The sequence below is a fragment of the Tamandua tetradactyla genome, chromosome 19 (genome assembly GCF_023851605.1).
Source record: "Tamandua tetradactyla isolate mTamTet1 chromosome 19, mTamTet1.pri, whole genome shotgun sequence".
Taxonomy (NCBI): domain Eukaryota; kingdom Metazoa; phylum Chordata; class Mammalia; order Pilosa; family Myrmecophagidae; genus Tamandua; species Tamandua tetradactyla.
In genome coordinates this window covers 68,507,037-68,651,215 of record NC_135345.1, presented here as the reverse complement: position 1 = coordinate 68,651,215, position 144,179 = coordinate 68,507,037, and the positions used below count along the sequence as shown (strand labels likewise).

Below are 144,179 nucleotides of genomic sequence, written 5' to 3'. Positions count from 1 at the left end.
GAACTTGTGGAACAAATATTCAAAAGGAGTTTCTGATGGGTAATTTAATCATTTTTGAATTGTGTCCATCCTGCTAGAGAATTGGAAATGGGTTTGAAGCAGGATTTTTAAATGGGTAAAATGTCTTCCTAGAGTGTCAATGCTGTTCTCATGAGAAAGACCTTTGATAGGTGATACATTTGCTTTTTAAAACAATCTTGACACCTATTCTGATTTTACTCAGAATTTATCTAAAAATTGTTATAACATAAAGAGACTTTAACATAATTGAAAATTAATTTCTATGAATAGGGTGTGAATCAAATTTTTACTTTCTTTCTCAGGAAGCCTGCGTTGCTTCTTTGGGGAGGTACTTACAAAATGTTTGGGAGAGACATAATATTCATGGCAGAGACACAGTTATGAAGCACATAGTTATCAGTTATGTCACAATGGCACCCAAATGTCTAGATCAACAGTGAAGTGTCAATCTCTCATCTGGTTATTAGTTAACTTTGTGTCATAGTTATAGAAACATATAACTCAAACCAATGCACATTTCAAGTTTTTTCTATTTTATCCAAGTGGAATAAATATCTGGATGACCAAAATTTCCCCTGGAATCGAAGGGATACAGTTTTATTTTATCTACCTTCTGCCTTCTTCAACCCTAGCAGTCCCTGATGTTTTTGGTGTCTAGGCTTAACAATGCCAATTCCTGAGTCAGCATGTTAGATGGCCTTGGCCAGGTAGATGCTGTCATCAGTCATCCTTCCCTGCACTTGATGTCCTAAATCTGGTGAATTGCTAAAACAGTCCAATGGAGGAAAATATTCTGTTCAACAAATGGTGCTGGGACAACCAGCTATCCACATGCAAAAGAATGAATTTGGACCTGTACCTCATACCATGTATAAAAATAAACTTTAAGTGAATCAAAGACCTAAGTATGAGAGCTAAAGCTATAAAAATCTAAGGAGAAAACAAGGGTAAATCTTTTTGACTTTGAATTTGGCAATGCTTTTTTAGTTATGACACTAAAAGCACAGCAACAAAAGAAAAATTGATAAATTGGACTTTAAAGAAATTAAAAACTTTCCTATTTCAAAGGACAATGTCAAGAAAGTGAAATGATAACCCACAGAATAGGAGAAAATATATGGAAATCATATGTTTGATAAGGACTTTTATACAGATTATTTAAAGAACACTTGCTCTCATTAATAAAAAGATGAAAATCCTAATTAAAAAATGAGCAAAGGAACTAAATAAACAGTCCCCCAGAGAACTTCTGGGGAAGATAAGCATATGGAAAGATGCTTAATATCATTAATCACCAGCAAAATGTAAATCTAAATGAAAAGATAGCATTTCGTTCCCAAAATGATGGCTATGATAAAAAAGAGAGACAAGAGCAAGTGCTAGAAAGGATGTGGAGAAACAGGAAACCTTAAACACTGCCAATAGGAATGAACGGGGCAACTGTTTTGGGAAAATCAAGTTACCATTTGACCTAGCAATTCCACTCCTATGAAATGAAATTCATACTCCTAAGAGAAATGAAAATATATTCACACAAAAACTTGGAACTGAATGTTCACAGCAGCATTATTTATGGTAGCCAAATAGCCTTAATACCCTAAAAGTTCATCCAACTAATAAATGGATGAACAAAGTATGTTGTAACTAAATAATAGAATGCTATTCAGTCATAAAAAGAAATGAAGGACGGTGCAACGGTGGCTCGGGTGGTGTTATGGTGGCTCAGTGGCAAGAATGCTCGCCTGCCAAGCCAGAGTCCTGGTTCGATTCCTGGAGCCTGCCTATGCCAAAAATAAAAGAAAAAAAAAAGAAGAAGAAATGAAGTCCTACACATTCTACAATATGGTTGAACATTGAAGACATTATGCTAAGTGAAAGAGGCCAGTCACAAAAGGCCACTTACCATATGATTCTATTTATATAAAATGTCCTGGATAGGGAAATCCACAGAAACAAAAGGTCAATTAGTGATAGACAATTGCTGGGAAGGATTGCGCATTGGGGGACAATAGCTAAAGAATATGGGGTTTGTGGTAGTTAGATTCAGTTGTCAACTTGGCCAGGTGAAGGTATCTAGTTCTATTGTTGTGGACATGAGCCAATGATACGTGAACTTCATCTGTTGCTCGTTACATCTGCAGTCAGCTAGGAGGTGTGCCTGCTGTAATGAATGATATTTGATTTAATTGGCTGGTGCTTAAATGAGAGAGTTCAACATAGCACAGCCCAAGGAGCTCAGCATACCCCATCTTAGCACTCACAGGTCAGCCCAGGCCTTTGGAGATGCAGAAATAAATCATCCTGGGGAAAGTTGTTGGAACTCAGAGGCCTGTAGAGAAGGCCAGCAGAGACCATCCTGTGCCTTCCCATGTAAGAAAGAACCTCAGTTGAAAGTTAGCTGCCTTTCCTCTGAAGAACTAACAAAATAAATCCCCTTTTATTAAAAGCCAATCCATCTCTGGTGTGTTGCATTCCGGAAGCTAACAAACTAGAACACTGTCGATAACAAATAGTCCTAGACCATCTTGCTTTGATTCTGTCTTGCTTCTCACCTAGGACTGTCATATAAAATTTCAAGGGGTTCAATTCTCATTTCTTTTTTCTTTTTTTTTCAATTCTCATTTTGCTCTACATAAATGGTAATGCTGTACACTGTGCATGGCAAAAGTCTGGGCTGTCCCACGTGACATTCTTTTAACTATTTATTGTTATCAAATCAGTGTCTCCAACTTTTGAATAGCATATTTAATCCATTAACATTTACTGTATTCATATATCTAAAAACTTATTACCCATTAAGTATTTTAAAAAAATTTATTACAAAATTTTCAAACATACTCAAAGGTAGAAAGAATAGTTTAATTAACCTCTGAATACTCATCATGTAAATACAATAATTACCAATAATTTGTTATATTTGTTTCATCTCTTCTTTTTACATAGCTTTCAAAATAGCTCTCTTTTTACTTAAGTATTTTAAAGCAAATACAAATAATAGATATCTCTATTTCAGATTCATCTAAAAATTTTGAATATTTTCTTTTATAACCACCACGTATATATATCACATCTAATTAAATGAACAATAGTTCCTTAGTATTATCTACTAGTCTATAATTAAAATTTCCTGATTTTCTCAAATATATATATTTCACAGTTGTTCTCTTCAAATCAGGCTCCAAACAATGTCTAAATAATTACATTGAGTTGCCATGTTTCTTACATCTTTTTAAAATCTAATGCAGCTCCCATCCATCCCTCCCCACTTTGTTGTATCATCAACCTGTTGCAAAAAGGAGATGAATGGTTCTATGGAATATCCCACATAATAAATTTGTCTGTCTGCTTTCTGGTAGTTCATATTTTATCAAGAATATTTGTCTTCATAGTAGTGCTAAGCACATCATATATATATATGCAGAAAGCACTCAATGTGTGCTAAGATTTATCAGTTGGTTCAGAAGGTAACAACAGATTTTCCAATGTGAAGTTCACCATCAAAATTTCATCTAATTGTTTAATCCATTGATGACAATTTCTGAATCAATTGCATTTTCAGAAGTTGTAAATTTATGATTTTTCGAATTCCAATATTCCTCCAATATTTATCAATTGTTTTGCAGAAAGAATCTTTTGTCATGTGCTAGGGCAAACTACAGCGGGCAATCCACACCTAGCCTGCTGCCTTTTTTTTTTTTTAAGAAAGTCTTGTTTCCATATCATATATGGCTGCATTTGTGCTTCTTGAGTAATTGTGGCAGAAACCATATGGCCCACAAAGTCAACGATATTTACTGTTTAGCTCTTTACACACAAATTTGCCAGCCTGATTTGTGTCACTTACAGAATGGTAGGGGAGTGCTTATTACCAGTTTTCAGAGTTTTTTAGTTACTTTAGATGGACTCCCAGGGTTTTTTTCCTTTGCCTCTCTCTCAATTTCTCTCTTTCATGAATATTTAAACAGTATTCCATGTCGTTTAGTAAATAGTATTTAATACTCTTTCTGATGTAAAAATTACTCCATACTTGGCCAATAGTTGTCCCTTACTATTGGCTTCTGTGTCTTCTTGACGTGATTTATTGGTCTTTGACAGCTTTCTTGATTTCTGCACAATGAATTTCAGGTTACCTGGTTCATTCATGCCCCAAATCTGGAATTGGCCACTCCTTTAAAGCGTCCAGATTCTTTTTACTTTTGTTGTCTTCTGTCATGTATTCTGTTTACCTCACTTTCACTCTGCACTATTTCTCTTTTCCTAATTTTCATTAGGTTGATATAATTGTTTGCTGCTGGTTTTGGTAATATGGATTTTATTTTTACTTTTCTATTAGTTAATCCTTAGCCTAGTAAACAAATATTGATGCTCCTTTTCCTCATTAGTTTTTTATAAACTTGCACATTTCTATTTTTCTTCTGAAATAAGATAAATACATTAGCATTTTTATTTAATATCTCCACTGCACTTCCATGCAGCTCTTGCCTAGTTGTGAGTATTTTTTTGTTATTATTACTTCCTTATACCACAATAAATTTTATGTACTGACCCTGACTTCTTACATAACTTATAGCAACTTCCTGGATTTATTTCTCTTCTTACTTGGGTAATTTTTTCCAAGAGTGTTTTCAAAGAGAATACTTGCATGGTAAAGCTTCTGTGTCCTGATATGCAGGAAAACACATTTAATGTGCCTCAGATAGTTTAGCTGTGGTATAGCTAAATATAGCATTTACATTTAAATTCATTTTACTTCAAGACTTTAAAATATTTCTAATTGTCTTATCTCAAGTGTTACTGCTGAAGAGTTTAATGACAATAATTATCTTTTATTGTGGTCTCTTTTTCTCTAAAAGCTTTTCAAGTTTTTTACTTTTATACTTTAAAATTTTATACAGTGTATGAATATGTCTGTGTTTGTCTGTGTTTGAATTTTTTCTCTCCTTTTTGTTACTTTGCTATTCTTTGAAATTGGAAGTTTCTTTTCTTTCTTTAATTTGGGTCACTATCTCTTCAAGCACTTTCTTCCTTCCAGTCATTTCTTTTTCTTTTTCCCTGAGACTCATATAAAGGCATACAGTACTTTCATCTTCTATACTTCTTAACATTTCTTCTGTATTTTATTTCTATTTCTTCCCAGTGCCTTTTAAGAGATTCCTCAATCTGACCTTCTAGCAAATAATTTGTTCATTGATTTTATTAGCTAGGTTTGTATCCTAATTACTGAATTCATAGATCATCTTTATCTTTTCTATTTTTAAAAATTCATTATTTTTGGGAATATTTCAAACGTGAATATAGAATGAATCAATATGGATTCCCATGTACCTAACACCAGTTTAAATACTTATTAACTCATGTCCACTCATTTCATTTTTACCCTTATCTAATTTCTCTCTTCCCTTGAATTATTTTGAAGCAAATTGATAACCTCATAATATTTCATAAAATATTCACAAAATATTCATAGATATTTTAGCATGTGTCGCTAAAGATTTGAATTCTTTTCTCTAAGCACAGTCATAATACAATTATCATTTTTTTAAAAATAACATTAATTCCTCATTAATAAAAATACTTAATATTGTTAAGTATCCAAGCAGTATTCACCATTAGTATTTATATCCAATTATCTTTAAAATTATTTTTCAAAGTTTATTTGGTCTAACCGGTATCAAAATAAGGAACATATATTGGTTGATAGATCTCTTTAAATCTATAGATCCATTTCTTAATTTATTTATTGAAGAAATGAGTCATCTTTTTCTGTAGAGTTTCCCACAGTCTGGATTTTCTTGGCTGCATCTCTGTGGGGTTCTTTAAAATTGTCCTTATGATACCTGTATTTGCTGCAAATTTGTGGAATGAGTTAGAAGCTTGAACACTGAATCCTTGAATGTTTATGTTAGAATTTTTGACTAAACTTTGCAATGGACAGTGTTGAATACTTCCATCAAAAGGCTCACAGTGGCCTCTAATTTTGTGATATTAGAAGTTGGTGATCTTCCCGGTGCCTGCCCATGTGGAAAAAAAAAAAGAAGTTGGTGATCATTGTCTGGATTCATAATATCATTAGAAGTTGCAAAATGATGACATTTTAATTCTATCATTTTGTTCTCATTTATTAGCTAAAATAATTCTATAAAGATAAAATTTTCCTTATCAACTCTTTGGTTACCATGAAGTTAGTTCCTATAGGAAAATAAAGGTGATTGTTTGAGTTTTTCCATTTGCTTGCCAGTTTTCTGAGCAATAATTTCAATACCTGGCATCCTTTAAAAGTGACTAATTATGTTTTGTTTTAAGTATACTTATATACTAATGGACTAAATATATTAGATATTTTAAAATCCATTGCAATTCTTATTTCTATTGATGTTCAAATTCCTCATCTTTGGCCACTGAAAGCCTCTTAAATTGGCTCCTGAAAGTTTTTGACTTACCCTCAGAGATTTTTAATAACTTCCTTGTTTGTTGGTTGATATGACAAGGTATTTCAGATCCATTTTATACAATTTCTACTCCAGGTCTCACATCAGACATTCTTTTAAGAGGTGTTTTCTTTGAGTGGAAAATATTACTTTTCATGGGCACTATTGGGTTGTTCTCTCTTTCTAGTCTTAGTAGACAAAACTAAGAAATACATATATTTTTAATAGAAAATACTTTATGTATTCAAAGTGACACTTCTTTTTTTTTTTTTTTTTTTTTTTTTTTTTTTTTTTTAAAGACAGAGAGAAGGAAGGAAGGATAGAAGGAAGGAAGGAAGGAAGAAAGGGAAACATTTTTAAACATTTTCTTGTTTTTTTATTGTATTCTGTTTCTCCGTTTTTTGTTACATGGGCTGGGGCCGGGAATCGAACCGAGGTCCTCCGGCATAGCAGGCAAGCACTTTGCCCGCTGAGCCACCGCGGCCCGCCCCAAAGTGACACTTCTAATATAAGTTCAGGGTTACAGCATTTTTACTTATGTTCATCCATTTGTATTTATTGTATTTCCCTGCCCAACATCCCAGTATCCCTGTATTAACACAATTACTTATTTGCTTTATTCCAAAATATTCCTACAATAGTCATAGAAAAAGAGTATTAGTGCAACTGATGGCAGAATCATTACTATAAACATTTATTAATTACTTTGCATTTCTTTTTTATCCTTATGATATACTACCCTGAGGATGCATAGCCATCCTTCTCTTGTGGAATCATTAGAATGTGTTCCTCTCAGACTGATTATTTCACCAGCTGTATATAAATTAGAATCTTTGGTTTAATTTTGCTTTTGATTATTTTGATTTTTTAAATTATCTAGTTTTAAGTGCCATGCCCAAATCCAATTTATATGACAAAATATATTCAGCGAGTTCCACATCTTATACATGATCATTCGGTCCCTTGTATTCTTTCCCCATAGGTAACTATTTTTGCAAAGTAGGATTACAATCCTACTTTGTTTTCTAAATTTAAAACTGTTTTTTACTGCTTCAGGATACAGAATGTTATTCTCCCTTAAATTTTTAAAGATATTTTTACATTTATTTTATATTTTTGATATTTACTTTCCACTTACATTTATTTGGTCCCAGTTTCAATTGCTCAGTTTGTTGTTCTCCTGTCATTGCACTTAGCCCTCTCCTGGGATATCTAGATCAATCTATCCCAGACTGACCTTTCCTCTCTACACCACTTCATAATAATCCCCTCTCTCCTAGGGATTTCTTAGGGTCTTTAGTTTTTCAGATCATGATACTTTTCTTTTACCTATGTGGCCTATCCAAGTTTGGCTAGTGGAGGGAAGTGGTAGCTCAGCAAATCCAACAGCAACCTCAAGCAGCAGCAAACCAGTTATTTTAAATACAAAGACAACTCGCAAAGACTATCCTAGAGTATTATCCTAGACTATTAGCAACTCTTTGGGGTGGGGAGAAATGGATTTTATTTACTTAGAAATAAATTTTAGAAGTGATTTCCAACCATCCAACTGTAGCTGGGGAAAAAAACCCAATAATTATATTCCCATTAAATAGTTGGTATATTATCCTGTTACTATTTTATAAAAAGAATACATTTGTCCCTGTAAATCAGCGAATTTAAAATGATGGTTTCTTGTATTCTAAAGAATGTTGCATGGTTTATTGCCAAAAGCATGGATTTTTGGAGTAAGACAGATTGAATTAAACTCTAATTCTGTATTTAGAAGCTCTGTGGCTTTATACAGACAAATTGAATAATAATAATAATAATGTCTCATTTATAGCGTTGTGTGAGATAATGGGTAGAGTGCTAAGCGTACTGCCTGGTGTTCAGAAAATACCAGATAAATATTGACTTTTTGTGATGATAATGATGATGATTAATGATGCTGATGATGACTAGGTTGACAGTGATGGTTGAGGTCACACATTTCTCTTCACAGACCTTCAGTTTTATAATGAAAGATAATATATAAAGAAGACTGACTACTGAACATATATAAAATATCAGAAATACATCTATCCAGGAAAATTAGGGAGACAAATGTTACAGCTTATATTCTTGTATCTGAAAGGAGAACCTGAAGTGAATACTTTGGCTTTAAGAATATCATAATTTATGCTACCTAAGATTTTTAAGAAGATACCAGATTTCTGACAATTTTGTTCTTGTTTGAATTGAATAAAAATGCTGACATGAGAAAGATAAATCTCATTTTACTTTCATTTGACTTAACATATAACAACTCCTTGTTATCTGTTTAAAACCTGAGCTGTGATTAAATCTTAGCTTTGAATTCTTTGTGCATTTTCTATTCACATATTTTGCTCTTCCGGTGTCCACAGTTGCACTTTGCAGAGATTGGGTTGTAGTTAGGTACCCCAAATGTACTGTATTGAAGTCCTTCCCTTTTGGTCATCCCAAAACTCATGCTTTCTGGAATTTGGAATTTTCTTAATCCCTATTCTTGTAACTTTTCATAGTTCTCCAAAGTATGACCAAGGATTAGTGTCCACTTAGTTTACCTCCATTCATTTAAACAAGGTCGTAGGATTGCCGTGGGGAAGAATGAAAGTGGTTCAGAGCTGGAGGAAACGTGACAGTGGTGTGATGGAGGTCCTGAATGCTGCTTGCTGGGTCCACACATGTCTGGGGATACTGCCTTTCCTGCTTCCTAGCCTGCCTTTTGGAGAGATGAACCTCAGGAGAGAAGCAATAAGAATGTGACTTTGATTCAGATTCAAAATTCCCAATAGTAAAAGTTGATTACCTTGCTTTATAAGGGAATAAATCAAGTTCTGCAGAGAACCATTGTACCTCTGCTTAAGAGTAAGTGCCCTAACATAGTTCCAAATATCTAGATTCAGTACTACATGCTTCAATTGTGCTATATCTGTATGACATATGATAGACATGCTTAACCAAAACTTGCTTCCTCTATTTTTTCCGTGATTTCAAACTGAGCTGATAAATTCTTCCACTCACTTACTGAACACACATTTATGAAGTGCTTACTGTGTGCAAGTATTTGTACTTGGAAATCAGAATCCACTTGGAAAACTTAAAATCAATCTTGCAGAGATCTCAAATGGATCCAGGCATTTCTGTTTACTGTAGTAAAAGTGTTTTACCCTTTACAACACACAAAGCTGCTCCCTATAGCAGAATAGTTAACTATATATATATATATATATATATATATAAAGTTCTCCCAGAGTTAGCTAGCATTGGAAGGATTTCATCCAAATTTCCCATGACCAGTAATAGGAATTTCACTCTCTAGGAAAAGAGATGAAATCCATGGCTATGGAATAGAACAAACACAGTTGATCTATAAAATATGGTATTGATACTGTATTCTAACCAACTGAGATAACTGCTCTCATTCTTTGAAAAGAAGAGAAAACAATGGATTTCACAAATTTCAAAAGATTCCAGAGATTTCAACAACCAAACATTTCAGGGCCAACCAGGAAATGACTGTATTCATTTTGTAGCTGTTAATCTGAAACTGCATTTAGGAGGTTATTTTATGTTTTAAAGTTTAGTGTTCTGACCTATCTTGCTTCTTAATGCAAACATGCTAAAAGTTTGAAACAAACCTATTATCATCGCTGGTAAATAAGCACTCAGACCTGACCTGGATGTGCCAATAAACTCCATTCTCCACAGTGATCCGACACAGCAACGTCTGACCGTGGAAGGTGTCTAGCCGCATTTACAGACTGTACAATCTAATTTCTCCTTCTGCAAATGTTGATTAAACTAAAAGAGGGTCCCTTCAAATCTAATTCAATAGCACTGTCTCCTCTCCTGAAAGGCTGGAGGATGATCTCACTATCATCTGAGGCCATTTCCTTTCCCTGCTGCAACCGCCCCAGCTGGCCATCTGGCCTGGACTCTGGATTGGTCTGGCAGCTTTTCTGTCACCCTCACTCTTTTGACAGTGAGTGTGAGAGGTAAAGCTGGGAGGGGCATCTGGACAGCACATGACTGCCTTATTTCTTGGAGGATCCAGGTAAACTCTAACTGCTGCCCATGAGCAGGGGAACCTGTCTGCCCTGATTGTCCATTGTCCAGCATTACTAACAGGTGACTGAGTCATTTATGAGCAACATGACCTGGTGAACAGATGAAAAAAACAAGATTCTTCTTTTTAGCCCTGCAATCTTTGACTTTTAATACTGTCATTACATAGCTGATCTGGGGAAATCATGGAGACATGGCTTTTATTTGCAGTGGATGAAATATTTTCAGAATACCAACCAACCTAAGCCTTGAATCAAATCTGAGTGTGTACCACTAATGCTATCTTTTCTCAGTTCTGAGGGTAGTCCCTGCTTTAGCCTCTCTTGGCATTTTAGGGTTAGAATTCTGACTGAATTGTGGGAAATAGAAGACAAAATTGAGCATTGTGCTGCCTTTGTTGAATTCCACTTAGGGTTAATTATTGCTAATTATGCAGCAGCAATTCTATCCAATTCTGTATCTGAACACAGGGGAAGAAAGACATAGGGAGGCTCCAGAATAAGAAAAATTCCAACAGAATAGCAGATCACAGCCCACATGTAAGACTGGGAGTCTTCAATTTTTATTTCATTTTCATTTTATTTATTTATTTTATATTTTGTTCTCATAAGGAATAAAAATCAGTTAGCAGATGCAACAAAATGCAACATTCTGTTGTGAACATGTGAGAGAGATTTAATTGACTATGCTGGGTAGAAGTTTAAGTCTTATTTCTGAGAGAAAAAAGTAAATCCAATCACCGATGATGTGAAAAGAAAGGAAAGGAGAGTGAAGATGGAAAAGAGCTCCACAGCCTGGTCCTGATTGGTGTTAAAAAAGAATTCATTGACAAATCAGTGACTCAATATCAGGTATTCGGCAATTTGGGTTTTAAATGTCGTGTGGTAATGTAGCTTACTTGGACAGAAGCAGTAAGTCTCGTTTATCAGAACTGTAAGTGTTCCTATTCTTTTGTATTGCATATTTATTTATATGACTTCCCAAATCAAGTGTATGAGAAATAAAGCTTAGGCACAATTAATTAGTGAATCTACTTTACCTGAATTAGTGTTAAGGGTGCGATGTATTTACTTTTTAAAATTTTAATGCACAAGAGGAGAAAAGTATGCGTGGATAGAGACAAGAACATGCTTATTCATAGACTGTGGGGAGGGGGGTGAGTACATAGGTTTTGAATTCAGTGCTTCTTTCTCATCACTCTTCTCTTTCTACCTTTACTCCAACATGGCCCTGGGCCCTAGATTCAACTAGTTCACAGGAGAGAGGACTGCAATGTGAAGGGAACACTCTTGTCTTGTTTTGTTTCCCTGAACCAAACTGAGTAATCGATTTATGTGAAAGTTTGACAGTGTTCACTCACGTCTTCCTGTTTACAATGAAGACAAGAAAAGGCAAGTCAGCTTCGCTTGGGGTGTAGATGGAACATATGTGAGTGACAGAACTGAAGGACATTCACAAACAAACATAGCAACAACGTTTGCCAATTACAGTGGCTCCAGCTGAGTACCTAAATGGGGAAAGAAAGTGATGTAGAAGAGAGTTGTGAATGCTGCAGAGCCAGGCAAAGATAGTTTTGAGGAAGGTGTAGATTTTAAATGAGGTTTCACACCCTAAGGAAGGAGTTTTCCTCTACATGAATAAGTAAACACCCATTTAGTGACAACTATCTGCTAATGTGTTATGAGCTTTTCTATTCACTACCCCTTTTAATCTTTACAATAGTGCCACCATATAAGGTTTATTAGGCACACAATACAGAGTAGGAAGTGTGGACTTGCTATGTAGGTTTAATAGCTTGAAATTGGTGCCCAGGTGTTGGCCCTTGGAGCCCACTCTTCCTTTCCGCTTGCATTTCACTGCAGTGGCCTGTCTTTATAAATCCACTTAGAGGCAGTGCCAGCTTTGGAAAATGTAAGGACGAGGACCTTTTTTTCTGACTCCAGGGCACCTAGTACTTTCTATAGCTCTTGATGTCATTATTATGGTTGCGTGCCAACTTCACTTCTGCTGGCCACAGTAGCCATGGAAAGATGTTTGTATACCCTCGTTCCCCTGTGCAGGAATGAATGGAACTTGGTAAACTGATTCATGTTCTCCTTTTCTCTTCTGAGCAAGCGGCTCATCTTCCTCTAAGCTTTCACCTCCAAGGATCTGTACAGCATGTGGCTGCGGCAGCTCTACGAATCTTCTGTCACACAACGAGGGAGAAAAAACAGAGGCTGACACGATATTCATATTAGGTAAATCTTTCCCCGGCTAGTACTTTCTATCCAAGGATTACTTTGTGAATACAGATTTCTTTAGAAAGTGATTGATCTGAACATCTGGGAGCTCCTGCATTGACATTAGCTACTTCTAATTACTATAATGTGGTTCCATTCTGATTTCATGCGAGCACTGCAATCTTCACGCACAAACTATTGATTAATTACACATTAATTTAGGGCATTTGAGAGTATTGGGTGAGTGCATTTGTGGTTCCCTAGGATTTTCTGCGTTATTTTCCCTGTTTGAATTTTCCTTGTTCCTTCACCTCCTCCCACCCACTGGCATTCCAATTAGTCTCTCCAGCATTCACTTTATAAATAGAAAATTAGAATTGTGCTTTACCATTTATCTGTTGACTTACATGAGGACTTGGGAGAGTGGCTGGTGTGAATGATGACTCATAAGAACGTTATTCTTTTTTTTTTTTCAGAACTAAATAGTCTCATTGAAATGCATTCAGATGTAAGGACGGTGTTTATAAATACCCAGGGCCTGTTGGGGTAGCAGATTGTTTACACGTGGGCACACACATGTGGCTTGTTACTGCAGGGCAGCACATTCCTCCCGGAGAGGCTCTGTTGTTAGGTATGTTTGAAATTGTAAATAAGTACAGAACAACAGCTGTAATGCGCCCAATCCAGTGGTGGCAAAAGGTGAATAAAATTACTCCCTTTGGGAAGTAAAATGCTCATTTAGTGGAGGGAAATTATCATTTCCAAGAAGAACATTTGGCTTCCTGAGAGTAAAAGTGGCAGCACAGCTTGATAATAACAACTTGGGCTAAAATAATACCCTTTTGCCTCTGAAATCTGAGCTTTTTTCCCCTAAATTTATCTTTACAACATCTTTGCAAAGTAGGTAGGCTCAGGTCTTATTGGCCATCATTTACAGATGGAGAGACTGATTCGTCCTTATAATCCCAGAAATCAATCTCTATACCCGAGTTTTTCAAACTTGGCACCATTGATAGATACTGGGGGCTAGGTAATTCTTTGTTGTGGGGATTGTCTGATGCACTGTAGGATGTTTAGCAACATCCCAGGCCAGTAACATGTGCACCCTCATTGTTAAAACCAAAAATGTCTCTAGATATTGTCAAATGTCCCCAGGCAGCAAAATTGTTTCAAGTTGAAAACCACCAATCTTTTTTTTTTGTCGACTTGGGTAATCTACATAGCCTATAGGAAACCTTATAAAAATTTTTGAAATCACACATTTCCTTTGAACATTCATAATTTCTCTATCTGTAATAATGGCATTTATGTAGTATTCACTGTTGTAAAGCCTTTATATATAATGATTCCTTTAATAGTTCTAATAGCAATCCTATTTTAATCTTGTTTTACATATAAGAAAATATGTAAAAGTGACAGAGAGATAGTTCACTTGTCCAAGTTTGCACAGTTATGAAGCAGGGTTGGCATTATGGGCATGTGATTGCTGCAATTGTACAATGTCCTGTGATTCAAAGGGCTTGGTTAAATACTCCGTTGAGGACTGTACTGGAATTCTTAATAATTTTTAAAAAGGAGTCCCACATTCTCATATGCACTGCACCCCACAAATTATATAGCCAGTCTTGCTAGAAGTGAGAAAGCTAGACTTTGAGTCCACAAACTCTGAAGACTATATGTTTAATCTCTTCATTATACAGCTTCTCATTCTTTCACTTGTTCATCCACTCATTTATTCACTCAGTACAATGTATTGCAAGTTTATCATGAGCCAGGCACTACGCTTGGCAGTGAGGGAGCAATAGGGACACAGCAGATGCTGTGCCTTCTTTCATGAGACAAGTCGTCTCAGGAGGGTCACAGGCCAGAAAACAAGCATTTGAAATTCAGCCTGGGATACATTATGATAGGAAAAGCCCTGATTGCCATGAGAATATATAGAAGACCACTTACCATAGTCTATGGGGACCAGGGAGTGTTTATAAACTGAGACATAAGGGCTGAATGTGAGAAACACAATAAAAAATGGAGGACAAATATGGACTGCCCAAAGGAAATGGCAGTGCAAACATCAAGAAGTAAGGGAAAGTATGACACAATTAGGGAATTAAAAACAGCTTGGCATGGATAGAATATTGAATTAGTCAGCTATGACTGTTAGGCCAAAATCAAAACTGTATGATTTTAGTGGATTATTACAACAAAGGCTTATTTCTCACTCATGTTGCAAATCAGTTGCTATTGAGCTGTGGTTCTACTCCATCAGTTTTCATTTTAGAACCAAGGCTGGAGGAGCCATTCCTAATTGGGGCATGACAGTAAGGAATTGGGACAGTGGGAAAAGAGAAAAAGACTGAATCGCCAGGCTCATTCCCATTGGCTCATATCCCATTGGCCAAAGCAAGCCATTTGTGGCCAAGCCTGTCAATGAGTGGAGTAGGAAAGTGTTTTCCTCCCCTGTGGAGGCAATACTAGTCACATGGCAATGGGTCGAGTTGTTATGTTACTCTTAAAGGGAGGTCAGTGACTAATCGAGAATAAACGTAGATTACCATGTGAGAATGAGAAGGGAGGAATGACAAGAGAAGTTTTGGAAACAAGCAGTAGCTAGGATAGGTAAAGTCTTATTGATCATGCTAATCCTTTACACATTAATTCATTAGTCCTTTCTCTACTTTCTATTAGGTCCTAAGTGTCCAATTGAAAATCTGCTTTCAGACAATAACAATGATAACAACTGCAACAACCAAAACAAAACAAACCTGATAAACTTAGTATATATTACACTACAAACGACTCAAATAGATGACTTATATTTTTATAAAAGAAGGGTAGGAATCAATACTCACAGAATGTCAGGTAACAATGTACTGGTGAAGGGTGATTTTTAATTTTTTTTCTGTGGAGAAAGAGATTTCTTGAGGCCTTGGAAACTTTGTTGACTTTTAAGTCTGGTTCTACTGATTAAGAGCAATCCAAATATGCTCATTGAGTGCAATATTTACTGCTGACTTTATTGGTAATTGTCACATTCACATCTTTGCAATACAATGGGAACTGATGAGGGGTCTTTGGAAGAGTGCAAATCATGACATCTGTTAGACCTGCATTTTACTTCCAATTATTTCAGCTAATATCTTTGTGAATTTGGGCAAATTATATAACATCTTTTACAATGGTATTTTAATATTTTCTGAGAACCACAAATCCAATAACAAGAACAACTAGCTTTTACTGAGTACTTCTTGTATGCCAGGCACAGGGCTAAGAAATATATATTCATTATGGTGTTTAAACTTTGTTACAGCTCTATGAGATAGACACTATAATTTTAGAAAGAGGAAAATTGAGAATTATAGAGTTTAATTTGCTCAAGGAGAAACATTTATTAAGGCACAGAACCCAAAAATGAACCCAAATATGTGATAACAAAAGCTCAACTCTTCATTACCACATACAGGAATAGCAATTATAAAATAATTATAGTAAGCTAGGCATCATTCTAAATTCTTTAAAAGAATGAATTCATTTTATTCTCACAAATTCTCATTGGGGAATATCTCTTATGCTATATTTTTTCATAAGTACATTTGAAAAGGAATCTCAGGTTTAATATTGTATGCATCTGAGTATGTGTGTATATATCTACTTACCTGTGTATCTCTCTTTTTTGGTCTTCATTCTATTCTTGGTCTATGATTGTAAGTAAGTGAGGTACATTAGGCTGTCCAATGTATTAGATGGTACAGTTTGCAATGGAAAATGCTTACTTGCAAGTTTAGGAAACTTTTCCTAAGAACTTTTTCATAAGAAACCTATTAGCATTGTCCTAAATTAAGAATAAACAAGCTTTGAGTGAGGATATAAGATCTTTGCTCTCAAATCTAAAATATAAACATTATAAAATAGATTTTACCATGTATTTTGACTTTTCAATGGCCTCTTTTTACTCTTCCTGGTGTCTTGACTATATTCTGGATACTTGAAACATTAGGTAAAATGACCTATGGATAAGTGAATTACTAATGTAGATTATTTTCACAACATGGTCCTACCTTTATTTCTGCAATTTTCCCCACAGGTTCAAGTTCAGCCCAAATATATTTCTCTTTTGCCCTTTTTTTGGGGTTACTACATGCAAAAGATAGTCATTGACTTTATTTGTCCTATGCCCAGTTTCATCTTGCAAATTGAGGAATTTCCTATAATTTCCAGGCATTGTTTGAAATGTTCTGCATATGTTTTCCCTTTTATGTGTGGCCTTTTCCCCCTGAGATCAAATCAAAAGAAATTGCAAGTTGAGAATAATTAGTCTAGAAATGCTGTTTCATCTTTAGTGTGAATTTTGAATGTCATTTTCTTAGTAAAACAAAGCTTCTAGATTAGTTCTTCTGTGCTAACTTTTGCTCATTGTTTTTTGTAAGCTTCTTTTATAATATCTTAGTAAAACCTGAGATTGAAAAACTAATAATCTTAAGATTTAGACATGAGACCAAATGAAGAATCCATTCTACCCCCACACAGGCTTACTGTCTGTAAATAAGAGCTTTATATTTACTTATTCACAACAGTAAAATACACAATACTGACTTCCTTTACCTACGCTAACAAAAGGATTCACCACACTGAAATGGGTATTTGTTTAGGACAGACAATGTTTCAAATATAAGCCTTACTGAAATGGGTATTTGTTTAGGACAGACAATGTTTCAAATATAAGCCTTGAAAGAAAAAGTCAGTGGTATGACATGGCCTGTTTTGAACCCAAATGTAAATGCCTTTCACACGATTTGAAAAGTGTTTCCTCATCATGTGACAGTGTTTCTCACAGAGTGATCTGCTCACCACCTGTACAAGAAGCATAGAAGTTTTGCTAAAAGTCCAAGTTCTGGGATTCCATTCTTTCTTGTGGAATTGAGGATTGATGCTTTCTAATTTGAGCCTTTAACAAAGTCAGATGTTGGGCACACTGATATTTGAGAAACATTATCATAGGTAACTAAGAAAAAAAACAGCAACAAAGATAACTGTGCCAGTTTGAAATTGTTGTATACCCCAAAAAAGTCAAGTTCTTTAATCCTCATTTACTGTAGCTGGGTGGGAGATATTTGTTTCCATGCAGATGTGGCCCACCCAATTGTGGGTGGTAACTTTTGATTAGATGGTTTCCATAGAGATGCATGTCACCCATTCAAAGTGGGGTTTCTTACTGGGCCCTTTAAGAGGGAACCATTTTGGAAAAAGCTTTAGAGCCACCAGAACTGACAGAGCCAAGAGAACAAGCAAAGCCCCTGGGAAGCCATTAAAGATTCCTGGAGAGAAAGCTAGCTGACATAGCCATGTGCCTTTCCAGCTGAGAGAGAAAAACCCTGGACATCATTGGCCTTTTTGAACCAAGGTATCTTTCCCTGAATCCCTTAATTTGGACATTTTCACAGCCTTAGAACTTGTAAACTTGCAACTTAATAAATCCCCCTTTTTAAAAGCTATTCCATTTCAGATATAGTGCATTCCAGCAGCTTTCAAACTAAAATGGATCTGGATACTAGAGAAGTGAGGTGCTACTGTGGTTTGCAAATAGCAAATATGTTGAAATTGGCTTTTTAAATGGCTAAGGGGAGGATTCTGGTAGAGTTTTGAGGAGCTTGAAAAAGAAGGCCTTGAATGCTTTGAAGAGACTGTTGGTAGAAATGTGGACTCCAAAGATATCTCTGATAAGGCCTTAGGCAGAAATGATGCATGTGTTATTGCAAAGGGGAAGGAAGGTGACCCTTGTTTTAAAGTGGCAAAGAATCTGGCAAAATTGACTGCTGGTTTTATATGGAAGGCAGATTTTAAAAGCCACAAACTTGAATATTTAGCAGAAGAGATTTTGTAGAAATATAGAAAGTGTAACCTAATTTCTCCTTGCAGTTTATAGTGAAATATGATAGAAAAGAGGCAAGCTGAGAACTGAACTCTTGGGTGTAAAGAAACCAGAAATTGATGATCTGGAAAATGTTGGGCTTCCAGAAAGTGAGATCCCAGAGAATAGTGCCCCATGTGAGGATTTAACCAAACATGGAAGCAGTCAGCCATTTCAGAAAAAGCCAGGAAGGATTTGTGGAAAGTCCTTTTGTGTGATGGGCATGATCCAGCCTATTGCATAGGAAACCAAGAAGAGTGTTATGGGATCTGTATAAATGGAACTGCTACTGTCTGGACTAACAGGGCAGAAAAGGGACACATTGGAGGAAAACTAACTTCAGAGGCAGAACTATGGAAGCTAAGGTCTGAAGTCAAGAAGCCATGGGCCAGAAAAGTGGACCCACCCAAGCACTTAGAGAGGGTGAGTTTGCCCTGAAGGCAGAGGGTGGGTCTTCTACCTCCTTGCAGTGGAAGATCTGTGCCACCTCCGGCCTTGGAGAGGGTGGAGCACATTCCTTGGAGATCAGGAAGAGTCTGGCTGCCACCATATTGTTCTGGTGGGGTTGAGCGTGTGCCTTGGAGATGGCAGAGAGCCTAGGTGTGGCCCTGATTCTTGGAGAGGGTGGAGCTGAGAAAAAAGTGGTCACCCCAATTTCCCCCAGGGTTGCATTCAGAGAAAGATGGGCTGCTGCATAGGCCCTTGGAAAGGGTGGGATTGTGGCTTTCTAAAGCTTGAAAGTAAATGACTTTCAGACTTTGAAATCTAATGAAGTTTGTCCTGCAGGTTTTAGAAACTGCTTGGGTCTGGTGACACATGTGTTCCTTCCAATTTCACCCTGTGGAAATGGGAATATGTATTCTATGACTGTCCCTCCTTTGTATGGTGGCAGAAAATAAATTGTTCTGAGTTTTACATGTCTGGAGCCAGAGGAGAATTTTGTCTTAGGGCAGACCATGACTGTATCTGACTTTAATGAAATTTTGTACTGTTTCTGACTTTGTATTATATTTGTATTGTTACTGAAATGGTTTAGGGCTTTCTGATATTGTATGGGATGAATGAATTTTGTATCTGGTAAGAAAACGTCTTTTTGGGGCTCAAAGTGTGGAATGTGCCAGTTTGAATCTGTTGTGTGCCCCAGAAAAACCAAGTTCTTTAATCCTCATTCACTACAGCTGGAAGGGAGATTTTTTGTTTCATGAAGTTGTGACCCACCCAATTGTGGGTGGTAACTTTTGATTAGATGGTTTCCATGGAGATGTGTCTCCACCCATTCAAGTTGGGGTTGCTTACTGGAACCCTTTAAGAGGAAACCATTTTGGAAAAAGCTTTAGAGCTTTAGAACTGACAGCACCAACAAAATGGACAGAACCCTGGGGGAACCCATTGAAGATTCCTGGAGATAAAGCTAGCAGACATTGCCTTGTGTCTTTCCAGTTGAGAGAGAAGCCCCCCTGAACATGATTGGCCTTCTTGAATCAAGGTATCTTTCCCCGGATCACTTAATTTGGACATTTTCACAGTGTTCTAATTTGCTAGCTGCCAGAATGCAACATACCAGAAATAGAATGGCTTTTAAAAAGGGGAATTCAATAAGTAGCTAGTTGACAGTTCTAAGGCCGAGAAAATGTCCCAGTTGCAACACGTCTATAGAAATGTCCAATCAAAGGCATTCATGGCAAGATACCTTGGTTCAAGAAGGCCAATGAAGTTCAGGGTTTCTCTCTCAAGTGAGAAGGCACATGGGGAACACAGTCACAGTTTCTCTCTCTCTGGAAAGGCACATGGTAAACATGGTCAGGGTTCCTCTCTCATCTGGAAGGGCACATGGCGAACACAGCATCATCTGCTAGCTTCTTCTCCTGGCTTCCTGTTTCATGAAGCTCTCTAAGAGGCATTTTCCTTCTTCATCTCCAAAGCGCTGGCTGATGGACTCTCTGCTTTGTGGTGTTGCAGCATTCTCTGCTCTCTTGAATCTCCGGTTCTTCAAAATGTTTGCTCTTTTATAGGACTCCAGTAAACCAATCAAGACCCACCCAAATGGGTGGAAACACATCTCCCCTAATCCAGTTTAACAACCACTCTTGATTGGGTTACATCTCCAGGGAGATGATCTAATTACAGTTTCAAACAAACAGTATTGAATAGGGCTTATTCTGCCTTTACAAAATGGGATTTTTATTAAAACATGGCTTTTCTAGAGTTCATACATCCTTTCAGCCAGCACATAGAGCCTTAGAATTTTAAGCTTTCAACTTAATAAATTCCCCTTTTAAAAAGCCATTTCATTTCAGATATAGCACATTCCAGCAGCTTTCAAACTAAAACAATAACATTTCTTATTTTGTCAACAAACAGAGATTCAAACAACTACTATGCTTCTTCCATAGTTTCTCATAGTTTTTTGATTAAAAAATATACCTTAGATACTTCATTTAAAGTACTTTTGCAATTTGTTGTTTATCAAGCTGAAAAGAAAATCTGAGTGTTCACAGTTTAGATTACACTTATATAGAAAATTCAGCAAACTGTACACATGGGCCAAGGAAGGCAGGTCCTAATATGTTGCTCCTTAAAGTGTGGTTCTTTGGGACTACTGGGGAAGATGGCAGGATAGGAGGCACTGGAAATCAATTTTCCTAACAAAACAACTATCAAACGGGAAGGTACTGTCTGAAACAACTATTCTGAAAATCTAGAGGCCAGAAGAGCACTGTAGAGCCTCTAGGGAAGAAGATAAATTTTGTTAAGGATCTATAAATTGTTCTGTTCATGTGGCAGCTACCTGGACCCAACCCCGCCCCCCCCAAAGGCTGCCATGGTGTCCAGTCTCTGGCTAACTGCTGGTAACAGAAAGGGACATAAGAATCCTCTTCTCCAAGTACAAGCATGAGCACAGGCAATCACTGATCATGGCCTTTGATATTTGACAAGGTGGCAAAAAACAGTAAATCATTCCTTCAAAAAATGGTGCAGGGAAAACTAGATTTCCATTTGGAAAACAAAAGGAATTCCCTTACGACAAGCCATATAGAAAAATCAACTCAAAATAGATTAAAGACCTTAATATAGAAATTAGAACTATCAAATGTCTAGAAGAAAACATAATTTAGTGTCTTCAGGGCCTTGTGTTAGGCAATATTTTCTTAGACTTTATACCCAAACCACAAGCAACAAAAGAAAAAAATAGATAAATGGGACCTCATCAAAATTTAAAATGTTTGTCCTCGAAGGTTTTTATCCTGAAAGTAAAATGACAACCTACACAATGAAAGAAAATATTTGGAAAACACATATCTGATAAAGGAATAATATCCAGAATATAAAAGAATCCTTCAACTTCACATCTAAATGACAAACACCCAATTGAAAAATGAGCAAAGGACTTCAACAGAAGTCTCTCCAAAAATGATATACAAATGGCTGGAAAGCTCCTGAAAAGATGCTCAATATCATTAGCCATAAAGAAAATGCAAATCAAAACCACAATGGGATAACATTTCACACTCATTACAATGGCTGCTATTAAAAAACCAAAATAACAGCTGTTGGAGAGGATGTTTCTTAGTGGAAGCACTCCTTCATTGCTCATGGCAAAGTAAAATTGTGCAGCTGCTGTGGAAGACAGCGTGGTAGTTCCTCAGAGACAACCAGCCTTTCTTGAGAGATGGTATTCTCTTCTTGGTGCCTTAATTTTAACCTTCTCATGGCTTTAGAACTGTAGATTTGTAACCTAATAAATCCCCTTTGTAAAAGCCAATCCATTTCTGATATATTGCATTCTTGCAGCCTTAGCAAATTGAAACAGATTTTGGTACCAGAGAAGTGGGGTACTGCAATTTGAAGATACCGATAAATGCTGGAACTGCTTTATAAGTGGATAAGGGGAAGGTTCTCAAAGAATTGTGATATGCTTCATAGAAGAGGCTTGAATTACTTTCAACAGACTCTGTTGGTAGAAATGTGGACTCTAAAGATATCTCCAATGAGGTTTTAGGCAGAAATGTTGAAAGTGAAGAAGGTACTCGGGTAATATTGCATCAATGTCACCTGGAAACTCTAAAAATGCAGAATCTCAGGTCCTACCCTCAATTTACTGAATCAGAATCTTCATTTTAACAAGGTGCCTTGGTGATTTAGATGCAGACTAATTTCAAGAAGCACCGCTCTAAGATACTACTAATTCCTAGAAAATGTAACTTAACTATAGACTCAGTATTGTTTGTTTATATAAGGCTTAGGGATTTCTCTTGTGGTTAAAATTTTTTTTTGAAAAGCACATATACCAGAAATGGATGGTCCTTCAAATAACTAAGCGGTAAATGAGCCCACGAATAGTAAGATGGTTGATAACTTAAGGATTGCAGCAATCACTGAATTAGAAATATACTGAGCAGAATCATCAGTGGTTTCCTAGAATCTGAGGACTGTCACTAGAATAATTATTTGTAATATTTTTAAAGAACTTTCTTTTTTGCTGTGGGCTAACAGAAGATAATGTGTACACAGATGGAAGAATCACAGATGGATAGGATTGTCCATGGTTGTAAACTTGTCAAGGGAAATGTAGTAAATGCATAATGGAGTCACTGCATTTGTATTGATAAAGGAGGGGAAAATATGCTTTAAAATTTTTTTTGTGTCTGGTGTAATAAAGAGAGAACTTTTGGAGACATGGAAAATCAAAATAGTTTTAAAAATATAATATGCAATGAGAATGGCTAATAATATCTAGTATATTTGTATCTCCAAAGATAAATATCCCTGTGGGCATTTGGTTCTAATAACAAAACATGTTTAGAATCTCCCGGAAAAGTAAGAATACCCCTTGGGATTATTCAGCTATCAACTGAGAAATCAGTTGTTTTGCATGCCTGGGGGTGAACTAAATGTGCCCTGATATGTCATTTATTCCAATTCTAAGCACCTCCTATTGCTCAGACTGGGGATTGCTGTTATTGGTGACCAGACAGACTCATTTCCTGGTTTAGGCTCTGGCTGAAACACTGACGCATTTGCTTTCCCTTGTGTCAGAAGTGCCTACATGGGAGTGAAATATGAGCTTTATAAATTAGACCTGTAATCACTAAGCTAAGCAACTTCATGGTCATCTGTCCTTAACTTAATTTCAAGATTTAACAAGTAGAGTTGGAGTATCGGCTACTCTGCAAAAGTCGGCAATGAATATTTAAGGATATTTGCAAATTGGTTTCATTTACAGGTAATTTAGCCTCTTTTTATTGAGGGCTATTAAAATGGCAAATGTTTTAAAACATTAACAAGTAAGTCCCTAGACTATTAATTAATAGGCAAAACAAAATGTAGATTAAAAACAAAAACAAAACTCTCAGAACACATTTGATTAGCCATAATTGCTTTTTTTGAGAATGACTGACCTTGTGGGAACTGATATAATGACCTTGCAATATTCATCATATAGTGGCAGACTCTAGTCCTATAAGTGCTAGTTCAATATCTACTTACTCATGTGGGCACTTAGAACTACAACACAAATATTTTGACATTATCGATGCGTGTTCATATTCTGTGATTTGATCACAGCAGGAGGGCAATATAGAGTTATTCTCCCTTCTCTCTCTCTGCTCATTTCATGCCAACTTGAGTGACCAAAATTCATCTTTTCAGATTATATATTTCACCACAGAGTAAGTAAATGCACTCCCAAAGTGCCAAAATAGATGGAGTAGGGAGAATATCAGTCATTCCTGAGAGACACTGCAGACCAGGAAAATGATTTCCTCCATTCCCACATATTATGAGACACCACCTTTCTCCATCTCATGAAATACCCTTCCTCCTTTTTTCTTTCTCCTCTCTTTCACTTCCCCTTCAATACAACAATAATAATACAAACAACCAAACAAACAAAACCTTCTGAACTGTCTTTAGGAAATAAATCATCTTTCCTGGGACATAAAATGAGTAAGAGTTAGCATTTTTTGTTGTCTCTTTGGGCACAGAGGCCAAAGGTCGTTAACTAACAGGCATCAGCATGGAATCAATCTCTCCCTCTCATAGATCCTGTCAGATGCACCTGAGCCTCATGGGGTTTGTACAGAGTGGTTCATGGTCAAAAGCAGGAATGGATATTGGCACTCCAGGGGAGGTTATATTATTCTGTCGATAGACAGAAGATTGTGGTGTGCTAGATGGGTAATCAGTTATCAAGTACTGCAATCAGCTCACACTGAAACATTAAACAGGTAAGGCAGGAGACAAGTAAAATTTGTCATGTTTACTAGGTATGCCAGCAACAACTGAAAAGCTGCTTTATCCATTTTAATCAGTTCTAATCTGGACTTCTTGCTACCAGTTCGTAAAATTTGAGTGGTTTTTTTTGTTTGTCTTTTTTTTTACTTTTTTCTTCCCTGGTAAATGTTTGATAGATTCTCAAGGGATCAAAAGCCTGCAATTTTGTAAGTTATAAATATATATACATTTTAAAATTCCCGTTATCCTTTACCCTCTACCTTTGGTTAAGCATGACCTGCATGAGCCCCGATGACCCCCAGTTTGTGTGCCAGTTGGGTGAACGGTAGGAGAAAGAAAATGAATACACTAAAGAAAACTTTCCTCTAAGATCAAACACTATGAGGCTTGTTAAGAGTTTTTTCTACTCTGCCATTAAAAATTGAGAAGAATGGCTCTTCTTTCTTCTCCCTGATTAGAAGGCTTCACTGGATTTGTGGCAAATAAATTGACAAGTGAGGGTACTGATGACAAGAGACTGATAATTGATGGTGGCAGGTGGGAACTGGTGTACTGGTGTGTCCTGTAGAGGGTGAGCCAAGGACATCTATCAATCAAATTGGTGACGGCAGCAAGGGAGAATTAATTGGAGATTCATTGAACCTTTAATGATGTGACAGAGAAAAATAAGGATGCTGAAAAGCTCCTGGGATCTTGCTTTTCCTTCATTCCAACAATTCGCATAGAAAGAGTGGAAAATGGTCATCGCTCCAGAGTTGAACATTCATTGTTTCCATCACATTGTTTTGAGAGGCAGAGTAGTAGCGCAAATATTTACCATTAATGTAACGTGGAATGATATCTATGCCTAGAGACAAACATTTGACCGTCTCGTGGCTTTGGCATAATCAGAAATGCTTACCAAGTGCCAGAATACTATATACTAAATACTGAATTGCAACCTGGATGCAGATACGCTCTGCCAGAGCATGTTTCCAAATACCACGAGGAAAGAAGTCCTGGTCTCTAATGTAATGATATTACTATTTTTCATTCTTGTACTGTATTCTCTGCACCATACAAATATAAATATTTTGGGATATATATATTTTGATTTTGCCCAGAAGGTTCATTACAATTTCATGTCTTATTTGGGAAAGGAAAGAGCCCCACAAAGGCTTTACCCTTTAAGCACAGAGTGTTTTCTTAGTATTAGTAGTGCAGGAAAAAAAATCCCACAGCTTCAAGGCACTAAGTGCGGACAAAATGCGTGGAAAAAGAAATCAAATGATCTCTGTCATTAAGATCATTCATATTTATAAGTTTATACATTAATTTATTCATTCTAAATTATGGTTTTGAACAACTTCCTGCACAATACTTAGTTCTGCTAAGTACAAGATCAATGGGATCTGGTCATTTCTTTCATGGGAAGATGGACATATATATTAATGTTCTCCAGGGAAACAGAACTGACGGGATATACATATATATCTGTATATATAGGGTATACATATATATGTGTATATATATGTATATGTGTGTGTGTATGTGTATCTATATACTGAAATTTTTTATAGGAATTGATTCATGCAACCATGGGGATAGGCAAGTCTGAAATCTGTAGGGCAGGCTACAACTTGGGAACTCCGATGAAGATTTTGATAAATTCCTTAGGAGCAGTTGGTTGGCTGAAGGAGAGATAGAAAATCTTCTTTCTGACTGCTGAAATCATCACTTCTCCCTTTAAGGTCTACAACTGATTAGATAGAGACTTCTATCATTGCTGAAGGCAATCTCCTTTGTAAATTGTGATTGCTATCAACCACGGATAAATCAACTGATTAATGATTTAAATGAATGGAATATCCTCACAGTAGCAGTCAGGCCAGTGCTCATTTGACCAAGCAATTGTACACCATAAACAGTTGACACATGTACTTAACAATCTCAAATATTACAGTGTTATGGCAGCATGAGTGAGAATTAACTCAGGTAGTATGGACACTTCCCAGGAGGGGAGAAGCTGTAAAAATAAAGTCCTTAAGTGGTCTTCTTATTTCTTGAAAATTCACTATATTCACTAGAATCTTTGCTGTAAACAGTGGAGGAAGATAAAGGAAAGATATTGGACTTGCTATGGCAGAGATTTTACACTTAATGGTATCCAAGATTAGCCAAAACTAAGTCCTTTTATTATCAGTAGAGAGAGATTATCCATCTCTTCTCCTTCCTCAGAGCCTTAAGTTCAGCACCTTGTCATGATTGTTTCCCCCCCAAGTCAATGACTACAATTAATCACACAAAGGAGAAAAAAGATTATTTGTTGCAAGTTCCTGGAATGTCAATATCTTGTTCTACTCAGGGACAGCTGGCTTTTGCCTGGGCAGAGATCACAGTTCAACATTTATTCTCTAAACACTTCAATAACTGTGACTACTTGAAAGTCCTCTTGGCGGCTGACCTGTAAGTGGGTTGCACACTACTTGATTGGTCTCCCTTTAGCTGAGTCCTCTCAGGAAGAATTGGATTTGCTTCCCTATCTATTAGATACCAACAAAACTGAGTCCTTGAAAAGGCGACTTGTAGAGTCAGAAAACACGTAGATGAGGACACTGTATCACAGCAAAGAGTATATTACTTCTCTCATCATTATTGAGAACAGCTGCCACTAACCAAGTGGATAGCATACTTTCCAAGAAAAAAAAGTAGTTAAAAATAATGTGGGGCAGATTGTGTAGTAGAATGATAAACATATTAATTATAGGATTGGAAGGATACATTTTGAAAAGAAGGGATCTAGATGAAAATTTTGCACAATATCTAATTGTGCTATTTTCACTGGAAATTTTGATGTAAGAATTCTCTCAACTATATCCTTTTTAAAAAAGTCTGCTCAAATCTCATAATTCATTTTCCTAAATCCTAGAAATATCCTCTTCTCAGGTTGTGAAATTATCTGAGAAAGTTATGTTATTCATAAATTGTCAGCATAGTACTGAGCCACCTTAAGGACTTTTTAGACATGGTAATATAGAATGCCAAAATTGGAATGGTTCTTTATAAGTATATTGGTCAAATCATCAAAATGGCATTTGAATTTCCTTTCTAAGTGGTTATATATTCCAAGTTTGTATATATTCAGCAAATCAAATGCCAACTACTCTCCAAGGCAGTCCATTTGATCTTCTGTTAAATGCTTTTCCTTTTGCTGGGCAGAAGTCAGTCTCCTTGTTGCATCAAGTTTTCTTACATGGCCTCTCTCTCTTTAAATATATATATATATATCACAAAATTTACATATGTATAAATTATATACAATTAATCATGAAAGTTTCATATGAGAGTTCTTCAACTGTTTGAAGATTGTTATCTTATTCCATCTAAGTTTCTCTCTCTCTCTTTTTAAATTAAACCTTTGTATTTCCTTAACCATCCTTCCTATGTTATGGTTTTAAGTTCCTGTATCATCAAAACTGCCTTGTATTGTACTGTCCTGATTATAGTCTAGTGTTCCTAGATCCTTCTTAGAGCATTTTTTGAGAGCTGGACAGAACTTCAGGAAAGTTCTGACCAGGATTGACCAGAGCAGGGCAATTTTTTTCCCCCTACAATTTGCATCCCTTTTAAGTTTCTTGTTATATTCAATCCCAAATGATAGCCTTTATATTTTGTTGTCTTGATTGTGCCATTTAATATATTCTCTGTTACCACAAGTTTTGTGTCTGTTGTGGTTTGAATCATTGTCCCATACAAAGACATGTTCAAGTCTTAACCCTCGGTTCTGTGAATTGTGAGTAAGATCTTCAAAGGTTTTATTAAAACATGGCCAAACTGAATCAGGGTGGGCCTTAATCCAATATAGCTATAGCCTTTATAAGAGAGGAAATTTGGACATAATAGTAGGAGTAGTAGGAGACATAAGGACATGTGACTGACTCAGAATTGAGTGTGAATAGTTGACAAGCTCTCACAAGAATGGTACAGACTTTGAAGAAAGTATGGCCCACTGACACCTTGATTGTGGACTTCTAGCCTCCAAAACTGCAGGACAATAAATCCCCGTTGTTTAAGCCAACTAGACTGTGGTATTTGTTATAGCAGCTCAAGCAAACTATGACAGTGTCATCTATAAATTTGATAGGAATAGTGGAATTGGGTATATTCCTTTAAGCTCAAGAAAAATGGATCATCTTCATTTTAATGCTTATAAAGTTGATTTTGTTGGAAATGGTTGTTTATAGAGAAACGTCTACCCATCATCAATTATACTTAGCAAGTAAAAGATTGAGAACATTAACACTGCATCCCAACTCCCTCTGGCATATACACCATCAGAGACATCCTTCAATAATATGAATTGCTGAGTATGATTATGTGTATTATTGATAGAGTGTCAGGAAGCATAATTTACTGTACTTTCCTTTAAAATATGGTACTTGATAGCTTCAATCATGGGTTTCAACACTTTTTTTGAGATTTAGCTCTCTGTGAAGCTATCTTTCAATATTACACTCAGAAAAGTTGTACTAGGAATATGGAATACCCAGTTTAAAAATTATGCTAATAGATTATTTAATCTGGAAATATAAAAACCTCTGGCTAACATAATCTATAAAGACCAATAATGAAATATCAGATTTTATTTTTATAATCCCATTTGAATTATAAGCTAAGCATATATTTGGTACCTACTACTACATTTTTAAAAAAGCTATCACAAAAGAGCATGGTTTAAATAAAAGTAAGAAAAAAATTATAATAAAATTACTAGTGATAGCTGCTTATTGAGGGTCTATTATTTTCCAGGCACTACTTAAGACAATTTTCAAAAGTTAATATTCATATTCATTGCAAAAAACTGTATAAGCTAAGTCTTTTGGTCCTCTTCTCTATCTCAGGGATCAAACCGTGGCCCAAAGCTGGCCCTTGTACAGTCTGATCTTGCAGCCAGTGATTTTATAATGTTTTTTTACAGTTTAACCAGTAGGAAAAACATCAAAAGAAGAATAATAATACTTCATGATATGTGAAAATTATATAAAATTTAAATTTCCATAAATAACATTTTGTTGGAACACAGCCATGCTCATTTGCTCATGTATTTGCACATGGTGGCTTCCTGCTACAAAGGCAGAATTGACTAGTTACAAACAAAAAAGTTTGCTGACCACTCTTATAGCTGATGAAAATGAAACTTTTTTGTTTCCTAGATTGCTTAAAGAAGATACCATGAAGTGGGTTGGCTTAAAACGATGGGGATTTATTAGATTACCGTTTGAAGCTGTGAGAATGTACAAATCAAGGCATCATCAAGGTGATGCTTTCTTTCTGAAAACCAGCAGTTAGCAATCCTTGTTCCTCTGTCACACATGACATGCTGGTCACTCTCTTTTCTTCTGTGTTTCATTGATTTCAGCTTCTTGCTTCAGTGGCTTTCTCTCTCTCTCTCTTTAAATTCATCCCATTTTTAAAGGACTCAGATATAAGTTGATTAAGACCCACTCTGCGCCATTCCTTAACTGATGTAACCTCATCAACAGGTCCTATTTATAACAGATTTTCACCCACAGGAATAGGTTAATTTTAAGAAAAAGATTTTCTGGGGTGCATAACATTTCAAACCACCCAGAAGTTTTGTATTTTAAATGATTTCCTCAAGAAGCCTTAGGCTAATTACAAAAAAATTCTGCTACTGGTTTCTTTTACATCTCAAGTAATAATATAACAAACATTTATACTACATACTAATATGAGAATACAGAGAGGTGAGTTGGAAATAAGAGAACAAAGTTTTAAAATATATTTTCAATTTTAGAATATGCAAGTTTTTTTCATATGCATAGTGAAGAAGAAAAAAGAAGTATATATTAATGTAAAGAGAAGCAACTGGAGAGTGTAAGAAATCAAATGGAGATAGAATACACAGATATGAAATCGCAAATCCATCATCACTTACTAAGATTTGTCAGTCAAATATTCTGCAACAAAGAAAGACATTTTGTCCCAAGATGAATTTGTATTCTTCCATTTCTGAGCCTCCGAGATTGATCCTCCATAGTATGACACTGAAAATGACATTGTGGGAGGGAACAAATAGGGCTGCTCAGAAATGAATGGCTCCCATACTAATGCAATGGTGCTGTGGAATTAAATAAGATCACACATGTGAAGTGTCTGGCAGAAACCCTAGTGGAAGGCCAATAAATGCATGCCATAGTCCTTTTTGGAGAATCATGACTGGAATACCTATAATTCATTAGAGATATCTCAGAAACCTAGACATTTTGGGCAGTTTTTCAGATCAACAATTTCTTATTGAGTGCTTTCTTGTGCTAGATGATGAAGATTTAAGATAACTGTGGCAAAGGAGAAATTATTTTATTTTGCTGGAAAATACTGAGTAAATGAAGCCTTTGAAAATACTGATTAAATAGCACTTTCCCTTTAAAGAGGTGACTAAACAACTAGAAGGTGGAGAAAAACACATTTCCCCCTTCCACACCTGCTTACTGAAGTCAGAAAGGTTAAAACAGGGAAAGGCCTTTTCCCTTAGTTTGGGATTCAAATAGAAACCAAGAATCAGAAGGAGCCTTCATTATCACTGGGCATAGTCCCATTTATTTAGGAATAAGAAAACAGATCCAGATAGGCAAAATGACCTGTATAAAGGAAGTCAGAGCAGACATCAGGGCTTTGGATTCTTCCATTTTTGTCGTGATATCATTCTCATCCATATTCAAAGAGTGGAAAATTTACTTTTTAAGAAGGGTGAGCCTGAATTATCTTTGTTTTAGTTTCTCTCCTAAAACTAGGGGATTTCTCTCTTAAGGTATGTCTTCCTTTCCACAGCTAAATAATTTTAAACTTCAAAGCCTCAGCTAGTTTGCATTGCAAAATATTTCACACCATCATATCTATCTCAAAGCTTCTCCTGAGATGTTAATTCCTTGAAAATAGAACCTGACTTTGAAGGGATAATAGAGAAAGATTTACCTGTGTTGGGGATTAGAAACTCAAATGCTACCTGGGGAAGGACAAGTAATGATTGTTTATAAATTAGTTAAAGAATAGGAGATGTGAGACAATAAATGATAAGGAATTTGTCTAATCAGAAAAGAAATGCCTAATGAATAGGGCAGCTGTTACTTGGTGCTATCTGATTATTACAATGCAAGAATATTATTCCAAATTTGCTAAATCCTCAGATAATTTAATGAAGATAAAAATCCAGACTTTTTAATGTAGAAACATCCTGATTTCTTTATTACTGTGTGGGTCAAGCAAAACACATCTGTGAGCTAGTGTGGGCCTTTAGAAAGGATCTCTAGTAGTGAAAAAATGCTTCATAAAAATATGAAGGTTGTGTATTCAATTGGGATCATAGAAATTTAATATTTCATGAATTTTCTTTCTTCTTTTTCATCCTGGGAACAAGGGCATGCCACGATTAACCTGTAGAATCAGTGTGGCTTTGTGGCTGAAACATTAGATTGCACCAAAAGGCTCTGCTTTTGTTTTCTCCTTGAAAAAACTTATACTTGTTATGGTTACACACACTGTGCAAACCATCCCCTGTTGACTTCTGGACAATCACTATAAATCTCTATTATTCTGCCGTTATTGTCTTGTTATACTAGCACCGTTGAAGCATTTTCTCAGGGGAAGTGAGCCCAGGTGTGCACATAGGAAACAAGAAATGCTCTTCTTTAAACATATAAATAGCTATTTTATTTGGCATGACACACATAAATGTTAGCGTGGCCAAAGGAATCCTGAACAGCTATTTGCATTGCAAATCTTTGTATAAAAAAAAGAAACAGAGGTATCAGAGTTCAATCTCCTAGCCATTTGAATTTTCTTAGTTCAGAGAGCAATCCATATTTTATTTTTTTCCCGGTCATGAGTTGAAAGAGTTGAAATGCAGTCCCTTACAAATGTGCTCCAAGGTATAAGAATTGATCATAAAAAAAACAATGTATTCTTGTTCCCCCACGAAATTCAGTTATATAGACCTCCTTTTAAGTGTTCTCTTTCTTTATGGCCTTGCTCAGAGCAAATGCTCAGGGTTAAGATCTTCCTGTGCTGTGCATTTCATTTTGTATCCAAACTGATGGAAACAGAGACAGTGTTTTCTCAGATGTCTGGGTATGATGATTTTAAGATCCCAAATCAAATTATGCCAACTGTTTTGATTACTGTGTGATTTAAGGGTTACCCTTGCTTCTGGTACTTGCTGATTTATGAACCGTCAAAAAATTATTTAAGAATGAAGTGCAGAAAGAAAGTCCTATTTTGGAGTCATGAATGGAATTTGGGAAACGTTTACCAGAAAGTAGCAATGTGGCATCATGTTATAGATAGCTAAGTCTGTATTTCCAAGTAAAGTAAGGAAGAAAGCACAGCTCTTTGGTTAATTTCTTAATTTTATTTTTAGATAATGTATTGGGTTTTGGCTTATAGGCTCACTTCAAACTTATTGTTTTTAATTTAATAAAACACAAAAATGGAAGAAAAATTATTCATATGCTCACAAATTTGGAGAGACGTTATAATAAGGTGAAATCCTTTATCCTTACAGTACTGTTTCCCACACATAGGTATTGATAGCAATTTGGTATATTTTCCTCAAGACATTTTTCATGTGGCTATCAGTGAAATATGTAGCTGAAATGTAAATATTTTTGACAATTTTTATTTTATGAGACATAGAATCATACTATATAAATAATTCTTCAAGTTGCTGCTTTTGCTTAGAAATGTAAAACCGACATCTTTCTAATTAAAAATTTATAGATATACCTAATTGTTCCATTTTATTTTTTAATGCAATTGTGGCAAAGCAAGGAACCATGATGCAGGCTGCTGGGAGATATGTACCAATGTGCATTCTCCTCCAACTCTGGTTTTAAAAATGGATAAAAGCTAGCAATCCTTTGACATGAAAGAGTCTTGATTTTGTCTGACTTGCCAACACAAGGAAGCTTTGGACCCTCTTCCTTGAAGAACAAAGAGGCTCCACTCAGAACTTCCTGCACTCACAAGTTTGGGTAAGGAGAGTGGTAGTTGAAGAAATATATTAGTATGTAAATTGATAGGAAACTTTTAGAAGTTTGTGTTATTAAAGGACTGCAAATAGAGTGATGTTATGGAGAATGGTCTTCTTTTAGATTATTTGGCAAGAGAGGGACCCAGTGAAGGAAGATACATTTGCCTAGATAACTGATTGATGAGAAGAAGCCAGAAATGGGGATTGCAGAGCACTCTGGGCAGAGGTTCAGCAAGTGCAAATATAATATGAAGCAAAAGTCATAGATAAATCTTAATAAACAGTAGTTATGATGGTCGGTTTTACATATCAACTTGGATAGGCTTATTATATGCAGCCATTTAATCAATCACTAATCTAGATGTTGTTCTGATTGTATTTTGTAGCTGTGGTTAACATCTGCCATTGACTTAAAGGAAAGGGATTACCCTGATTGGATACTGTGTTAGTTTGTAAGCTGCTGGAATGTGATATACCAGAACTGGAATGGCTTTTATAAAGGGGAATTTAATAAATTGCAAGTTTATAGTTCTAAGGAAGTGAAAGTGTCCAAAGTAAGGCACCAATAAGAGGTTACCTTCAAGAAAGGCTGATATTGTCTAGAACAGCCCTGTCAACTGGGTAGTCTCGTGACTGGCATCTGCTGGTCCCTTACTCCTGAGCACCATTGCTTTTCAGCCTCTGTTCCTGTGAGAGATCTTCACTTTACTTCTCCAGGGCTGGCTTTCATCTCTTGGCTTCCCTTGGCTCTCTCTAGGTTCTGGCTTGCTTAACATCTGCTGGTCTCCAAGCATCTCCAAACATTTGTGTCTCTGTCCTCCATGTGTCAACATCTATGTCAGCTCTACTGTGAAGTTTCTATAGCTCTGGCTCTCTCCAAAATGTTTCCTCTTTTAAAAGGTTCCAGTAAACTAATCAAGATTCACTTGGAATGGGTGGAGTCACAGCTCCATCTAATCAAAAGATCACTACCCACAATTGGGCTTGACACATCTCCATGGAGATAACCTAATCAAAAGATTCCAACCTACCATATTGAATCAAGATTAAAAGAAATGGCTTCTCTCACAAGACTGGATCAGGATTAAAATATGGCTTTTCCAGGGTGCATGGTACTTTCAGACTGGCACAGATACCCTCATCCAATCAGTTGAAAGCTTTAAGAGTAAAAACTGAGGTCTCCTGGAAAAGAAGAAATTCTACCCCAGGACTACATCATCAATTTCTGCCTGAGTTTCCAGCCTGCCTTTCTGACCCATGGATTCTGGACTTACCAGCCTCCTCCACAGTCACATGAGTCACATGTGACATGAGTCACATATTTGTTTTTGAAATAAATATGTATGTGTGTTGTTTCTGTTTCTTTGGAGAACTCTGGTACAGTATCTAAGAACATGGCATATACTGTTTATTTCATTAGGAAAATTGTCCATGTATTTCATTACAGTAATAATTACTTAAAAGAAGCAAGGTGTAGAGTTAACCCCTGATCATCTACTAAAAATGACAACTAAAATGACAATTAACTTTTCAATAACAGCAATTGAATGATATAGCCAAAGGTCTGAAAGAAAATATTTGTTAACCTAGGATTCTTCACTTAATACCATTTTATTTTTCAGAACAAGTGTGAAATACTTTTTCAGATAAACATAAATTGAGAGATTTTATTGACAATAAACCTTAAGGGAAGGAACTCCTCAAAGATCTCCTCCAAGGAGACAGAGAAGGACCATAGTAGAATGGTCTGAAATTCGAGAAGATTTGGTAAGCAAGCACAATGACAGATCTGTGGGAAAAGCTAAACAATCACTGATTACAGGCAACCATAACAACATTGTCTGTCTGATTTGTGAAGTTAAAAAGATTCAAGGTAGAAGTAAAATCTTACCTGATAATTTCATATAAGGTAGAAAATATTGGAATTAATCATTCCAAGACCATTGTATTATTCAGAAGGAAAAATAATACTTAAAATTATTTTTAAATAATTTTCTTAAAAATTAATGAATACTCCATAGAGAGTATTCTAACAGTCTATATAATTTAATTTTTTATCATTTATTTTTTATTGTTTTCCTCTCCTAAAATATGAACTTCCTGAGGGGAATAGTCTATTTTGTTCAGAGATGCCTAGAACAGTGCTTTTCACATAGTAGGCACTCAGTAAATATTTACTGAAGGAACAAATGAATGCTATCTGTAACCCTAATTCAGAGTACAACATCGGACACTAGTGAAAATTCAGTAAACATAGGTGAATGAATAATGAATGAATGAATAGAAAGCAAATAGAAAAATTTTAGTTCCTGGATTTCCTTTTCACATTCTTTAATGTACTGAAGAGTTGAGGGAAGGAAGAAGTGGGATGGAGGCAGAGGTACATAAACCTCTCTCCCTTTCCACTGGGGTAGGTGGCTGAACTGAAGGTCTCAAGTCTTCCAGCTGTCACTGGGATATCTCATCTTTTCTCATAGGGATAATCCCTGAAGCAGGTTCTACACTATACAATTTATAGATCAACAGGTCAATTACAATAAACAATTTGGAGAGCTATGGCCTAATTCCTGATGCAAGAACCATGAGTGAGTTTGCAAACCTAACCGGAAATTTCATCATGAAAAAATTTGTCTTGTCATCTGATTTGCAGATACAGCAGTTGTCTTCCTAAAGTCTTAATGCCCTGGGTATATTAAAAAGAAAACTCTCTAAGACAATACCATCAAACATATTTCCAAGCAATTTAAACTAAATTATTTTAGTATGGAATGCTTCATGAGTGACTCTTAGTCTGCAGTTTTGACCTCATATTTGACAGTGTTGTTAGTAAATTTGTCCACGTTTTTCAAAAGGCCATTGAAAAGAAAGAAAAGAATGCCTCCATTTGTAATTGAGTAGTAACCTGTAAGTCAGCATTTTCAAGAATAGCTGGTAAAATGAGCAAACCCCAAACTCATCTGTGGTGATAGAAAGCTAAAAATGAAAAATAAGGGGGATAGGATATTTCACGGTTCTTAAGAAACTCAGCAATGATACTTCAGAGAATTTTGTAGCTGAAATTTTGTTAAGCATTTCACCATGAGCGTACAAAGGCATTTTCAAAAACGCCTTAAACATTTTTACCTCTCTATTCTAAGCTACTCAAAAAGGGGTCATTTACTTATAAAATAAAATTTATACTTTTCACATTTTTAAACAATTACCACCCTGGGGATAAAATCTTTATTTTAGGAGTGGAATATTACCATCTCATTCTAGTCATATTTAAATATTTCCAACCCAGTTATTTCATTTTCCTTGTTGAAACCAGACACATTTCAGGAATGTAGGAAAAGACAGTTTTAGAAGAGATAGCTTTACAAACATAATTGTATTTTACATAACGTATATATGCATATGCATATACCCACACACGCAGAACCGTTTCTATTCTTCATGATTTTTCAAGGGGTTTTCAACTAGATTTCTTAGGTAGTGCATCTGGTTATGCCAACCAAACTTTACCTTCAATTACATATGCTCAGAAAAACTGTCCTTTGTCAATTTTTAGGTTTATTTGTCTTTTTCAACTGTATTGTGATTAATGAATATTTCATAGAGAGTCATGGAAATTTGTTTGACAACCACACCCTGTATACATCAAGCCTACGTTAATTAAATGGTGAAATTGGTGAAAATTTCATTTTTTGGCTATCCTTGGTGTTTCCTGTCCCCCCTTTATTTGGGGGAGCATGTCATGTAGAAATAAAACCTACACAAAACAGGACTTATAAAAGGCATATGAAAAACTCACATTCCAAGATATGTTGTTTCTTGTCTGAAACTGAAAAAAATAATTAGCCCAAAAGAAATTTCCATAAAAAAAGAATCAAAGCAAAGAAAAATCCATATTTTGCAATCTGAAGGAACAAAACTAACATGTTTTTCCACAGGTCAAAAAGCTTCCAATACAAAGGTCATATGTACTATAAAACAGTCTATTTTCTTCACCTTTCAGCACCCTGTATAATTAAAAGCTAATCAGACACTTGCTGGGAACACAAAATATAAGAGAATATTATGAGGTTTTCATTTATTTAACCCTGAATAGATCTGAAGGAAATTATTTTATAGGGAGGTTTATGCATTCGTTCAGCACATCTGAGTAAACAGCGTGGGAGTTTGTTGCACCAATGGCCATATGTATGCGCATGAGTAATTCTTCCCACCCTACTCTGTAACTTGCTTTGATGGACATGACATAGCAGATGTGATAGAGGTGAGTTTGAAAAGTCTACGCTCACTTGGACTTTAACTCTTGCTGCTCTTGGGAGCCCTGTGACTGCTGCATGCGTACATGCCCCGGCAGACCAGGTGGATGGAAAGAGACTTGTGGCCAAATCATCTCTATGGTCTCCACCGACATCAAATTAACCCTGGGTACTGAGATATCATCCTATGTTGTCCAACTCCAACTACGCTGGCCCTAACCGGAAGGATGCCTGGCTGATCCAGAGAATTGTGAGAAATAACATTTAAGTCTCTAATTTTGAGGGTTGTTTTTGTGTGTGTGTGTGTGTGTGTGCAGCAAAAGCTAATGATTCAAGGAATAAATAAATCAGAAGAGAATAAAGAGCAAATGAAAACAAAGCAACACAAGTCAGTTCTCATCAATTTATACCTTTTGAATCTAAGAGTGGTTCTTGTAATTCAGTGTATCTTGGAAGATGGAGGAAAGAAAACTAAAAACCTTTGTTTAAAGTCTGAAACAGTCCTAATTGAAGGAAAATTGTCACATGCAGTTAGAGGTAATAATGCCTACCTCTTTTCTCAAATGTTTCTTGTGCTATAGACCCTCTGCTAGTGTCTTCACATATTTCATAAACTTTAAACACACTTACAAGTGTTTTGCCAAGGGACATGCTTGTAAAGTCATTTGGTAAGTGAGGAATCTGAGGCTCAGAGAAGTTTAGATAGTGGCCGTATGTCATCCAGCTGCTGTGTGAAAAAGCTGACAGTTCTGTTCTGACTGAAGTCCTTCCAATAGACTTGCTATCTGAAGACTCCCAGGTCTATGAAGGACAAGCTAAGGAATTCAGTCATTATTTTACATACAATATCTATTCTAGGGGTGGTTATGCTTTATATGATGTCTATGACAGCTTTTCCAGAGACTGAGAGAACCATCAATTATAAAATAGAAAGTCTTTATCGTGAGGCAAAATGGTTTTAATCGGTTTGGGGGAATTCAACAAAATTAAATATCAGAATTGTTTTTCTTATTGGCAACTATTGATCCCTGACTGTGCCACTCTGTCTCATTAACACTTTTATTACCTTGTCAATCAAAGCACCACCTGCACCAACCAGGGACTAAAAGGATTTACCATTATTAACAAAACTGTCTGGTGCCCAGGAGCAATGAAATCCTGCTGAATGTGTAAGGATAGATCAGCAGGGATTTAGATAGCTTTCTAGATGCACGAAGCAATTCAGAAGTTTAAAAAATAGAACTATTCTGCAATCATTTGAAGAAACATTTTCTCATTTCCTTTAAATGTGCAGGAATTTAATTTTAAGAAAACTTTATTTCAAGCAAGCAGAGCTAAAAGTTGGTGTTATTTTAAACTGTTTGGGGGGGGCAATTTCATTGCATAACTTGCTGAATTGCACTGGTCTCAGGGCAAAACTAATATGTAGGCATTAAATGTCTCTTATATGCATAGCTAATTTTATCATTTTATCCAATAGTGGCCTATTAGAGCAAACAGATTAGCAGTTAATTGGTATCCAACGAAGAATTATTTTGACCCTTATGTGCTATTTTTCCATTAGTGATCTTAGTCAGTACCAATACACAATCCTTGAGTCCAATGCATGTCATTACCTTATAAAGATGCTGCATTTAGAATGTCATTATTTGCTGGGTGTTCAACAAATTACACATAAACTCACCCCTCTGGAGCTTCCTTCACATGCCATCAATAATTTTATGGTGATTATTTCACAGTACACAGCCATTTTCAAGTGTGCATGCAGGTAATTTTGTTTTGTGTTTTACATTAGCTTAACTGGTATTTATTGAGCAGATGTCCTGGTATAAAATACCATGCTTGGCTCATCAGAAGGTACCCAGATGACCATGACTTTGTTAAGATATGCACAAGTTGCTATAGAGCAAAGCAGATATGGTAAATGCCATATAAACAGTATGCCCAGAACATCACAGGAATTGAAGCGAGTGGCGGGGACTGAAAGATCAGGCAATATGTTGTGGATCTTAATACATGAATAAGATTGGTTATAAGGAGATTGTGTCAAAATAGGAGTATGGATGAAGACAGGAAAAGTGAGCTTGCTGTGTGGGGGTAGGTATAGTTCAGTAAACAAACACTAGTCCTGGTATACTGAAGGAGACAATATATGCAAGAAATTCAGGTCATAAGTTTGTACTTAATTTTGTAGGCAATGAGAAACTCTTAAAGATTTTGCATCAGAGAATGGAACAGTTGGAACAGTGCTTTAGGAAAATTAAACTGACAGTGGTCTATTGCAGCACATCTCAAACTGAAATAATGCACAGGTCACTCTTAAAGAATTTCTCTTGGATTTCCGGTGTGGATGCAAATTATTTTTCATACTACATAAATATATGCAACTATAAATTAAGGTAAATTCCTTATGACTATAGATATTATGATAATTAAAAACCAAAATAAATAAGAAATTAAACATAACTCAAGAAGAAAACTAAAATAATTCAAATTAGCAGTGTTAATTTACATAAACTCTATGGCTTTTCTCTAGGGCAGGTTCTTCCGCACTCAAACTACTTCTACTCTCCTGTGCTGTGTGGTTGCTCCATCCTATCATCATTTTGCTTTTATTTGCATTTTTTCTTTGTTTATAGAATGCACATTGGCTTGGAAGGAACATCACTTAGAGACATTGCAGTAATATTAGCAGCACACGCCTCATCCATTAGGGCACTGAAGTATTGAGTAATACAGCAATACTCAATCTTAGAGGGCATTTCAGATAATCCTGAGATTATTCTTTGAATAAAGACCTAATTTAAAAATATGGTAGTGAATTTTTGGGCCCTTGGGAATACTTCCCTAATCCCCTGTTTTGTCTTACAAACAGTCTGTTTAAGAAAATATGGTCTATAGGCTAGTTTGGAGGTGGGGAGGGCCCTTACTGTGGAGATCTTAACAGGCTAACTCAGAATATTAAAAATATTCATTGAAAGGAGTTATTGACCATGTGAATTTTTAACTCACTGCATGTGGGCTTAGTGAAGATAATGGAACAAATTATTAATCCTCCATGTTGCTACTTTAAACTGAACTAAGAGAAAGAATGTAGTTGCCTGGCAAACCTATGTCTAAGGAATGAGATGAAAAGCTATACAAGTTAGGAATATTTTTTGTCTTCAATACAGCAAAATCTCATTTGTTTTTGTCACTTTTAATGAAATCATATGATTGATTCTAACCGAAGAATGATCATCCATCTGGTGTAGGAAAAAATTTATTTAATACCTTTTTAACCCCAAAGGCAAATTAGCATGTGGTTATGATTTGACTACTGTCTTAACTGGCATGAAGGATGTATTTTTCTAATTGTCTTTATTGACTAAGTGAGTATTTCTTATACAAGGATTTTTTTTGACAAGCAGAAAATTTTTTTTTGAGATATAGATATTCACCTTTTAAAGTGTACAATTCAGTGTTTTTTAGTATATTCTCAAAGTTGTGCAACTATCACCACCAATTCCAGAATATTTCCATCACCCAACAAAAAAGTGGTCACTTTCCATTCTCCCTCTCCACAGCTCCTGACAACCAGTATCTGTTTTCCTTCTCTATGAATTTGCTCATCTGGACGTTTTGTGTAAATGGAATCATACAATATGTTGACCTTCTCCCACTTAGTATAATGTTGTATAATGTTTTCAAAGTTCAATCATGTTGTAGCACAAGTCAGCACATCATTCCTTTTTGTGGCTGAATAATATTCTACTCTATGAATATACTGCATGTTGTTTATCCAGTCATCAGTTAATAGAAATTTGGACTGTTTCCACTTTTGGGCTATTATAAATAATGGTTTTATGAACATTCAAGTACACTTTTTAAATGAAATGGTGTTTTCAATTCCTTGGGGGGTGGTGGTGAGGGGCTCAAAGGTAGCACTTAGCCTAAATTTTTCGAGAAATGTCACACTTTTCCAAAGTGATTGCACCATTTTATGTTCCCACTAGAAATAAATGAAAGTTCATTTTTTTCACATTCCCACTAACACTTATTTTTCATATTTTTTATTATAGCCATCTTAGTTAGTGTGAAATGGTAACTCATTGTGCGTTTTTTTTTCCTTGAAACTTTTAAATTCTGAAATAATTCCAAACTTAAGGGACAGATGCCAAAATTATACAAAATCCATATAGAGAACTCCAAGATACCCACCCTAGTACACAGCTACACCAATTTTAACATTTTGCCACATTTGCTGTATCATTGTATTTATATCTGCATCTATATCTTTATCTGTATCTGTATGTATATCTATAATCTTTCTATTATATCACCTCTCTATCAATTTTCTAAACATTTGAGGGTAAGTTGTGTACATCATTCTCCTTGAACAATTAATACTTCCATGTAAACTTCCTAAGAACAAGGATTTAACTTAGGTAACCACCTTAAGTATAGTTATCAAGTTCAAGAATTTTAACATTGTTATAAAAGTGCTGTGTACTCCCAGAAAAAGTTGCCCAGAAAAGTTATGTATTTTAATCCTGATTCGATATTGTAAGGTAGAAACTTTGACTGGATTGCTTCCATGGAGCTGGGGCACACCCAATTGTGGACATGACCTTTTGATTAGCTGGAGATGTGACTATGCCCATTCAAGGTGGGTCTTGATTAGTTTACTGCAGTCTTTTAAAAGGGGAAACATTTTGGAGAAACCTCAGATGCAGACGCTTGGAGAACAGTTGATTCAGAGCTGAAAGAGCCAAAATGAGACCCAGACATTTGGAGATGCAGAAAGAAAACACCTCTGGGGAAGCTGTTTGAAACCAAAGTCAAAGGATCAGCAGATACCAGCCATGTGCCTTCCCAGTTGACAGGTGTTCTGGACCCTTCGGCTTTTCTTGAGTTAAAATATCTTTCCTTAGATACTTTAGTTTGGACATTTTTATGGCCTTAGAACTGCAAACTTGTAACATAAGAAATTCGCTCTTTTTTAAAGGCCATTCCATTTCTGGTATATTGCATTCCAGCAGCTTTAGCAAACCAAAACAAACTGCATTCCAGTCTTTTCCATATGTTCCAATAATGTCCTTTTGGGCTTTTTCTCTTCCATTATTAGATTAGGTCCAAGCTCATGTATTGCATTTAATTGTCATTATCTTTTTAGTGGCTCTCTCTTTTTTCTAATGGAAACATATATACACCTTAAACTTTCTATTCTCAACCACTTGTAAAAAAATTGTGGAATTCAATGAGATGAATCACAATCACTTCTCAAAATGTTGTGTTATTCTCACCTCACCCATTATCAGAATTTTCCTATCACCCCAAACCTATATCTATTTTGAATTAACTTTCCATTACCCTTCCTTCACCCACACCCCTGGCATCCTGCACAGTATTTTATGACTCTATGTGTTTGCATATTCTAACTGTTTCATATAAGTGGCATCATAAAATACGGGGTTCTGTGTCTGACTTGTTTCACTGAGCATGATGTCTTCAAGGCTCATCCATGTAATGGCACATTGCATAACTGCATTCCTTTCTTAGGCCTCGGTAATATTCCACTGTATGTATATACTGAATTTCATTTATCTACTGACAGACTTTTGGGTTGTTTCCACCTTTTGACTATTGTGAATAACACTGCAATGAACACTGATGTAAAAATATTGGTTCTGAGTCCCTGCTTTTAATTCTTTTGGGTGTATACCTAGAAGTGAGATTGCCAGATCATTCTCATTGCAGTTTGATTTGCATTTTCCTAATTACTGATGATGTTGACATGTTTTCATGTGCTTATTGGCCATTTGTATATCTTCATTGGAGAACTACCTATTCAAATTCTTTGACTAGTTTTTAATTGGATTATTTCTCTTTTTATTTTTAAGTCATAGTTTTTTATGTGCAGGTGATACAAGTTGCTTATGAGATGTATGATTTGTCAATATTTTCTCCCACTCTTTGGATTGTCTTTTCACTTTAACTGTCCTTTGAAAGCACAAAAGTTTTAATTTGGATGAAGTATAATTTATTTATTTTTTCTTTGATTGCGAATGTTTTAGGTGTCCTATCTAAGAAAACTGTTGCCTAATCCAAGGTCACCAAGGTTTAGAATTTATATCTATAGGATTTTTAAAATAGAGTTTTATAGTTTAGCTCTTACATTTAGATGTTTGATATATGTTGAATTATTTCTTGTACATTTTATGAATCAGGTGTCCAACTTCATTCTTTTGCAGTTGTGCAATTGTCTCCCCACCACTTGTTGAAGAGAGTATTCTTTATCTATTGAATGATTTTGGTGCTCTTGTTGAAAATCAATTGTCCAAAAATGTGTGGGTTTATTCTGTTTTTTTATGTCTTAATGACAATTTTATGTCATTAGTCTGTGTATCTATCCTTATGTCAGCACTATGAAGTCTCTTTTTTAAAAAATACATTTCTTTATATTTATTATGCATATATAATTTGTTTTTATTTTACAAAACTAGGATAAATCTATACAAGTGATTTGTAAATCAATTTCCTTATTTAACATTAGATGGTGAAAATAATTTCACATTAAATAACATATAATGAATTCATCATTTTTGTGACTGCACATCATTCTATATCCTGGCTTTGATATTAAGTATTTTAATAAATTCCCTTTGGTGGATATCTAGGTAATTTGAAGCATTTCACTGTTACCATGCTAACTGAGAAAAGAAAAATACAGAACACTGTACTACAATTTGGGTAAAAATACAATGAAGAATTTATGTAACCATTCACTTGCCTTATCTATCTTTTTTTATGTTGCAATCAATTTTTAAAGCAGTTTTTAATGAGATATATTCACAAACCATACAACCCATCCAAAATGTACAATCAATGTTTTTTAGTAGATCAGCGTTATACATTCATGACTGCAATCAATTTTAGAACATTTTCATTACTCCAGAAAGAAAAATCAGTACCCCTTAGCAGGCATCTCATAATCTCTCTATCCTTTATCAGCTCTTTATAACCAATAATGCATTTATTTAGATTTACATTTTATATTGATGGGATCATACAATACGTAGTACTTTGTGTCTGGTTTCTTTCACTTAGCATAATTTTTAAAAATTAGTATTATTTTAATCATGGAACTTGTAGGTTTACAGAAAAGTTAAGTAAAACGTACAACATTCTTATTTATTGCTGACACTTTACATTAGTGTGGTACCTTTGCTACACTTGATGGAAGTAACACACACGAGCCAAAACTTTCCCATTCAACCACATTCACATACGTGATTCAGTACTGTTAATTACATTTATAGTAATGTGCTACTGTGCTAGATTGAAAGGATTATGTACACTAGAAAAGCCATGTTTTAATCCTGAGTCCATCTTGTAGAGGGAGTTGTTTCTTTTAATCTCCATGTAGCACTGTAGGTTGGAAACTTGATTAGATTGTCTTCACGGAGATGTGACTCACCCACTTGTGGGTATTAACCTTTGATTAGATGGCATTGTGACTCCAGTCATTCTAGATGGGCCTTAATTAGCTTACTGGAATCCTTTAAAAGAGGGAACCATTTTGGAAAAACCTTCAGAATCCAGAGGACTATGAGTACCATGAGAGCCCATGTAGCCAGAGACCTTTGGAGATGAAAAAGGAAAATGTCCCCAGGGGAGCTTCATGAAACAAGAGGCCTGGAGAGAAAGCTAGCAGATGTCGCCATGTTCACCATGTGCCTTTCCAGTTGAGAGAGAAACCCTGAACTTCATCGGCCTTTCTTGAGTGAAGGTAACCTCTTGTTGGTGCCTTAATTTGAATATTTTTATAGACTTGTTTTTATTGGGATATTTTCTTAGCTCTAAAACTGTAAACTTGCAGCTTAATAAATTCCTGTTTTTAAAAGCCTTTTCACTTGTAGTATATAACATTCTGGAGCTAGCAAACTAGAGCAGCACCATCACTACCACCCAATACCAAACCTTTACAATTGTCCTAAATAGAAATTCTGTACAAATTAAGCATCAACTCTCCGTTCTCTACCCCAATCTATCCCCTGCTAACAGATATTTTAGATTCTAACTCTGTGAGTTTGCTTATTATAATTATTCATATCAGTGAGATCATACAATTGTTATCCTTTTGTGCCTGACTTATTTTACTCAACTTAATATTCTTAAGGTTTATCCATGTTCATCCATTGCTGTTAGAATGAAAGAAGAGAAAGGTGGAATTTGAAACTTGACAAGTGAAATTTGACAAACCCTAAATCTGCTAGGTTTTGATGCTCTTTAGCTTATGAATCAAATGCTTTTATTTTTATAAAAGTTGTTCTCTCATATCTTTTCCCCCTAAGAAATGTTTTGGGGTTAAGTAATTTATGCCGTGTCTAAACATTTATTTAAAAATAGAAAGTATACAGCAAAATCTCCAATTTTCCACCTACCAGGAGGCAATTTAGCAGTGATTGAGAGCAGGGTTGTGGGAGCAGGCTCAGTAGGGTGTGAACCTCAGCATCCCTTCTTCCTCGCCGTGGACTGACGCATACTTGCTTAAACTACTTAAGCCTAAGGGATCTCTCTTGAAAAAGGAAAAGAATGATGATTCCTTTGTATCAGAACTACTTTTAGAATAATTTAGTGAAATATATAAAAGATTTAATACAATGTTGGGCACCAGCTCAGAGCCATGTTATAGTCTGAGTCGAAAGGAAAAATGTTTAATGCTGCCTTTAATTTAGATAGTAAAGATCTTGCCTTTAATTAAAATGTTGATATTTTGTTCTTTATGGATTTTTTTTGCATTAAATGTAATTTTGAACCTTCACTTTAAAATATAATTTATCTTGATTACAGACTTTTTGGACAACCCCTTAACTTTTATGCAGAGAATAGTGTCTCACTCTACTCACCTTAGTCCCCACAGTTGTGGACACATAGTAGGCACTCAATAAGTATTAGCTAATGTTAACCCTAGGCCAAACTGACAAGTATTAATTATTTAATAATAAATAAATATTATTAGTAATGTAAATACACTTCACAGAGTGAAACCTACAGGAAGGACACACTTACTTAGCATAAAGTTTCACAAAAGGTATCCCAGAAGAAGGGAGAAAGTAGCAAAGTTCTGAGGGATATGGAGACTCTGACAGGGGAAGAAGAGGGAAGATGGGGAGAAAACAACACATGGAGGTGGGAGTAATTCTGAGACACAAGAAATTGACAAAACCCAGTGTGCTACGGCATAGAATGTCAAAGGAACTGGAGTATAGGATTAGGGAAAGTTTTTAGGACCAGATTATTTATTACTTATAAATAGTAAGGAGTCTTAGGGGTGGTTTCGTTGGCATGAGGCCTTTGCAGTTGTACAGAGCTCCGTGGTTAGAAGGGTCACACAGTTGTTTCAATGCTCGGCTATCACCATCTTGAGATTATTAAAAAATAAATTAAAAAGGGGCCCTACACTTTCATTTTGTGCTGGACCCCACAGATTATTTAGTTGATCCTTTTAAGGAGAATGACAGGAACAGATTGAAATTTGGAAAGATCACTACTGTTTCTGTTTGATTTGAAACAGATCCTGATGATTTGGCTAGGCCAATACCAAATGCCAGACAATCACGTGGAGACAGTTGCAATCTCCTGGACAAACATACCATCGTTTAATGTGGGCAAGTGGTGGGAGGGATGGCGAAATATGAAAGAATATCGGTGGTATTTAAATAAAAGATATTTTAGATAAAAAGAACAAGGTGCCAACCTTTTATGTAAGAATGTGGAATTATTTTCATATTTTTTTAAATATTTGCATAAGGAAACAGTGGAAAGTTGTACAAGGAATGAATGAAAATGGTTATCTGGTGTGGGGTGGCGATTGGAATTTGACTGACTGGGACCTTATCTTAAGGATAAGAAGGAACTTCTGGGAGAGTGATTTTTAATATAATTTTGAGATTTGAAACATGTGAATGCATCAAAGATTCAAAAGATAAAATATAAGAAGAAAAGAAAGGCATGCAAAGAGATATTTACAAGGCAGAACTTATGGAATTTGGTCATCGAACATGGGGGTGGTAAGGAAGAGAAAGACATAAAAGGTGAGTGTGGTGGCCCTTCTGGGTGAGTCCTCATACTGATTCCACCACAAATGACTAGAGCAAACCAATGGTCATTCATCCATTCTCCTTGCAAGTGATTTGTTTAGGAATGGACACGTGACTCAATTCTGGCCAGCAAGAAGCACACGGAAGTTCACTTGGGAGTCTTCTGCAAAGTTTTCTCATTCCTAAGTAGGTGATATGGAAAGATACTGCCCCTTATTCTCCTCTGGATACAGCTATGTATCATATCATTCCTGCACTTGCTGCCACCATCTTCCTCTACAGGGATGAAGCCAACGTGCGAAAGAGGCAATTGCAAGAAAATAGCAGAGATGAGGAGCTAGGGTTAAAGAGAGGTATAATGCAGGACATATTTTTTATTGTATAAACCAATTTTAGTTAGGATGTTTTTTGCAGCCAATAACATTTTAAATGATAATGGCAGTCAGATTCTTTACTCAATCAGATGAATGGTGATATTTTATAGGGGCTCTGAAGAAAAATAGCCCTGGGGAGAAAGATGTCATAAACATGATCAAGGTACCATGCCCTTTCTTTGTGGAATAAAGTGACTTTTCCCCATAGGGAATATCTGATAAAATGACTTTGATTTGTGACTTGTAAATTATTCTAATTAATCCAAGAGTTTCTTTATAGTACATTGTATTCACAACCAATGTATAAAATTAATTTGTGATTGTAAATGATATTTGTGGAGTTGGACAAATTTGGTGTTATACTATCATGAAAATTTCCACAAAAGATGCTGCAGCTGTGTGAGATCTCTGGTACAATAACTTAGTCATGCAGATGCAGCCACATAGTCCAAAGTACTGAAAAGCAAGGAGTTTTGGTAAGGAGGCTGCTGCTGTAGTGGCCTTTGAAAGAGGTAGTGAGAGCTGGACATGGAGCAGTGAAAGTGATATTAGAATGGAATATATTTTTTGATGAGGAACTTAAAGTTCTCAAAGTATGATTGGAAAATGGAAATAGACAAGGTAGGCAGAAGAGCCTAATCTGAGCCAGGTTTTTGCACTCCTCAACAAGCCTCTTCTGAACATGCTGTCAAAACTAATCAGGTCCACTAGGCCTGTGAAATTGGCTTGTGGACACTTTGTTTGATCTGATGTTAAAGCTCTTCTTTGATTTTATTTCCCAGGTAGTAAAAGAGGAAATTACTATTATTATTATTATTATTTTACATGGGCAGGCACCAAGGGGAATTATTTTTTATTTTAGCTTTTACATTAATTTGTGCAGTGTTTGGATCCAGATGAAGTACCAATAGGTCCCCTTTAATCTCCGTTAACTTGGCAAGTAGCTTTAAAAATGTGTTGATCATTTCTAACAGTCAGGATTTCTTAATGGTTTGAAAGACTTGGATATATTTTCATGGTAACCTGAATCCTTTGGTAGGCTTCCTTAAAAATCATGAGTAAAAACAGTTTTTTATACATGTGATACTGCACATTTTAAAAAGTTGCAGTGATATCGACTAATGACTACTATGATTCTTAAAAATGGTGCATCATAATGTCAATTTTTATGACAGTTTCTTTTCATGAAAATAACTTATTTTTTACATACCACAAGTTGTCTCAAACTCCATTTCTGAGCACTATAAAGAAAACTGAACATTCAAAGACAGAAAACATTGATTAGGTGCCATTCTGTGCACTTTCAATTCTTTATTTGTCCTTGAACTCATGCTTTCTTGCTGCTTTGGAAATTTGCTTTATCAATAATTTCCTTGTTTTCCTGCATTTTCAATATTTTATTTCTTCTGTCTCTTGTTCATCAGTATGTTCTTGTATTGCTCATCTTTATAAGATTCTCCCATGAACATTTGCTTTACTCTATCCTGTTTCTTTCTCTTGACATCCACTCCTTCATTTATTTAACAAATATTCCTTTGGTGCCTGTTATGTGATTGACACATCCTAGATGCTGCAGATACAATAGTGAATAAAGCAGGTAAAAATCCCTGCTCTGATGGTTATAATGCTATAGTGAGTAGAGGCATACAATAAACTAAAGAATAAATTAAAAAAGATAGAATGCTACATGATGATAAGAGGTTCAGAGGAAAAGAAAACTACAGAAGGGGTAGACAGAATAGTCAAAGGAGTCAGAGTTTGTAATTTTACATTAGTTGCTTGGGGAGGACGTCACTGAAAATGTGTTATTTGAGTGAGGACTTGAAGGAAATGAAGAAGTTATAGAAATATCTGACAGGAACAGTATTTCAGGAGCAGGAACAACAAGCCCTGGGACAAGATCTTTTTTTTTTTTTTTTTTTTTTTTGACATATTTGAAGAAGATAAGGAGGCAATTCTGGCTGGAACTGAGGGAGGAGGGTGGATAATTGTAGAATTTGAGGTCAATGTGTCCGTGGTAGTGGGTTGATGATGTAGGGACTTGTGAGCATTGCAAAGACTTTTATGATACACAGAGTAAAAGGGAAGCTCGTGGTAGATTTGTTTGAGAAGTGATATTTTAACTGAAACATTCTTTCTGCTGTATTGTGAATTGACTCTACAAAAGCAAGAGTATGAGTAGAAAGATCAATTAGTAGGCTATATTAATTATCCAGAAAAGACCTGGTGATGGCTTAAATTAGAGTGATAGCATTGGAGGGGATGAATAGCAGTGAGATACTGGATATATATATTTGTATTTTCTTCTTTTATTTTTTTCATGGGCAGGCACAGGGAATTGAAGCCAGGTATCCAGAATGGCAGGTGAGAATTCTGCCACTGAGCCACCATTGCACCGCACTGGACATATTTTTGAGATAGAGCTGACACATTATTTCCTGATCAAGTCAGGGGAAATAGGTGCCATTTGTTAAAAAAGGTTTTTTATATATGCTGAATTTTTTTCTCATATGCTAATTGTTCTTTAACGGCTGCCATCTGTTATTTTTCTTCTACACCTACAAAATCCCTGAAGCTGCTGGTTTTAAAAAAAATGAAAAATAGTAGATGATCCTCAGTCGATATTACACAAGCACTGTTTAACATTTGCCACTGCCCATCATCTTTCATTCAAAATCTCTCCTCCTTTTACTTTGTGGGGAATCTCGGTCTCTCTAGGTATGACTTTTATTAGTTTGATTTCTCTGTTTCATGTTACTAAGTGGGCTTTCCCTGATCTTTGCTCCAATAGCACTTTCAGTAAGGCTTCCCTGAGCAAATGACATAAAACTGCAAAATCCTCCTCCCCTGAAAATGCTCTATAACAATAGGATTAATAAAGTTACATATCTCACTTTTGTCATTAATCACTGCTCAGAATTTTAAAATCACAGAATCCTTCAATAGATTGTTAACAGAGCATTTTGTTCATTTTATATAGAAGCGATACTGGTTTTGTCCCTGAAATTGAGTGGATTTCTTAGATTACTACTGTAATTATAATTACTATTGAGATATTATAATTATAATAGAGTATATCACATATACTATATGAAAAGACTCTTCACAGTGAAGTCTGCAAATAGGATCTCTTAATTGAGCTATGTTTAATGTTAATAATGGCCCAAGAATAGATGGTAAGCAGTACCATACCATAGCATGTCTCAGAAATTAGAAAAATCATCTGTAAGATAAATATTGGTTTTCCAGGACACACAGGGAGATAACTCATTAACTGAGGGACTGTTAGTTGAGTAAGGTACTTGCCTTCTGTGAGCTATAGTTTCAAAACTGTTTACTGCACCGGATTATTATAAAGAATTAAATGAATTGTCATGTCAAATCCAGTTTGAAAAACAAGCTATTAAGTTCCTTCATTATTCAAGCATTGTTCTAAGTGCTAGACATATAGTGAATGATAGGACAGCCTCTGTTCTCAAGGAAATTGTAATCTGATTGAGGCAACAGACCTTAAAACCAATTATTACTGAACATTTTATAAGTTCTATATTAAAAGTTGAACAGAGCCAGAGGTGGATTAAGTTAGAGTTTTTCCTTGAGAAGTAAATGCGTTACTTGTGCTTTGAATTCAAGGAGAAGACTGGAGAAGGGAACCCCAGGGAAAAATAGCATGTTCAAAAGCACTGAAGTATGGGACAATATGACTCATTCTATATTTTAAGAAGCTCATTATTGAAATCAAGAAAGCATTTAAAGAAGTTGCAAGGTTCCAAATAAAGATTTTGGTAGTGGCTTGTGCAATGAAATAATATCTAAACTGAAAGTCAGGGTTACTATGAAGGGCTTGAAGCAGGGATTAGTGTGAATACATTAAAAATTTTAGAAGCTCACTTTGGGAACAGTGAGGAGGATGATTAAAAGAAAGTAGAGCTAGAGAATAGAGAGAATTCTAGAGATGATAATCATGAAGAACTGCTGCGGTCTCAACTACACAGCAGTGATAGGAACGGCAAACATTTGAGGGATATGTGGAACAATAGAATAGATCTATTGTGATGATTGACTAAATTGTGATGGAAGATGGAAGCCTCTATGGAAAAGATGGCTGCTTCTGTTCAAGACCCTGAGTACAGGATGCCATTCATTCAAAAAAAAGAAAGAGGAAGCACAGTCTAAGGAGAAGACAAGGGTTTTTATTTCAATGTGTTGCATTTGCGGTATCACAGTGTTTCTGGACAAAGGCAAAATTCTTTAATGTGGCCCTCAAGTCTGTGTGGTCTGGCCCCTCCATTCTACTGCAGCCTCATTTAGATGACTGTGTTCCCTGTTGCTCTTTTTTGGAGGAACACTGGCTGTTTTTCAGTCCCTTTCACAGAGCCCTTGTGCATGCTGTTCCCTCTGATTAGATCACCTTCCTTTCATTCTTTGCTCAATTTATTCCTAGCCATTCCTGGTATATTGCATTCCAGCAGCTACCATACTAGAACAAATACCCTAACATGGTAGACATCTGATAAATATTATTCATTCCTTTCCTATTTTCTCTTTCTCACCTTCCACTCTACTCCTATTTCCCTCTTTTTACCTGAAGTATACATGGGTGATGGTGAAATAAATATCTCACTGACAATTTAGAAAATAAATTGTCTTTTATTACTCTCTCCTCAGACCCCTGGAATTCTTTCCAACCCTTACACCAAACTAAATCAGTCAACCAAACAATCAATGTATATCTGAGAGTGTCCTCTACCCTCAAAGCTTTGTGAGTTCCAAGGATGCAAAAACATGATGTTCATTTCTTTTAATTAAACAATCATACGGCTAAGCAGAAATAATAAAAATAAAAAGCAAGAAAAATTACCCACACATACATACACAAATAAACTCCTATACACAAATTCTGTGCCTCCTTCAAGTCCAACTCTAAGTACATCATTACAGTCTGAGGGCATCCAGAGACCATTAAGTTCAAAGTCCTCATTTTGCAAATGATGCTCAGAGAAAGGGAATTCTTGCTGTTAGTCCTGCTGAGCTGAGCAGCAGAGGCAGAGTTGAATCCATGTCTTCTCAACCACTGGCCAAAACTTTGTGAATTTTTATTTCATTAAACTTCTCCTGCTCCTCTTCCTCCTCCCCCTCTGCCTTCTCTTTCTTCTCCTTCTACTCCTACTCCTCCTATTACTAGTAATAATAATAATAATTAACTAACAGTTATTGAATGATTACTATGTGCCAGATGTAATTCTACATATTTTTTTATGCACTGCTTCAAGTAATGCCATGATGTAGGGCCAATTATGATATGGTACTATAAATGATAAAACTAAGTCCCAAGTAACTTACACAAGGGGAAGCCATTGGAAAATGGAAGATTTGGATATGAATACAGGAATGTGACTCTAATAAAAAGATTTACTTTTCAAAAAAAAAAGTGGGTTGTTTGAATTTGAACTTTCGTTAAGGGTACAGTAATTAGTAATTACAAAGTCCTTGCCTTCAGTGAGTACTTGCTTTTAGATGCTGTGAAGTGGTAATCTGCTTTGCTATTATGTATAGTTAAGTCCTCTATGTATAGTTAAATCCTCATCTCGGAATACATATGATCGTTTCCCAGCTTCTACTTACCCTTAGTCAGATAAACATTCTCCAATATTACACATTTTGTTGTGGTCTAGTAACTGCAGCCCAGTTGCTGATATTGAATTTGTTATAAGTTCAGAATCCTTGGTACAAGGCAAGAAACTGAATTTAGAACAAAGAGAAATTATTAGAAGGATATCAGGGGTGCAGAAAATCCATGGGGAGATTTGTAAACTTTTCCAGGGGGAGAAGCTAAGGCATAATTACAGGGGTAAGAAACTGGAATTCTTGGAATACTCTGGTTGAGGCAGTTCTCCTGCAATGGATGATCTTCAGCCATTTTCAGTTTCTGTTTACTGTTGTTTAAGATAAAATTCCTGAGAGTGAATATTTGACTGTTTTACTTAAATATGGTGCGTGCTCTTTATTAGGGAGTGCAGAGGCATGGCTCGAGTCCTTCCAGACTCTGTTCCTTATGAAGGAGGTGAATACTGAAAGCAAGTCAAATGGATGCTGGGCAGCTGACATCCAACAAATTTCCTTACACCCTTCATCTTATTCACCTCAGTGTGTCTAGTTTCTGGTCCCAGGAATTCCTGGTTCCACCCATGCTATTGCTGACTGCAGTATAAATTCAAGAAGATTCTAGATCTGAGAAATATTTCAACGGAAGCAATGACAGGATTTGATGGCTGAAAGGATCTGGATATTTTGTCTATGTTTTTCTCTCTGGGGGACTGGAAGAAGGTACATTAACAGATACAGGGGAAACCGGAAAGTGAGTTGATCTTTCAGGACAGGCGATCAAAGACAAATGTAACCATGATGTGAACATTGAGAAATACTTGCATATTTAGTTATAAAGGACTCCAGGCTAGCTGCAAGAGATTGACAAATCCTAGCAACTAGATGTCTTCATTAAAATCTGATAAAAGCTTTATAGGTTGCCAGGTGGTTCCTTGCTTCACAGAGGTATACAACGAACCACCAAGGAAGGTCTGTCTGTGAAATCAGTGGCTGCCTCGTAACTTCCAACCTCTTCTTATCAGACCTACCATAGAAAATATTAGTTGAAAGAAGTCATTTCAGGTAATGATTTTGTTTTCTTTCGTTATTGGCAGTATTAATGAACCTATTATGCAGATTATTTTGACGCCAGTTATTAGGACACATTAGGAGTTTAATGCACTTTGATGTGCTCAGCAGACATGACCTCTTGCTCTACTTTCACAAACATCTGTTCTTCAGAGTTCACTCATAATGTCACTACCTAATTAGACTCTAGCAGCATGAAAGTTTTCTTGTTAAATATAAAGTGATTATGATAAACGGTGCCATAGGAAAACTACAGACTTGACTTCAAGGGAAAGAAAGGTCATCTCCAAGCTGAAGTCTTTCATCAGTGAGTAGATAATACTATTTTTTTTTACCAAGCCTTTAATAAATACTTTATTTAATAAGGTAAAGCCTTTAGTAATAACACTTTTTATTAACCTATTTTGTTAAAGGAGTAAAGATTATTCATGCAATTTTTTTAAGAAGAAAAAGTATATAGAAAGGTCATAGGCTTCTCTGTTCAGAATAATAATTATTGCTAATAATTTATATAGTTCCTTCCTAGATGTTTGTGCTTTCCTTGTGTGTTATATTTCCCTCATCATACCCCTCCCCCCCACCAAATATTTGCGTCCTAGACCTAAACACAGATTTTTAGTGCTAGTGGGAGTTAGAACAAGACTTAGAACTTTTATGTCTATCAGAATAAATTGTTATTTAAGATTTAGAAACAATTCAATAAGTAGGAAGTCACTGTTGTTTATTCATTTGGTTTTCACACATTTTCCATGTCCTTACACAGACTTTTATTTTTTTATTTTATTTATCTTATTTTTGTCTATTTTGTTTTGTTGCATAGGATTTTATATTGACGTATTTTCCTTCAACATTAACAAAATTATGTTGGATGTTCTCAGAAACTGTCATCATGCTATATTTTAAAGCATATCAAAGTCATTTGTGATGCCTTTAATTGTGGTACAGACTGTTGAATGGGTGTAAAAATATTGTTCTGTGAATACGTATAAAATAAGGGTTTCTCATAAAAATTAATTTCATTTCTTACCTTAAGATCTGGGAATTGTAGCAAAAATAGATCTCAGAAATGTTTGTCTAAACTATTTCCAACTTGCATTAGCAGTGGATTTATAAGAGAGGACAGCAAAAGAATAGCAAGGTTATTCAGGGGTCTCAATAGTTAAATGTCTTATAAAAAGGCTTCTTTCCTACACATGTTCTAACTCACTGCACATTACACACAGATGATTCTAATCACCATTGCTCAAATTACCCGATGCCTCAATTATCCTGGCTTCAATGAGCACATTCCAAATGCCAGAGCACCTATATACGTACTCTGATAATAGGCTGCCAATTAAGTTATCTTTCTCTGGAAACTTATTATGTCAGCTCAGTGAATATAATATCATTAGCGCCCTTATATCATCATAGCCTGGGCAGTTGCTGACACTGCATAAATACAACTGCTAAGCTATCAAAGTAGCTGCTCAACCACAATAGCCTTGGTATTGCACACACAAAAAATCTGTAGCTGTGTGTGCCACATTTGCATATATGTGAAGCATGTAAGTGTGGGTGCATGCATTTATACATGTGTGTGCAAATGTCTTTTGTATAAAAATAAGGGGACAGGGTTATTATTACTTTACGCAAGGGACACATAAACACCGAGAAAGCAACGATATAAATTATTAGTAAAAATTGCTTTATGAAACTTTGCCACCAATAAAAATGACATCAGTTATAACTATGGTCTCTATCTCTGTAACATGAAGCATTTCCAGGCTGAATTATGCCTTGTAAAAATATCCTATAAAGTATGCTATTTCTCTGGTTCTGTTCCCCACTGGATCTGGGAACAAAGTTAAGATTTTAATTTGAAACACCAAGAAAATTATAAATTAAATTTTGAGAATGACTATACCCTCATACTAGAATTGGAAGCATACATATTTTTCTAGAAATTAAGCATAAGGTTATAAAAAATACAAATGTTATTTATTGAGATACCAATATAAGTTGGAATCATTCTTATTCATTCTTTATTAATACATTCATTTACATTAAGGATATGGTGAAAGTCATCAGGAGAATAATGTCTTCTGGACACTATTTCTCTTTAGCAGTGGTGAAGAATATAACAGGAGTTGATCTGACTGGGTCTGCATCTTACTTTTATCACTTATCTTGAGGAAATTCTTTGATCACTGTAAGTATCAATTTCTTCATTTATAAACTGGAGATTCCCCATAGTGAAATTACGAAAATTAAAGAATACAATGAATATAAAGTGTTGAGCACAATGCCTAGAAAGTACTAAATATTCAATAAATGATAATTATTTCTATGGTTATTAATATTTTAAATCATTCTTGAATTGTCCAAGTTACACTGATCTATTTTAGTGGATACACTGAAACTGGCCTGTGTTAATTTGTTACCATTTAGATTAAGGTCATTATTTCAATTTGGTCTTGACATTTACATGTGCTCAACATTTCTCTAAAATAAGGTATTTATCAATTCCATTTAATAAGGAGAACTGTTTTCTACAAAATGTCTGCTGTTTTGCTATTTTCTTTTGTTCATCAGTTTTGTTTGTTTATCTTTTTAAGGTTTCAGCTCTTTTCTTGCAATTGAGCAGCATGGCTAGCTGCTTTTATGTTCAACTTCTTTGTTCACTATTGCATTACAACACAAGGAAGGGGGCTTAAATTACCTTTTTGGAGTGCATAAGCAACTTCCTAATTGAGGATTTTAAGCCCCAAATTAATTGTGACCCTCCTTCCCCAGTGAAGCATGTATTTCATGACACTTCCAGATCAAACCATTAACTTGACTTTCTTGGTTGCATCAATTCAGTGTGTCCTTGTGCCTTAACAGCATGTGAAGTGCCTAGTTAACTGTTTTCTATCCAATATTGTGTAGGCTGTACTTCAACTTTCCTCCTATCATTTATATAAATTCTATTTGATAATCAGGTATTTTAAACATTTGCAACTACAGAAAAGAAAGCACATAATAAAAGAAAACATTTAAGATAAAAACAATTCTAAAAATTAGCATGAATTCTTAAAAGATGATACTGGTTTTATATAATTGTTTCTTTGGTCTGCTAAACTATATTCAAAATATTTAAGTGTTGCAGTTTGGCAGACTCTACTGGCCGTACTTAAGATAAAGGGGTCTTCTACAATATTAGACTGAATGTATTTAGCCACAGTCTAATAATGTGGGGATACAGTGTTGCCAAATCATTCATGAAATAAATATCTATACTGGATGTAGCCGTAGTCTTCACTGAGGGAGAACTGGGGCTGCTAGATGCCACTCAGATGAAACTGTACCAAGATGAAATGGTGGAGAACTTCAGAAACCTGCTCTCTGTAGGCTATCAACCCTTCAAACCAGGTATAGTATTACATTTGGGGGAAGAAGAGGAACTTTTAATGATTGAGTCAGTAATTCAGGATGAATATTCAGGAAATAGGAATAAAAATGAAGTCAAGACTCTTCAAGAAGTTGCATTAAGATATATTTTACATGAAGATCTTACATGCTGGTATATGTAGAAACAATGTACAAGTAAATTAGTCAGAAATCGAGATGCGATAATAAATCCTAAATGCAAGAGGTCAGAGTTGCTAAAACAAGGTGATTCCCCCTCTCAGATGTTGGCGTGGGAATCTATACAAGTTTCTGAAGATGAGAACTGTGTAATGAAACTGCAAGGGAAGAGTACTAGTAGCATTCAAAATATAAAATTTCCAAAAAGGACTGCCTGGGATTTTGGGAGGAAAATGTATCTGAGAGAGTCACAGAATTATCAAGTGTATATAAGAAATAATCTCTATAACCATGATAAGTGTGTCATGGAAAGGCTCTCCCATCCCCATGATAATCATGCGGTACACATAATCTTGCCAAGGGAGAAATTCCTTTTTGTTATGGACTACAAAGGAGACACCGCTATGCTGGATTGTGAACCGCCCTTATCTCTAGGTGAGCATCTCCCTGCCAGAACTGAGATGCTCTGATTAAGTGGCCTTAATGCCGTTCAGTATGTTTGAAGCTTGAGTATGGTGAGAAAAATAATCTATTCTTATTTTTTTTTACAAAACTATCATATAAAAGCAGAGCATGTGATTCATTATTCCATAAAAAGAGCATTTGAAATAGCTCTATGAGGAAATCTGCTAGAGAAATCAGAGAAGAAGGTCCTGGGAATGAGAAGAAGCTGTTTCCTCATCAGGTTTGGCTTTCCTGCCCTGCAGTTGAGAGTTCTCATAATGCAATTGTGCAGAACGTGCAGAGACAAGAACAAAAGTATACATCCCAGTAGGCCATTCCTCTTTATAACCATGTCATCAGTAATAATTTAGAACTCTATTCCTTTCAGCATTCAGCTGTCTGAAAGTTGTAGGGCATGGCAATACTATTGATGAGCTAGTGGAAACATACTTTACCTAATCTTGATATAGGCCCCTAAATTTAAAAAGCACTGACCTTTATTCTGCAAAATTCCCCTCATGTTTCCTTTACTGCTGATGCATGGAAGTCTGAGCTCTCACTAATTTCCCCCTGTGGCCATACAGTATATGGAGTATCTGACTATTATTTTTAAAAAAATAATAGGGGTACCATATAGATAGGAGAACAAGTAGAATCCTTGTCTGAAAGAAATATTAAACATTGATAGTAAAGAAAAAGAATTATTTTCTGAATTCAACTAAATTTCAGAGGATATTTCTTCACATTTAACCTACATTTTTATATTACATGGACCAGCAATGTTGGGATCTGCTCTAACTTCATGAAGATGAGAGTGAGCTATTGGTAGGCATGAAAAGCACAAAAGGCAAGCAAAGGAGATAGGCCACATTGGAGCTTTGCAACAAATATACTGAATCATTAAAAAGTACAAAATTCGATCTATTCTTATGGAAGAGTTTCTGAGGGTCAGAATTCAGGCAAGGGACTGAAGAGTTTGGTAGGAATTTATTCTGCAGCTTGAGGAAGAAAAGGTAAATGCTTTTACTCAGTTTCTTCATATATAAAATAAGTGTATTTGATTCCTTAAATATGGAAAGAATCCTTGGGTGGACACTTTGATTTCAGGTATTATAGGAGTTCCAAAAGAAAAAAATAATGATAATTTCAGATTTTGGAGACTTGAAAAGATTATAATTATAAAAAGTGAAACAAAACACATAAAAAATTTAAAAAAAGCCATATGATTGTATGTATGTATACACACACCATGTAAATCCTATTTATTTGTTTACATAGCAGTGAGCTACTGAAGTCACTGCTGGAAACTTGGAGTGATTAATTTGCCATACCTAATCCGTCATGAAGGTCTGTTGTTTCTATCCTTTTAATAGTTCCTAAATCCATTTCTTCTTCTCCATAATTTCTTTTAGTTTGGGCTGCTGTGGCTGGAAGAGCTTTACTAAAAGTGCGCATTTGATCATGTTGCTTTGTGAATTAAAACCTTCCCTGACTTCCATTTCCCTCAGAATAAAATCTGACATTGTAGCATGCCAGGCCAGCCCCTCCATTATTTGACCTCTATTTACCTCTGAGATTCTATCATCCATGAACCACCATGTTCTTATCTCTGTGCCTTTTCATGACACACCTTTCCCCTCCTTTGCATCAGATCCTTCTTCAGTTATCAAATCAAGCTCCTCTGCCTACGAAGCTTCTCGGCCTATGAGAGCCCTCTCTCAGCCCTTCAAAAATGTCGGGATTCTTCCTGTGTGTTCTCATAGCACCCCATGGTTATATCTGCTGTGGCACAGAACTACTGAAATGACCTGCTAACTTGTCTGTTTCTCTCATTGGACTATAAAATTCTTGATGAGGTCTGTGTCCTGTCAATCATTTACATCCCTGAATATATTAGCGAATAGTTGCTGAATGAATGTGTCGAATGAATCTATGTACAGCATAGCCAGTCAGTCAACAAACTTTCTGGGTGACTACACCAAAAACTTTCTAGTGTGAAGACTGAAATGGTGTCTGCCTTTGTAGACTAGTGGGGAAGAAATCACAGAAAGAAAAAGTACAGAGTAAAGAAGAAAAAAGAAATGTGGAGTAGAGGAAGAGAGGATGAAGGAAGGGCCCTAAAGAAGTGTAGGGCACAATGGTGCATTTTCAGGAAAATTACCAAAAATGGGTCTGAAATGACAGGCACAGTTGTAGAAGTATTTTTCCCTCTCAGGACACTAGATGAGGCCAATGTATAATTATCACGGTTTTTAAATAAGATATGTGAACATTGCTGGAACTATGGGTTAGAACACTGAAGAAGAAAAAGCAATATCTGCACTATACTCTGCTCTTGGTTAAAATCAGTTTGTGTAAAAATCCTGTGTGCTTGTCTTTTCAATATGCACAATTTTAAAGTAACTTATTCCATTGTACCCCAAATAAGGGGAAAAACTGTTAAAATTGTATTTCTTCTTTGGCCCACAGTTTCTGCTCTAGGAAAAATAATAGTGTAGCCAGAATACACCAGCCCCTTTGCTGGAAGTGTTACCTGGTATTCCCCAGGACCTTAAGAGCCCTCTGTGACCCATGTCAGAGTCCCACTGAATCATGCCAATGCTGGGAACATGTGCTCTCAGGCAATTGAAAATTTCCACCTCAGATAGAAGGTGGAACTCATGCAAATCATATTTGGATTTGGTATTGCATTTAACAAGAGATAAAGGGCATGTGAAACCTCTGATAAATCTTGATCCCTTGTTCTCCTGTGAGTTCCATCCCAATGAAATAAAATGAAATGCTGGATTTTCTGTCTTGGAGAAGGGAGACATTGTGGTGTGCTGCTGATTAAGTGCACGGGACCCGGGGTCAGTCTGCCTGTGTTTGAAGCTCAGCTCCTCTCTTCCAAGCAGAGACCTTGGGTGAATTTCTCATGGGGTCCAGTTTCCTGGTCTGGAAAATGGGACAATAGTGGTATTTATTTCTCATGGATAACTGTAAAGATAAATTAATAAGTATGTGTGATATATTTAGAACTGAGTCTGGTTAAAAAAAAGATCAATAAATGTTAAGTACAATTATTGTGGTTGGTGCTGCAATTATTATTATTATTTTTATTTGTATTATTTTTCAATCTGACAGCCCTATAATAAAGATGCATGGAAGACTTTTCTGTGGAAATGATGCTTCACAGCAGAAAGAGGGAAAAGGTTTTCAGACACAGTGAAGAGCAAATGTGACAGCCAATAGAAAGATGATAGAAACCATGGCGCACACAACAAATGGAAAGAAACTCTGTCCAGCTGGAATTTTCTGAGCGACTAAGTATTTGGAGCATTTGGGACCAGAGAGGGAAGTGGGAAGCCAGATCCTTTATGGTCTTGAAGGTCACATTCAAGGAATTTGTACTAATTCCAACATTAATGAGCAGCTTTGAAAGGTTTAAAGAGACAATGTTCATAAGTAACAGAATTACTAGAGATTGCATGTGAGCTGTCAGGAAAACAAGCATGGAGTGATAGATAAATCTGAACCTAAAAGTTGGAGAAGAGTCATTCACTTTGTCCAAATGGAATGGGGGGGGTCTATATACAAAGTGAGAATTGACAATGATGTCAATTGTAGTAAGCCTCCAAACTTGAGCTTAAGAGTTCTGTTTGAATTGATGTAGAGCCACTAGATCTCCCTGAGAAGAAATATATAAGAAAGGAATACAAAGAAACTACCAGTAAACAGAAGAGTGGCTCCACGGAAGACTGGATCCATGAAAGCATACGATGTTGTAAAGCTGAGTCAGCTATGCTAAATCAGCATATCTTCTTGAAAACAAAGACAAGAATTGATTACATTGCTAAATTGAAACTTTTTCCATCATTCATTCATAAAATATAAGGAGAAAAATTACATGAGCTGTATAGCTTTTGGACGCTTTTTGAGAAAGTGGAGATACAAATGGTATAAATAGAAGTAAAAATGCAACTATTCTAAGAGAGATTCACTTGTTAAGGGCCAACCTGCTTTGGAGAACTGAGAGTTCGGGACTTAAACCTAAAATCTAGAGGACATATATGGTTTTGTTCCAGTTTATAAATTATTTTAAAAGGAAACATAACTGCAATTCAAGTAACTCTCACCTTACCCTGCCCTGAAATCACACACACATACACACACTCAAAAGCAAGCTGACTTCTCTCATCCTGAATAAGGAAGCTACGTGTGGTTGAGAGCCCTACAATCTAGAGTCAGACCCAAATTACCATTTTGGCTTTGCTCCTTCTTTCCTTGTGTTTGTGGCCCAGGGCAAACTCTTCTCCGGAAACTTAGTTTCCACCTTTTCAAAGTGGAGTGGGAATGACAATATTTGAGGAAATATATTATACATCTTAGAGAATAGGCCTAGATGTGAGAAAAGAGTGACCACGCTGGTTCCCGTGACAAAGTGGAGCATCCAACTCTCAGGCTGGTTCCTGCATCCTCCTCCTCACCTGCTGCCCCCTAGGTGTGCCTCCAAAATGTTCTGGGTTTCCCTCCTCTGAACTCTCCTTAGACTGCTAGCCCTGCTCATCATTTGCTTCATGCACCTACCCCAATCCCTCTCCATTATCTTCCCTCATGCCTGCCTTCTCCCCAGCACTGCTGAAGCTCAGCTCCTGTCTGGTGGCTGCTCCTACATGACTGTTGACTCCAAACCACCTCACCACAGACTACATCTGTCTCACTGCAGGTGGATACTAGTTAATAAATAGGAAAGTAGGGGACACGAGGTGGGAATCAGGAAGGGAGGAAAGAGGTGAATAGCTCATTATTTAAAGAGTTGAGACTTCTTTCTTGGATTACATTGAAGAGAGCTGGCCTCAACAAAGTAGTCAATAATTTAGCTAACCATATTAAGGGGGCATCCCCTAGAGGGCTCATGTGCCTTTGTCATTCCCCAGCTGAGTCTAAAGGTATTACTCCTACCTTGTTGTTGTTGCTTTGGTTTTTCAAATAAACTTTTATTTCTGAGATAATTGTGGATCCACATGTAGTTGCAAGAGACGATAGAGATGTCTCATATATCTTCTCCTTAAAGATTCCCCGCATAAGTAGAACTTTGCAAAAGTATAGTATTCTCTCACAAGTGGGATATTGTCATTGATGTAGTCAGAAAATTTCTATCACTGCAATGATCCCACATATTGTCCGTTTAGAGCCACAACTGCTTCTCTCATGTCCCCGACCCTAACCCATGGCAACTACTAATCTGCTTTCTAGTAACTTAATTCTGTCATTCCAGGAATGTTATATAAATGAAACACTATAGTTCGTAACATTTTTTGTTTCTTTTTTTTTCATTCAGTATACTTCTCTGGGAATGCATTCATGTTCTTGTATATATCAAGGTTTGTCCCTTTTTTATAGCTGAGTAGTATTCCAAGGCATAGATGTACCACATTTTGTTGAACCATTCACCCATTGAAGGACATATGAGCTATTGCAGTTGAGGGCTATTACAAATAAAGTTACTATAAACATTCATGTATAGGTATTTGTGTGCACATGAGTTTTCATTAATCTAGGATCAGCGCTTAGGAGTACAATCTGAGATGCATGTTTAGTTGTTTTAGGACATTGTCAAATGTTATCTGGTATATCTGTATCACTTTCCGTTCCCACCATCAACATATGAGTGATCCAGTATCTCCAAATCCTTGCCAAAATTTGCTGTTAATATTACTTTTTATTCTAACCATGTGCTATGTGTATAGTGATATCTTGTGATTTTAATTTGCATTTCCCTAATGGCAAACGATATTTAACATCTATACACATGCTTCTTTGCCATCTGTAAATCTTCTTTGGTAAAATATGTCTTCATGAATTTTGCCCATTTTCTAACTGGATAGCTTGTATTTTTTACTGTCAAGTTTTGAGAGTTCTTTGTATAGTCTTGATATACACTTTGTCAGATAGGTGGTTTGTAAATATTTTATCCCTTACTATAGCTTGACTTTTGATCTGCTTTAAAGGGTCTTTTGCAGAACAAGTTCATCAAGTCCTCAGAGCTCATCTCATTTCTGAAATATGTATGTTTGTGCCACTTTGTCAGTTTCCTACACTCTCATTCCTATAGTGGGCAGGAACAACACATTTGAAGAGTAAACATTATTATTTTTAAAGGGAGGCATTAGAAAGACAGTATTTCTTGTTTTGTTTTATTTTCCCATAAGAGTAACTAATTATAATTTTAACCTTTTGTAGTTTTAAACATAAGTTGGAGGCCACTAGCAGATTTCATGACACATTTTCCTTTTTTCAGTGGTATAATATTGAATCATGCTGAAATAATGGGAGGTTCCACTTCATTACCACTGTCATTTTTAACATCCTGTGGAAAATGTATGAGACATATGACATTTGAAAGAAGAATTCACTGCATTCCTGTCTGACTTACAAAAGCCTTTTGAAGCAATTAGGTTGGACTTAAGTATAAGCCCATTGATTGAATTTTACTTTTATTGGGAATCAATGCTCTTTTGACTTTTTATTAGCTATTTAACACTATTATAAGCAAAAATTATTTTCATTTGTCACTAATTATTTAATTTAAGGTATGACTGCTTTGGATTCATAATCATTAAAGTATCATGGACAGTAGCCAATTGTGCACAACAAATATCTTTACAGGTGCAATATTAATAAAAGTTAGATATGCACATAAACTACTGTAAGTTTATAATCCAAAATGGGCCATACACAATATAATTATAAAATGATATTAGTTAATGGTTTTATTAACCAGTTTATTTTAAATTAAATTAATTATGTCCATGGTGAAAATTTTAAGTAGAGCAAAAATTATACAATGAAAATGAATTCTTTCATTCTTTCTAGAATCTCCAGTACCAAATTCTCTAGTGTGGAGGGATGGTTGTAAGTCTAAGACAACTTCTATTTACATTACTTATGTGATAGAATACAGTTTAAAAACCCATTAACACAAACTGACAGGAAAAATCACTACAACATGATGCAAGATCTGAATTGTATATTTTAAAAATCAGCTTTAGTTCTTTGGGCTATAATGAGTAATAGAGACAATGGAGGATGGAAGACAGAATTTACTTTAAGGTATTTTCTGTTCCTTTCAAACAGATGTTACCCATTTTTTATTTTTTATTTGATGTTACCCATTTTTAATGACTATATAGTTAAGTATGCTAATTATTTGTCATGTTTACAGTGTACCTTGCTTTTCAAATTTCATTTTACAGAAAATACAAGAGTAAATTCTAGCTAACAATTTGAATTGAATCCATGTACATTCATACACCACAAATTTCAAAGTACAGAAATCATATAGACGCCTTTCTATGTTTCTAATGAGGATGGTATACGGCACCTGTGGAAACAGGTACGTAAGCATGCAAGTACCATGTGTAGTTCTCTTTAAAGATTATAAAGTGCTTTTGAGTACATTACTTATTTTATTCGTACAGCTGCCTCTGAAGTGCATATGACAAGTATTTAGAATGCTCATTTCTAAACTGAGGCAATAGTTATTCTTGGGGGATATTATTGGGCAATTAAGATTTGGGAAGGACTTTGATAAAGAAGAATGACTCAATGGAGATTATCAGCCCAGATTTTAAAAGGCAAGAATCAACCACATGCTTTCTACAAAAAAACGCACTTTAAATGTAAAAACATAAGTCAAAAGTAAGTGATAGAAAAGTTTATATCATGAAAACCTAATCACAGAAACTGTAAATTAATAATAGAGAAAATTGGCTTTAGAACAAAGAGTTTTTTAACAATAGTTCATATAATTTATCAGGAAGACATAACAATCCTAAACTTGTATGCAGTTTTTAACAGAATTTTAAAATACATGGAGCAAAAACTAATGACATGAAAAGAGAAACAGATGAATCCACAATTATAGTTGGAGATATCAATATTGTTCTCCTAGTAATTAATAAAACATGCAGACACAAAATCGATAAGAAGATAGAATATTTGAACAATATTACAAAACATGACCAAACTGACTACCGCGTAACACCACCCAGCAAGAGCAAAATACACATTCCTTTTAGGTGCGCATGGAACATTCACTAAAATAGACCACATATTGAGCAAATCAAGAGTCTTAATACATTTAAAATATTTGAAATTATATAGCATATATGCCCTTTGACCAAAAAGTATTAAACTAAAAATAATGAAAAGATCATTTCTCACATATTTATAAAACTCCCCAGGTATTTAGAAAAATAATGAAAAGTTAGAAAATCTTTTGAACTGAGTGGTAAAAAAAGAAAGTATAAATATTTTTAGATGCAGCCAAAGTAGTGCTTAGAGGGAAACTTAAACTTTAAATCTTTATATGAGGAAAGGGAAAATTAATTCCCTAAAGAAGAAAATAAAAAAGAAGAAATCAGTGAAACAGAAAACCATTACCCCACCATCACAACAATAACGTAGAGAAAACCACAGTTGCAACAATGTGTAAAATTGTAAGCAAGTTCTTTGAAAGTATTAATAAAATTGATACTCTAGCCAGACTTATCAGGAAAAAAACAGAGAACAAACAAATGACCTATATAAGAAATGAGAAAAGAAACATTCCAAAACCTGCAGATATTAAATAATAACTAGGGAACACTATTAACTTTTTTCTAATAAATCTGACAAATTAGATATAATGGACATATTCCTTGAAAACAAAAATTTCCAAAGCTAGTATAATAAGAAATAGGAAATAAAAAGTAACCTTATATCTATTTTAAAACTTTGTTAATGATTACAAATTTTCTCATAAAGAAAACTGCAGCCCAAATGGCCAAATATACAAGGAAGAATGCTATTTCTACACAAATTATTGCATAAAATGAAGCAGAAAGGAACATTTTCTAATCTCATCTTATGAGTTAAAGTTATCCTGATACCAAAACTTAATCAGGATATTACAAGAAAAGTAAACTATGAGAGAATATACCTCTTAAACATAAATGTACAAAACAAACCTTAATAAAATATTAGCAAATCAAATCTAGTAATATATTAAAAGTTTAATACATTATGACTAAGTGGGATTTATCCCAGGAATGCAAGTTTACATAAATACTTGAAAATTAATAAATGTAATTAACTATAACAACAGAAAAAGGAGAATTAACAATATGGAAATATCAAGAATTGCATAAAAACCATTTGACAAAATTAAATAATCATTGATTAATAAACCAAAGCTATAAATGAATTAGGAATAGAAGAAACTTTGTTAACCTGATGTAGAAGATCTATGAAAAATCTAGAGTTAAGGTCATTATCGGTGTTTAAAGACTGAATACATTTCCATCAAGATTTGGAAGAATGCAAGGATGTCTGCTTTCACCACTTCTATTCCATATTTTATTGGAGGCTCTAGACAGTGTAATAGGGTAAGAAAAATAAAAACAAGCAAATTTAATAAGAATAAATAAAAGTACTTTTATTTTACTAAAATGAGATCCCACTGCTAAAATTTAGCTATTTTAGAATAGTTAAAATTTAAAAGACTGAAGATAAAAAATTCTAATGCAGATTAATGGAACAACTGCACACCACATACATTACCTGGAGGGAGTATAAAAAATAACTCCTGTTAGGAAAATCACATATATCTGTGAAGTGGCCATAACTCAGACCTCACCTATCCTCACCTCCTTCTCTTGGGAGTCAATAACACACACAAAATGGCCATCCTCTGACTTTCCACTACCCCCACCTCTTTGTTGTGCGCCATGCCACAACTGGGGAAGATGTTAAGTCTGATGAAAAGGCCATGCCAGACCTAAAACTTAAAACCAGGAACAAACAGCCTATAGTCGTTAAGTTCAGGTGTCATCTTGACCAGGTGATGATGCCCTGTTTTGTTGCTGCAGACTTAAATCATCAGCATGTGAAATTCATCTCTGGCTGATTACATCTGCATTGGCTAAATGGAATGCCTTAGGCAATGACTGACATTAAATTTAATTAGCTGGGGGCTTAAAAGAAAGAAGTCAGAAGAGAGTTTAGCAGCCTAGCAGACCAATATACCTCAACTCAGTGTTCAGAGCAAATATAGACCCAGACATTTGGAGATGCAGAGGAAAACACCTCAGGAAAAGCTGTTTGAATGCAGAAGCCAGGAGAAGCAGACATCACTGTGTGCCTTCCCATGTGCAGAGAAACCCAGATGGAAGCAAGTTGCCTTTCTTCTGAGGAACTGTAAATTTTTTAACTAAATAAATACCCCTTATAAAAGCAGATCTATTTCTGGTGTACTGCATTCTGGCAGCTTCAGCAAATTAAAAGACAGTCCCAGATTCTTATCAGAACAGAAATTCTCAGTGGCAGGGTCCCCTCCCTTGAGGTGGATAAAAAAATACACTCAAGCAGTATAGATTTGTCTTTCTTCTCCTGCACAAAGTGAGGCCTGTGGAGTAGCCATCTATTGACGCTGACCTGGAGCAGTTTTCATCACTCCGGGAGACTGGCCGTGATGGGACTTCTTTCCCTGCTCTTTTGGACTCTTTATTTGTATAAGTGACAAAGAGATTATTGAACCTTTCTGGACTCTTTATAGTGTGCAAGTAATAAAGAGATCATTTGCTGAAAATTTCTGTTGTGTCCTAAACCTGTGTTCCCATGACACACTCGTGTAGCAGCTCACTCCACCACCACTTTGGGTGCCTATTTATCAGTTTGTTTAAAGTTAAACAGATATATTCTATATGACCTAGCAATTCCACTCCTAGATATTTACACAAGAAAAATGTGAAATATGTACAAAATGACTTGTACAAATAGGTTTATTTTTGTTTTATTTGTAACAGCCAGAAACTGGAAACAACTTCAATGACCTTCAACGAGTATGAATGAGTTATGATCTATCCATACAATGGGAACTAATTAACAATAAAAGAATGAGCTATCAATATAAGCAACAACATGGTTGAACCTAAAACATGTTGAGTGAAAGGAAGCTGAGAGAAAAGCATATGCACCGTGTGATTCCACTTATATGAAATTCTAGAACAGGCAAATTGAACTTGCTGTTACAGAAAGTAGGTTTGATTGTTTATAGTTGGGTTGGGAGCAAGATTGTGAAGGAGGCTTAACTGCAAGGGGAAATGAGAACACTTTGTGGTGATAAAAGGTGCTGAAAATATTGTCTCTCTTGATTATGTTATGATTACATTTTGTCAAAACTCATTGATTTATATATGTAAAATGGGTATATTTTATTAGTTTGTATGTATACCTCAATAATATTGATTTTAAAAACAGAAAAGAATCATAGAATTTCTCTAGTACAAAGTAAATAGTTTTACTTAACAAAGACTCATTATTACCTTTTTATAATAACACCATCTTATTTCTTCAAAATCTCCCTCATTTTTTTTTCTAAATCATTAATCAAGATATTCTCAGATTTTTTCAACAAGTATTTGTTGAACCATGCAATGTGCCACAGTACATATGCAGGCCTTGCAGATGTGAAACAATCAATGAAAATAAATATATACATGTCATTTCTAAAGACTGACCCAAGAAAGATTATGATACTATGGAAGAATTAAAATAAGGTTAGAAGAGCTTGCCAAGGAAGACCTCTTATACATGATGTCTAGCTTGAATGGGGAGGTGACTAGGAATCAGCAATATGAAACGAGAGCAGTGAGGAAGAGAAGCCTACCCAGACAGGAAGAAAAGCATTTACAAAGTCTCTGAGTCAGGAAATCATTTGTTATGGTCCAGAAATCAAAAGAAAGAAGTTTGACTGAAAAGTGCAAAGTGAAGGGCAGAGTTGGGATTGGAGAGAGACCATGTCTAGGGCATTCCCTTTAGGATGGCTCATTCAGGACTTAGAATCTTATGCTAAATGCTTGGGAAAACATTCTATGATTTTGAATAAAAGACTTCTGTGAAGACATCAAATTTGGCTTTTTAATCTATTAGCCTGATTTCTCTATGGCAAAATCTTGGGGACAGGGGAGAATGGGCAAGGATAGTAATTGGGAGAAATTAAGAGGGCATTTTATTAATTAATGTCACAAATATTGCTGGCTTTGCTTTGGGTGGAGAGAAAGTAGAAGAGGACTTATTTGAGAAAATTCTCAGAGGTAGATTTATCAGAATATAATGAAATAGATGTTGGGGTGAAGGAGAGGAGATGTCAAAAACAATCCTTAGGTTTCTGGTATTAATAATTAGGTGGCTAAAATGACATTTACTGTGATGCAAAGGCTAAGAGACAAACAGGTTGACTGAAGATCGAAGTTTCATTTTGGACATTTCTTGTGGGATATGCAAGGGGGTATATCTAAGAGGCATTTATAGATAAGCATGGAACTTAGATGAAATGCCTGAACCACAGATACACATTTAAAAGTTGTAAATACATAGGTAATAATTAAAATCATGGGGATGGATAAGATCAACTATGGAGAGAGTGTATAACAATAGGTCTCAGTTCGAACAATGAGCAACTCCAAAATTCAGAGGTCAGATAAGAAAAGGAGCTGAAAAGGAACAACTAAAAACTAAAATCTGGAAACCAAGTGAAGAGAGTATTACAAAAATGAAGCAGTATTCAACTGTGAAAAAACAGTTGAAATACCAAGTATAGTGGATGATTTTACTGTTCTCCAATATTTACTGCCTCTCCCTGTTAAAGTCAGGTGTGGCTGTGGACTTGTTTTGGTGGGAAGTGACATGAGTCACTTCCAGATGGCACATCCTTTATCCACTCTTTTTCCTTCATCCATGGCAACAGTCAATGCTCCAGGGAAAGGGTGCTCCACTAGCCTGGCTCGTGGAGTTAAAGCAAAATGGAACACAGCCATAGAGTGTGATATGTAGCATGAGTTAGAAAAAAGCCGTCATTATTGTTGTTTGGGTCTTTTGCTAAAGCAGCATAATGTAGAATATTTTGACTGATTAACCAAGTAATTTACAAACAGCAAAGAGTACCCTGGATTTAGCATCATAAAGTATTTGTTAGCACTTGAAAGAGCTATGAGTGGCCTGTAGGAGTAGATACCAGGTTGAATTTAGGTGAAGAATGAACAGTAGATTAGGAGTTGGAGATAGATTATTTGGACCTTGAAGAATCTTTGATTGTGGAGGGGAGCAGAGAAATAGTGTGGATACTGGGAAGCAGGGAGATATGAGCCAGGTTGTTTCTTTTTAAGATGAAGATAGAATTGAAGCACCTTAGAATATGGAAAAGAATGATTTACTAGAAAAGAAGAAAGCTGAAAGAGAGAAAAGGAATGACTGAAGGAGAGTAGTCTCTAAAAAGAGGTGGACTGAAATCTTGGAGGACTTGTGCTTCAGCAGGGGGGAAGATGGAGCAAAGAGTGCCCATTTCCAGGCTCAGCAGTATTTGCAATTCTAAACAAAGGTAAATGTCTCTTTAAAGTATTCATGTTTTCAGGAACCAATCTTCAACTCAATTTTAAAGCTCTATTTGAGAATGTTTCGTTTGATACAGTTTTTTTTTTAAAGTAAACTTTTAGCCTCCAAAAACTAAATTCAGTTTAAAAAAATCCCATTAGGTTTCCATCTTCTTCATTTAGATTTATAGGGCAATTTGACTTGACTTTCATAGTTCTTTTTCTTTAAGATGCTTGAGTCAAAATCTAGAAGCATGCTGGAAATTTCTCATCTTTGTAAGTCAGACAAAGTGATTGATCCTTTAAGCAAAGCTTTACTGATCGTATTCATTTATGCATGTTCTGCCCTGCTCTATGCCTCTAAGCATCACAGCCTCTTGATCTTCCTGTCCAAAAGCATTTCCAGAAGCTCCTTAACTAGCTTAACAGTAGTCTTTGCTTTGGAGACTGAAGTGAAGAAGTCACTGCAAATATTTTGGGTAGAGTGGCTATAATTTAGTAGTTGTATTGCATACATGTCATGATAAAAATGGATGAACATGAGATGAATTATTTCCTAAAAGAATATGGGGATGTTTTATAAGATGCAGTGTAATTGGTAGGATTTGTCCCTGGCCCAGCCTAATGTTGACAGGGGCCCAGCCAATATCTGTCAGAAGCACTTGCCCCAGGGCTTATATTGAATGGCAAATGCAATGCCTGGGGGGAAGCTTGATGGGCACAGTCTCTGAAGTACTGTGAAATCATGATAAAAGCTAATTCTGTGGCTCTGACAGCTTGATGGATATATTCAAGTTGCATTTATTGGTTTGTATTACTGTATTAACTGTATCTACAGAATGCTAATAGCAATTTCACAAATTCTTGTTAATTTCACTTGCATTTGTAATACTTTTTATTTTTATTTTTCCTTTTCAACCATTCCTCTGTTCCTGTATTGCTGTGTTGCAAGATTCTGGTTAGATCTCTACATTTACATTTAAGGGAGTTGAGATATAGAAGGTAGCAAACTTTCCAAGCTCTCATATTAATGTGTTGATGAGATTATACTCTTAACTTGTGGTTTTACCTGTGAATATTTATTCTCTGATTAAAATGCTCTTATGACAAATCCAGGAGACTTTAAAGCTATAAAAATGTAAAAATATCTATTTAAACTATTGCCCAAACAACAGAGAAGAAGCTCATCACTCTTATATTAGAGCCTAAAACAGAGAATTGCATACTTTATTAACCAAATGTCAAAAAATGGAAACTTTCAGAAACTCTAAAACTGGAACATTATGTTGAAATCTAGTACTCTGGGTTGCTCATAATCTTTTACATATCCATTAGGAAACTTGTTTCCAAATATATGAACAATTCTACATTTGGCTGAGAAACTTCTTTATGCGAGATACCTCTGTGTGGAAAGTATTGCCTAAGGACCCTTACTAGGATTTACGCCCTATCGCTATACCCTGGGCAACATCTATTTCCCGTTTTACCACTATCTCATTTTGACTTTTCTTAAATTACCACAAATCACAATAATTTTGAGCTCATCTCTCTTTCTTCTTCTCTTCCTCTTTTCATTTTCATCATCTTACTCCTTTTCCTGCTTTGCTTCTGGCTCCTCTACTCCTACTTATTCTTTTCCAATGTATACATGCACACACACACACAGACTATTAAAAGTACACTGTTACTCATCTATATTGATATCAACTGTTTTGTCCATTTCATTTGTCACATGCACTCAAGGATGTTATCACTGTTGCATGTATAATGATGGCTAAGCACAAAATCAGATGCTGAAATAGAGGACTAATTAATCATACAACTTTTTTTATTATTAGAAATATCTAACTATTTCATCTCCTTTCATATAAACTGATTTTGGTCTTATAGTGACATCTACCCATTTCTATTTGCACAGAATAAGGGCAAGCTTATCACACCCTGCTGATTTTAACCAGGCTGTTCCCTGTTAGTGAACCTAAATTCATTTTTATCTTAAAAGGTAAATGTTAAAAAAGCAGCAATTGGTTGACACTATTAAAGCATTTAGATAGCTTTAGGCCATTGCTTCTATCATTTTTAGCCCTTTTCAATAAATTTATATCCCCACATACATGCATAATTTGAGTTACTTTAGTTTTTCTGACTCTTGGACACAATAGAAGTTGTTTCTAAAATGATTTGACCAATAAAGATTATTATAAAGAAAAAACGTGAATGATTATTTAAAAATTATTTCCTATCAAACTGTTCAACTCAAACAAAACTTTCATTATATTTCATAAGTGTACCCTCAGATATCTAAAGGGTGGCTTATTCTAAAACATTTAAAAATATATTAATGAATTATTCTTTCACACCTGAGTATGGCTAAGGCACAATAATCTGTGGAAATTATAATTAAATCTCTCAACCCAAATGATACTTTCTAAGTCCATGGAGATATAAATTAATTAATTAATTAATTCACTCATTTATTCAGTATGTACTAAATTAACTACTGCAGTTGATGTTGAAAGGTTAATGAAAATTGTGTAGAACCAGATACTGGGTCAACAATAAAGCCAAAGATATAGAATTTCAGAATTGTAGAATAGGGAAGGACTTTGTCTTTGGAATTTTTAAACCACGGCTTGTTTTAAGGGGCTTCCCAAGTATCACAGAAACCGGTTTGAACCAGCCTGAGGGGCTGCCAAAATATTTCTTTTCCCAGTACTGTGTTATAAAAGTGGCTCAATGAGTGACAGTGACAGGGAAAACAATTCTCTTTCATGTGCCAAACTGTGTAGCTCAATCAATAAATGTTTAGGATAAAAAAGGAATTTAAATAGGTAGTCCTGAAATGTGAGGGTCCCATGAAGAAATTAGGTTATGAACTGATACCAAGAAAGATATCATACAACTTTCATACACATTAAGAGAAGAGAAGGACAATATTATTTAAAAAGCAGCAAGATTTTCTAGAGTTAGGAATGTGGTTAATGTACACGAGAGCCAGTAGTGTGACTGACTTAATTAGGGGTTAAAAGTTGCTTTCTAGAAATGAGTTGATAATAGTAAGTTACTTTAATATTTCTGTGGCTTTAAAGAGCTAATATGGTTGGAAAATACCTCTAAAATAAATAAAAAGAAGCTTAGGTGCCTGAGAAATAAAAGCTCAGCATTAAATAACAAATTTGTCTGCCTGGTGAGAAGTTTGAAAAGACCAATTAAATTAAAATTCTGTGGGGATTAGAGGACTTGCTCCAACTTATCTTACTCCTTACCCCACCTCTGCTTCACCAAAACAGACTCCTGTTAATTTTCAGGACCTGTTTATAATTGTTTGAACCAGGATTAATAATGATTACCATTTATTGAACATCTACTGTGTGCTTGTGCATTGTGGTATAAATTAAAATTCATTTTTCTTTTATGGGAGAAAGTGGTATCTTGTTAGTATAGATAAATGCTTTTCTCTTTTTTTCAGTTATGAAATGAAAGTCATCCATCACCCATGCCTAGAGGAAGGAATTGGGGTGCACATTTTGTGCCAGCATCTTGAGAATAACTCTCCTTGGAAATTGACTCATTTGTAGGCTTTTAGGCTATTATTTACCATATGAGAAGATAATTGTAATAGAGCCAGAACTGACAAGTGATGTTTTGATGTAAACAATGAGCAAACCGAAGGATCAATAAATGCTGAGCAAGGCATGCTTCATCTCAGATTATATTGACTTACTCCAAAAATAATGGAGTGACAAAATGAAAATGTGTTATGTTTTATCTGAGTTATGGTCACAGCAATATATAAGGTAATAGATTAACTCATAAGAGTTGCTGCAAGAGAAGCATCAAGAACAACAATGAGAAAATCAATTTGCAAATACCTTCATGAAAGCAAGTTTCTGAGGAACAATCTGCACAATTTTTAAAAGAAAAATACCTGTCATGTTTGCTGGTTTTCTGTCTACAATAGAGGACCAGTTTGACCAAGAATTACATTTTATTTTCGCTAAGGATATGACCTTCAAGAGAGGTGATCTTAGTAATATCATTACTTAGAGGCATGTGACCAATGTCTTAGTGGGTCCAAAATTTAAAATCCTAAGTACCAGCGAGTAAGGTCTTGGAAATTAAAATTTGGCACACAAAAAGGTGCACCTGCAGGTGCAGACAGCTTCCAGCTGTTAATTCTTTCAGTTCTGCATCAGCTTTTGAGCTAAGATCATGCTCTTCTAGGGGTGGCCTCAGGCAAAGACTAAGCAAGGCTGTGGAATAAGGCCATCTCTGCCCTACTTGAGACTGTTCTAACGGGTAATTTTTGCACCAGAGCTCCCTGTTGGCAGGCAGACTTGTCAGATTATTTCCTCCTGCCTGGTTCTGTTTTTCCATTTTTCTTTCATAGGTGTTACGTTTCAGTAAACCTTTTGCACACCTAACTTTGTCTCAAGTGCATTTCCTAGAAAACTCAGTTATCATGATAGAACTGGAAGTGGTCCCATAAAACAGTCAGGAAGATGGAATTTGGAACATGGATTACTCACTCCATAGCTGGCAATGAGAAACTTATATAGGGTATTATGTGGGAATAGATAGTTCTTGCACAAGGTGGTGACCCAATTGCTAAAGCTTTCTTTGGTAGTGACCTGGGAGAATTTTCCAATAAAGGAGACAAGGTGAGAAGCACATAATGCTGACGACCAAACCCAGGATTTAATAGCATCACCAACCTCCAAAAATGATTAATATTCAGACAAGACAGGACTGTTAGTCCAGATCAGTGCCCTGGTTGGGAAATCTAGGTGGATGCTCCTGAAGCCTCTGGCTCCACAAATTCCTCTGATCTCTCAGAGCACCTAGAGGTGGTTCATGCTTTCCTATTAAGAGTTAGCATATCCCAGTGTGGGAAGACACTGCTGAAGCCTCTTCCTTGCAAGGCAGTGCGACCCCTTGTGCCAGTTTGAATCTGTGGTAGACCCCAGAAAAAACATGTCCTTTAATTTCACTCAATATTGCTGGGTAGGAGCATTTTGATTATTCCCATGGAGATGTGACACACCTAATTGCGGGTGGTAACTTTTGATCAGATAGCTTCCGTGGAGTTGTGACTTCACCCATTAATCCTTTAAAAGAAGAAACATTTTGGAGTGAGTCCCTTTTTGTAGAGCCACGAGAAAGCCAGCAGATGCCACCATGTTCACCATGTGCCCTTCCAGCTGAGAGAGAAATGTTGAACATCATCAGCCTTCTTGAACCAAGGTATCTTTCCCTGGATGTCTTAGATTGGACATTTCTACAGACATGTTTTAATTGGAACATTTTCTCAGCCTTAGAACTGTAAACTAGCAACTTATTAAATTCCCCCTTTTAAAAGCCATTTCATTTCTGGTATATGTATGCTGACAGCTAGCAAACTAGAAAACCCCCCTTGACATTAGCTTGAACTTCTTCTCCTAGCTGTCACATCAATAACTAAGGATGAGTTGAAACACAACCAAGCTGGGGATATGTTGGGCCTGATAAAGGAAGAAAGGATTTTATGCCAAAGGATCTACAAGAATTAGCCAGGATGAATCATCAGGAGTAACAATCTTAGGACTGGATTTTGGAGGCATCAAAATATAACTAAAGTGGCCAGAACATAAATCTGAATGAAGGAGAATATATCTCCTTATCCTCAGGATACTGTATTTAACACCTTAGCAAGGTCAATGGGCCAAATTCCCTGCCTGGATGACACTTAGGAGCCCCAAGACCTCATAAAAAAAAGATAAAATGATTGAATTGCTACAAGAGATAGGGAAGGGATACAAAAGCTGGGAAATGGACATGCTTAAATGGATGAACCCAGAAGACCCCTCAGAAGAGAAAAGCCTGTAGACATTCAGACTATTCACCAAACCCATCAGAAATGCTCTGATAGAGGGTCACCAGCATCACCAAAATGTTTAATAGTGGCTCTCCTTGGTAAGTCAGGGCTTATGGGAGGGAGATTATAACAGAACTTGAATTTTTGATGCCAAAGAAGATAATGTAGCTCTGAAGTAATAAAGGCCAGATAGTAGCAATTAAATTCCAGAAAACAAGGGATAGAGATATAACAACTGTTAAGGTCAGTGTGACAGCCCAGGGACTTGACCCCCTGAGAGTGGTGAAGATCATTAATAAAACACAGCATCCCTACAGACAATTAGATGGGCAGCTAACAAAGATACTGCTTAATACATGTAATCAAAAGAAAGCAAGACTGGACAAACAGGAAACTGAGGGTGGTTCCCTCAAGAAAATGTCACAATACTTTGCCCAAGAACTAATTTTGAACCTGAAACCCATTGACTTATGAGGTGACAAGGCCCATGAGGAATGACCTGTAACACTACAATAGCCATATTCTGTAATGATTCCCCAGTCCTTCTCTGAAGGGATCTATAGGCATTTACTTAGATGACTGTACATTCGAAAACATTGTGTGCCACTCTAATACTATTCTTTAAGATATAAAACAAATCAGGACACACTCCAGACTAGTAATAAGAAAATTCTAGACTAAGGTATGTGGATACAAATTTACAAAGAAGTATTATACGAAGGTAAATAAGAGAGATTCGGAGTAATCTGTTTGGGAGGATGAAGACAAAAAATTAGCCTATAGTGCTGACTTGTTCACCAAAGTCTACCAAACTAGAATTAGGGAACTACTTTAAAAGCTAAAGAGATTACATTTAAGAATAATAAAAGGAAGCACATTGTTCGTTATTACGGGCAACTATAGATTGAAAGTGGTTATTACATTCAAAGAGGATTGAGACAGAAAATAAAGGAAGCCAAAGGTCTCTAAATTCTGGGATGAAAGTATATACTCAGTAATTAAGGAGATATTGGACAGCAGCATATTTTCATTTTTGAAGTTGAGTTTTGGAAATACACCCATTCTTTCTTATATTGAACCCATGGTTTGTGTCTGAGATAAAACACTGTGTGGAATGCCCAGTGAAGGTACTGAGATTTATATGTTCTTAGGCACGGATGTTCCATTTCTCTGGGCTAAATATCTTCAACTTCATCTTATGAAGAAATTTCACATGTTTATTATAGAGGAATACGTTGAGAAAAGCACTATACCTGTCTTCAAATACTTAAAAGGCTGATATCATGAGCAATGGGTAAATAGTAGAAGAAAGCAGTTATTAACCCAGCGTGAAAAGACTTTCATCCAGAGATATCTTCGCAAGGTATTAAGAAAGCTCCCTGACACCAGCAAAATGTTGCTGTCACCAGCAAAATTACACAAAGAAGGGATGAACACTTCAAGGATGTTGTGGAAGAGATTCAAATATTTAGAGGGAGTCTATCTAGGGGACATTAAGACTCCTTCCTAATCTAAGTTTAAGGAATTGGTATTAGGTTCTAACACTATATAAAAGCCCATTCTACAGAAACTGCGTTACATATTTATGGAAGTGAAAATGAAAGGGTTGAGCTATTGAATATATAAGATATATGAAAGACATAGAATGGACATGTAATAAACAAATAATAGAAAAGTGCTAAAATGCATTATGAGGTCATAAAATGTCATTATGAAGTGGTCTTAGGACATACATAAAATCCTCATCTATTATATGAGATAATTGAATTATGGCCTGTTTGAAGTAAGGTGAAATATATATGTTTTGTATGCTGTATAGCGGGGTCACATTTCATTGTTTTTCCATGAGTATCCCATTATTGCAGCACCATTTGTTGAATTTTTTCGTTAGTTTTTGTGGGTTTCTTTCATTTGTTTGGGAAGTGAATGGGCAGGGAATCGAACCCAGGTTTCCCGCATGGTGGCTGAGAATTCTACCACTGAACTACCCTTGCATCCCCATTAAGTGGATATTTGAGTGTCTCTTAATGTCCTATCTGTCCCAATATTTGATTTTTTTGAGTTTGTGCTGCCTTTAGAAGAATGCAAAATTTATTAAGGAAATATCTACTTTAAGTTTAGTGGTACCCGCTTGCAACTGTAGGAAGAAAGGTTACCTTTAGTATTTGCTTTTTACATTATGAAGAGAATGGTTTATTATACATCACATGTACATGTGAAGATATATTAAAAGATTCTAGTGAGGTTTTATTTTATGTGAAAACAAAAATGACATTAAATCCATATTATGATCATGAAGTCAATGCAAAATGAAATTATAGCTTTAAAAGTGTTTTAAATGCCTATTTGAAAGACTAGTGATCAAAATAATTTGGAAAACTTTGTCATTTGTTGGATTTTATTTTCATGTTTATAAGGAAATGTAAATTTGTATTTACCCTTCATTTAGATGTTTGTAAGTAGATTAAATACAACTTAGATTTGAATGAGTGACTTACAGAAATTGTACCACAGAGGGAATAGGCAGCATGATTTAGAATACACTCTGCTTCAGGGGGTTAGTTGTAAAGCTGGAGAAAAAATAAAAGGCATGAAGCTTTCAGTTGTGAAAACTGATAGACTGGAAAATGAATTAAATTCAATTCAACAAAATTTTTTTGAGCTTCTACAATTTGCCCTGCACTGTGAGCAACGTGCTGCCAGGAATCAGAAGTCTAGCAATTTTTAATTTAGTTTGGGAAACAGGGCTCACCCTCACAAAGTCACAATGGTGTCATGGAAATAATATGGACTTTAGAGTCCAATTTTGTTTAAAAAGTTCTTGAAATGCAGAATCAGTATGACTTGTTTCCACTTGGGCAAAACGTTTATTTTGCTTAAACAAGGAGAGCAAACATTTTTAATGGTTTTGAAGGATTATGAATGATTTTCTCATGTTTAAGCTGGATTAATTTGCCAAGTAAGGAAACATATACAGCTACAGTTTGGCAGAGTTACACAGGTGTACTAATTAACATACCTGACACATCTGAGATATATACACTGGAAATAGAAAAAAAAAGTGGATACCAATGTAAAGTCAAAATTTAAACATTAATTGATTCAGAAAAAAATAGCAAAGGGAGCTACAAGCAAATATTATGCCTTTCCCTTTTTTACTCCTACTTTTATTCTTGTTGATGGTTCGTTAAATCCCTTAATTGAATACTTCCTCTCCTTCCTTGAATCACTAATCTTCACTTCTAGAAAACAACAGTATGAACCTAGTACTGAGACCTAGAATTTGCCACTCCTGCTATGTCCATATGCCCTTTAGCTATCTTCCATCTCACTAATCTACACATCTCATACGCAGCTCACCATCTCCACACTCAATACCCCCTGTTCGCATGGTTTTGCTTAGTCAAAGATATAGAGATTTTTGTTATAGCTAACAGCCCCAATTTAAAAAAAAATTAGAAGCATATTTATTTTTATTAGAGAAGATGTGGATTTATGGAAAAATCCTGCAGAAAGTACAGAGTTCTCAAATATTCCCCTTCCTCACACAGACTTGTACCTATTAACCCTTTGATTTCATGCAATACTCTTGTTAAAACTGATGAAACAACATTATTATAATTATACTGTTAACTGTAGTCCATAGTTTACTTCAGGGTTCATTGTTTGTGATGTACAGTTCTACTTTTTTTTTTTTTCAATTTTATTCTGGTAACATACAACCTAAAATTCCCCATTTTAACCACTTTCAAATATACAAATATATAGCCTCTTTTAAATTGGGAAAATATTTCATTTGAGTGTATATTTTCTAAAAATGGCACATATTGGATCATATATTCAATGCTACATAATGAAAGTATTACCTTGTAAGAGTGAAGCTGTTTATTACATCCATGACAACCATAGTGGAGGTCCTTGGATTGCAAATAACATTTTCATAGCTGATTCATGAAACTAACTAAAGAGAACTCTTAGTATTAATATCATATGGGTTTTAGGGCCACTGTAATTGTCTTATTAGTACTTACCAATGCTGGGATCTTTGGGGCAAAGCTATGGTTGAGGTTGTCTTCAGATAAATCAGAAATGAATTTATAAAGCACGTCTAAAATTCTATAGATGGAGCCTTCTTTTGAATAAGCAACATTTGAGTGGAGATAATTAATTGTAGTTTAAGATCTGTTCTTGAGTATTTGGTCTTGAAACAGAAATGATTTGCTAGAAGGAAATCTTAGATTTGAGATAGAAAATAAATTTCATGGTTTTATTGGATAAGACTAGATACTGTTTAATAAACAAACATTTATTGATGATACACAAAGTAGAAGATACATCTCTATGTGCATATCTAATTCTGTGCTGTATTTTCTCCACTCCTTTCTGTCTGCTTGTGTCTCAGTAGACTGACACCTAAAGTCTCCATCCTTTTGTTTTCCTGGCTTTCTGATTGGCTACAGTTAATAGGAAGTAGGAGATCTGAGGACAGAAGAAGGGAGAAGCCAGAGTGCTTACTTTCACTAACCATTCCTGTTTGTCTTGCTCTGGTTCTGGCTGTGGCTGATCCTACAGGTATAGTTTCTAACTGGTGGCCCCTCTTTTATAGCTCTCCACTCTCTGGGCTTTACTAACACCTTTCCTTCCCTTTGCACCTTTACTTCACAGGTTGTAATGGTTTCTCCCTTTGTTAGTCCCTTAGTGCTTCATCAATGCTTGTTTAAGGATCCCTTAAATCTACCTATAGCTTTGTAAATAGTCCCTTTGTTCAAGAAACACTCTGAGGATTGCCATATGTCTCTTAATAGAATCCTGAAAATTATAATCTTAATATCTTAGCTTTCATTTATGTCACAGAGGGTTCAAGAAGGCTGAGAAGGATAAAATTTAGAAGAAAGAATCAGCCTCACATCACCTTAAATTATACCAACTTCATGGAAATTAAATAAGACTTTAACATTATAAAAGCATATATTATCACACGATAGAGAATAATGGAGTCTGCTTGAGGATGTTATGAGCCAAAGGGATAATTCTGACTACTTGATTAATCATAATGCTATATGATGTGGAATACAATTCAGTTAAATAATAATTACCACTGATTTTATTTGACTTGGGAAGAGTGAAACTAGTTTCAATGATGTATAAGTGTAGATTGAATCTGCCACAGTTGCACAATGTCATGAATATATTGTTGATTTACTCAATCAGTCTCCATAAACTCACCCACAGGGGTGAGATCTAGCTGATGGTCATGTCAGATGAGTGCATAGAGACCCAATTTAGTTTCTACGCTGATTTATTCCTGTATTGAGATGACTTGTAGATGCTTTCACAGTCTAAAAATCACCATGTGTTTTGGTTCTAAAAATATCAAGAGATCATGTAAATCTGCAGCAAACAACTCATTATTTAAATTTATTTGAATTACTGATGTGCAGTGCTACAAGTTTGGAAAATCATAAGTCGCATCAAGGTCATAAGTTGACTTAATTTAAATAGTGGCCTTTTGATATGGTCTGCTGAGGGTGGCAAAATGGAAGTGCTCTCTGCTTAATTACCATCTATGTGGTGTTATTGCTAATAACGTTACATGCACCCTAGCACCTCTTGAGATTTAATCTGCTTCTCAGCTGGCATTTTTATGTTTGAATTGCTCTGACTACTTCAACCAGATTGTAAAAGCCTGGGGCAGGGACCAAGTCATGTTCTATGTCAATACGGAACAGAGCATACTGTCAGTGTGTTGTGAACAATTCAGGAGTGAACTTCACAGAGAATCTTGACTTACTGATATCAGCTAAAGAATGAAAGCAATAGGAATGGTACCAAAATAGTTTCTTCCTATAATTTTCTTAGTTTCTCTTGACTGAGACCATTAAATTAGTTTCTCCTTTGCAGTATGTGTCTGTATTGGGTGGGTTATACTGGAAGGAACTTCCTCAGTTGTCTCTGCTTCTTGCCTGCTCTTTCTCCCTTATTTATAGTAGTAGGCTTATGATTCACAAACACTCACTCTTCCCATTCAACACTGTCCTCTTTTTATGCCACCCATTAGAGAACAGAAATTAAAAGAAAATATTTTTGTTTTTTTTTGGGGGGGGTGCATGGTCCGGGAATCGAACCCGGGTCTCCCACATGAAAGGCGGGCATTCTAACCACTGAACTACCCATGCACCCTAAAAGAAAATATTTTAATCTTAATAATGGGATGCCCTGACCAGGACATGAAGATATTCCCCATACTTATACTACATTTTAGAAATGAATGAGATCTAATTTGCAATTGTCCTTGAAAATTAATGGTTTGCAATTAATAATATGCTAATTCATTTTATTTTCTGTTCCATATGGTATTAGCTTGAATTTCATGGAAGTTTTGCCCTTTGAAAATGATTTAAAATAAGTTCTTGCTATTGAGAAATTTAAAATATGAGGCAAGGTGATTTATTGGGTAGAAATCTGAACTAAATATACAAAGATGGGTTTTATTTATACACGATTTGCACAATCTTGGACATGCTACTGACCTTTGAAGGGTATTGCCCTAAAAGATACAGCTCTTCTGTTTTTTTGTTGCTGTTTGTTTGTTTTGGTAGGTGTTATCTTTGGAGTTTTCCTCCACATAAGATTGACAAAGCAAAAATCCCTGGAGATGGAGACAGATATTGCTAACAAGCCAATTTTACTTAGCTAAACTGTGAACAAATTCAGGGTATATGGAATACCTCCTTACTGTGAATATAAGATATGTCTCTGCTTCAAAGTCCAGTCTCAAGTTTGATTTCATTCTGTTTCAAAACAACAAAGCTTTCTGATTGATATCACTATGAGCAATTATGTTCCCTCATCAATACCAGGTTGCCCTATAACATGCATGGTGTTTGCAAAGCAGTCAGCTAATGGACACTTCTGTTTGTTGGGAAGTATTTGGAGCTTTTCCTCATATCTTTGAATTTGGAGTACAGCTCATTCTATATTTTTAATCTCTCTCCTATTAATAAGTAGGGATATACCACATACCCTTGGTTGGGGGAGGTGGTATTCAAGATATTTAACAACTAATATAGCATGGCTATTGAATTAATCAGAAAAGATGACTGTTGCGAACAACTGGAATACAGAGCAAGCCAGCTGGAAATCAGTTCTGCTCTTAAGCTCAGGTTATGTTGTCAGAGGTTGAGTGTAGGAGACTATGTGAATGCCTCACCCATTTCCCCTGGGAATTTGCCATTTCATGATATGCCACAGATATACTGCATGTACCACTACCTCTCTGCCTGAGGGGTTTTTTTTCAGCCTTTTGCAAAATGCATACAGAAGGTGCTGGAGAATTAATGCTACCAGGAGAAAGTTTTAGCTAATAATGAATAGAAATTGGTTTGTAAATACCCCCATATTCTTTACCTTGGTCAGGACAACTCTGAAGCATGTTCCACATGGTCTCCAGAAAATCCTCAGTAGGACAGAGTGCCTATTGTTTAAAGTGGTATAGTCTCATTCATGCATCCTTTACTAGTTTCTGTGTCTTATCATATCTCCCTTTCAAGTGCTTGAGATCACTCAGATAAGCATGTAAAACAAAAAACAGGAAGTGGCACTGATCTCTGGAGGGAGGGATGGTTTACCTAACTGGATGTGTATTCTGAGTGTGGGTGTCCCTTTCCTACAACTCAATCAAAGCCGTTATTGAAGATACAGGATTCTGCATAACATTTCCTGGGATTAAGGAACCTATTTTTTGGCAAAGGAGGCAAATGATCATGGAATTCATGGGTTCTATCATATGCTCCTTAACCTTAGAGTAGCTGGCTTGATAAAACACTGGGATAGATTTTTAAAAACATGGCAGGGTACAGCCCTGCAGGAGGGGCATTGTCCTTTAAGATGTGATATAATTTTGAACCAATGGCCATAGAATACATGCATCCAGGGAGAGGGGTGGAAGTCTAAGAGGCCCTTTTCCCTATTTCTCAGTAACCTATTTGAGGAAACTATACTTCCTACCCCCTCTGTTGGATTAATGGCCCTAATTCCTTGGGTGGAGACTGGCATGTCTACCAGGGGACACAATAACAGTCCCAGTACATAGTTGCTGCCTGGTCATTTGAGGTTTCTGTGCCATTTAACCAACCACATACAGAGAAAGGGTTTATTATATCAAGAGATAATTGACCCTCGTTATAACAAGGAAACAAGATTGCTGCTCCATATGAAAGGCAAGGAAAAGTATGTTCGAAACCAGAGGAATTTCCTGGGACTTTCCTTGGTGCTTTCATGCTCAGTAATAACTGTTAATGACCAATTGAAGCAACTACAACATATAGCTAGCAGGGTTGAACATCTCAGGGACAAGGGAAAGTACCGATTCAAGTTGAGTGGGGTAGGCGGTAGCAGAATATGTAGAATGTTGATTATGGTTTGCTATCAACTGCAGTAGGGGGGGATATAGCTCACTGCATTACATTTCCTATTGTAAAGCTCCATTAACTTATTTGTATTTTAGAAAGAAGCAGTGATGGGACAAATTGAATTTATCTTGGAAACAAGTGAATTATAAACATTTCAAGTAGATGTTGGAGCCCTAAGCATATCCCCTTAACATCTGTTGTTGCAGTAGCACTCCAGTTGTGGTACATAATGATGATATTCTATTTTCAGATCCCACGGTTCTGTGCCTGAGGGCTTTCACTTAGCCTTTGCCCAAGGCAGTCCAGAAGTGCTGGGGAGTTAATGCCCTCAGGAAAAGCTCTCAACAAATATGAATGGGGGGTTGAGCATAAATACCCTAGAAACAAGCACCCACGTTGAGACAGCTCTGAAGCTCCTTTCACGCTGTTTTTTAGAGTTTCCTAGCAGGACTGAACCCCTAGAGGGTTTGCAGTACTAACTTGTTCATTAATACCCCTCTGAACCGTCTTCCTTTCCTTCTCTGTCTCCCTTGCCCTCCACTCTAATGGTGTTTTTTGGGATCACCTCTTAACCTCCCAAATAAAACACTTAGACACAAAGCCACGGAACTAAACAAAGTTAAAAAGGAGTGTTGAACGTTGGGCTTCTTGGATATTTTATTGTGTTAAAGTGCACTATGCATCTAGAAAGAAGAAAATCTAGAAGAATTTGTCAATCTCATTCAACCATACCACTTTTTAATTTTATTTTATAACAATTCCTGTGTTTTTGTAACTATAATTTTAGTAATGTATATACAACCTAAAATATTCCCCTTTAACCATATTCATATATATATTTCAGTAGGGTTAATTCCATTCACAATGTTGTGCAGCTATCACCCTCATCGATTATCACACCTTTTGCAGCACTCACACCGGGAATTCTGTATTAATTAAGCTTTGATTTCCACTTCCTCAGCATTCCCCAACTTCTGGCAAATTATATTCAACTTTCTGACTGTATGAGTTTGCTTATTATAATTTTTCATATTAGTGAAGTTATGCAATATTAGTCCTTTTGTATCTGCTTATTTCACTCGACACGATGTCTTCAAGGTTCATCCATGTTGTTGCATATACCAGAACCTCATTCCTTTTCATGATTGCTTTACATTCCATTGTATATATATACATTTTACTTATCTATTCATCTCTTGATGGACACTTGGGTTGCTTCCATCTTTTGACAATTGTGAATAATGATGCTATGAAAATTGGTGTATGAATATCTGTTGAAGTACCTGCTTTCAATTCTTTTAAGTAGATACCTGGAAGTGGGATTGCCGAGTTATATGGCAATTCTAAGCTTAATTTTATGAGGAGTGGTCAAATTGTTTTCCACAGCAGCAGTACCATTTTACATTCTCACCAACAATGAATATGTCCCTATTTCTCTACATCTTCTACAATACTTTTAAAAATTTTCTTTCAATAGTAACCATTCTAGTCGATGTGAAATATGAAAAGGATATTCCATGCTCAACCTATGAGCATGGAGTAGCCTTCCATTTAAATAGTTTTTTAAATCTGTTTAGCAATATTTTGTAGTTTTCCATGTATAAATTCTTTATATACTTGTTTAAATTTATTCCTGGAAATGTGAAATCTCCCACTACTGCAGTTGATATCAAGCTATAATCAACATTCTATATATACAGCTACCACCTACCCTACTCAACTTGAATCAGCACTTTCCCTTGTTCCTGAGATGTTCAACCCTGCTAGCTATATGTTGTAGTTGCTTCAACTGGTCATTAACAGTTATTACTGAACATGAAAGCACCAAGGAAAGTCCCAGGAAATTCCTCTGGTTTCAAACATACTTTTCCCTGCCTTTCATATGTAGCAGCAATGATGCTTATTATGTTGAAGAAATTTCCTTCTATTCATTGTTTTCTAAATATTTTTATCAAAAAGGGGGATGGATTTTGTCCAACACCTCTTCTTCAAAAATTTTGATGATTATGTGGCTTCCTCCCCTTTTTCTGTTAATGTGGGGTGTTACCTTAATTGATTTTCTTATGTTCCATGTGCATATCTGGAATAAATTCAATTTAATCATGGTGTATAATTCTTTCAATATGCTGTTAAATTCTGTTTGCTTGTATTTTGTTGGTGATTTTTACATCTACATTCATAAAGGACATTGGTTTGTAATTTTCTTTTCTTGTGATATTTTTATATGGCTTTGTTGTGAGGGTGATGTTTATTTTATAGAATAAATTCAGTAGTGTTCCTTTCTCTTCAGTTTTTTGCAAGAGTTTGAGAAGGAATTGTACAAATTCTTTTTGGAATGTTTGATAGAATCCCCTGTGCAGACATCTGGGCTTTCTTTTGTTGGGAAGTTTTTAATTACTCATTCAATCACTTTACTTGTAATTAGTCTGATGAGATTTTCAATTGTTCTAGAGTCAGTGTAGGTAGTTTATGTGTTTTTAGGAATTTCTCTATTTTATCCATGTTGTGTAACTTGTTGGTGTTCACTTGTTCATAGTATCATCTTATAGTCCTTATAGTGGGGTCAACAGTAATGTTCCCTTTTGTATTTCTGCTCTTATTTTATTCACCTTAAGATATTTACTGCTTTTCCTTGTGATTTCTTCTTTGACTTATTGATTGTCTATGTGCGTGTAATTTGTCTTCCATATGTTTGTGGATTTTTCAGTTTTCCACCTGTTATTGATTTTTAACTTCATTCCACTGTGGTCAGTGAAGAAGCTTCACATAATTTTGATTTTTAAAAATATATTGAAACTTGTTTTGTGTTTAAACATGAGGTATATGGTGGAAAATGATTCATGTACATTTGAGAAGATTTTGTATCCTGTTGTTTAGTGCTACAGTGTTCTCTATAAGTTTGTTAGGTTTAGTATACTTATCATAATGTTCTAATTTTCTATTTCTTTATCAATCCTTTGGCTAGATGTTTTATCTATTGATGAAAGTGGTGTATTAAAGTCTCCAATTTTTATTGGAGGGGTGTCTATTTCTCCCTTTGTTTGTCTCATGTATTTTAGAGCAGAGTGGTTAGTTGCATAAATATTTATGAATGTTATATCTTCCTGGTGGGTCTACTCTTTAATTACAATATAGTGCCCATATTTGTCTCTTGTAACAATTTTTGACTTACAATCTATTTTGTCTGATATTAGTATAGTTATCCCAGATCTCTTTTGCTTACTGTTTGCATGGGTTATCTTTTTCCATTCTTTCACTTTCAACTTATTTCATCTTTGGGTTTAGGGTGAGTCTCTTGTAAAGAACATATAATTGGATCATATTTTTTATCATTTTGCCAATATGTATCTTTTAATTAGGGAGTTTAATCCATTTACATTCAGTGTTATTACTGTATGGAAAAACTTCAGCAATTTTGTCCTAGGTTTTTATGGCATATCTTTTTTGTCTCACTTTCCTTTATTGTTGCCTCTTTTTCCATATAACTGACCTTTTGAAATTATATGAATGATCTATTTCTCATTCCATGTCTGTATGTTTTTAAAATACTTTGTTTGTGGTTATTTGGGGTTTGTATTACAAGTATATAACCTACTAGTTGGGAAAAATACCAACTTAACTTCAATAGCAAATATACTTCTGCCCCCATATCCCTCCATTTCCCCTCTTTATGTTATTTTTTTGTCATACAGTATCTCTATATTTTGGATGTATGTTGTCAGGAAGTACGATTTTTTCTTGTTCAATTGTATTCTAACTCATAGGAATTAAAGACTAGAGTTATGTATTGATGATACAGTACTAATTAGTTTTGTTTTACCCATTCAATTACACTGACTGAAGTTCTTCATTTTTTCACCCTTTAGCAATTCTTATAGGCAACGTGTTCGGATGATGAACTCTCTCAGATTTTGTTTGTCTGCAAGTATCTTGAACTCCCTCATTTTTGAAGGAACATTGTTCTGGATAAAGAATTTTTGGCTGAAAAATTTTCTCTATCAGTACCTTAATTATACCATACCATCACATTCTCACCTGCATGGTTTGCTATGAGAAATCAGCACTTACTCTTATTGAAGAGCCCTCATATGTGGTAAATTGCTTTTCGCTTGCTGCTTTCAAAATTCCTTGTTTATCTTTGACATTTGACATTCTGTTAAGTCTGTTTCTTGGAGTAGGTCTATTAGGTTTATCCTCTTTGGAATATGTTTTTTTTCTTGGACATATGTATTATGTCTTTCATAAGAATTGGGGAATTTTCAAACATTATATCCTCAGATACTCTTTCTGCCATTGTTTCCTTTTCTTTTCCTTCTGGGATTCCCATGATGCATTTTTGGTATGTTTTATGCTTGTCACACATGTTCTTTAGGCACTGCAGAGTTTTTCTTTTCTTTTCTCTATCTACTTTTCTGACTGTACGGTTTCAGTTGTCATATCTTCTAGTTCACTGATTCTTTTCAAATATTCTATTCTATTCCTCTAGTATATGTTTAATTTCCTATATTGTGCTTTTCATATCCATCATTTCTCTCGTGTTTCTTTTTAAATTTTCTAATTCGTCTTTTTGTTCACATACTGTCTTCTTAATATTCTATTTTTATATTCATATTTAGTTTATTTCTTTCCATCTTTTCCTGTCACTCTTCTAATTAATTTAGATTTGACCCAATGTTTTTGATTAGTTGTTCCAAAGTCTGTGTCTCCTCTGAAGTTTCCATTTATTCCTTTGACTAAGTGAAATCATCCTGGTTCTTAGTATAGCTTGTAAGTTTTTGCTGTAAGTTTTTGCTTGTAAGTTTTGCTGTCTGGGCATCTGATTATGTTGATGCATTAATACTAATGGTCAGTTTCTTCCTCTTGCCTACAGTTTTATTATACATTATCTATGGGTTAAAGTTCTTCTTTGATACTAACCCATTCATAATAACCCTTAATAGCAGCCCATAGTTAAAGATTCAGAATTTCTCAGGTCTTATGCACCTTTTTCCTGCCTTGGACCTTTTAAGATAGTGATTTTATGTTTAATTTTCTTAGCTCCAGGAGAGGTAACATTTTATAAGTGACAGACTTCAAAAATTTGTAGACATAAATAGTCAATGTCTATGTGTGAACCAAAATCGTCTACATGCACACTCAGTTTGGACAGAGAAAACTGAAACCATAGCTTGCTGTCTGCATTAACGTGGCTTTACTATTCACAACCATTTTGTTACTCTTCCAAGGTTGTCCTGCCCTCAAAATGATGTAGCTGTTTATTATGTGAACTTCCCAAATGACTCATCAACTCTAATAGGAAGCACCAACAGGCAATTTGCACTTTATGATCTTTAAACTCTTCAAAATCCTTGTCTTACTGTTTCTACCAATCTTGGATTATTGTTTTATGATCACTATCCAATCCTAATTGAGTCCCTGCATTGAAAGACTTGCCTTAAACCAAACCTCAACCTCTGCAGCAATCAGCCTAATGGGTCAAGTCTTGGTCAACGTTGGCCAATTTTTCGACTTTATGCCCTGGCTTCCAACTCAAGACTAACTAGAAAACGAGAATATGTTCCTTAAAGCAATGACACAAGATACACTGTTTCTAGTTAAGCCCTCTTTTCCATGACTACAACCTCCAATCAAGGCATTATGGAAGTTTTCACTTTTTCTCACTACAGAGGTGTGCCAGTTTGAATCTGTGGTGGACCCCAGAAAAGCCATGTTATTTAGTCCTCATTCAATATTGCTGGGTGGGAGCATTTTGAATGTTTCCATGGAAATGTGGCCCACACAGTTGTGGGTGGTAACTTTTGATTAGATGACTTCCATGGAGGTGTGTCTCCACCCATTGAAGGTGGAGTTGCTTGCTGGAATCCTTTAAAAGAGAAAACATTTTGGAGAGTGAACCTTTTGTAGAGCCATGAGAAAGCCAGCAGATGCTGGCATGTTCACCATGTGCCCTTCCAGCTGAGAGAGAACTCTGAACTTCATCAGCCTTCTTGAACCAAGGTATCTTTCCCTGGATGCCTTAAATTGGACATTTCTGTAGACGTGTTTTAACTGGAACATTTTCTCAGCCTTAGAACTGTAAACTTGTAAGTTATTAAAGTTCCCTTTTTAAAAGCCATTCCATTTCTGGTATATTGCGTTCTGGCAGCTAGCAAATTAGAACAAGAGGTTTCTCACTCTCCTGGCAGCTTTTGAGTCTCTGCAAAATGCAAGTGATGGTAGCTGACTGCCTTGCTATAGAAAGCTTTGAATAAATATTCTGTATGTTCCTGTGTGTAGACTACATTTATTTCCACAATCACAAGAATCCTTTAAGCTAGGTACATTCTACAAATGAAAAACTGAGGCATAGAAGGAGTATTTAAATTGTACAAATTCACAGAATTGATCATGGCGAAACTAAGATCCGAAACCAGTTTGTCTTACTCTATATCCTGCTTTAATCACCATTCTGGAAATAGTACTAAATCTAGGGTCTAGAAAAGCACTGAGTGTTAATGTTAAACTTTTTCTGAGCCTTGTGACCCTGGAAAATAAAGAGGGATAATGACACCCACTTTTCCATTTTGTTCCAGGAAATGGCTTATTGAAAAGATCATCCTTCCCTATATTTCTTAGCAAAAATGCCATATTACTTAACAAGACCCCCTTGTTTGCCTATGAAAAGGCCAAATACAGACTTTCCAAATTCCATTCTTTCCCTCATAAAAGATTAGCTGGACTGTTTGTCCTCACTGATCAATCAGAACAAAGTTCTTGGTAATTGACTTGGCCAAAATCCAGTTAAGCTTCTCTCCTTCCACAGTGCATCTGAACTTTGACTCCCTCTCATGCTGAGCCAGCATTTATGAATGCCTTTAAAGTCCCCTCATGAGTCAGCAGACTGCGAGGAAACACCTCCCCTGTCAATTGTCCAATTATGTCACTCACTCCTCCACACGACGTTCCTTTTAGCCTTATTTATTCCTTCTTATAAAACAAAATTTATTTAGGCCTAACCTTTATGACACATGTAGACCTTATGCTCAGTGTTCTCCCTATTGTACTGGATCCCCTCTCCCTATTGTAATAGTCCCGTCCCCCATATTGCAATATCATTTTCAAATAACATCTGTCTTCACCCAAGTCTGGATTTGTTTTTATTTAATATGTGCAAAGGAAATATAATGTGAGCCACAATTTTTGGCATTATATTTTTAGAAAGCTGAAAGAAACAGGTCAACTTAATTATAGTTACCTATTTTATTTAACCCAATATATCCAAAATATATTACCATTTCAACACGTGATAAATATAAAAATTATTAATGAGCTAATTTACATTTTTTTCAATACCCAGTCCTTGAAATCTACTGGCAGTTTTACATTTACAGAGCGTCTTAATTTGGACTAGTCACATTACAAATGCCCACTCAACACGTGGCTACTATATTGGACAATGTAGGAGCACCACAAGTATTTTTGGTGCAAGTTCCCTTTGTGTAGCTTCTAGTAAAATTTGTTTTTCTTGTTGGGCTCAACTTAACTGCTGCTGCTTCTTTTTCTTCTTCATTTTAGCTTCTACTATCTGCAAATTTTGTGTAATTTTTAGTTTTCAGATTTTACTGTGTTAGACACATTTTATCCTTCTGTCAAATAAATATTCGAATTCTCTGATAAAGAAATAAGAATGAAACTCAGCAACGCTTATTTTCTATTCTATGATTCTGTTTCAGCTGGGGGTAAGGAGACATTCCTGGCTTATCTAAAATTAATTACTGCCATTTAACTCATATGTACAGAAATAATGAGTAAAATAACTCCAAAATATCTCCTAATCAGACACACTCAATAATTTGAGTTGGTTGGGTATTTGAAATCGAATACTGTGGTGATAAGCTGTGGGAGGCTAGAAAGGAACAAGGGAAGATTGTACTTGATCAAAAAGTGTTTATTTATGCCTTTTCTGGAATTGTTCCATATTTGTTCTTGTAATAAAATCATAAAAAACAGCATTGTTTTTATTGATCCTTCAATTATTCACATTTAGTTTCTGGATCATCTTTGCAAATTGAGCAATGGCTTAGGATCTCTTTCTGTTGCTTGAGCACATCTCTAGAGATTGCTTACAAACATCACAACATACTCAGCATTTGAGAAACTGAAATAGATCTGAGAAGGATTGCTGCTTCAGTGGTGCATATTTCTCCACGAATTTTCCAAGTGTCCCTCCACTGTCATCACTAATGTAGTATTGTTCATTGACTGAACACATGGCTGTCTTTGCTTGAGTTGCGAGTCACAAATATGATTGATAGGCCAGTGTCCAGGCACTCTTTCTCTAAGGTATGGCTTAGGATTCTTTTTCATTTCCCCTTTTTTTCTTCTTTTCAGCTTCAGCTTTCATAAGCAGTGTGAATTTCACACCATCTGAAAGAAATTAAAAAAAAATTGAATTCCACCAAAATTTATTCCGAACTTAGTGTATGCCAGACATTGTGCTAAACACTGGGTAGGCACAACTGAGTAAGAAACTCAGGAATCTGGTAGTTTAAGTCTGGAAATATGAAAGTGAATAAACAACTATGACAAAGCATGATCAGCGCCAAGCATCAGTGAGGAAGAGATAGTTCCACAGGACGGTGGGAGGTTAGTAAGAAACTAGAGTATGGTAGTTACATTTGATCTGCTATTCTCATTTGGGTGATGTTGGTTTATTTCTACAATCATAAGAAACATCTGAGGTAAGTACTTTTACAAATAAAAAACAAACAAACCCTGAAACCTGATCATACTGATCAGAAAAGGAATGATACCGCAAGTAGAGGAACTAGCACTGGAATGGGGCATGATGGGTTCAAGTTGAGTTGCTAGATATTGGATGGAGTAGGTTAAAGCTGAGACTAATCTTAGAGTTTTGAACTGCGGTTAGATTGTAAATCATCTCGTAAACCAGAATAAAGAGTTTGCAATTTTTTCTTGTAGTTAAGTGGGAACAAAAGGAGATGGTAAAGTAATGACATGATGTAATTTTGGAGATATTGTAGAGAATGATTTGAAGAGGAATACTGATACAGCACATAAAACATGCCTTGATTTGGACATTGGCAAATGTGATTTTCAGATTCTACCTTTTCTTTTTCTAAATTTGCTGTTCTAAGTTTGGGTTCCCTGCCCACGTACCTTTGTGTTTGTTAAAGGGCACCCTTTGTGTCCGATTACATGAGGCTCTCCATACTAGTGGTAACCTGAACGTGGGGTGTGAGGCCTCATCTTCTGGAATGGAGCACTGACCACTGTGGGGGATCTGAGGGGCAACAGCAATGCCAGCAGAACCATATTGTACCATGTATAGGTTTGCAAACTGAAAACCTGAATCGTGCCCTTAAGTTGATAAACTTATCCTTGAAACAGGACATTTGGTCATCATGACTCTGGTGGCATATCTAATCAGTGCATACATTTTACCCTTGGTAGGCAATCTAAAACTAACAGAAAAGCAACAAAAGAAACAATAATCATTAGACAATCTCCCTGTAAATACACTTATACAATTTATTGCTTATGAGCCTCCATTTTAGTGTATGTTTGTGTGACACATAGACACACAAACACACTCAGCTCATCCCCTATTTATTTAAGAGACATAGTGATACACCACAGACACAGGGACAAAGAGTGAAAGATATACCTACAAAACACCCACAGAGACTCATACACACAGACACCCATACTTGGAAATACGAAGAACCTAGCCCCTTACTTGTTTGAAAATAAAGAGGAATGAACTACTGATGCATCTACAACATGGGTTTACCTTAAAAGCGCCAAACGAAAGATGCCAGACACTGAAGACCATGTATTGTGAAAATCAATCTACACGAAATTTCCAGAATAAGCAAATCCATAGAGTCAGAAAAAAGATAAGTGGTTGCCAGGAGCTGAGGAGAGGGCGGATTCGAGAACGACAGCTTAATGTGTACAGAGTTTCTTTTTGGGGTGATGAAAACACTCTGGAATTTGATTGTGGTGATGGTTGCACAACACTGTAAATATTCTAAAAAACAGAGAACCGCATGCTTTAAAACGGTTAAAATGTTGAATTTTACCTCAATAAAAATGCAAAAGAGATAATATCACACACAAACATACATGCACACACATAGCACCAGAGAGAGAGAGAGAGAGAGAGAGAGAGAGAAACAGTGACTACACACAGCACACAGGGAAGAAAAAAGAAAGCTTATATATACCAACATATTCTGAGAGAAACATGACCATAGATAAATTCGCAGAATTTATTTTCACAGATAGAGAGAAGAGAGAGGAAGAAAATGCATAATTATTAAAGTTGAAGTAGAGGTAAAACTTTTTCTGTATTGAAAGGTAATGAAATCAAGGTAAACAAGAACCCTGGTTTATAAATGAAATACGCAATTAGGAAGAATTGACATGCCCCCAAAGAAGATTTAAGGTACATGAAGAGTGACTTTATTTTTTTTAAGTGATAGTTTTAGTCTATGGCAATGCACAAGATGCAAAATGGTATCCCCAGTCACTTAAACCATTTAATTACAGAATAAAAGAACACATGAAAGGGAATAATTGGAATTTGGGACTTGTAGGAATGTTTTTTGTAGTTACACAGAGGCACTCATCATTAACATCCATGACATTGAATTAAGAGTAAATAATTAGTGTTTGAATATGGTGTGGAAAGGAATAACAATTATCCAGAATAAATTTAACTAGTTTCTTGTATATAAATTTGGCCTTCATTTTCTTAGTGGAAAATAGCTTTATTATTTCCGTTGATAATATTTTCCTTATAAAGGACTGTTCTAATATTGTCATACCTTCCAGGCTTGCTATTAATTTTAATAAGAATTTAATAAGTGTAAGATCCATTGGGAATTTGCAACTGAAAGTTACCAGATGTTCTGTGTGAGGACAATGCGGTTTAGGTATAATTGAATGCTGTTGCACTGTTCTCACCTTTTTTAAAAGAAGTTGTGTATCTGCTATTCTAAACCTAATTCACAATCAGGGCTCTTACTGTTTCCCTCTTTGTTATTTAAATTGTATCCTTGCTATTTTTATGATGGAAACTTTGTATTGGCTCAGAGAACATGTTGTCACTTCTCCACTAATTGTTGTAAGAAAGGAAGAAAAAAGTTTGTCTCATACACTGGGGTTGGAGGAAAATAACTATTCTCCATAGTAGCTTGACTTCACCTTATTTTTCCAAGGTTATGTCCTCAGTATATTCTTGAAAGAGTGCTTTCAGCTAAATGCCTCCTTATTATGAATGAAGCCCTCTTATTGTTCACAGGAATGCTGGAAGTTCCCTTTCCCTAGCTTCTTTCTTTTATTATCCTCTTTTATCTTGTTCACTTTCATCTTATGCTTTCTTTGTGGCTTATAGAATGAGTAAGCTGCATCAAGGAAGGGTAATGGCCATCACTTAGACAGTAGTCATTGGAGGTTTCTATAAAGTTTATAACTGTTGATAATGCTTGCAGAGTAAATAAAAGTGCTGTCATTTATTTGGAAGATATGGAAGAGTGTTTGAATATAATAATAATATATACACAATTAAATATTATTAAAATTGGTGGTTGAGAATTTGATATATATATGTTGATTTGCAGGAATTAGAAATGGGCATGGATTTGGAAGCTGCTGAAATAAAACAGTCATAAGTTTACAAGAATTTCCCAAGGCAATGAATGACCAGGGGGCAATGTGGCAATGTGGAATTGTTTGATAGGAAAGATTTTTTTTTTTTCAATTTTTTTTATTAATCAAAAAAAAGAAAAGAAATTAACACAACATTTAGAAATCATTCCATTCTACACATGCACTCAGTAATTCTTAATATCTTCACATAGATGTATGATCATCATTTCTTAGTACATTTGCATCGATTTAGGAAAAGAACTAGCAAAACAGCAGAAAAAGATATAGAATGTTAATATAGAGAAGAGAATTAAAATAATAATACTAATAATATATATATATATATAAAAAGGAAAAAGAAAAAAAACAAAAACAAAAGATACAAACACACAAACAAACAAACAAAAAACCATATTTCAGGTGCAGCTTCATTCAGTGTTCCAACCTAGTTACATTACACTTAGGTATTATTGTGCTGTCCATTTTTGAGTTTTTGTATCTAGTCCTGTTGCACAGTCTGTATTCCTTCAGCTCCAATTACCCATTATCTTACCGTTTCTAACTCCTGCTGGTCTCTGTTACCAATGATATATTCCAAGCTGATTCTCGAATGTCGGTTCACATCAGTGGGACCATACAGTATTTGTCCTTTAGTTTTGGGCTAGACTCACTCAGCATAATGTTCTCTAGGTCCATCCATGTTATTACATGCTTCATGAGTTTAGTCTGTCTTAAAGCTGCATAATATTCCATTGTAGGTATACGCCACAGTTTGTTTAGCCACTCGTCTGTTGATGGACATTTTGGCTGTTTCCATCTCTTTGCAATTGTAGATAATGCTGCTATAAACACTGGTGTGCAAATGTCCGTCTGTGTCTTTGCCCTTAAGTCCTTTGAGTAGATACCTAGCAGTGGTATTGCTGGGTCGTAATCCATTCTGCCATTCTATGTCTTTTGATTGGGAAATTCAGTCCATTAACTTTTAGTGTTATTACTATTTGGATAATATTTTCCTCTACCATTTTGGCTTTTGTATTATATATATCATATCTGATTTTCCTTCTTTCTACACTTTACTCCATACCTCTCTCTTCTGTCTTTTCGTATCTGACTCTAGTGCTCCCTTTAGTATTTCTTGCAGAGCTGGTCTCTTGGTCACAAATTCTCTCAGTGACTTTTTGTCTATAAATGTTTTAATTTCTCCTTCATTTTTGAAGGACAATTTTGCTGGATATAGGAGTCTTGGTTGGCAGTTTTTCTCTTTTAGTAATTTAAATATATCATCCCACTGTCTTCTAGCTTCCATGGTTTCTGCTGAGAAATCTACACATAGTCTTATTGGGTTTCCCTTGTATGTGACAGATTGTTTTTCTCTTGCTGCTTTCAAGATCCTCTCTTTCTCTTTGACCTCTGACATTCTAACTAGTAAGTGTCTTGGAGAATGCCTATTTGGGTCTAATCTCTTTGGGGTGCGCTGCACTTCTTGGATCTGTATATTTAGGTCTTTCATAAGAGTTGGGAAATTTTCAGTGATAATTTCTTCCATTAGTTTTTCTCCTCCTTTTCCCTTCTCTTCTCCTTCTGGGACACCCACAACACGTATATTTGTGCGCTTCATATTGTCATTCAGTTCCCTGATTCCCTGCTCAAGTTTTTCCATTCTTTTCCCTATAGTTTCTGTTTCTTTTTGGAATTCAGATGTTCCATCCTCCAGTTCACTAATTGTAGCTTCTGTCTCTTTAGATCTACCATTGTAGGTATCCATTGCTTTTTCCATTTTTTCTTCTTTGTCCTTCACTCCCACAAGTTCTGTGATTTGTTTTTTCAGATTTTCTATTTCTTCTTTTTGTTCAGCCCATGTCTTCTTCATGTCCTCCCTCAATTTATTGATTTGGTTTTTGAAGAGTTTTTCCATTTCTGTTCGTATATTCAGCATTAGTTGTCTCAGCTCCTGTATCTCATTTGAACTATTGGTTTGTTCCTTTGACTGGGCCATATCTTCAATTTTCCGAGCGTCATCCATTATTTTTTGCTGGTGTCTGGGCATTTGATCAGATTTCCCTGGGTGTGGGACCCAGCTGGTTGAAAGCTTTTTCTGTGAAATCTCTGGGCTCTGTTTTTCTTTTCCTGCCCAGTAGGTGGCGCTCGTGGTGGTCGTTTGTCTGCGGGGCAGTCGGCCCGGGAAACCGTGTATGGAGGCGGGGGTCGCTGGCTGCGGCTTGGGGGAGTGCCGGTCCAAATTGCCCAGCTGGCCCGAGACGCCAAGCGTGATGGGAGGGCCCCACTATCCAATGTTCCCAGTCAGACCGGGGAGCCACGTGCGTGGAGGGGACCCCAGTCGCCAGCCGCCCCGGCAGGGAAAACGTGCGCCCCTCGGGTATCTCACCGCAGCGGATTCTCCCTGCCCGTTCAGCCATTCCAGAATGGGGTACGCTGTCTTTTTGGTCTCTGTCGTGACTCCGGGAGCTGTTTCGTGTTGTTTCTGTTTCTTTAGTTGCTTTTCTGGAGGAGGAACTAAGACCTGCGCGTCTTACTAAGCCGCCATCTTTTCCGGAAGTCCCGATAGGAAAGATTTTGAACAAGCAGAAGTGTGAGATCATTTTGAACTAATGGGAAAAGTGGTACTTGAGGATGTCTTCCAGTTTTCTGGGTTAAGAAAATAGAAATATTTTGATGTCTGGTAATTGAAACGGGAATCGATTGAAGATGAGATTGAATATTTGATTTCCATTCTGAAAATGTATTTAAGGTCAGCATATAATTATCCAGTTTTCCCAGGACCATTTGTTAAAGAGACTATTCTTTTCTGGGTGAGTTAACTTAGCAGCCTTGTCAAATATCAATCAGCCATAGATGTAAGGGTCTATTTCTGAACTCTCAATTTGATTCCATTGGTTAATATATCTGCTATGTGACCACTGTAGTTTTGTAACATGTTTTAAAGTCAGGAAGTGTGAGTCCTCCAACCTTGTGCTTCTTTTCAAAGATATATATATATATATATATATATCTTTGAAAAAGTATATATATATATATATATATCTTTGAAAAAGTATATATATATATATATATACTTTTATTTTTTGGCTATTCAAAGTCCCTTACTATTCTTAATAAATTTGATAGTTAGCTTTCCTATTTCTGCAAAGTAAGCTGTTCAAATTTTGACTGAGATTGCACTGAATCCGTACATCAATTTGGGTAGAATAGACATCTTAGCAATATTTAGCTTTCCAACCTATGACTATGGAATACCCTTTAATTGGTTTAGGTCTTTTAAAATTTATTTTAACAATTTTTGTGTTATTCCTAGGTCTTGAAATGTTTGTATCAAGAAAAGATACTGGATTTTGTGAAATGGCTTTTCCATGGCAGTTGAGCTGACCGTGTACTTTTTTCCTTTTTTCATTTGTTAATGAGTGTATTGCATAAATTGATTTTCTTGTGTTGGACCACCTTGCATACTTGGGATAAAACCCACTTGCCCATGGTGTATGATTCTTTTAATATGACATTGAATTCAATTTGCAAGTATTTTGTTGAGGATTTTTGCACCTATATTCATTAGAGAAATTAGTAATTTTATTTTCTTGTGGTGTCTGTATCTGGATTTTGTATTACGGTTATTTGTCTTCATAGAATAAGTTAGGTAGTGTTCCCTCCTTTTTAATTTCTTTTTTTTAATATGGAATGCTTCACAAATTTGAGTGTCATCCTTGCGCAGGGGCCATGTTAATTCTCTGTATCATTTCAATTTTAGTATGTATGCTGCTGAAGCGAACACCCTCCTCTTTAATTTTTTGGAGGAGTTTGAGCCAGATTGGAACTTATTCTTCTTTAAATGATTTGCTAGAATTCTCCCATGAATCCATCTGATCCTAGATTTTTTTCTTGTTGTTGGAAGGTTTTTAATGAGCTATTCAATCTCTTTATTTTTAATTGATCTGTTGTGGTCTTCAATTTCATCTAGTATCAGCAGACTGTTTTTCTAGGAATTTATCCATATCATCTAAATTTGCTAATTTGTTGGCATACAGTTCAGAGTATTCTCTTATGATCCTTTTCATTTCTGAGGGTCAGTAGTGAGGCCACTCTTCTCATTTACAATTTTATTTATTTGCATCTTCTCTCTTTTATGTTTGTCAGTCTAGCAAAAGTTCTGTCAACTTTATTGATCTTTTCAAAGAGCAAACTTTTGGCTTTGTTTATTCTCTCTACTATTTTTTATTCTCAATATCATTTATGCCTGCTCTTATCTTTATTTCTTTCCTTCTGCTTGTTTGGGATTACTCTTCTGTTTTTCTAGTTCCCCCAAGTGTGTAGTAAGGTCTTTTATTTGAGCCCTTTCTTATTTGTTAATTAGGTACTTAGAGTTATACATTTCTACTGCCTTGCACTGCCTTCACTGCATCCCACATGTTTTGATATGTTGTATTCTCATTTTCATTGGTCTTAAGTTATTTACTTGATCTCTCCAAATTTCTTTTTTGACTCAATGATTGAGAGTGTGTTGTTTAACCTCCATATATTTGTGAACTTTCCAATTTTTCTGTTAATAATTTCCAGCTTCATTCCATTATGATAAGAGAAAATTTGTATAATTACAATCGTTTTAAATTTATTGAGTCTTGTTTTATGCCAATATGTGGTCTATCTTGGAGAACGATCCATGGGTACTTGAGAACAATGTTTACACTGCTATTGTGGGGCGCAATGCTCTGTATATGTCTTAGGACTAGCTCATTTATCATATTATTCAAGTTCTCTGTTTTTTTATTGATCTTTTGCATAGATGTCTATCTATTGTTGAGAGTGATATAATGAACTATGAAACTATTATTGTAGAGACATCTATTTCTCCCTTCAGTGTGCTCAGTGTTTGCTTCATGTATTTGGGACACAATGGTTAGATGTATAAATATTCATGATTGTTATTTCTTCTTCATGGCTTGCCCTTTTTCATAATATATAGCGTTCTTCTTTGTCTCATAACAGCTTTGTATTTAAAGTCTCTTTTGCCTGATATTATTATAACTACTCCAGCTCCTTTTGGTTACTCTTTTATGTGGACTACCATTGCCCAATCTTTCACTTTCAACCAATTTGTGCCTTTGGATCTAAGGTAGGTTCCTTGTAGGTAGCACATAGTTGGATCATACTTTTTTTTATCCATTCTGCCAATGTGTGTCTTTTGATTTGGGACTTTAATCCATTTTCATTTGATGTTATTACTGTAAAAGCAGTATGTCAGTTAATTATTTTATCCTTTGGTTTTTATATGTCATAACTTATTTTTGTCTTTCTTTTTATCCTTTCATTACCCTTACTGATAATCTTCATTTCTATACTCTCCTCCAAGACTCTCTCTTATCTTTTCCTTTCAGCCTGCAGAACCCCTTTCAATATTTCTTCCAAGGCAGGTCTCTTACTGACAAACTCTCTCAGTTTCTGTTTATATGTGAATGCTTTCATCGCTCCCTCATTTTTAAAGGTAATTTTTCTGGATAAAAAGTTCTTGGCTGCTGTAAGACAGAATAAAGTCATGAAGCATGTAACAGCATGGATGAACCTTAAGGACATTATGCTGAGTGAGATTAGCCAGAAACAAAAGGACAAATACTGTATGGTCTCACTGATATGAACTGACATTAGCAAATGAACTTGGATAATTTCAGTTGGTAACAGAGACCATCAGGAGATGAAAATACGGTAGATATTGGGTAACTGGAGCTGAAGGGATACAGATTGTACGACAGGACAATAAAAATTCAGAAATTCAGAAATGGATAGCACAATACTACCTAACTTTAATACAAAAATGTTAGAATACTGAATGAAGCTGAATGTGAGAATGATAGAGGGAGGAGGCCTGGGAACACAAATGAAATCAGAAGGAAAGATAGATGACAAAGACAGATGGTATAATCTAGGAATGCCTACAGTGTATAATGATAGTGACTAAATGTGCAAATTTAAAAATGTTTCTGCATGAGGAAGAACAAAGAAATGTCAATAACGCAGGGTGTTGAAAATAGATGGTAATTAATATTTTAAAACTTTAACGTATATGTGAGGCAGGCAAAAAATGTTTATTTGGTACAAAAAAAAATAAAGTTCTTGGCTGGTAGTTTTCTCTTTTGGTACCTTGAATATATCATACCACTGCCTTCTAGCTTTCTGGGTGTTCGATATGAAATTGACACTTAGGCTTATTCTGGTTCCCTTGTATGTCTTGACTTGCTTTTCTCTTACAACTTTCAGGATTTTCTCTTTCTCTTTGGCATTTGGTATTCTTACAACTAGGTATTTCAGAATAAGTCTATTAGGAGCTACTCTACTTAGAGTAAGTTGTGCTTCTGTTATGTGTAATATTTGTCTTTCATTAAAGTCGGAAAATTTTTGGCCCTTTTTCCCTTAGACATTCTTTCTGTCCCTTTTCCCTTCTCTTTTCCTTTTGGGACACCCATGAAGGTGCTGTCGTTCAAATGCCTGAGACCTTGCCTATTTTCCCATTATGTTCTCTATCTGTTCTTCTGTCTATAAGATTTCAATTGTCCTGTCTTCTAGTTCACTGATTCTTCTTTCTGCCTGTTGAAATTTGCTGTGGATTGCCTCTAGTGTACTTTTAGTCTCTATTATTGTGTCTTTCATTCCCATAACTTCTAAGTTTCATTTTATACTTTTCATTTCTTTTTTTGCTTACCCAGTTTCTTCTTAATATCCTTTATCTCTTTAGTCATTTTTCCTTCATCTCCTTGAAATGATTTAGAAGATTTTGCTTCAGCACCTTTTATTAGTGGTTCCAAATTCTGTGTCTCTTCCAAAATTTTAATATGTTTCTTTTATTAGGCCGTGTCTTCTTGTTTCTTAGTATGGCTTGGAAATTTTTGCTGATGTCTAGGCATTTGATTATCTTGATGAGTGTACTCTGAGGGTAGCTTCAATCTCTTGCCTAGGGTTTTATACTTGATTAGCTTTGTGCTAAGGCTCTTCTTTGATAATTGGTTCAATTTATTCTAGACCTTTAGAATATTCTATGTTTAACTGGTCAGAATTTTAAAGCTTTTTTCATCTGATTCTTGGTTTTTGAGGTAAAATTTTTATGATTGTACTATTCATGCAACTGTTTCACCTCCAGGAGAAAGCTTCCTTTTCTCCGTTCCTTGTCCCAAAATCTTCATCTGTTCTGTTTTGTTTTTTTTCTCTATAGTTTTTTGACACTCCTTCCATTGTCTCTAGTTGCTTTTGCCTAGAAGGCAAATCCTGGAAAGAGGGTCACCCCAGAGAGAAGGTTACTATTTCAATATTTCCCAGTAAGACAGGGTCAGGGACCCACAAAGGGTGCTCGAACTGGTTCCAAAGTGCTCTGGGAAGAGCATCAGAAAAGATATTAAAAGCCTTTTTGATGGTGCTCCAGAGCTGCACTTTCCTGGCTTGCCCAGCAGATGGAACTCTTCATCAAATGTCATGCAAAACTAAGGAGGAGCTGTGTCTTTAAAACTGTACCACCTCTTCCCTTAATGGGGCTTAAACAATGGCTGCTGCCACTTTTGACCAGGGTGGATTGAAACAGTAGTTCAGAGCCACGATCAATGCTTGGCCATGCTCCACTCCCACACCCACCTCTTTTCTTGGGGAAGAGGATTTTCATGTCCCTTTCTGAAAGCAGTAGCTAACTAGGAACTGGGTCCTGAGACGGCCTGCTGGGAAAGTGGGGGACATGTGCTAGCAGTCACCACATGGAGAGAACTACTCACAGCTCTGTACTGCATTTTATCAGCCTCTTCCTCCCGTTCTTCCCTGAATGCTGTACAGTATTTTCTTGCCTCCAGAGCCCCAGAGGAGTTGTTTTCACACTTCCTGCCTGCTTCCTAGCTGGTTCATAGAAAAGAATGAGTCCTGTATCTCCCTACTCTACCATATTCACCAGAATTCCTCTACCATCCATTGATATTTTTTTGCTATTCCTCCATCTCAAACCCTGAGGATCAATTCTAAGGATATCTCAGTTTCCCTGATGGGTTATCTTATATCTAACTTTCCTTCTCTTGCATATTCTTTGGAAGACTTTTATTATCCATTTTTCAAGATCCAGCATAAGCATTGTCCATCCAAAGCATGTATACAGCCTCTCCCACCTCTTAAAATCACTTTATCTTCTTTTTACTTTCACAATAATTGTTAATTTATTTAAATCTCTCAGATCCCATGTTGTGCTATTGTGTGAATTCCTTATGGCTAGGAATATGTCCATACTAATAATGATAATAGTAATGATAATGTTAGTTACATTGGAGAATTTTGAAGACAGTGTGATAAGATGTGACTTATGATTGTAAAGGAACATTCTGGGAGCTATATGTGGGGCTAGGATGTAAGACAAAAGACAGTTAGCTCTTGCAGTGATCCAGGTGAGATGTGAAATTGGTTTAGAACAGGATGATTGTAGGAAAGGTGGTGAGAAATCAATGAAAGGATTTGCTGATGGATAAGTGCTGTAGGTATGAAAGAAAGAAGTCAGAGATTTTGACCTGATATGGTAGATGGATAGGTGGTAAGTTATCAAAATATGGAATACTGTGTGAGAATTGTGTTTTAGGAGTGTGTGGGGATCAGGAACTGAACTTTGATGTGTTAAGTTACGTATACTTTCAAATATCAAAGTGGAGATGTAGAGTTGCTAGTTAAATATAGAGTCTGAAATTCAAGGTTCAGTTTTGGGATGGTATAAATTTGAGAACTCTCACTTTACAAATATTTAAAACCATGAGGCAGATACTCTAAGAATAAGAGTAGATAAAGAAGAGAAGACTTGTGGATTGCAGCAGTTAGAGGTTATGGAAATAGGAATATCCACCAAGGGAAACAAAGAAGACATAGTGAATGGTGATATACATCTACAGTACCAAAAAAACAAGAAAAAGAAATATTTCAAGTACGAAGTGATCAAACATGTTGAATGCTCTTAATAAATCAAGATGAAAACTGATATTTGACCATAGTTTTTAAGTGAAACCACATTCATTCATTCATTAATTCATTCATTCATTCCAAGGCTGCACTTGAGAAGTCCTAGCATAGGCAAGCTAAATCAAATATGAACCAAAAATTTAAGGACCTGGAAATAAATTGGGGCTCTCTGAATCAATCTCAGAATACTGCTTGTTCATTACAAAGAATTATCAAGAGAAATCTGAAGCTAAAGGTGACACGAGTGCAGATAATGCCCACCTTCACAGTCTATGGAAAAAATGAGCTCAGATTGTCAAATTGTCTTCAGTAAGAAGGAAGGAATCTACTATTTCAAATTCTTACAGTGTAGTTCTTCTCTGAAGCCTTATTGGTGCCTTTTTTCATAAGACAATTAATTTTTGAGTGAAAGAAGCAGGAAGAAGTTTGTTTGACATGATTAGAAATGGTAGAGTGGATTTGAGTAACATCCGGTATTCACTGGCACTATGTGAACATGCATGCATAATGACACTTTTTCAAAAGGTTAACGCATGTATTATGTAAGCACGGCTTACTTTAAAGCTGTACAAAATTTACTCAAGAAATAAAAGTCAACCTCCTCTCTATCAATACTGAATACAAAAATTCTAATACAAGGCAGTTGAAGTACAAATAAAATACATTTAAATTTTTAACTATCAAAGAGTAGAATCATCCTTTCAAAAAATTAACTGTTGTTGAGTTTTTTGTTTAATTGAATTTATTAAAAATAAGCATTATATCCAAGTCCCCAAATTCCCTCCCTCTCATCCCTTAGCTGCTTGTTTTGTTCTTTTTTTTTACCCAAAGGACAGCCAAAATGACCAGTTATAATGAAATGTCTTAAGTTTGTACTGACAGCTATTTGTTTCCATATATAACATGCTATGTAAAGTGCTATGGTATCTGTCTTAATGGAGTTTGAACAAAATTTGAATCTGATTTACTTTGAACAATAAGTTGTCAGCTGCAGCATTACAGCTCCCATCTAGGGTGGCTCCAAAGGACAGTGATGAAAGGAAATCCTCCCTAGGTGAATGAAACCTCAAGCCTGGAAGGAAAAAAAGCCAGAAATATAGATTTATACTCATTCATGGTCAGTGGATACAACTTGGATTGGAAATTAGAAGGAACACAATAGGAAATTGGTAACATAGTGCTATGGGAAAGAAATATTTTGCTAGACTTCTCTGGATGAACCCAGTGTATGACATCATTTTGTCCCATGTGCATGTTCCCCAGAGAGAAACCTCAGCAGAAGAGGATCTTAATAATAAAGGAAATGAGGTAACACATTCTGTCTTCATCCATCCATGTCCTTGTTCAGTGGACAAGAACATCCACTGTCCAGAGGAATCTGTCCAGAGAAAAGACCAACACTGAATCCTTAGTATGACATCATTCTTTAGGGTAATCATCCAGTCACTGTGGCGGGTTAATTACATAGAACAAGGTACTTAGAAGGGGTTGGGATTTGTTCTCATTGGAAAAGACATTATTCTGGATATGGATTTGTCTTCCCTTTCCTTATAATATTTCTTTCAAAACTACCACACATAGAGCTTCAGATGACTGTGTTTGTCATGGTATTACCCACACTGATGTTTATGACCAAAGAACTAATTTTACAGAGATTAAAGTGATTCAATGGGCTTAAGGTTATAGAACTAACTTGTCTTACCATGTTTTTCATCACCTTGAAGCATCTGGTTTGATAGATCCGTGGAATGACATTTTGAAGACCCAGTTGTCATATCAATTTGGGTAACATCTTGCAGGCTGGGATAATTGCCAGTGGGATGTGGTATATGCTCCATATTGGCCATCAATATATGGTGGTATTTTTCCCATAGGCAGGATTCACATGGATGGGAATCAAGTTTGGAAATAGGAGTGACTTCTATTGCTACTAGTGACTGTTTTTGCTCCTCTCCCCTTAAATTTGGGCTCTGAGAGTCTAGAGGCCTTATTCCCCAAGAGAAAAATGCTTCTTGCAGGGAGCACAAGGAAGGTTCTTTTAAAGTGGAATTTGAGACTGTCTTTGGGCTCCCAGTACCTGCAGAGAAACAAATCCTTATGTCAATAGATTGGGCAAAGAAGAAGGTTATTGTCCTGATTATGGTGATTGATCCTATCAATGGAAAGTTGAGTTGAGTTGTTACTTCTCACTGAGATAAGGGGAAGTCTGTTTAGAATGCAATAGATCCTCTGGGATACATCTTAGTAATTTCAGTTTCTGTGAAGAAAATCAATATAAAAAATATAACAACCCAATATGACAAAATACCTAATAGCTCAGACCCTTTAAGAATGAAGATTTGGGTAAATCCACCAATAAAGGTGCTTGATTAAGTCAAAGGGTACATGAAAACAATAGTAAAAGTAAGGCATTATGAGCAGCAGCTATGAACATGCATCAAGTTACATAAATGAAGACTGAAATAATCATGACTATATCTTCCTTATATTGATATCAATATACTTATGACCATTATTTCTTTCCTTCTCTCATCCCACTATCGTCTAACATTGTATGTGATAACAATGACCTCATATCTTGATATTTAAATTACAGGGGAAACTTGATTTAGCTAGAAAACAAATGAACATCATTCAAAGATGGATAGAGTGCCTTTTGTACCCTTTTTGGGGTAGAAAATTAGCATATTTTTTGTTATATAAAATATAGTTGGATCACATTGGGTGAAAGCATGATTTTGTTATTATTTTTATTTGGAAGTTAAGTATGACTAAAAGAGATGTGTATGATGATAAGATTCAGCTAGAAATTCAAGAGTCATTTAGTTAAGATCAAAGACAAAATATGCAACATGTATTTCAAATCCTTCAGCAAATGTAGTGCATTGCATTTTCAGTGTGACTCAGCCCTGCCAAACTAACCTTATAAAGGTTAGATTATGGTGGTCTTGCATTGTGTTTATTTAGCTAACATGGGATGATGTATTAGTTAGGGTTCTCTAGAGAAACAGAATCAACAGGAAACACTTGCAAATATAAAATTTATGAAAGTGTCTCACGTGACCGTAGAAATGCAGAGTCCAAAATCCACAGGGCAGGCTCCAAAGCCGATGACTCCAATGGATGGCCTGGATGAACTCCAGGGGAGAGGCTCACCAGCCAAAGCAGGAATGCCACCTGTCTCCACTGAGTCCTCCTTAAAAGTCTTCCCATGATTGGATTTAGCATCACTAATTGCAGAAGACACTCCCCTTTGGCTGATTACAAATGGAATCAGCTGTGGATGTAGCTGACGTGATCATGACCTAATCCTATGAAATGTCCTCATTGCAACAGACAGGCCAGCGCTTGCCCAATCAGATGAACAGGTACCATAACTTGGCCAAGTTGACACCTGTCCCTAACCATGACAGTGCACCCCTTGTCAACTTGGCACATTATATATATATATATATATCACCTTAGACCATACTTAATTTCCAAATGAAAACAAATAAGCACACATTTTTCTTTTACCTGACAATACTCAACTGTCCTGCATATAACTGGAAACACATTAAATCTCTCCAGAATAGCGTGCAAATCCTTGGGCAACATTCATTCTTAAACTTGATATCTTACAACTTAAATAGTATAACACAAACAAAACAGCATTACAGTCCTCGTTTCTGTAACCGATCACGTGGTCGAAGTTCATATTTATCACTACCTTCTTCCACTACCCATTCCATGTTCCCTTTCCCCTCAGCAAGCACTTCAGCTGGCCGTGGTTCTTTGCCTGGTGGGGTGACCCAAACCTTCATTCCTGAAGTCTCAGAGCCATTAGTGGTCCTGCCTGGATTGTGTTGTTGCAGTTTTCCATTGATTTTGATCACAGGGCATGGTAGTACTAATAGACGCCCCAGGGGATCTCCTATATTCCAAGAAAACTCTTCTTTACCTCCATTATGTAGTTGCAGTCCTACTTCCTTCTGATAGTCAGGGTCAATTACCCCAGACAATAATGTAATCCCCTTCTTGGTGTGTTGATCCAGAGGCATAAGTAGCCCAAAGTGGCCAGGTGGCAATCTTAACTTCCAGTTCAGTGGTATCACTGTTGTTTCTCCTGGAGAAAGCACACCCCGTTTTGGAACTAAAACCTGTAGACCAGCAGAACTCAGGGTAGCAGGGACAGGAAGCAAAAATTTTCCTAGTGGATCACTAGGAGTAATAGTGAGTGGCACCACACCCATTTCCACCCCTTGGTTCCTGGACCCATGGATCCTGGCTATGGGAGAAACAGCACCATACAGCGGACACTGATTCAGAGCATACACAGCTTCCTGGAGAACATTACCCCAGCCTTTCAAGTTTTTGCCACCTAGTTGGCACCGTAATTGAGTTTTCAAAAGGCCATTCCACCGTTCTAGCAATCCAGCTGCTTCTGGATGATGGGGAACATGGTAAGACCAGAGAATTCCATGGGCATGTGCCCATTCCCACACTTCATTTGCTGTGAAGTGTGTTCCTTGATCCGAAGCAATGCTATGTGGAATACCATGACGATGGATAAGGCATTCTATAAGCCCACGGATAGCAGTTTTGACAGAAGCATTGCGTGCAGGGAAAGCAAACCCATATCCAGAGTATGTGTCTATTCCAGTTAGAACAAATCGCTGCCCCTTCCATGAAGGGGGTGGTCCAATGTAATCAACCTGCCACCATGTAGCTGGCTGGTCACCTCGGGGAATGGTGCCATATCGGGGGCTGAGTGTGGGTCTCTGCTGCTGGCAGATTGGGCACTCAGCAGTGGCTGTAGCCAGGTCAGCCTTGGTGAGTGGAAGCCCATGTTGCTGAGCCCATGCATAACCTCCATCCCTACCACCATGACCACTTTGTTCATGAGTCCATTGGGCAATAACAGGAGTTGCTGGGGAAAGAGGATGACTGGTATCCATAGAACGGGTCATCTTATCCACTTGATTATTAAAATTTTCCTCTGCTGAAGTCACCCTCTGGTGTGCATTCACATGGGACACAAATATCTTCATGTTTTTAGCCCACTCAGAAAGGTCTATCCACATACTTCTTCCCCAGACCTCTTTGTCACCAATTTTCCAATTATGGTCTTTCCAAGTTCCTGACCATCCAGCCAAACCATTAGCAACAGTCCATGAGTCAGTATACAAACGCACCTCTGGCCAGTTTTCCTTCCAAGCAAAATGAACAACCAGGTGCACTGCTCGAAGTTCTGCCCACTGGGAGGATTTCCCCTCACCACTGTCCTTCAAGGACACCCCAGAAAGGGGTTGTAATGCTGCAGCTGTCCACTTTCGGGTGGTACCTGCATATCGTGCTGAACCATCTGTAAACCAGGCCCGAGTTTTCTCTTCCTCAGTCAATTCACTGTAAGGAACTCCCCAAGAGGCCATAGCTCTGGTCTGGGAAAGAGAAGGTAATGTGGCAGCAGGAGTGGAAACCATGGGCATCTGTGCCACTTCTTCATGTAACTTACTTGTGCCTTCAGGACCTGCTCTGGCTCTATCTCGTATATACCATTTCCACTTTACAATACAGTGCTGCTGTGCACGCCCAACTTTATGGCTTGGTGGGTCAGACAACACCCAACTCATGATAGGCAACTCAGGTCTCATGGTAACTTGGTGGCCCATGGTTAAGCGTTCAGTCTCTACTAAGGCCCAGTAGCAGGCCAAAAGCTGTTTCTCAAAAGGAGAGTAGTTATCTGCAGCAGATGGTAAGGCTTTGCTCCAAAATCCTAAGGGTCTGCGTTGTGATTCTCCTATAGGGGCCTGCCAAAGGCTCCAGACAGCATCTCTATTTGCCACTGACACTTCCAGCACCATTGGATCTGCTGGATCATATGGCCCAAGTGGCAGAGCAGCTTGCACAGCAGCCTGGACCTGTCACAGAGCTTCCTCTTGTTCAGGTCCCCACTCAAAATTAGCAGCTTTTCTGGTCACTTGATAAATGGGCCTGAGTAGCACACCCAAATGAGGAATATGTTGTCACCAAAATCCAAAAAGACCAACTAGGCGTTGTGCCTCTTTTTTGGTTGTGGGAAGGGCCAGATGCAGCAATTTATCCTTCACCTTAGAAGGGATATCTCGACATGCCCCACACCACTGGACACCTAGAAATTTTACTGAGGTGGAAGGTTCCTGTATTTTTGTTGGATTTATCTGCCATCCTCTGACACGCAAATGCCTTACCAGTAAATCTAGAGTAGTTGCTACTTCTTGCTCACTAGGTCCAATCAACATGATATCATCAATATAATGGACCAGTGTGATGTCTTGTGGGAGGGAGAAACGATCAAGGTCTCTGCGAACAAGATTATGACATACGGCTGGAGAGTTGATATATCCCTGAGGTAGGACAGTGAAAGTATATTGCTGACCTTGCCAGCTGAAAGCAAACTGTTTCTGGTGGTCCTTACTAATAGCTATTGAGAAAAAAGCATTTGCCAGATCAATAGCTACATACCAGGTACCAGGGGATGTATTGATTTGCTCAAGCAATGATACTACATCTGGAACAGCAGCTGCAATTGGAGTTACCACCTGGTTGAGTTTACGATAATCCACTGTCATTCTCCAAGACCCATCTGTTTTCTGCACAGGCCAAATAGGAGAGTTGAATGGGGATGTGGTGGGAATCACCACCCCTGCATCTTTCAAGTCCTTAAGAGTGGCAGTAATCTCTGCAATCCCTCCAGGAATACGGTATTGCTTTTGATTTACTATTTTGCTTGGTAGGGGCAGTTCTAGTGGCTTCCACTTGGACTTTCCCACCATAATAGCCCTCACTGCATGAGTTAGAGAACCAACATGGGGATTCTGCCAGTTGCTCAGTATGTCTATGCCAATTATACATTCTGGAACTGAGGAAATAACTACAGGATGAGTCCGGGGGCCCACTGGACCCACTGTGAGACGGACCTGACCTAAAACTCCATTGATCACCTGGCCTCCATAAGCCCCCACTCTGACTGGTGGTCCAGAGTGACGTTTTGGGTCCCCTGGGATTAATGTCACTTCTGAACCAGTGTCTAATAATCCCAGAAATATCTGATCATTTCCTTTTCCCCAATGCACAGTTACCCTGGTAAAAGGCCGTCGGTCTCCTTGGGGAAGACTTAGAGGAAGGTCAATGGTATAAATTTGTGGCAGTGTAACAGGTTTCTTCCCCATAGGGACCTGGCCTCCCCTTCATTCAAGGGGCTCAGGGTCTGTAAACTGTTTCAAGTCTGGAAATTGATTAAGGGGCCGTGACTCTGTGTTTTTGTAATTCAGGTTAGACTTCTGTTCCCTTGACCTAGAACTCTTTTGTTTATACAGCTTCAACAAGAATTAAGTAGGCTGCCCTTCTATTGTATTTCTAGGCACCCCATGATTTACTAGCCAATGCCACAAATCTCTGCGTGTCATATAATTTTGATGCCTCCTTCGAGTTTGTTGTCTATTATAATAGCCTCGTCTACCCTGTCTTTGGTGATTAAGTGCTGCCACCTGGCTTCTGCCAACTCAGGATCCTGTCATTCCCATTGTGTTTAAGGATTCCAGCTCAGTGACAGCAGTTCCTACAGTAATATCTGACCTACAGAGAAGTGCAACCACAGAGCTCTTGAGGGATGATGGTGCTAGTCTCGCAAACTTATTTCTCACTGTTCTGGCAAAAGGTGCATCTTCTGGACATTCCTGGGGTATAAGAGCAGGCATGATAAATCCACTCTAACATCCCAATCTCTCTAAGCCTCTGGATCCCCTCATCTACATTATACCAGGGCAGTTCTGGCATTTCAACCTCAGGTAATGTTGGCCACCTTTTGATCCATGTTTCAACCAACCACCCAAACAAGCTGTTAACACCTTTTCTAACTGCTCTAGCTATAACATTGAATGCAGAATCTCTGCTTAATGGGCCCATATCAATAAATTCAGCCTGATCCAGCCTTATATTCCTCCCACCATTATCCAACACTCTTAAAATCCATTGCCACACATATTCCCCTGATTTCTGTCTATATAAATTGGAAAACTCACACAGTTCTTTTGGAGTATAACGTACCTCCTCATGTGTGATACTTTGTACCTCACCTTTAGGGGCCTGTTGGGACTTTAGTCTAGTTATAGGTCTAGAAGAAATGAGGGGTGGTGGGGGTGGGTCATGAAAAGAATTAGAAATATTTTCCAAGCCATTTGCTTCAGGGCTTTCATTTGCAGTTTCATCTGGTGAAACAGGATTAATAACTCTAGGGCTAATCCCTTCAAGAGGAGGTTGTTTGGCCAATTCCTCAAGGCAGGCTGGAGGTGGGGCGGCTATGTCCTCAGGGCAGACTATTACAGGGTTATGTAAAGAAGGCTCAGCATGGTCTAGGGTTTCAACCTCACCCCCAACATCATTATCAATCCATATGTCACCATCCCATTTTTCAGGGTCCCACTCCTTTCCAATCAACACCCTCACTTTAACGGTAGACACCATGCAAGACTGAGATTTCAGTTTACGTTGTAAAGTTGCTACTCTAACAATAAGATTCTGAGTCTGATTTTCAGAGATCTCAAGTCTACGGCTACAGGAAATAAAATTTTCCTTCAGGATACTCATAGAAACCTCTACATCTTTCAGACGGCACTTAAGCTTCTTGTTTGAAGCCTTAAGCCCATCCCTTTCACCCTTTAATGTAGACAGTGTATCTAACAACAACCAACCAACGTCTCTATAACTCTTATTTCTACAAAACTCTGTAAAGGTGTCAAAAACATTATCCCCCAGAGTCTGGCTTCATACAAGCGAAGCATTAGGAGAATCGAATGATGATATTTTGACTATCTCCTTTGCCAACTCAGTCCATGGATTGGGAGTGTCATTCTGATTATGGGAATCAGAGTCCTTAGTGTCTCTGAGCCCAGTCAGAGTAGAAAACCATTCATAAAAACCCATTTTTAAGATTCTGTTCCTTAAGAACCACTCCTGGTACCAAGATGTATTAGTTAGGTTTCTCTAGAGAAACAGAATCAGCAGGGAACACTTGCAAATATAAAATTTATGAAAGTGTCTCACGTGACCATAGAAACGCAGAGTCCAAAATCCACAGGGCAGTCTCCAAAGCCGATGACTCCAATGGATGGCTTGGATGAACTCCACGGGAGAGGCTCACCAGCCAAAGCAGGAATGGAACCTGTCTCCTCTGAGTCCTCCTTAAAAGGCTTCCCATGATTGGATTTAGCATCACTAATTGCAGAAGACACTCCCCTTTGGCTGATTACAAATGGAATCAGCTGTGGATGTAGCTGACGTGATCATGACCTAATCCTATGAAATGTCCTCATTGCAACAGACAGGCCAGCGCTTGCCCAATCAGATGAACAGGTACCATAACTTGGCCAAGTTGACACCTGTCCCTAAGCATGACAGATGACTTTCACAGAATTGCCATCCCTTCAAGATTCTGGATGTGGGTCGATCACAAGAAAAATTGGAAGTTGGAAGAGAAACTGCAGGCATGCTGTACTTAGTACGTGCTGTGAATCTGCTGGCCTACTTCCAGATCTTACCAGTTCTTCTTTAGCTTCTCCAGATCTTGGGCTAGTTTCGTCTGTAGTTCCATGATGAAATGCACCTCCTTCTGCAGGAAACCTGCATCACTGAAGTTGGAGGGCAAGAGATTTAGAGGAGGTATGAGACCAAATTCTGGTGCCACGTGGATGCAATTTTGTTTGGCCTTGAAGGTTCAAGCTCATACTCATGGGTTCCATTTGTCCTTGCTCTCCCAATACTAATACTTATCTTCCCTTCCTGCCTGCTGACCCAGCCCCATATGTAGGGGTAAGAAGATGGATCTGAAATAATAAATCCCTAAATAAATCCCTACATTACCCATAAAGGTTCTACTACTCTGATGGAACATGACTGATAAATAGAGTTTAAAGGATACATGCGTATAAAAGTATCTATGATATGTTAGTATGCACATAGTTATACACATTCTATCACATTGGATGCACAGAAAAGAGAGGCTGAGAGATATCCAGGATATTGGAAAATCTTTAGAAAATGAAGGAATATCATTTTGCCCTCTAAACCATGAAGAATGAACAGAGTTTCGACAGATATGTTAACAGAACAAAAATAAATAGAGATGAGAAAGGTATTCTCTACTGGACACTTATCAGTTGCCAGCTTGCAAGATGTTGGTATTGGTACAACAGAAATCAAGACAGGCACAATTCCAGATGCTTAAGAATTTATAGTTTAGCAGGGCTGAGTCACACTGAAAATGCAATGCACTACATTTACTGAAGGATTTGAAATACGTGTTGCATATTTTGTCTTTGATCTTAACTAAATGACCCTTGAATTTCTAGCTGAATCTTAAATCCCTTAATATTTTCCCATTATAGATAACTTTTGAAAGCAATTGCTAACAAGGTGCAAGGAAAAAGTCTCTGTGCTGTTGGTTTACTTCCCTTGTTTCATATCCTCACTCTCTCTGCCAGCTGTTCTTTGCCATCTGTCTCCACTGCTCCACTGAGACAGCTGTTGTGCAGGCCATCAATACTGTATTTGCCAAATCTTATAGACACATGTTAATCCTTTTTTACCTGACATTACTTTGTCATTTGATATTTCAGTCATTTCTTTTTCCTTTGATTTTTTTTCCTCTACTGACACTACTTTCATCTAGTTTTTCTTCTATTTTTCTGCTTCTTCTTAATCTTTTCTATTTTTATATTCAATATTTGGTTAATGTCTCCTGAAAGTGGCAGAATTGACCTGACAGTCATTTTACAATCCTTTTCCTCCATCATTATATACATAAAATTTGTCACTGAGTCTTGAGCTAATATGCAATTACATCCCTTTATGACTGGTGCCCTCTTATACAGTTTGACTCTCCTTGCCTTATATTAATAACATGGCTGGATCCTTGACTAATGTGAGAGCCTTCTCTCTAATCCACTTGCTCTATTTTTGTCTTCCTCCAATCCATTCTTTACATAACCATCAGACACATATTTCTAAACTGCAAATGTGATTTTATAATTATTATCCTTACTATTCAGGAATTTCAGGATAAGGATCAAACTTCTTAAAAGGGCATAGAAAGCCTTATGTAACTTGACATTTGACTGTCTCTCAATGTTCAAAATCTAATGCATGCTCCTGACCTCCAACCATGTCAAATGACTCAAACTTCCCCCAAAGGTTCCATAATCTCTCTATCTCCCTTAAGTAACTTTCTGCTTCTTCTTCTATTTGGATAATATTACTTAGTCTTCAATAGTAGGTTCTGGGGCTTTTAGATCACCAGCTTATTCATATTTTTAATTGGCCATCTTTGATGTGGCAGGTACTGCTCTATGTCTCCTTCATGAAGCCCTCTCTATCTAGTTGCTCTTTTCCCTTGGCTTCCATTCCCTTGACTATTGCTAGCCACCAAATAGCCCTGGGTAGCCAATGCTATCCCCTAAAGTTTGGGTTGGTATATACTCCTCTGTAATTAGCAGTCTGTGCACATCTGTATCATTGCAATTAACTGCACCATAATTGGTAGTTTTCTTGTTTGTCTTTCATATTGTGCTGTGAAATGAGAGCAGGACTTGTGTTTTTGTTTTGTGATATTGTTGGATAATATGGTTTCTGGTACTTTATAATCTCTTACTACATTTTTTCTGTATGGAATGACCTAGAAGTAAAAAGCTTGATGGGGTGTTATTTAATCTTTCTAAGTCCTATCCATAAAACAAAAGAAAATAAGAGAGAAAAATATTTCCTCTGAAGAATATATAGATTTGGGGGGATTCAGATGAGATACTCTATGGAAAAATATTTTGTAAAGGGCAAAGGATTATTGCATTAGTTCACCTTGAGTTGCAAGGAGCAGGGATATTCAACTTCAAAGAATGGGGTTATGTAAAGTGCCTAACTATAGTTCGATTTTGTCTAGTCTCTGTCTCTGAATAGATTTCTCTCTTTCATAGTACCTTTTGTGCTGTTGCTGCCAGTCACAGCTTCCTGCTTCTTTTCTAGATTCCGTTACGTCCACCACTGGGATTTCAGCTCTCCCTGGTGGGCTAGTGAACAGGGAGAAGGAAAATTCATGATGTAACTCTGCTGTCGATATGACTGCCTCAAGCTCTCTTCTTGGTTTCTCTCATTTGACACTCCTGGTCTTTCACAGTATCTCTAGTTTATTCTGCAAGTCAGTTCAATTTTCTTCTTATTTCCTGTTCTCGCTTTTGAACTTAATTTTGTACCTGAGTGTCTGTTTATTATTTTTCTACTTCATAGCTTCTGTTAACTCAAAGGTTTTACTTCCCAATAGATTTGTTTTGCTGTGAATTTTTCATAGTCTCAGGTTTCTTTGTATTTTAATTTAGCTCATGAAAACAGAATATTTGTCTCCACAATTTCAATTTCAAATTCTAAAGAATTCAGCAGTCTTAAAAATAGAAACTTTCAGCCGTGTCACCCCAAACATCTTCTGGTCAGCTTATCAGTAGGGATCCATCCCAAATCCTATCTACTGAGATTCAGTGTTGGGTTACTTGATAGTTGACATGGCCTTAATCATCAAGGCAGGGAGGTGGCTCACATTACGGACACATTTATTAAAATTATGTAAGCTTAGGTATTTTTTCTTGAATAATGATGATGATGATGAATCAATATATGTGACCAAATTGATGAAAACTTTCTCTAGCAGGAGTATGATTAATTGGGCACTCTCATAAGTTACTAGCAAAATAAAATTGGCTTGGTTCATCTACTCTTGAATTTATTTTTTGCTGTATGTTTCAGTAGCCTTTCCTAAATTTATATTTTACTTTTATTTTCAGAACTGTTCCTTAAGAAAATAAACAGAGATGTATGCAAAACTTTATGTACTGTGATCAAGGATTATGATGTGTGCAACCTGCTCTTAAATGTTTTAAAAATGATTGATAGATAGATGGTTGATAGATAAATAGATAAGAAAGATATATTATACAACGAAATGCTAAAAATTGATGGACTTAGGTGTGGTGGTTTGAAGCTGTACATCCCAGAAAATACATGTTCTTAAATTTAATTGATTGCTGTGCATGTATACCTATGTACACCTTTTGATGAGGCTACTTCAGTTAAGGTGTGGCCCCCCTTATTCAGGATGGGTCTCAATTGATAATTGATAGAATGAAATTCAGACAAAGAGAGAGAAAATTGTGAGAGCAAGAAGTTAAATGCAACAAAACCTGGAAGAGAAGGGAGAAGCCGGCAGATACCATCATGTATCTTGTTTGGCAAAGGCACCAAGGATCACTGATAGCTGGTCTTTAGGAAGAAAGCATCACCTTAGTGATACCTTGATTTGGACATTTTCTTTGATTCTAACTGTAAGTGAATAAATTTCCATTATATGTCCAATCCATATCATGGTATTTGCTGGAGGAACTTAGGAAATTAAAATACCGGCTATGTGGGGGGTGAGAGCTTGTCAGAGTTCTCTGTATGGAGTTTGCGTTATGGTTCTTGCAACTTTCCTGTAAGTCTGAAATTATTTTTAAAAAAAGTAAAAAATAATTAAAAATCCTATATACAAGGGTAGTTGTTGCTATTTGGTTTGCAGTAACGAAAAATTGGAAGCCATCATGATTTCAAACCATTGGGAACCATTAACAAGGCTTTTGTCTGTCTTATCTACTGCTTATTTTCAATGTTCAAAACAGTACAGAGCACAAGGGACATTTCAATAAATTCTGCTAAATGAATGCATGTTGGATCTAATATATATTATGGACAGATTGGGCAGCCATTAAAGATGATGGAGCCTCAAAATGTTTAATAATGTGGAAAAATGACTGTTATATTATCAGGTGATATAGTAAGTGCTCTTTCTCTCTCTCTCACACACACACACATTCACACTCACACAAAGGAAATAATAAAACAAAATATTAAACATGTATATAGACTGAGATATTCTTTTCCATTATTTTGTTTTTATGGATTTCTTTTTCTAAGCTCTTATAATTATATTTATTAGTTTTAGCTGAAGAGTAGAGTATATTTTCTGATTTCTTTTCATTTTTTTCTGGTTAAATCCTTAGATATATGAAGAGGGAAGGGAAGGGAACTGCTTCTTTTTGAGTTTTGACCATGTGTCAGGTACAATTTTAATGTTTCACAGACATTTATATAAAATTCCCCCAATTTTATAGAGGAAGAAACATCCCAAAGAGTTGATAATTGTTCAAGATTACACAGTTAATTAGACTAGGGATGTGAACACAATTTATTCTAATTTCAGGACATGTTTTCTTAACCCTAATCTACTGACTCTTTGACTAACCATTGCCTGATTAAACCGGCCTTCCCTGATTTTTCCTTTGAAATTTCATATTAAATTGACTCTTACATGAATCACTTGATTATATTCTAATTGTTATGCATGATATGGTTTTGTATTCTCAATTAGATAAAGAGGTTGTTTAAGGCAAGGAAGATATCTTATGCTCCTTTCACATTTTCCTAGCACCTAGCACACCCATAAGTACAATAAATATTTGAGACTCATAATTATTAATATCTTCAATCAACCTATAAGAAACAGGGAAATTTAATATGTTGTGCATATATATGTAATTTTTGCCTTATTATAAAAGGCCTGCTATTGCCACTGTCCTATGAATTGCCAAGTATGAAATCTCAAGGGTTTTTAATTTTATTCTTTTCATCTCGTAGTCATTAAAGGCCCAGAATCTTCAATTCTTCATGTTATATAGAAATGTGAAATTTGTACTGCTTAGCCTAATTTCCAAGGTATGCCACAAAAATAGGCAGCTTTAGGGAACCATAGATGAAGCCCCAGGTGCTCTTCCTGGTCCCTCCATCAGCCCTTCCCTAGGTCAATTTGGTGTTGGTCACAGCTTTCTTCAATGGTCAGTGTCCTTATTCCAACTGGGAAAGTCACATTTGGGGTACTCCTCTTAGACATGGTTCTCCCCCTCCCAGAATTTGCCTTCTAAGCAAAAACAGCTTGAGACAACTAAAGCAATGTAAGAAACAACTGGGATAGATTGCCTGGGGCAAAACAACTGGGATAGATTGCCTGGGGCAAAGGCTTACCTGCTTTAAGACTTGCTGTAGAACACTGTGGGGAGGGGGTAAGTTTTGCCTATTGGGAACTTAGAGGGTGCATTTAGACTCCTGTAAATAGGAGAACTCCTAAGGTCACTAGTAAGCACAAGCTCAGGATAAAACACCACACCAGGAAAGAGAGAGAGAACCCTGAACTTTGCTTTTGCCTTTTAGCTGACTTTTCTGATAGGATGGCAGAACTCTAAGTGAAGCTGATTTGCAATGATGGTGAAAAGTGTTTTTTGCTTAAATTTGCTTGATATTTTCATATTTGATACTCAAGAAAATATCTGTCATAACACCAGATGTTAGACATCTCAAGGAATAAATCCCATAGTTATTATTTAAAAACATTAAAGTGTGCAGTATATAACAAAAGATGATGTGACAAAGAAATAGGAAATGATGACCAATCCAAGGGAAAAAGATAAACATCCAGAAAACATCAAAGAAGAAGACCAGATTATGGACATACTGGAAAAAGACTAAAAAAAAAAATAAAAAGATCTTCAATATGCTCAAGAAGATGAAGGGAAATATAGAGAAAGAACTGAAGTATATAAGGAAAACAATGAATGAATAATATGAGAATTCCACTAAAGACAAATTTTAAGAAGGACCTAAGCAGGAGGGATCATGGGATAATGGCAGAGCAGGGCGCTCCAGGACTCAGTCTTTCGATCAGAACAGCTATTAAACAGGCAGAAATTGTATGAAACAACAATTTTGAAACTCCAGAAGCCAGAAGAATACAGTACAGCATCTGGGTAGAGTGGGAGAAAGAGGCTACTAAAGTACAGTAAAGAGCAGTAAATTGTTCTCTCCATGCAGTTACTACAAGCACCCATCACCAACTCCTGCAGCAGACCTCTGTGGAGCCTAGCCACTAGCTAGCTTGCTGACAACAGAAAGGGACATAATAATCCTTTTCCTCAAGACCAGGGGTGGTCATGATTGATCACTGAGCACAGCCTTTGATTAGCAAGGTTTGATTGCTGGGGATCCAGGTTCAAAGTTATTCATTGTTTCAACTCACCCCAGAAAAAGGCTCTAGCAGAGGAAACTTAAAGTGCTATGCTTATGCAGGGATGTGGGGGACATTTAGTTGAAGTGCTGCATCTGCTGGGCAGGCCAAGAAAGCTCAACCTTGGGCAGTTATGGAAGAAGACCTGATGCCCTTCCTGAGACCCTCCCCAGGTCATTCCGGAGCTTGTCTGTGTCCTCTTTGTGGGTTTCTGGACTGTTTCATCTGGAGAAGACTAACTTGGGAAAATCCTCTCCAGTGTGCCCCTCCTCCAATAATTTGTCCTCCAGGTAAAAACAGTTTATGACAACAAAAGAAGTAAAAGAGATCTAGAGGTAGATAATCTGGGGCAAAGTCTTGTTGGCTTCCAATACCCGGAAGACTGAGGTCTGTGTCCTGGGAAACAGAGTGAACAGCCAAACTTCTATAAACAGCAGAATTCCAAAAGAACTAACAAGCAAAATCCCAGTCAAGACACAGGGCCAGAAACAGGGAAAACCCTGCACACAGATTTGCCTTGACTGACTTTCCTGATAGGAGGGCTGAAACTCAAGAAAATCTATCTCAGCACCAGCTGGTTACATGGTCAAGAAAAAGATATCTAAGGGAATTAATCCCAGTGTTAACATTTTATTAAAATGTACTCTGTACAACAAAAGAGTATAACTAAGAAACAGGAAATGATGGTCAATCCAAACGAAGGGGATACAAATCCAGGCAACACCAATGATGAAAACCAGATTATGGAAATACCAAAACAGAACATATTACAAAATGATCTTAAAAATACTTACATTAAAAAATGAGAAAGAATATGTAGAAAAATAGCAGACATTATGGAAATAAAAGACTGTAGTTGAAATTAAAAAACATAATAAAATATAATGGGACACAGAAGTGATTTAAAGAGGGATAAGAACGAATCAGTGAGCCAGAGGACAGATCAACTGAATTTAAACAAACAAATGAAAAAAAAATGGAGAAAAAAGTGAAAAATTTGAGTAGGGTCTCAGGAAACTGATTGATAACACAAAGTGCACAGATATAGTCATCATGAGTGTCCCAGAAGGAAAAGAGAAGGGAAAAAGACCAAGAAGAATATTCAAAGAAACAATGGCTGAAGTTGTCCCAACTCTTATAAATTACATAAATATTCAAGTCCAAGACTCCAAATATACTCCGAACAGAATCGATCCAAATAGACCCACTCTAGGACACATGCTATATATTCAGAAGACCTGAGGGCAAGGACATTTGCACACTAATGTTTATAGAACCATTATTTACAATTGTCAAGAGATGGAAACAGCCCAAATGTCCATCAATGGATGAGTGGCTAAACAAGCTGTGGTATATACATAAAATGGAATATTACACAGCTGTAAGACAGAATAAAGTGATGAAACATGTAACAATGTGGATGAAACTTGAGGACACTATGCTAAGTGAAATTAGCCAGAAACAAAAGGACAAATTCTGTACAGTGTCACTAATAAGAATTAATATTAATGAGCAAACTTGGAGAATTGATGTTAAGAACTTATGAGGAGATAGAAATAGGAAAGAGATTGGGCAATTGGTGCTGAAGAAATACAGATTGTGCAACAAGACTGATTGTAAAAATTCAGAAAGTGATAGTATAATACTACCTGATTGTAGCACAATAATATAAGTACTGTATAAAGCTGAATGTGAGTATGATAGAGGGAGAAGGGCTGGGGGCACGTATGAAGCCTGAAGGAAAGATAGAAGATAAAGATTGAGAAAGTATAATTTAGGAATGCCTAGAGTGAACAATGATAGTGATTAAATGTACAAATAAAAGAATTTTTTTTTTGCATAAGGCAGAACAAATGAATGTCAATATTGCAGGATGCTGAAAACAGATGGTATATAGTAAACAGTACAATCAATGCAATCTAGGGTCTATAGTCAACAGTAATATTGTAATATGCTTCCACTAACTGTAACAAAAGCATTGTTCCAAAACTAAATGTCAATAGGTGAGAGGCATGGGGAAGGGGTATGGATACTTTGTGGAAGAAAAGGAAATATCTTCAGATAGATTATGGTGGCCAAGGCATGTCTATATTCTTAGGTTGGCTTGCATGATATGTGAATAAAACAGTTTAAAAATGAACAGAAAAACTTAAGTGCAAGAGGAAATGTGGAGAAAGAAATGTGCCTATTCACTGTTGGTAAGGAAACTGAGAGGTACAGCCCCTTGGAGGGCAGTGATGGTTCCACAGGAGGCTAGGAGCGGGGTTGCCATATGATCCTGAAACCCATTGCTCAATATACACCCAGAAGAGCTGAGTGTGGGGACACCAATGGACATTTGCACACTGGTTTCTATGGCAGCAGTGTCCACAATCCAAAATGAATGGAGGCAGCCTAAAGGTACAACAACTGAGGAATGGAAGGGGGCTCTATGATGTATATGTGCAACAGACTACTGAGTGGCCATAAGAAGGAATGAAGTTGTGAGTCATGCAACTAGGTGAATGAACCTTAAGGATTGTGTGTTGAATGAAATATTAGAAACAAAAAGACAAATGTTATCTTGCCTCACTCATATCGACTAACTATAATATAAAAACTCAGTGAAGTGAAGTCAAGAACATAGGTTATCAGATTAAGGTCTATTGTAAAGAGTCCTAGATTGTAAGCTCTTATGCAGTTACATATATATTCAGAAGTTGTAACTGTTATTTCTAAATTCTGAGATGCTGAGCTGTGTGTTTATAACCTGGTCATTCCCAGAAACTCTGGATATTTATATGAAACCTGAGACTCAGAAGTAGAGCTCTGAATCTATGAAAGTCAGTAGTACCCCATACAGGAGCTGTTTAAAAAGTTGAAAATGGATCTGACTTTGAGTAGAGATATGAATACAGCTGATCTGGACAGGGTAAAGTGTGATATCATTCATATTTTAAAGCTTCAACTTCTGTGTGACACCAAAGGGAGAGATGTTTATTTGGTGCAAAATTTATATTTTGGGAAGTGCATTTCTTAATTTAACTTGTATAAATTAGTTATTTTTATTAATTAGTTATTAATTATTGTATAACCAAATTAGTTTAGTTGAACACCATAAGTACATGAAATCCTGAATAGAATGTGAGACTTTGTTGGTTTGTCCAGGTTAATAGGATGCCCCGATATATTCCAGAGTAATTTGGACAGTGAATAAAGAAGTATTTGCAAAGTAGCCTTGAGGAACTAGGGAGAAAAAAATAATCAACATCCCCACTTGAATAATTTCTGAGAATCAGAATCTTTTTTGTACTTCAGAAGTGGCCTCTCTCTCTAAGCTAACACGGAAAGTAAACTCACTGCCTTCCACCCCTACATGGGACATGACCCACAGCAGTGTAAATCTCCCTGGCAATGTGGGATAGAAATCCCAGGATGAGCCAGGACCCAGCATCAAGGGATTGAGAAAGGTTTCTTGACCAAAAGGAGGAAGAGAGAAATGAGACAAAATAAAGTTCCAGTGGCTGAGAGATTTCAAACAGAGTTGAGAAGTTATCTTGGAGGTTATTTTTGCACATTATATAGATATCCCTTTTTAGTTTATATTGTATTGGAGCTGCTGGAGGGAAGTACCAGAAACTGTTGAGCTGTGTTCCAGTAGCCTTGATTATTGAAGATGATTGTATAATGATATAGCTTTTACAAAGTGTGCTGGTTTAAAAGGATCTATGTCCCCTAGAAAAGCCATGTTTTAATCTAAATCCCATTTTTTAAAGGCAGAATAATTCCTATTCAATACTGTATGTTTGTAATTAGATCATCTCCCTGGAGATGTGATTTAATCAAGAGTAGTTGTTAAGCTGGATTAGGTGATGATATGTCTCAACCCATTTGGGTGGGCCTTGAGTAGTTACTGGAGTCCTATAAAAGAGGCAACATTTTGGAGAATGAAAGAGATTCAGAAAAAGCAAAGAATACTGCGGAACCATGAAGCACAGAGTCCACCAGCCAGCCACCTCTTGGAGATGAAAAAAGAAAATGCCTCTCGGGCAGCTTCATGAAACAGGAAGCCAGGAGAAGAAGCTAGCAGATGACACTGTGTTCACCGTGTGCCCTTGCAGATGAGAGAGGAACCCTGACTGCTCACCACATGCCTTTCCAGATGAGAGAGAAACTCTGACTGTGTTCACCATGTGCCCTTCCACTTGAGAGAGAAACCCTGAACTTCATCGGCCTTCTTGAACCAAGGTATCTGTCCCTGGATGCCTTAGATTGGACATTTTTATAGACTTGTTTTAACTGGGACATTTTCTTGGCCGTAGAACTATAGACTAGCAACTTATTAAATTCCCTTTTTAAAAGCCATTCTGTTTCTGGTGTATTTCATTCTAGTAGCTAGAGAACTAGAACACGATGTGACTGTGTAATTGTGAAAACGCTTGTTTGATGCTCCTTTTATCTAGGGTAAGGACAGATGAGTAAAAAATATAAACATATAATGGGGGGACAAAGGTTAAAATAAATTGGGTAGATGGAAATACTACTAGTCAATGCGAGGGAGGGGTAAGGAATATGGTATGGTGAGCTTTTTCTATGTCTTTTTATTTATTTTTCTGAAGTGATGCAAATGTTCCAAAAAATGACCAGTAGTGAATACACAGTTATGTGATACTATCATGAGCCATTGATTGTATACCATCTACGGAATATTTGCATTAAGATTTATTAATAAAAATATATATTTTTAAAAAAGACACATACTGATCAGACTGTCAAATGCTGAAGAGAAGGAAAAACTTCTGAAAGCAGTAAGAGAAAAGTGTTTCTGCACACATAAGGGAAGCCAAATAAGACTAAGTGCTCATTTCTCATCAGATACCATGGAAGAAAGAAGGCAATTTTATGATATATTTAAGATGCTGAAAGAGAAAATTTGTCAGTGAAGAATTCTCTATTCAGTACATCTTTCCTTCAAAAATGAAAGAAGGAGAGTTTTCAATATTCATAAATAAACAGAAGCCAAGAGCATCCTTTAACAAGAGACCGGCCCTACAAGAACAAAGGGAGTGCTGCCATCTGAAAAGTAAAGACAGGAGAGAGAGATCTGGAGAAGGGTACAGAGTTGAAGAGTATTAGGGTAACTTAAAGGATAAAAAGAGAGAGATGATCAGTAGAATTGAAAACCTTTATCTAGACTGACAACCAGAAAAGAGAGAGGATACAAATAATGAAAATAGAAATAGGGATGGCATTACTACTGATTTTGCTGAAATATAAGACTATAAAAAGATATTATGCAAACCAATAAATTAAATAACTTAGATGAAATGGAAAAATTTTTATAAGCATACAATCTATCTACACTGACTCAAGAAGAAATAGAAGATGTTTAGAAACCAATTACTAGTAAAGACAGTGAATCAGTAATTAACAAAGAAAAGCCTAGGGCTAAATGGCTTCACAGGGGAATTTTACCAAACATTCCATAAAGGCATAACTTCAATATTGCTGAAAATCTTCCCCAAACATTGAAGGGGAGGGAAAACTTCCTAATTCATTCTGCATCCAAGAAAATGCTCATATCAAAGCCAGGTAAAGATATTATAAAAAAGAAAACTACAGAATGATATCTCTTATCACTATAGATACATACCTCTCCACAGAATACTAGGAAACTGAATTCAGCAGAGTATTAAAAGAACTATACACCATGGTCAAGTGAGATTTACCCCTGGTATGCAAGGTTGATTCAACATAAGAAAATATATTAATGTAATATACCACATTACCACAATTCAGGACAAAACCCACATAATCATCTTGATTGATGCACAAAATACTTTGACAAAATCCAGCACCCCTTCTTGATAGGAAACACTTCAAACACTAGAAATAGGAAGAAATTTCTTCAGTGTGCTAAATGGCATATATGAAAAGCCCAGTGATAACATCCAATTTAATGGTAAAAGACTAAAAGCTTTTCCTCTAAGATCAGGAACCAAACAAAGATGTCCAGTAAAACCACTGCTATTCAGTATTGTATTGGAAGTTCTTGCCAAAGTAATTAGGAAAAATAAATGAATAAATAAATACATAAATAAATAAAATAAATAAAAGGCATCCAAATTGGAAAGAAAGAAGTAACACTTTCCCTATTTACAGATGACATGATACTATATGCAGAAAATCCTGAAAAATCCACAACAAAGCTCCCAAGCTGATAAATGAATTCAGCAAAATGGTGGGCTACAAGATCAACACCTCAAAACCAGTAGTGTTTCTATACAAAAACAATGAACAATTAGGAGAAGATCAAGAAAATGATTCCATTTACAATAACGACTAAAAGAATCAAATATCTAAGCATAAATTTAATCAAGACTTTAAAGGATTTGTATGCAGAAAACTACAAAACATTGTCATAAGAAGTCAAAAAATACCTATCTGTACAAATGAAAGGACATTTGTGTTCATAGACTGGAAGACTAAGTAAAGTTAAAATGTCAGCCCTACCCAAAGCAATTTATGGATTCAATTTATAGATTCCAATTGAAATTCCAACAGTTTTCTTTGCAGAGATGGAAAAGGCAACCATCACATTTCCATGGAAGGGTAAATACCACAAAAATAGCTAAAACCATCTTGCATAGGAAGAATTAAATTGGAGGACTCATACTTTCCAATCTTAAAACTTATTACAAAGGCAAAGTAATCAAAACAACATGGTAATGGAACAAGAACAGTTATTTAGGCCAATGTAACTGAATTGATAGCTCAGAAATCAATCCTCACATCTATGGCCAAGAGATTTTTGACAAGGAAGAAAAGATCAATCAACTAGGAAAGTATATTTTATTTAACAAATTTTTCTGGGAAAACTGGACCTCCTCTGCAAATAAATGATGGTGGACCCGAACTCACAACATATACAAAAATCAGCTCAAAATGGATCAAAGAATTTAATATTAGAGCTAGAACTACAACATTCCTCGAAGAAAGCATAAGGTATCATGTTCAGAACGTTGGGTTAGACAATGATTTTTTTAGACTTTACACCCATAGCACAAACAACAAAAGAAAAAAAAATTGATTCATGTAACCTCAACAAAATTAAGAATTTTGCACATCAAATGTCTTTATCATGACAGTAAAATCACAATCTATACAAAGGAAGAAAATATTTGGAACCACTTATCTGAATAGGGCTTACTATCTAGAAGAAATCCGTCAGCACAACAACAAAAATACAATTAAAAGAGGACAAATTCTTGAACAGATATTTCTCCAAAAAAATGTACAAATGACCAAAAAAAAAAAAACACGTGAAAAAGTGTCAACATCATTAGCTGTTTAAGTTACCATTTCACACTCACTAGAATGACTACAGTTAAAAAAAATCAAAACAGAAAACTGTGTTGGAGAGGATGTGAAGGAATAGAAATACTCATTCATTGCTGGTGGGAATGAAAAACGATGCAGCCATTGTGGAAGACAGTTTGGCAGTTTTCTCACAAAGTTAACTACAGATTTTCAATCCCATGTTTAGGTATATATTCAAAAGAATGGAAAGCAAGGCTCAAGCAGATATTTTCATACTGATGTTCATAATGGAATTATTCACAATTGCCAAATGATGGAAGCAACTAATGTGTCCATTAATAGATGAATGGATAAAATTGTGGTATATATACACAATGGACTATTATTCAGCTGTAAAAACAATCAATGAAGTTCTGATACATGCCACAATATGGTTGAATTTTATCATGTTTACTGAAATAAGCCAGACACAAAGGGTCAAATATCAGTGTAATCTCACTGATATCAAATATTTAGAAAAAGCAAACTTGTAGAGTGAGAATCTAGAATATAGTTTATTAGGGGACAGCCAGGGTTAGCGGATTTGGAGTTAAGGCTTAAAAATATACAAAAATTCTATTTGGGATGATGGGAAAGTTTGGGTAATAGATTTTGGTGATGGCAGCACAACATTGTGAATGTAATTAACAGCACTGACTTATATATTTAAATGGCTAAAAGGGGAAATTTTAGATTGAGTACATGTTACTAGAATAAAAAATCCATGGATCTATATAACACAAATATTGACCATAAATTAAACCATGGACTATAGTTAATAATTCAATTATAAAAATGTGCTTTTTTATCAGTTGTGTCAAGTATACAAGAGCAGTACAAATTGTTAATAATATGGTGGCATTGTGGGAATCCTGTACTTCATGTATGACTTCTCTGTAAACATAAATTCTCTAATTGAAAAAAATCATAAAAGTAGTATTCTTCACTTCTGTTTGCTTTTTCCTTCACAGCTACATTCATGGCTAAACCTGGGCTATTTACTATTTTGCTTAACTACATTACTTTTGATAAACAATTATTTTTCATTAATCAAAGAGACATCAAAATTATCAAAAGCTTTAAAAATGCCTTGCAAGCAATAGTTTGATTTTATGTTTGTATTATAAAAAATGAATGAGATTTAAAAGAGAAAGCCCAGAAATTAAGTTTTAAAGGAGAAATTCAAAATGCTAAATTCATTACTAGATGATGACTAGATGATATGCTGAGTATCTCAATAGTACGCACGTCCAAAGACGTGAACTAAAAAATGAAAGGAACAGAGAAAGTGAGAAAATTGAAGAAACCACATGTTCAAATTTCTCCCACCACATGTGACTAACAAACATTAAAAGTCTTATGAATTTCAACAATACATGGTCAGTTTTATCCTGACAGATTTAGCATGCATTTTATGTCTTATATTGTGAAAAAGCATCTTGAAAAAATGCAACTTTATTTGAAATCACTGGTTTAGGCTTTTGGTTTTTACAAAAATTGGACAATACTACTTAAGTCATACTTTGAAAAATTCTACCAGGGTAAAATTTCTGCTTCTTTACTCCTGTTGGATATTGGTTTCACTGATTATTTACCCAAGATAGATAAATTGTTTTTCTTTTCCCAGTTGTTTTTCCTGTTCTTGTTTTCTACCAGTAATACTAATTCTATAATTTCATTTACTTATCCTTTTGTTTCTTGTTTATCCCTTGGGTTTTGAAATTATATACCTATATCTATAAACATATACACACATGTGTATGCTTGTATATCATATTGTTACTAATAGCTCTCCTTAGTTTTTTATTGCAATAGTAACTAAATCCAGCATAATGTCCTGTGACCCACAATTCTCATTCCCAAATTCCCCAGCTTTAGGTACTATTTGATTCTAATTTTTTCCTTTCACTTTTTAGGCTATTTTCTATCTGGTTTCATATTTTGGTCTGAGCCTGTAAAGATTAATTTTGTAACTAACACTTTGGGAAATATATTAAACAACTTATGAAATATACATAACATTATAAGTAGAAAATTCAGTGAATCCAATTGTTATCCCAATTGATTTAAATTAACCTTAAAGATCATAATTCTATATCCACGATCATGGAAACATAACTCTCTCATGAGAGAATGGTATCCTTATTTTGTGTATGCTTAATAGTCACATTTTCTAGAACCCTTAAAACTGAGAAATGGGGAATAAATTAGAGGCACTTTTTTTTTTTCTCTTGAAGAAAGGAGTGTCTTAGATCCAACTTTGGAATTAAAAAGTATCTTATTTTTCATTTTTAAATATTTGGATTGTACTTAAAGTTTTCCCTTCTTATACTTCTATGTTTTGGTATATACTATTCTTTCTGCTTGAATTAATTTTTTCCCTCTTTGTCTGATTGCTAGGAAGGGTCAAACACCTCTAGTGAATGAATTTTGACTTTCAGGGTTCAGATATCATGAGAATATAGGGAAAATCTGATATGAGTTGACAAGGAAATTTTCCAAAAGGACAGCATTAAGTCGATTTCAAGGGTAGGACCTGGATATTTATCCTTGTTCTTCCCTATTAGCGTGACCCAGCTGCTCACTTGGTTCCCATATGTCTTATTTCAAATTCTTGTGAGACAGAAGAAAGAAGATGACTGGTCCAGTTTGGGTTAGATATTTTCACTTGTGGAATCTCCCTAGTCCAATCTCCTGTGAACAGAAAGAGTTAGTTCCATCTATTAAGCAGAGGAAAAATGAGGGATAAGTCAAGTAATCCTATGATATTGTTCGATATCTTTACAGATCTCTTTAACATGTTGCTTCTCTGACCCTGGCACTTCTCTGCAGGTGACCTATTTCTTGGCTTTCTAAATTTCAGTACAAATTTCTGCCATTATACTTTTCATGTTGCTTCATCCTTATTTGCTCTCATGTGAGCTCTTTCAGAGTAGGATCACATTTTATACATCTTTTTATTTCCCTTTCTTTCTTTTTTTTTTTTCATGGGCACGCACCGGAAATCAAACCCGGGTCCTCTGCCATGGCAGGCAAGCATTCTTGCCTGCTAAACCACCGTGGCCCACCCACATGGTATACGTCTTTACATTCCCATAAGTGCTTGAAGTGTTCGACATATAGCATTTAGGAAATGAATATATAATAAATGCATAAGTATAGGTGGAAGCTACTAAATGCCCAGTTCCCGGTGACCTAGCGCTAGATTACACACGTATTCCATTACAGCTGAGCAGACAGTGTGAATAAACATAACTCTTACAAAAGGAAAATGTGGAAAAAATTTAGGTGCAGTATTGTACCACAGACTTCATTTATAGACTCAATAGCCTATGTTGTTATAATACTTGTTCTCCCGGCACGTGTTTTCTTTTTGGCACTGAATTTAAGGTGGTCTGCTTTACCATCAGATTCAATTATTACTTACACAGAATTCTCTCACACTTTCTTTTACTTAGCCCAGAGTAAGAACCTATTGATTTTCTCTGCTTCCTAGTAACCAGAAATTCATAAATCAAACAAATAGAATGTATTTCTAGGTTAAGACACAGATTTATATATCGGAATAAATATTAAAGCATTAATGCTCTACTATTCAATAGAGACCACTAGCAAAAGCCATATGTTTTATGTTGGAAATTAATTGTTAGCTTTAGTTGAAGAGCTATATATGTGTGTTTGGTATATGTAGATGTGTGTGTATAATGTAGTTAAGATATATGTTCATGGTATATAATATATATATACACACATACACACACACACCATAATGTAATTGAGATATATGTTCATGGTATATAAGTAATATATATATGTATATATATATATATATATATATATATACATATATATATATATATATATATATATACACACACTTAAGAAAGACAAAGTTGAAAGCCTACATATGTTAAAGTCATTATCATTATTTTAGAATAGACTTTTCTAGAATAGATCTGAATGTCCAATATTTGAGCTATATTATGGCATTTTGAATTTTTAAAACAATTTGTAAATTTGAGATTCTTACCACTTTGTTCATTAAACATTTACAATCTAGATTAAAATCTAAAAGAGGCCAAGGGATAAGTATATTTATTTTTTATTCCAATCATGTAGCAGTATGCCTGATAAGCATTAAGCTTTTAAATATTTATTATATTGAATGAGCAAGGTGGCATTATATTGAAATGCCCTATTATGGGAACTGGGCAGAACAGAGCAGATAAGATAAAGATATTGATTGGCAGAGACCGTTACTAATTAATCAAAATACTAAGGGAGAATTGAGAAGTTATATGTTTACATTTAAGCTGATAAGATGAGTAGGCAAAGGTAGTGGTGCTGCTTAAAATATGAGGTTCCTTTTGGAGGCTGTTAGATGATGGGAATTTGATGAAGTCAGCAGTTAACTGTTTTTAGAATAAGGTCTTAAAAATTATCCTTTGTTTTTCTGTGTCTAATTTATAATGAACTGTTTATTTCTAAAACACTATCAACATATGAGCCCATTGTTTTCACAAAACACACATTCAGAGTTTGACATGGGTTACAATTCCACAATTTTAGGTTTTTACTTCTAGTGCTCTAAGATACTGGAGAATAAAAGATATCAATTTAATGATTCAGCAATCTTATTCATTTGCTAAATCCCATCTTCTCCATTTAATTCCACCATCACCTTTTTTTTTAACCCCATCACCTTTTATCTTTCTTTCCCTGTCTTTAGGGGTGTTTCGGCTATGGCCATTCTAACTTTTTCATGTTGGAAGAGTCTGTCAGTAATATGGGGTAGGGAGATGGAAATATTTGATGTTCTGGAGAGGCTGGGCCCTCTAGGTTTCAGGACTTACCTGGTCCAGGGATCGTTCTGGAAGTTGTAGGTTTCTGGAAAGTTATATTAGTGCATGGAACCCATGTGGAATCTTATATATTCCCCTAGGTGTTCTTTAGTTGGCTGGGATGGTCCTGGTTGAGGGTTGGCAGGTTATGACAGGTAGCAATGTCTAACTGAAGCTTGCATAAGGGCAACCTACAGACTAGCCTCTCTACTCTACTTGAACTTTCTCTGCCACTGATACTTTATTTGTCACACTTCTTTTCCCCTGTTTGGTCAGGATGGAATTGTTGATCCCATGATTCCAGGACCAGATTCATCCCTGGGAGTCATCTCCTATGTCACCAGGGAGACTTTCACCCCTGGATGTCATGTCCCTCATAGTGGGGAGGGCAATGATTTCACTTGTAGAGTTGGACTTAGAGAGAGTTAGGCCACATCTGAGTGACAACAGAAGTCCTCCAGAAGTAACTATCAGGCATACCTATAGGAAGGCTAAGCTTCTCCACTCCCTACATAAGCTTCACAAGAATAAGCTTCAAGATCAAGTGTATGGCCCATTAATTTGGTTGTCCCTAAAGTTTGATACAGTATCAGGGGGATTCCCTGATGGTAAAATTTAAAAGTTCCATATTTTTTCTCCCATCCCTCAAGGACTTTGCCAAGACTTTTTTATTGTCTGTGTAATATACTCTAGGATGTTTTCAGGCAGTACCTTAATCTATACAGGATTAAAGAACATCTTTCTTATTCTGGGCTCCCTTTGTTTCAATTGTTCAAATGAGCTATACAGATAGTTTGAATTAGATACTGCGCTACAGAAAATTTCAGTTCCAGACCAAATACATCTTTCTTCCTTTGGTCTCAAAGAGTATGTGTGGTTCTGAAATATAGATAGTGTCTTCCTTACCCCTGTGTTATGAATTACTTTAACCCCAACCTGGTCAGCTTCATTCTTATCTGTAACTATCAGGTTTTATAATTATATGTATGTATAATGGCCTCTCAATATCCAGAAAAAATCACTACACTTTGGACTTATTGTGTCTGCTGTTACACAAGCTTACAACCTAGGCCCCAATTTTCTTATAAACATTTTCTAAAGGAGACCACACCATTGCTGTTCTTTTGTTTCTGGCTTAATTTGCCTCACCAAATGTCCCACACATTCATTCATATCATTGCATGCCTCATGACTTTGTTCCTTTCTGGAGCAGAACAACATTTGTTCATAAGTATATACCATCATTCACTAATCTACTTCTCAGTCAGTGCATATTTCAGCCACCTGCATCATAGTCCCGAGTCCATCAACACTCTCCATCTTAGATAATTTCATGTTGCCATGAAAAAACAATGAATACACCCTCGCCAAATAGGAAATCTAAACCTCCTTTTAAGTCTTTTCCCTCCCCCGCTATTACCTCTACTGTTGCTGTGGTAGTGCTGATATTTTCCTTTTAAACATAGCCCATAGCATGCAATAGGAGTTTTTCCCTGTACCCTGGACTTAAATACTCTTTGAACATGAATCATAACTTTGATGTAGATCTTGCAGGAACTAATTTATCTTTATAGTGTTACTCTCTGGGACATGTAGGTCTATACAACCTCTGTCACTCTTGTTTATCTTCAATATGGAATATTAATTATAGACCCATTAGAGAACCACCTTCACATCTATCTATTCCATTACATTGGAGTTCAACCACATTAGCTAACTGTTAATCTCTAGCTATTACCTATCTCTAAGTCCCCTATATTCTGTATTGTAAGCATCTGAATTTACCTTTAGCATGGTCAAAAAAGTGGAATCATACCGTATCTATCCTTTTGTGTCTGCCTTATTTCACTCAACATTATGTCCTCAAGGCTCATCCATCTTGTCATATGCTTCAGGATTTCATTTCATCTTACTGATGCAAAATATTCCATCCTGTGTATAAACCACATTGCGTTGATCCACTCAGGCATTTGGTCTGTTACCCATCTTTTGGTGATTGTGGATAATGCTGCTATGAACATTGGTGTGAAAATGTCTGTTTGTGTCATTGCTTTCAGCTCTTCTGGGTATATAGCAAATAGTGCCATTGCTGGGTCATAGGGCAACTTGATATTTAGCCTCCTAAGGAACAGCCAAACAGTCTTCCATAGTGGCTGCAACATTATACATTCCCACCAGTAGTGCATAAGTGTCCCAATTTCTCCACATCCTCTCCAACATTTATAGTTTCCTGTTCATTTAATAGCAGCCCTTCTTTTATGTGTGAGGTGGTATGTTGATCTGTATTTCCCTTTCAGCAAATGAAAATGAGCATCTCTTCATGTGCTTTTGAGCCATCTATATTTTTTCTTCAGAAAAATGCCTATTCATATCTTAAGCCCATTTTATAATGGGTTGCTTGTTCCTTCATTGTTGAGTTGTATGATTTCTTTGTATATACAGGATATCAATGTCTGATATGTGATTTCCAAATATTTTCTCCTATTGAGTTGGCTGCCTTTTCACCTTTTGGCAAAATCTTTTGATGTGCAGAAGCATTTGATTTCAAGGAGTTCCAATGTATATATTTTCTTCTTTTGTTGCTTGTGCTTTGGGTGTAAAATTTAGGAAGCTACTTCCTATTACTAGGTCTTGAAGATGTCTCCCTACATTTACTTCTGGAAGCTTTATGGTGCTAGTTCTTATATCTAGGTGTTTGATCCACTCTGAGTTCATTTTTGTGTAGGGTGTAAGATAGGGGTCCTCTTTCATTCTTTTGGCTATTGATATCCTGTTCTTCCATGCCCATTTATTGAAAAGACTGTTTTGTCCCAGTTCAGAGGATTTGGGGGCCTTGTCAAAAATCAGTTGACCATAGATTTGGATTTTCTGTTTCTGCACTCTCAATTAGATTCCATTGGTTGGTGCTTCTGTCTTTGTGCCAGTACCATGCTGTTTTGACCAATGTGGCTTTATAGTAGGTTTTAAAGTCAGGGAGTGTTAATCCTCCCACTTTGTTCTTATTTTTAGGATAATTTTAGCTATATGGAGTCTCTTTCCCTTTCAGACAAATTTAGTAACTAGGTTTTCCAACTCTTCAAAGTAGTTTGCTTGAATTTTGATTGGTACTGTGTAAACCAATTTGAGTAGAATTGTCATCTTTAACTATGTTTAGCCTTCCCATCTATGAGCAGAGAATGTCTTTCCACGTATTCAGACCTTCTTTGATTTGTTTTAGTAATTTTATATAGTTTTTCTGTGTACAAGTCATTGCTTGTGTATAGAAACATTACTGATTTTTGTAAATTAATTTTATATCCTGCCACCTTGCTGAATTTATTAGCTCAAATAACTATGCTGTAGATTTCTCAGAATCTTCCATGTATAGTGTCATGTCATCTGCAAATAATGAAAGTTTTACTTCTTCCTTTCCAATTTGGGTGCCTTTTATTTCTTTGTCCTGCCTCATGGCTCCAGCTAGAACTTCTAGCACAATGTTGAATAATAGTGTTGACAGTAAGCATCCTTGTCTCATTTCTGATCTTAGGGGGAAAGCTTTCAGTGTTTCTCCATTGAGTACAATGCTGGCTATTGGTTTTTCATATATTCCTTTTATTATACTGATGTAGTTCCCTTTGATTCTTATTTTTGGAAGTTTTCACCAACCAAGGATGTTGAAATGTTCTTTCAGTATCAATTAAGATGATCATGTGATTTTTCTCTTTTGATTTATTAATGTGCTGTGTTACATTAATTGATTTTCTTGTGTTGAACTATTCTTGCATTCCTGGTATAAACCCCACTTGGTCATGATTCTTTTAATGTGTTGTTCAATTTGATTTGCTAATATTTTATTGAGAATTTTTGCATCTATGTTCATTAGGGAAATTGACTTGTAGTTTTCCTTTCTTATAGCATCTTTACCTGGTTTTGGTATTATAGTGATGTTAGCATCATAAAATGAGTTAGGTAGAGTTTTTTTTTTCCTCAAATTTTTGGAAAAATTTGAGCAGTATTGTGTTAGTTCTTCCTGGAATGTTTGATAAAATTCCCCTTTGAAGCCATCTGGCCCTGGGCTTTCCTTTGTAGAAAGATTTTTGATGACTGATTGAATCTGTTCACTTGTGATTGGTTTGTTGAGATCTTCTATTTCTTTCTGAGTCAGTGTAACTTGTTTCAGTGTTTCCAGGAATTTGTCCATTTCATCTAAGTTGTCTAGTTTGTTGGCATACAGTTGTTCATAATATTATCTTATGATTTTTTTTATTTCTTCAGGATCTGTGGTTACACACCCCTTCTCATTTCTGATTTTATTTGCATCCTCTCTCTTTTTTTCTTTGTCAGTCTTGCTGGTGGCCTATCAATTTTACTGATTTTCTCAAAGAAACAACTTTTGGTTTTATTGATTCTTTCTATTATTGTATTGTTTTCCCATTCATTTAACTCTGCTTTAATCCTTGTTATTTCTCTTCTATTTGCTTAGGGTTTAGTTTGCTGTTCTTTCTCAAGTTCTTCCAGTTAAAGATTCAGTTTCTGATCTTTCTTGTTTTCTAATATAGGCATTTAGGGCAATATATTTCCCTCAGAACAGACATTGCCACATCCCATAAGTTCTGATAAGTTGTATTTTCATTTTCATTCTTCTCCAGATAGCCTCTGATTTCTCTAGCAATTTCTTCTTTGACACACTGGTTGTTTAAGAGTGTATTATTAAATCTCCATGTATTTATGAATGTTTCATTCTTTGGTGGTTATTGAGATCCAGCTTAATTCCATTGTGATCAGAGAAAGTTCTTTGAATAATTTCTATATTTTTAAATTTATAGAAACCTGTTTTGTGCCCCAGCATATGATCTATCCTGGAGAATGTTCCATAAGCACTAGAAAAGGATGTATATCCTGGTGTTTTGTGGTGTAGTGACCTACATATGTCCGTTTGGTGTAATTCATTTATCAAGTTGCTTAACTTCTCTATTTCCTTGTTGATCTTCTGTTTGGTTGTTCAATCTATAGAGGAGAGTGGTGTATTGAATTCTCCTACTATTAATGTTGAAATGCTTATCTCTCCTTTAGTTTTGCCGGTCTGTCTCATGTACTTTGAAGCTCCTTGATTGGGAGCATAAACATTTGATTGTCATATCTTCTTGGTGATCTGTCCTTTTAATTAATATATAGTGTCCTTTTTTGTCTCTTATGTTGTCTTTATATTAAAAGTCTATTTTCTACAATATTAATATAGCTTCTCCTGCTTTCTTTTGGTTACAGCTTGCATGGAAAATCTTTTCACATTCAATCGATTTGTATCCTTGTGTCTAAGATGAGTCTCTTATAAGCAGCATATAACTGGATTATATTTCTTAAATCATTCTGACAATCTGCATCTTTTAATTGGTAAAATTAGTCTGTTAACATTCAAAGTTATTATTGAAATGGCATTTCTTGAATTCACCATCTTATCTTTTGGATTTCATTTGCCAGATCTATATATTCTTTTCCTTCTTTCTTTTTTTTATCCTTTAAGTTTTTATCCTAAAAACTCTTCAGTTTTGTGCCCTCCTCCAAACCTCTGTCTCCTGCTTTTTTTTTCAACTGTCATAATTCCCTTTAGTATTTCTTATAGATCCAGTCTCTTGTTGACAAATACTCTCAGGATTTGTTTGTCTGTGAAAATTTTAATCTCTCCCTCAGTTTTGAAGGGCAATTTGTCTGGGTGTAGGATTCTTGGCTGGAAGTCTTTCTCTTTCTGGATCTTAAATATATTATACCACTAGTTTCTCACTTCCATTGTGCCAGATGAGTAGTCTAAACTCAGCCTTATGTGGTTTCCCTTGCATGTAGAAGATTGTTTTTCTATTGCCACTTTCAGAATTTTCTGCTTCTCTTCAACATTTGATAGACTGATTAGTATGTGTCTTGGGGAAGGCCTATTTGGATTTATTCTGTTTGGAGTTTGTTGGGATTCTTTGACTTATATATTTATGTCCTTTATAAAGTCTGGGATGTTTTCCCCCATTATGTCCTCAGCTACTCTTCCTATGTCTTTCCTCCTCTCTTCTCCTTCTGGGACACCGATGATTCTTATGTTTGGGTGCTTTGATTTGTCTGTCATTTCCTTGAGATCCAATTAAATTTTTTCCTTTATTTCCCCACTATTTACTGTTTTTAGTGTTTGAAATCAATCATCCTATCTTCTAGATCGCTTATTCTTTCTTCTACTTCTTCAAATCTGCTGTTTTGTGCCTCTAGTATGCTTCAACAGTCTTTATTGTCTGTGTTATCTGCTATTTTTCTATATATTCTTTCAAATTCCTCTTTATACTCTGCTGTCTTCTTGATCTCCTTTATGTCATTTGCCATTCCATTTATTTCATTAAGTAGAGTTATATGAACATCTTTGTATAGCCGTTTCAATATTTGTGTCTCCTCTGATGTTTTAATTTGGTCATTAGGCTGGGCTATATCTGACTGTATTGTGATATGCTTAGTGATCTTCCATTGCTTTCATTGCATGTTAAATGTCCTGATTGATTTATTTTGGGATTTTGTTTCCTTCAGTAGTCTAAAGACTTGTGTTTGCGGGATGGATGTGTAGCAGGGTGCAGGGTACAGGGTGGTGCACAACAGTGTGGTGATGCATTGCAGCACAGGTATAGGCACAGGTTGGAGATGTTATGCTGGTGCTTGTGAACGTGGACACCCAGTGGCCAGGGAGGATGTAGCTGTGTAGGTGCACAGGTCTAGGGAATGTAACCCTGGGGTGCACTGGTCTAAGCTATGGAGCCCTTTGTGTGCATGCAAAGAGCTATCACAGCAGGTTGGTGTTATGCTTTTGTGGGATGGGGCAGATGTGACCCAGCTGGCCAGGCCAGCACTTTCTCAGATCATGCACGGGTCTAGGAATGCTGATGTGCAGAGCTGGGGGTGGGGTGAGGCTGTGGGACACTATGGGTGGGGCAAGGGGAGTTCAGGTGTAGCTTTGGTGTGAATGTGGGTGCCTATAGCCTTTATGCCTTAGTGAGAGCCTGTAGGGAGCAGTGAAGGGGATATAGTGCTCAGGGGTGCAGGAGAGGGGGTTGGGCTGCACTTGGGTGGGGATGTGGGGTGGGGATGCATGCTGGGGGTTGGTAGGAAGGGGGTGCTTGGAACACAGGGAGTAGGGGCAGGTGATCATGTTCAGGTGTGTGGGGTGTGGTGTGAGTCACGCAGGTCATGGGGCTGCACTAGTGGAGGTAGCACGTTCAAGGAACGTGGCTTGGCTTACTTCCTAGTCCCATTTCCCATGCACTCCTGTGTGTTCTGTGCTTCCCCATTAGGCTCCAGTTTTCTGCTTCTCAGGCCCTCAGCTTTTGCAGCCAGGGTTGCCCTATGTGGTGCAGAAGCTTATCCTAGGTGAGTCACACTCTTGAGTTGCTACCTCAGGGGCCCTCCCATTTCCATCTTTATCTTTTTCTTGGAGCAGGACTGAACTCAAGCTACTGTATTTAGTCATCTTCACAGAATTAAATGTAATATATTTTAAAACCAATTCTGTAGTAGTTTCTCTCAGCGTCACCTCCTTTTTTATAAGCAAACATTTATGTAGTGTTCACCATTTGCTAGATACTATTCTAAGCACTTGGGGGTTAACTCATTTCATTCCCATAACAGCTCTTTGAGATGAGTCCCATCATCCCATGGGTTTTATAGACAAGGAATCTGAAATGCCAAGTGAAGTTAAAAATCACCCATATGTGAGGAGACAGGATTTGAACCCAGGTGTTCTGGCTTCAGATTATGCAAACTCTGCTGCATCTGGGAAATGCTAAATTAGCATTTCCCTAGATTGTTCTTCAGAGTATTATATCATGAGACACAAAGGTCTCTATAAATAGCTTCGCAAATACTTTAGACTATGTATACTTTGTATTAGTTTCCTATTGCAACTGTAGCAAATTACCGCAAATTTCATGGCTTAATTAAAACTGAAGAGATTTATTTTTTATTTTGGAGGTAAAAAGTTTTAGAACTCAATTGTTGGCAAGGCTATGTCATTAATGGAGGCTTTAGAGAAGAATATGTTTCCTTGCCTTTTCCAGATTCTAGAGATCATCTGCATGCCTGGCTCATGGCCCTTTATTTCATCTTCAAAGCAAGAGGCAGAACATCTTGGCCCACGTGAATAATCCAGGATAAACTCCCTATCTCAAGATCTTTAAGTTAATCGTGTCTGCCATGTCCATTTTGCTATATAAGTTTACATATTCACAGATTCCAGGGATTAGGGTGTGGGACACGTCGGAGGGCATTCATTATGTCTACCACACTTTT

At 36.2% G+C, this 144,179-nt stretch overlaps 1 long non-coding RNA gene and 2 other non-coding genes across 5 annotated transcripts; 1 reads left to right on the top strand and 2 right to left on the bottom strand.

The window, feature by feature from the left end:
* Positions 1-55,175: 55,175 nt before the first annotated feature.
* On the top strand, positions 55,176-63,816 carry LOC143663667 (uncharacterized). Of its 3 annotated transcripts, none has more exons than XR_013166106.1 (3): positions 55,176-55,287; positions 57,402-57,484; positions 62,410-63,816. It is a non-coding gene; the product is annotated as an uncharacterized LOC143663667 (long non-coding RNA). The 3 variants fall into 3 exon arrangements; XR_013166108.1 differs by lacking the exon at positions 62,410-63,816 and adding an exon at positions 60,938-61,089; XR_013166107.1 differs by lacking the exon at positions 55,176-55,287 and adding an exon at positions 55,464-55,600 and having other exon boundaries at positions 57,399-57,484.
* Positions 63,817-84,635: 20,819 nt separating this feature from the next.
* On the bottom strand, positions 84,636-84,707 carry TRNAE-UUC (transfer RNA glutamic acid (anticodon UUC)). Its single transcript has one exon. It is a non-coding gene; the product is annotated as a tRNA-Glu (tRNA).
* A 17,569-nt stretch (positions 84,708-102,276) lies between these two features.
* LOC143663753 (U6 spliceosomal RNA) lies at positions 102,277-102,381 on the bottom strand. Its single transcript, XR_013166139.1, has one exon. It is a non-coding gene; the product is annotated as a U6 spliceosomal RNA (small nuclear RNA).
* Between the last annotated feature and the right edge of the window lie 41,798 nt (positions 102,382-144,179).